Here is a 144,179-nt window from a genome sequence, read left to right as displayed (position 1 = left end):
AAAGTCAGCTGAGAGTGGGGGCAGTGCTTCCCAGATCAATAATATCTCATTCTAACCAGTTGGACGTGGTCGTCCCATTTCACAGAATTCCTGAAAATTCACTGAAGTGGAATCACTTTTGTGGCTGTTGAAAACGTTCACGAAAATACCTCCCCTTTTAGCTCAGCCATAATTTTAATACTGACTACATGCCATTCCTTCCTTACTTTTCATGGTGTTTGTTAGCAGCAGTACCTGCAAAGAAAAAAAAAAACAGGTAATTAGAAACCCTTCTTCCACAGTACTTAGGTTTATCAAGAAACTAAATAAACCATTCAGTCTTCTTCCTACTGCAGTCTGCCTATGGTTCTTCATTCAAAGTAGCCTACAGACAACAATGACCAGGACATAAATACAGAGTCTCACTTTTCCTTCCTGTTTATAGCCAGGCATATATTTGGACAGATAAACTTGTTTATTGTCTGACCTACCTTCAGGCAGAGGGAGTGTCTCAGCGATAACCATTTTCTAGGATCGTGTTACCTTGGATTTGCAGAAGCAAAGAACACAGGATTCTAAAAATAGATAAAAAATAATCCTTTTTCAGAAACTTGCCTTGTTTGGAGGGTGTTTGTGTATATTACATTTAATAAAATGGCTTTTACATTATAGAAGTCATGAAAAATTGTAGAAATTAATTGAACATGGTGTAAGTAGAATACAGACTTAGAATGTTTCCACACTTTATACTGCAAGCATGTTTGCTGTGGATGCTCAGGCATTAGATCAGTGTTTTCTGCAGTAATAACAAGTGTTATTTAAGAAACTGTGTGCAATTGAAAAGGAGGCTACGGCAAATGTACCAAGAAACAACAGAAGGAGTGAACTTCTAGAGATAACAAGTCAAGATTATATGTCAGCTGAAGTGTTAGACCCTTGGGAAAGCTGAGCATTATTGGCTCCCAAGGCTGTGTAAGACTTCTGTGTGTGAAACTGTGAAGAGTATCCCTTGAGGAAGCTTTCCAGTATGGCTCTCAGGTTTACAAAACTTTTAATCTTGTGAAATTCCAGGCAGTGATTCAAGATAGCTGCAGAACTTACATTGTTCTCATATCTTATATGGGTTGCTGAAGCGTTGCTTTGAAATTGGTTTGATTAATATCTATTGAAATGGGTTGACCAACTTGTTACCCATCAGGCCCCTATTATTGCTCTACCTCCTTTCAGCAATTTTTAGAGTTGAGCCCTCATCTACATACTTCGGTCTACCCCATGAAAATGTACGTGGAAACACTGGCTTGGATCCAGACTTTACTTTCAATGGCTGGAACATCTCCTGACTGAAGTTCTGCTCAGGGGAAGCTCCTGCTGATGGAGAGACAGAGGCGACATTTGCCAATTTCCCCCTCTCCTTGCAACCATTTGTGCCCTCCAAGAATCTGCTCCAGAAGGGTTGGGGGACACTCTGGAACAAATATTTGGAGGGCGCAAATGGTTGCAGAGGGAGAGTGAATCAGCAAAATACACTTTCCCCCCCTTCCACCAGCAGGATCTCTCTGATGGATCCAATGGCTTCCTTGGATAGATGGACACCTTCTCATAAAGCACAACATCTGGATCCATCCCATTATTTGTCCACTGTATAATTTTGGCTTATTCCCAGTGATCCACAACTTCCATTCCTAGTGATTTTACAGATGCATAGGACTCCTGACTGGGCTGCAGCTTCACACTGTGGACATGGAACCTTAAGGATGTGTGTCTGTGCAACACAGGTGTACACATGGTTGCCAACTATGGAGCTTCTCTCCATGGCTAATTCCAACATTGCCTTGCTGTACTCCTATTGAAAATATGGAAAACAAATGCACAGAAATAGACACGGAAATTAGCCAGCGGTATGTGCTTTTTACAATCCTGAAAACCTGGCAGATAAAAGTGTCATGCTATGCATGAAACTCAGAGAAGTTCCTGGAGGATATGAGAATCTGATATATTCTCAGCATTACAATGATGGACCTATTTTATGGCCATTCTGGTGCAAGCATCTTTAATGAAGACATGGTAAGATAAAGTTTTAAAAACTGCCCTTTGGCCTCCAAATATTTTTTTATTTTTGCAGCCTAATTTTGGGTGCCTAATTTTGCCAATCAGATCACAAACTTCTTATTGCACAATTTAGAATCAGGCTAAAGAGAATAGGGAAGACCCATAGATCAGTTACATATGAGCTCACTAATATGTTACATATAAGCTCACTCAATATTCCTAATGAATATGCAGTGGAGGTGAAGAATAGATTTAAGGGACTAGATTTAGTAGATAGGGTCCCGGAAGAACTATGGACAGAATTTTGCAACATTGTTCAGGAGGTGGCAACAAAAAACGAACCAAACAAAAAGAAAACCAAGGAGGCAAGATGGCTGTCTGCTGAGACACTGGAAGTAGCCCAAGAAAGAAGGAAAGCAAAAAGCAACAGTGATAGGGGGAGATATGCCCAATTAAATGCAAAATTCCAGAGGTTAGCCAGAAGAGAGAAGGAATTATTTTTAAACAAGCAATGCGCAGAAGTGAAAGAAGATAAGAGAATAGGAAGGACAAGAAATCTCTTCCAGAAAATTAGAAACATCGGAGGTAAATCCCAGGCAAAAATGGGTGTGATCAAAAACAAAGATGGCAAGGACCTAACAGAAGCAGAAGAGATCAAGAAAAGGTGGCAAGAATATACGGAAGATCTGTACAGGAAGGATAATAATATCGGGGATAGATTTGACAGTGTGGTCAGTGAGTTAGAACCAGACATCCTGAAGAGTGAGGTTGAATGGGCCTTAAGAAGCATTGCTAATAACAAGGCAGCAGGAGACGACGGTATCCCAGCTGAAAATCTTGCAAGATGATGCTGTCAAGGTGATGCATGCCATATGCCAGCAAATTTGGAAAACACAAGAATGGCCATCAGATTGGAAAACATCAACTTATATCCCTATACCAAAAAAGGGAAATGCTAAAGAATGTTTAAACTATCGAATAGTGGCTCTTATTTCACATGCCAGTAAGGTAATGCTCAAGATCTTGCAAGGTAGACTCCAGCAATTCATGGAACGAGAATTGCCAGATGTACAAGCTGGGTTTAGAAAAGGCAGAGGAACAAGAGATCAAATTGCCAATATCCGCTGGATAATGGAGAAAGCCAGGGGGTTTCAGAAAAACATCTATTTCTGTTTTATTGACTATTCTAAACCCTTTGACTGTGTGGATCATAACAAATTGTGGCAAGTTCTTGGTGGTATGGGGATACCAAGTCATCTTGTCTGCCTCCTGAGGAATCTGTATAATGACCAAGTAGCAACAGTAAGAACAGACCACAGAAAAACGGACTGGTTTAAGGAGTACAGCAGGATTGTATACTCTCACCCTGCCTATTCAACTGTATGCAGAACACATCATGCAACGTTCCTCTTTGCAAGCAGGAGTGATCCCAAGCTGCCTGAGAGAGGTGGTGGCAAGACCACTCTTGAAGAAATTCTCCCTGGAGATGGAAAATCTTAATAATTTTAGGCTGGTTACAAATGCCCCTTTCCTGGGCAAGGTCATTGAGTGGGTGGTTGCCAACCAGCTCCAGCTGCTCTTGGATGAGACTGATTATCCAGATCCATTTCAGTCAGAGTTCCAGCTGGATTTTGGCCTGGAAACAGCCTTGGTTGCCCTGTATGACCTAAGTCTGATTCAAGGTGCTGGTTTTTACTTATAAAGCCTTAAAGTACATGGCTTGGGACCACAATATCTGATGGAACACCTCTCCTGGCATGGTCGTACCTATTTACTATGCTCATCATCTAAGGCTCTCCTCCAGGTGCCTCCTATGATGGAGGCTTGAAAAACAGCAACAAGGGAGAGGGCCTTCTCGATGGTAGCCCCAGTTGTGGAACAATCTCCCTGACAAGGCTCACCTGCCACCAACATGGTTATCTTTTCAGTGCCAGGTTAAGACCTTCATCTACTCTCAGGCATTTGGCAGCATATGATAAGGTTTTAATCAGGTTCTTACTGTTAATTGTTTAAAATCGCTTAGATATATTTATGTGCGTGTGTGTGCTATCTGTTTATAAGTTTGTATGTAAATAGTTTTTATATTATGTATAATATTGTTTCCCAGTAGCAACGTAGGGCTGTGAGAGCTGGACTATAAGGATGGCTGAGTGCCGAAGAATTGATGCTTTCGAACTGTGGTGCTGGAGAAGATTCTTACGAGTCCCCTGGACTGCAAGGAGGTCAAATCAGTCCATCCTAAAGGAAATCAACCCTGAGTGCTCATTGGAAGGACAGATACTGAAGTTGAAGCTCAAATATTTTGGCCACCTAATGCGAAGAGAATACTCCCTGGAAAAGACCCTGATGCTGGGAAAGACTGAAGGCAAAAGGAGAAGGGGACGGCAGAGGATGAGATGGCTAGATAGCATCACCCATGCAATCAATATGGACTTGAGCACGCTCCAGGAGAGAGCGCAGGACAGGAAGGCCTGGTGTGCTTTGGTCCGTGGGGTCACGAAGAGTCGGACACAATGACTGAACAACAATAATATTGTTTCTTTAAGGTTTTTAATCCTCGTAAACTGCCCAGAGAGCTTCGGCTATTGAGTGGTAAAGAAATGTAATGAATGAAATGAAAGGCTCTGATCAATCACCTGTAAGGGTCATGCTACTGCTAAAAATGGCTCGGCTCCAGAGCAGAGGAAATTCCGGCAGTCGCACTGTTCCATGACCAGCTAGCAGAAGACACTGTGCGGCCTTGTACAAATGGCCATGAAAAGCCTGGCATCTTGAGGCGGTGTGCAAGGTCTTGTGTAAGAGACCACACAGTGCCTCGTGCAAATAGAAGCGTACCTCTGGATTTCTGTTCTGTTTTCTCACATAAGGATATTGGACTAAGTCAAAAAAAGACCATTTTGTTCACAGAGAAGGCCTTGCACTCACAGAAGGGCAGCTCTAGATTCAAACCAATGTTCACAAAATGTGTTCCTTTTGGTTCAGAACTAAAAAAATGCCATTATAGATTTCATGATAGCCATGTCTTTTGGCTCTGACACCTCCATATATGCCTGTTCTATGCCCTGTATTCCTTACATTCACTGCCATTAAAGTTTAATAGCTTGCAGAAATAAGCCTGGATGCATAATAAAAATAAGAATATTATGTGCAGAGACCCCATATTGAGACATGCATTGCCTTATTTCCTTTGTCACCTTATCTTGCCAAATACATTTCCTTATATACTGTTGTTGTTGTTGTTGTTGTTCAGTCGTTCGGTCGTGTCCGACTCTTCGTGACCCCATGGACCATAGCACGCCAGGTCTTCCTGTTCTGCGCTCTCTCCCGGAGCGTGCTCAAGTCCATATTCATTGCATCAGTGATGCTATCTAGCCATCTCATCCTCTGCCGTCCCCTTCTCCTTTTGCCTTCAGTCTTTCCCAGCATCAGGGTCTTTTCCAGAGAGTTTTCTCTTCACATTAGGTGGCCAAAATATTTGAGCTTCAGCTTCAATATCTGTCTTTCCAATGAGCACTCAGGGTTTATTTCCTGAATATGAGCCAACAATGTGATGTGGCTGCAAAAAAGGCAAATGCTCTTTTGGGCTGCATTAATAGAAGAATAGTTTCCAAATCCCGGGAAGTACTGGTTCCCCTCTACTCAGCACTGGTTAGGCCTCATCTGGAGTACTGTGTCCAGTTCTGGGCACCACACTTTAAGAAGGATGCAGACAAACTGGAGAGGGTTCAGAGGAGGGCAACAAAGATGATCAGAGGACTGGAAACAAAGCCCTATGAAGAGAGACTGAAAGAACTGGGCATGTTTAGCTTTGAGAAGAGAAGACTGAGGGGAGATATGATAGCACTCTTCAAGTATTTGAAAGGTTGTCACAGAGAAGAAGGCCAGGATCTCTTCTCGATCATCCCAGAGTGCAGGACACAGAATAATGGGCTCAAGTTACAGGAAGCCAGATTCCGGCTGAACATCAGGAAAAACTTCCTGACTGTTAGAGGAATATGACAATGGAACAAATTACCTAGGGAGGTGGTGGGCTCTCCCACACTGGAGGCGTTCAAGACGAGGCTGGACAGCCATCTGTCAGGGATGCTCTGACTTGGATTCCTGCATTGAGCAGGGGGTTGAACTCGATGGCCTTGTAGGCCCCTTCCAACCCTACTATTCTATGATTCTATCCTTTAGGATGGACTGATTTGACCTCCTTGCAGTCCAGGGGACTCGTAAGAGTCTTCTCCAGCACCACAGTTCGAAAGCATCAATTCTTCGGCGCTCAGCCTTCCTTATAGTCCAGCTCTCACAGTGATACGTTGCTACTGGGAAAACCATAGCTTTGATTATGCAGTCCTTTGTTGGCAAGGTGATGTCTCTGCTTCTTACTATGCTGTCTAGGTTTGCCATAGCTTTCCTCCCAAGGAGCAAGCGTCTTTTAATTTCATGGCTACGCTACAGTCACTGTCTGCGGTGATCTTGGAGCCCAAGAAAATGGACTGCATAAGCTTCAAAGGGTGTGGATTTTCCTTCACTTGTAAGATTTGTTGGGGGGTTTGTGGTTGTTGTTTTTTAAAAAAGAGAGAAGAAACCACTATTGAATAAAGGAAATTAAAATACCCAGTGTGCTGTTTGATGCATGCATCACACAAGTTTTTCTTTACAATAGCTCAAAACTGCCTTCAAAGAAGAAAACTCCTAAATCTGAAGAGTCTCTTTGATCTGAACAAGTCTCTTTAAAAGCAAAACATATGGGCTCAAAGGGAAAAGAATTCCTATGATCCTCCACCTAAGAGAGGTAATAATAACTCAAACGAGGTTTTCTTCATGCAATAGTCATGCAAAGTTGTGTTTAGAAAAATGTGGAAGTATACACTGATGGTCTATGGTTTAGATGTGTGTGTGTCTGTGTGTGTGTGTGCTGTCTGTTTATATGTTTGTATGTAAATGGAATTTTATGCTATGTATAATGTATTTTTAATGGATTTTAATCTTTGTAAACCGCCCAGAGAGCTTCGGCTATTGGGTGGTATGGAAATGTAATAAATGAAATGAATGAAATGTTCTATTCTAGGAGAATCTCATGACTATTTGAGGATAAATTAATCATTATATTCATCAGTCAATCTATGAATGAGACACCTTCTAATGATTGGGAGGTGTCTCATTCATAGTTTGACTGATGATCTGCATGATAAGAGGAGAGAATTGGGAGAGCCAGCATGCCATAGTGGTTACTTGATGGACTAGGATTGGGGAAACCCAGATTCAGATCCCCACTCAGTCATGGATAACCTTAAGTCAGACCCTCTGTCTAAGCCTAACCTAACGTAAAAGGGTTCGTGTGAGGATAAAATTGAGGGTCAGAAGAGAGTGATGTACATTGCACCAGCTTCCTTAGAGAAGAGATGGGGGGACTTCTGGCGTTCCAGATGTTGTTGATCTCCAACTCTCACCAGCCACAGTCACCATGGCCTAAGGTAAGGGATGATAGGAATTGTAGTCCAACAACTGGAGGGCCACAGGTTCCCCATCCCTGTGTTAGAGGATGGGCTGGGGTAAAAATGTAATAAATACCATGGAGCCCAGTTATTCAGAGATAGGCCTATATTGCAGAAAAGTGCTTTGGGGAAGGTAGGTCCATGCAGCTGCCATAATGTATGTTAGTAACATCAGAGAAATCATGCAAGTTTGCATAATTTATACAGCTCCTACAATTTGGCTTTTTCCCCTTGCAGAAATTGTGTTAGCTCAGTGCAGATGCTTTATTATTATTTTTAGAGCAGAATACACACTGCTGTGTTACAATTATAGGCTGTGTTTCAGTATCTTCCTGAGTTTTTTATATTATGATTTTCCTGTTATTCCATGGTAATGAACAGAGACAAAATTCTGAAAGAATCACTTGGAGGCTTTTTTTCCCTGCTTGACCCATGTGCATAACACTTATTTTCTCCACCAAAAATCAAAACACAAAGAACTACAAGGTAAATAACTTTATTATTTGTTATAAAGGTTTGTATTCCCATCTTTCCAATACACATGTATTACTTAAGGGCACCTTACAGTAATTAAAATCATAATAGTAAAATAAAGCAACAGTAAACACACACACACACACACACACACACACACACACATATAAAAGAAATAGGCATGGCAGATAAAATTACAGACTTCAATAAAATCTTCAAGAAAAGTCAGTCTTCGGTACAGGTCTTCCAATTAAAAGCCTGCCAAAATAAAAACATCACTGACAATTGGAGAGATGGGCTTCCAAACCCGAGAGAGCAAACTGTTCTACAGTACTGATGCAGCCACTTTGAAAGCCCTCTCCTAGGGCAGCCACTTCTGAATTGCCCAGAAAGAAGAAATGCATCGTCAAAAAAGGGAACACCAATTTTCATAACATTTGCATAAGTTAATTTATATGTATAGATGCAAATTTAGAAATAATTATTATAATTTAAATAAAAAATACTGTACATCCTGTCATGGTGTGGAAGGCTGTGACCAGATGATCTGTGTGCCTGCCTTCTCAAGTGCTACCTGTTGATGGGCAACAGTTCTTATGGTTCTTTACTTTTAAACTGAAAGAGGACAGGACAGACTTTCAAATAGAGGACAGTCCTCCTAAAAGAGCGCACCTGGTCACCCTTCATTTCTCATTATTGGCCCTCCACTTGTGGAACTCAGTTCCAATTGATGTCTGCCAGATACCATCGTTATAGGCCTTCAGGCAGGACCTAAAGTTTTACCTCTTTACCTTGGCCTACAATTTAGTTAGGATTCTACTGGGGGCCATTGCATATATAGTGCTCTTTGGTTTTAACTGTTAATTTTAATCTTGATCTTTTTTATCATTGTTTTATTATGGTTTGTGGTTTTTAAGTTTTGTTGTATGTCGCCTTGGGAGACTAATAAGCCCCGAGATGTGGCTTATTAGTCTTTTAATAAATACACCTTGGGTTTCTACCATGAAACAAAGAGGCCAAGGGTGAATTCTAGTGTTCCTTCTCTTGCCCGACCCACCCAGGTTAAAAGGGGAAACAGTGTCTTTTGATAGTGGGGTGGTGGCGCTAAAAACTGCAGCCTCAATTATTCCCCACTTGCATCTCACAAACCTCACAATCATTCCTTATATATGGCTTTCAGCTCCATTTGTGTAAACACGCACTCTTTTTTGGTTGATGTTTGCAGACTGAATCAAGACTTTTCCTATAGTAGGGAAACCTGAACGTGCTCACCACACCCAAAATGTACCACACCATCTCTGGATTGCCTGTTTCTTACACATTCTGGGATCAACACCTCAAAAATGTTTGTCAGACAAAGCCTCAAAGCTCTGTTTTTCTTATGTGAGATGCTCCACTGAATTTTCCTTTGCTCAAAATGCCCTGTTCATTTCCAGTCCTAATTATACAGTTCAGAAAGGAAATAAAAATAGAATGTTACACTTATATCTTTACCAAAAACAGAGGAAACACCACAACACATGACTAAAATATTAAATCCTATAACATCACTGCAGTCAACTTTACATCCTATCTGCTGTAGCTTAAAAATGAATGATTCTATCCATATATGAAGGGAAAAGGAAAGGTTCCTCCTGTGCAAGCACCAGGTCATTACTGACCCCTAGAAGGACGCCGCTTGCACTGGCGTTTTCATGGCAGACTCTAGCGGGGTGGTTTGCCATTGCCTTCCCCAGTCTTGACTACCTTTCCCCCAGCAAGCTAGGTACTCATTTTACCGACCTCAGAAGGATGGAAGGATGAGTCAACCTGAGCCGGCTACCCGAGACCCAGCTTCCGCTGGGATTGAACTCAGGTCGTGGGGAGAGTTTCGGTTGCAATACTGCCGCCTACCACTCTGCACCACACGAGGTTCATATATGAAGACTGACAGTAAAAAAAAATAAAAATGTACAGACTGTCTGCTATATTCTACAGCTATCAAACTGAAATCATATTTGGTTGAAGTCATCCAATTGCTGCTGTTCAGGTACTCTTAAAATATATAACATAAATATACAAGTGGAATCAGCAACAATGTAGTTGTTGTAGCGTGGAGTACTCCTGTTCAGCGTAGGATGGCCAGGTGTCCAACTTTACAGAGGACAGCTCTGTGCTTTGGAGCGTTGGCAGAGGCTGGTCCTCTGTTTGAAGGTGTTCTCTGTTTGAAGGGGTGTCCAGCCCTTGTCTAGTTTAAAGTCAAGAAACCATAAGGAGGAAAAGCAGGAGGCTTGAAGTTGCCTATCAACAGTTAGCAGCTGGACAGCAGACTGAGCAGGCACACAAGTCACCTGGTCAGTCTTCTCCACTACGGTGAGACATATTGCATTTCTATATAAATTATAATTATTCTTTCTAAGTTTCCCTATAGTTTTCCTCTCCCCCAAACACTCAATTGTCCTTGCCTGCTGAGCACTCTGTCCTTACTAGTCTATTTTGGGGAGGTTCTCCCCTGAGAGATTTATTTCCTAAATATGTTTTTGTCCTCCTGAACTCTCTGTGTTCCCACAAGCCTGCTTACACCTTGCTCTTGTCTGTGGATGGTACCATTATGGCTACATAATAACTGTCATGCAGAGAATTAAGATTGCTACTAGTATATAGATCTATATTTCGTATTACATATAATAGATTGGATCCGACTTAGTCAGACTTAGAATATATGGATTTTCTCTAGTTTACTTAACTGTATTTTGTTGATTTTAAAGGCTTGATTAATGGAACAATATATAAATGCCATAAACAAACAAACTAACAACCCCATTGAAATCATGGGTTTGCCATAAACAAACCCTTGAATGGGACACGTTCATCATGGCTAACTTATGCCGCATTGATTTCAATGGGTGAGTCTACTCTAAATATGTCTGGAGCCAACCAAATATATTTAGATACAATTCACTACAACTAAAGAGTAGGCTCAGTCAGCCCCTTCCACACTCAGAGTTCCATTCTCGAGATGTTTGTGTGTTGTAAAATGCATGTGCTTTTAGACTGGGTTTTCCAAATGGGGTTTGTTTTTTAAAGCTTTCCTATTTGAGTCAATAGGAGTCAACTTCAAAACACTGAAAGCTTAGGTCTAATATGAATATATGTTGCCTTATGCCGTTTCCTCCTACATGTGTAATTACCCATCCCAAGGTTCAGAGTACACAGCAATTGTTTTAGAGTTGAAACCGAATGTGTAGGTTGCATTAGGAAAGTCTGCCACATTTAAAAATCTTTTTTGTTGGTGTTGTAGTTATAAAGAAGCCTTTCTTGCCTTTTTTGCCATAGCATGAATCAGAACCAATACACCATTCCGGTGTGAACTCTCGGGGCAGAATTCAGTGGGGCACTGACGCCCCCACCGATTCCTTTCCACAAGCGGTGGGTCCTGCCGATTCTACTGTGCAAGCAGGACCCACCACTTATGCAAGGGAGATTTAGCGCTTCCATTATGGGAACTCCGCTGACCTGCCTCCTTCCAGAAATGAGCATTTCCACTCATTCTGAGTTGCCCCGGAAGTGCTAAATTGCAGCGGGAGCTGCTTGCACCACGGAATTGGCAGGGCGTAAGAGAATCGGCAGGGGTGCAATCATCCCGTTGGATTCTGCCCTAGGCCTGCGCATCCAAGCTCCTTCCCCATGTTCAGAGCAGGATGGCATCTGCTAGCTGCAACCCTGACACACTCACTAGCCGCACACTTTTGCCGGCTGCACATTCAGCATTAATGAGAAAGGGCTCTATCCATGCACAACTGGATGTGCACGAAGTTCTTCCTCATGAATGGGAACCCTGATGGGCTCAAAGTTCCTCATCACAAGAAGGAGTTACACATAGGCAGTGCCCTTCCACACTAACACTGTGTCCAAAGCCGCCAGAGGGGCACTGCCAGTGGGAACATCCGCACTGGAGCAGTCACCAGTGGAGGCATCACTTAACGTAGGTGTGTGGGATTCTTCTACACAGCCCGTATATGTTACACTGCGCCTGTGTGTACAAAGCCCTGAAAGCCTGTTTTCCTTTGCAAAGGACCCACAGGACTTTGAAGGTGGTGCGGAGGGAAAACGAGTGCTTAAGTCTTTCTCCTCTCAACCTCTGTTCCCTGATAGCTTCTGCCATCGACCTTTTATCCCTTCAGGGCCCCAGTGTCATGTTTACAGGGAGGGTCCAGGGTTAACAGCAGTTAGGGTGGGTGCGTGAGATTTCAGGGGAAGGTAAGTTGCCAGGGGAAAGGTTAAGAACAAAAGAAGAGCCCTGCTGGATCAGACCAAAGGCCTGTCTAGTTCAGCATTGTGTTCTGACAGTGCCAACCAGATGCCTGTGGGAAGACCACAAGCAAGATGCACATACTCCCCTCTAGTCCTTCTTCAGTTCAAAATGCCCACTGCCCACAGGGGCTTTGCAAAATAGAAGGGGCTGCCAGCGCTCTCTTACACGCAGCTACAGAAAAACATACAGGTTGCCTGCCATTTTTAGTGATCAGTTAGTTGAGAAGCCTTGGCGTATGCATTCATTTACCAACATGTATGTATGTATGTATGTATGTATTTTGTTTACTGCATTTTTATCCTGCTTTTCACACAATTATTGAATCCCAAAGAGGTTCACATTAATAAAAACAAGAGACAGGCCCTGCCCTCAGGCTTACAAATTAAAATGACAAGACACACAAGGGAAGGGGAGTGGAGGGAAAAGGAAGAGTAAGGAGATCCATTTTTCAAGGCCAGAACAAGGTGGTGGGGTATAAGTGGGTGTTTAAATGCACTTTAGGCCAGGCTGATCTTCCCTTGCTGATGTTCTTGCTTGAAAAGCAATTGGTGGCTCTTGTTCCTTTGGCCAGTGGATGGGGCCAGTGCATTCTTTTCCTTTCCTTCTGCAGGCTCAGGCAACTCCAACAGTTGTCAATTGGACCTGAGTGATCTTTCTTGCAGGGAGAGGGAAGCAAGCTCCCTGCAACTGCTCCTTCTCTGGCCAATAGATGGGCCAGGTTGGTCTCCCCCTTGCCTTGGTGTTATTTCTGGGAGGCAGAGCATATAGCCTCCCAATGGCCCTAGGGCCCTTGTCGACATGACCCATCTTCCACACTCCTGATCAGAGTTTCTGAGCCAGTTTGCATGACTGCTGGCACCCACCATGGCTTAAATAAGCCACTGCGGGTTGCAGCGCGTGCCGGTCGCCATTGTGAATATTCAAGCCACAGCGGCCAGTCGCTGTGGTTTATTGTGACATGTGAAACCAGGCAAGGTGGCTTGTTGCTGTGGTTAACAAGTCACCCAGAACCCTACTACAGCCTATGGGTTCTGAGCGGCTTGTTACCCACAGCAACAAGCCAACCTTGCCCAGGTTTGTACGTCACAATAGCCATGGTGACCACCTGCTGCAGCTTGCATATTCACAACAGAGGCTGGTGGATACCACCAATCATGCAAACTGGGTGTCTGTCTACTTAGTTGGCTGCCACTGGACCATCTATATCTGCACATGCACGCTTGCCAGACCAGACAGGCATGGCTTGGTCTGTGCACTTAACTATTTGCATAAACTTGGTGGTGGTCTCTCCTGTGACCATCCATCTGTTTATTTTAGAGTGTGGCTTCAGATAAGAAATCCCTCAGTTTGGGGGGGGAAAGTCTCCAAGAAGTGGCAATTAGGCTATTTAAAATAACTCCATGGCCACTGTGTTTCAGGCTAAAATCCAGCTTAGTGAAACTGTAATGACAGAGCCCTTCACACAGTGGACCCCTACAGACAATAAGCCGACAATAAGAACCCTACTACAGCCTAATTCTATTGTATTCTGGCATGGGGTGGAGAGATGGAACATGCTTTGAAAAAAAAACTCTAACCCAGTGGTTCCTGTTTCTCCTGTGTAGGCCCCAAGCCCAGGAGTGACCTGAAAGGGCTCAGCTCTACCAGCAGTATTCCTGACTCTCCCAAAAAGATCTTCACTTGCTGTTTTACTTACAAAGAAAGAAACACTCAGGCTAAAAACCCAACACCTAATTACTGCCCTGAAGCAGGAGAGTGGTTTTGTTTTATTTTTATAAGTGGAAGAGGAACTGGAGCGACAGCAGAAGCAATGATCCAGAAGAGATGCTACCCAGGACAGTTGCTATTGTGTGGCCTGTGTACTCCATGCCCAACGTAGAACAATACTTTCTAAGCTCCTTTTCCCAAAAGCCTCTTCCCTACTTGAGATTCATTGAAGACATACTTGTTATCTGGATTCGTGGACAGGAGATACTGATGAAAGTCCACCAGGACTTCAATAACTTTATCCATCCCCACCACCTCCAAAATCGACCTAACCCTTCAGCAGTCCACACAACAGGTTTGCTTCCTGGATATGACTATGCATAATGGATATATAAGCACCACCTATATTGGAAACCTAATGACCACTACACGTATTTACATGCTTCCAGCTTCCACCCAGAACACACCACAAGATTAATTGTCTACAGCCAAGCTGTATGATACAACTGTATCTGTTCAGATTCCTCAGACAGAGATTCAAACGTCAGGATTTAAATCAGGCATTCGTCAAACTACAGTACCCACCTCCAAAACTAAAAAAAAACACCAGACTGACAAGGCCAGGAACAACCTACTAGAGGATATACCCAGAAGAGAAAACAGAGCATCATTTATTGTCACCTCTAGTCCCCAACTAAAACCAGTCAAACTTACCATCAATGATCTACAGCCCATCCTGGACAATGACACTTCCCTCTCACAGGCCTTGGGTGGTAGGCCTCTACTTGCTTACAGACAGCCCCTCCTCCCCGCCCCCCTCGCTAGTCACTAGGAACAATAGGCCATAGAACAAGGATACTAAGACAGGGACCATACCCTGCAACAAATCCAAATGCTAGCTTTGTCCCCATATCTACTCCAGAAACACTATTACTTATTGTTCATTGTTGTTAAACTGGAACTGTTCATTATCTGTAAACCTTCAAATAAAAGACTGTTCTCTGTAAAAGAGGGCACCTGATAATCCTAGTTATCCCTGAGGATTAAAGTCATGGATGCTGCTGTGCATGCACAGTGGATCCAGGGGAGCATAGAAGCATTTATTTAATTAATTTAAGGCATTTATATAGCACACTTCATAATAGTTATTCCAGGGAAGTTTATAATGCAAAGTAATGATAGAATTATAGGGATTGTGTGGTGAATGTCACCACGTAATCCATTTCTTATGTTTGGACTAAAAGACTAAGACTGGAATCCAATGGTATGTCCCAGTGAACTTGATGGGATGTACTTCTGAGCAGACATGTAAACACACCAGTTTTGAAATCTCTGAACTGAGCTACCAGACTACTAGTGTTCAAAGCCCTAAATGGCTTAAGACCCAAGTACTTGAAGGATCACCCTTCCCAGTAGCAACCAACCTGGGATTTAAGATTGGTCAGGGAGGCTTTGCTTGTGGTGCCCTTCACAAATGTTACTCATGGGGCTACCACACATCACAGGGCCTTTTTGTGGTGGCTATGGAATGTCCTTCCAGTAGAGATCCAGCTGTTGTCATTTATGCTCCAGTTAAAGACCTATTCATTTGTGTAGGCTTTGGGGGTGCTTTACTTGGTTTTGACTGATTGTATTGATGGTTTTATTGTATTTTATTATATATTTATTATTTCAGAGTCTCGATTTTAATGTGGTGTACTGTGTTTTATATAGGTTGTTAATCACCCTGGGGTCTTCGTGAGGGGGGGGGCTATAAATCAAATAAATATAAATTATTCTATATCTGTTCTATTATCCAAGGGAGATTATCCAAGTTTGTTCTATTTCAATTATATTGTTCTTAATTGCATTTAATGTTGTTTTCAGTGTCATCTCTCTCTCTTCTTCAGACAATTATCTACTTCTTATTTCTCAGTACACTTCAGCTTCTATTGGTGATTTGGTTCTTTGTTGCATTGAGAGCCAGGATCAATGGTAAGAGACAGTTATATGTTGGCATTTTTTAAATAAATCTGTAAAAATTCTATGCTATCACACACACACACACACACACACACACACACAACAAAAACAAAACACCACACACAGATGTGAGTGACAAAAAAGGAGAGAAGCAATTGCCTAGCTGTATAAAGTGCTGACAATGCCTGGAAAGCATATGGAGCTGGTGCCAACTGTGTTAGGTGGTAGGCTGGGTCTTACACTACTTGCTGCTAATGAATAATCATCAATGGGAGATCTATGGAGAATCATAGATAACAAAGAGTAGGTTGGCAATTAACAACAGTTGCCACATCTGAATCCAGAAAGGTCACAGACCCGTATTGCATGATATTGGTATTGCTGGCCCACTGCTGTGTCATGAAGTTCCAGGATCAGTAGATCCTGAAGGTGCTGAAATATCAACAAGGATGCATCTTTTTCTTAACTATTTCAAAACGCAGATTGCCACCTAAAGCTAAAGCATAGTTCTGATGCCATGCCTTGTTTACTACTAAGTCTGAACAAAAGAGACAGTGTTGGCATGAGCCTGAAGGGAGTTTGGTTTTAATAACTGGCCTCACAGAATTTTTTTCTGTTTTGAGCATCTTTTTCTCATGTGAGTGTGTGTTTCAGTATGTGTGTACACACACACACCTCTCACCCTATCATACTTCAACTTTATAAAACACTTCTTTAAAAATCATATCTTTCTGTATCTATATCTATATGAAAGATAGACTAATAGAGTCATTTCAAAATATATTTAGTGCTAAATGTTTCAGCTTCCATCTTCAGCAGCAGCTGCAATATTAAATGGATGCCAAGAATGGCTGTTCGGAATGCTGGGGAAAAAATTCCTAAGAAGACAAAAGTGGAGGTGTGAGTGTTATAAAGGGAATCGTCCTCCAGGTTAAGACCATACGAACTAAGAGTTCTGAGCCCATAGATCCAGAAGTTTTCCTTTCTGTCAAGCATATCAGTGTCCCTTGTTCGTTCAATCAGAAGCAATTGGAAGTCTCAGAAGCTCTGTGCAAGTGAGTCAAAATCTCTTGCAACGGGCTGCTCTAGTTTTTTTCCCTTCTTTTTTTAGTAAGAATTGCAGACTTGTGGTTATGGAATAATATATATTCAGAATTTAGATCTTACCATAGTGCCTTATAGGTAACATAAAAATGATAAATCACCAAAAGCAATATTGAATGATTTAAAAATCAATTTAAAACAAATTAAAAAATAAATCATCAGGATTGTTTCTACAGGGCAGTTGGCAGAAGACAGCCATGGAGGCAGGGGAAGTCCAACTGGAACAGGAGCAGGTATCTGGTGTTATTCTCATCTACGTTCCTCTCAGCCCTGGAAACTGAGCAGGGGAGGGGAAAGTCCAGCAGGGGAAGGCACTGTGGTCCTCTTCACCTGCCTGTCTTCCTCTCCTGGAATCATTCTCACAGGGCAATATAAAACATATTTATATAGTAACACAAGTGGAAATAGCTTTGGGCTTATTTACATTTGATGGGTGGTCTGTAGAGAGTTAAGATGCTTTCTTTCTTTGAAGATTATACATCTTTGAAGATTATATATTGTGGCAGCGCTATTTATTTCATTTACACCACAATTTATTGTAGCTTTTTGTTTATTTTCCTGCTTGGGGGAGCGGGGGGCATGCTGGTAGCATAAAAATATTTATTGATGCAGCCAGGTCGCAATATTGTGGCTTCTTCTCTGCCATGCCAGTATCTGGATTAAGTACCATGGATAATTCTCCAACTGTAATCAAATTGACAACCAAGAACATTTTGCATGGTTTCTGGAAAAAAGGTAATTGCAATCTTCACATTGAAACTGTGGGCCAACTTTCACTGAAATAAACCATTCAAATCTATGATGAACATCAAAGTTGTGGACATAAAAGGCAAAGCAGTAAATTGTAGTACGATGAAATAACTGTTTAATTATGTCAAATTCTATATAATTTGAGTGGTTACCTCCAATGTGTGTTATTTAAAGTTACGCCTAACTTCTCTTCCTTTTCTGAATGAAACATTGTCTGCTGCAAGTCATGGAACTGATCAGACTGCTGTTTGATAATTTGGAACTTTGAAATGACTCACAAAGTTGTCTGTATTTTGCCTTTGTTGCGGAGCAACAGACTACACCATGCAAGGCTGGGCTACTGTACACAATCTTAACCAGGAAAAGGATGTCGAACAAGCTTAAATAATGGAATGTATGAAAACGTATTCACTGCCTTTGTATATTACACACACACGCACACATAAGGCAGGACTATCAATGCATGTATATCTTGATTAAATAAATTAAGCAGACATTAAAGCAATATTGGTACCCACATCCCTGTCCTCTACCCAGGGCCCAAGCATGGTGGATGGAAGGGCCCACCTTACTGGAATTGGGGGCAGGGCGGGGCAGGCAGCAATTCCATTACTATGAGGAAAAAGAACTGCGGCTAAACTGGAGTGCCTTTTTCATCAGCTGAAGCCCCGTCTGGAAATATCTGATCTTGCCTTGGTTATGTATGCACCAGTGATGCCCAGGCAAAACTAATGTAGTGCACTATATGTCAGGCTGCTTTTAAAGATGGTTCTGAAACTTCAGCTGGTGCAGACTGTGTGCCCTTGATTGCTGGTGGGGGCCAGGTAGCCGGTTCATACAAGACCTATATTGCACCAGTTGCCCTGAATACTGGTATATCTCTGAACCCAATTTTAAAGGTTAAAAACAGCTTTCAAGTCTTGAATGGTTTGGGACCAAGTTACTTGAAGGTCCACTTTCACCCATATCAGCCTACCTGCAACTTAAGCTCATCAACAGAGCTCCTTCCCACTTGCTGGCCTTTGAAAGCAGTTCAGTTGGTGGGTACAAAGAAGAGGGCCTTTTTGTAGTGGCCCCACACCTTTAGAATGCATTACTAGCTGGGATCTGTCAGGCCCCATCATTACCAACTTTTATGAAAGCCCTAAGAACTCCCTTTTTTTCTTGGGCCTTCTCTTGAGTTCTGTTTTATTGGACTGCTGCTGGTTTTAACTGCATTTATTTACTGGATTTTAGTATTTGGGGGCTGTACTTTTATTTTATAGTTATTGCTGTTTTTGTTAATTAATATTGGTTGTTTGTTGTTTATGTAAACTTTATTTTGGAACCTGTCTTGAGAAGGTTTACACACTTAAAGATGGCCTAAAATATTTTCAATAAGTAAATAGCTTGAAGATAGTTTTCGAACCATATTTCCCTGAATCTATAAAACTATTGTCCAGATCTTGTAAGATTTTCTGGAGCCAATCAGAAGCAGTATTAGAGCAGAAAATTCTGAACAGTGAATGGCTGGCCTTTCCCCAGAATAAAGAGTATGCTTGTGTAGTTTGAGAGACAAAGAGATTTGCACTTCCAAATCTGTGCTTCCCAAACTACAAATCCTAGAGTTCCTTGTGTGTAGGCAGGAGGGAGGCACAACACTCCATAATAATCAGGGACATTGATCCCAAGGACAATAGCAGCCAGTGCTACTGTTAGGATTTACAGGCCCAAAATATGTGTGAATAATTGTCTAGTTAATATAAATTAGTGAAGTATATCAACAAAAACAAGATGAAAATTATTTCAATATAGAGACATGGTTCTGATGTCACGGTGGCAAATTGTGGGTTATTTAACCCACAATTCACAGGGCCATGCATCACCTGCAAGCTGCTTCAATTTTCTGTAAACAGCCTCTGATTGGCACAATCAGAGGTTGTCAGTGTGACATGCAAACCATGGTTTCTGCTGGGTTAACTGCTGGATTGTTCTAAACAACCGATCAGTCCAGGTTTGCACATCACACTGACAACAACTGATAGTGCTGATCAGAAGTTGTGTATAGAAAACAGAAGCAGCTCACACACAGTATGCATTCCCACAAATCAAGGGTTAATTAACCCACAATTTGCCACTGAATGTCACTGTGACATGCGAACAGCCCCATCAACTGTCTATGGCAATTGATGATGATAATCTGCCAGATGCACCATCTCACTCTAATTTAATGCTTTCAAAAGATAGTCATTGTCTTTGGAATGATAGTTCATGATTTGCAATTAAAAAGGCAAGAAAAATAAAGCTTGAAAATGAATTGGTCTACTTATAAAATTTTGGTCCATGTTGGTCCATTAAAGTCAAAACATTAACAGTATCATACTTTTATTAGGATTAGGGATGTCGGAGAAATCTGCAACAGAATGAAATGAGTTTGGATTTCTGTGAATCTGACCCATAGATTCTGCAGTGGACTGGCTTTTCCCAGGTAGCATGGATTCTGTAGATTTGAGGACCAGATTTTTTTTAACTTTTTGGAATTTATGCAAACTTAGTAGTAGAAAAATACATGCAATTAACAAAACACGGGCAAAAATGTGCCTTTTCCCAAGAGGCTAAAGCATGAAAATGTACATTTTGAGGGGATTTGAGCATTTTCCCAAGTTCAGGAAAAATCTGATTGCACCAATGAGTGGACGAGGCACCTGACAATTCACGAAACACACATGGAATTGATTTTACAAAATCCGTACATCCCTAATTAGGACTAATCAAGACATTGCAAAACAGCAAGCTTTGGTGGCTGTATATTATGTTAAACAAAAATAGCCCCCCAAAGTGGTGTGGTTTGAGGCATCGTAGTAGAAAAGCCCCAGTGCGTGCAGTGCTATAATTTCAGATATGTCACACCTATCAGTCACTATCAGTCACCAGACAGTCAGGCCTTTGTGTATCAAACACACCTGGGTCTGGATTGCAGATTTAAATGGTTACAAACAAAAGCATGTGCAGTATAGATTCTGCAGAATAGTCATCAAGAATTGACTTTAAATGAGTTAAATTAAAAGAAAAACAGGAGAGGAAATGGTAAACAACAACAACAAATCCTTCTCCTTGAACTCTCAAAGACAGAACAGGAATAAGGGCAGAAAGGGAGGGGTCTGCTTGAAGAGACGAAAAGGAAGCTCTGGTGTGGGCTGGTCCATGAAGTCACGAAGAGTCAGAAGCGACTGACCGAATAAACAACAAACAAAAACCAAGTGACTTGGTTTTTTAGGGATAGGTGAATTCCCGCTTGTCAAAATCCCATGAATTAAGAGGATGTCTGCAGGACATCTGAAAAAAACACCCCCTCATTTTTATCAGATTGTCAATTGGCCTGTTGGCCATCCAGTGCATATTCCGCACGCACGCACACACACACACACACACACACACACACAGAGCTTGGATTGAACCCTTCTTGCTATCACTGTCACACTTTTTACTAATAAGTGTACTACTAATTAGCAATGGAAGAGGCAGAGGAGATGTACCAATTCTCGCTAGAAGACATAGGGAGGCCCTGGATACTTCCAAACATGGGGGTGGTGTGGAATCATGGCACTTGTAGTTCCCATAATGCTTGGCCTCCCTGGAAAAAACACACAAGACAAGGAACACATAAGGCCTTCCTCTATTCTTCCTAGTATGAGCTGTTACATCCCTGCCACCCACACTACCTTCAAAGTTACCTGTGGAAGTCGGAGGACAGGTAAGACATTGTCTTCATCATGAAGGAGGCAAACAGAAGCAGGCATGGAAGTCTCAAGACCACAGCAAGCTTGTATTGTTCTGCGAGTCGTGCCTTCATGAAAGGCATAGATGCTTTGGGACATTTTGACTCCATTTTGGGCATCTTAGGATCTCAATAAGTCTCTGGACCAACCAACTCCCTCTTCCCCACACACACACATCTAGAGAGCAAGTCCAGAAATGCTGGGGTTTACTGGCAGCTCTCCTTACATTTCCTCCAGGTATTGCTTCCATAGGCAAGACAGGCACAGAAACCCCATGGGTACTTGGAGCCAGGCCTTCACAGTCCTTCGAGATGGCAAGTATGAGTTGATCCAAGTTTAAATACATAGGAACAAATGGGCAAAGATTATCCCAGATTCTAGTATCAGTATACATTACCATTTCTTTAGAAGGTAAATATTTACATCTATTATATTTGTTCAGCCAATCATGCAATCAATGCATATTCACATATTCATCCAATCAGGTCTTGGATCATTTTTATCATTACTATTTATACCCAATTCCAATTTCAACATCTGACATAGGGATTGTTAATAGCTAATTATATTCAGTTCAAAACAATCACACATCAGCTGGGTTCCTAAAATACCTAGCACTAGGTATGATCTAAACAACAGTAAGCACTTTGAAGTCCCATTGTTTTCCAAATAAAAGATATTTAAGCACATACTTAACATTTTAATTGAAATCAGTGGGTTAGATCCAGACTTAGAGCAGATATAATGGAATAAATGGGAATTAACGTTTGTCGTGACTTACTTGTGGAACGGTGAACCTCTTCAAGCTCTGTAATAGCCTGAAACATCATGCGTTGATTTACCACTGCTAGGCAGTCTTTACATGGAATGTGCTAAGTATTCATGATTCACATCAAAGACCGAACTTTAGGAGGGCTGGTATGCCATAGGAAGCCTAATCTCCAAACCAAGTTCCTACAATTCTTTGACTTCAGTTCTCTTACAGTTATAACAAGCTGGACTGAAACAACAGCATGTTTGTAGCAATATTAAATTGGCATAATCAATGGTCTAAAGTATTCAGTGAGCTTGAACAAGAATTGCGCTGGATTGAATCCAATGTTAATCCCATTCATTTCAATGGGTCTACTCTAAGTAGGACTAACATTGGATACAACCCAATTCTGAATGGTTATCTCTGAGCCAAAAAAAAACAAACCGAACAAAGGACCTACAGGTCGTCTAATATACTGAAAGAAGTTCTTCCTTGAAAGATTTGTCCTTTTTAACACAGGAAAAACAAAAACAAGAAGCAGTAAACCAGAATTACCCATTATTAAGTAATATGTTCAATATCTTTAGTAAAAGCCCAGTTGGTCAAAGCAAGGCATACAAAGGAGGCAGAAACTGCAAATTGCATCAATTATTTTTGACACGGGGGACAATTCCTTCCCAATATCAAACAGAATAATCAAAATGCAAAATCCTTCCACTAAATGTTTCTAAGGTAAGAGGACATATTAGTGAAGCTCAATCAGGCATAACACATCTTCATTAGCATAATTCATAAATCCAGGCCAGACTTCATAACATAGGCAAAAGACACAAAACTTCCTCAAAGCAATTTTTCATGTCTGAGTGCCAGAAGTGGGTCATTTAATGTGAACCATTCAGAATACACACTCACACATATGCAAAAACATGATTATGGTAGCTGTTTACTGAAGGGTTTCCTGTTTCAAGGCAGACTGTTGCTTTTCTTGCGCTGTAAATGTAAGGCATTAACAATGGAATTAACTGCAAAACTTACTTTCTCTAGGGCCCTAGGAGAGAAAAATAAAGATTTCACTTGATTTTAAGAAACACAGTAAAGCTTTCATGCCATTTAGCAAATAATTGAAACTGTTAGCATCTGTAATTTTAAAGTAGTACAAAAACTAAGCAGACTAACATTTATTGATAGTTGTTAAAAACAAATCAATAAATTCAAAGGAACTTTTCCAGTGACAGCATAAGAAAGAATATATGTAGAAATTGGCTGTAAGAAATCAAGACTACAAAAACGCTATCCAACAATCTTTTGAGACAATCCTGGTTGCGTCATTTTTCTTTTTGACAATAGCTTATCAGCTATTAGATTCTAAATCGGGGAGGTGAAGCTAGGCAATTTACAAGCTATTGGCTGTTTTCATGAGCTACTGTCATTGTTTAGTATTACTAGTTTTCCAAATCTACTAAGGCCCCTTTGCCCTCCACTCCATATCCAAGTTCATCATTCTTATCTGTTAGCTGAAAGGCAGCACCCTTTAAAAATGCAAATCATGATATTCCAGGCACTTCCATTGTGTTGGGGACATATTTTTTGCACAACGGAAGCTATTTGGAACTCAGTGTTCAATATCAACAGCAAACCTAACCACAGTACAGGAAGTAAGCAAGTGTTGAAATTACCATAAACAGTGCCAAGCGCTACCTAACTCATTATGAGCACCATCATATGGATATAGACATCAGCCTCTGAACTTGGAAGCCGATACCTATCCAATGCAAGATGAACACAGCCTGGAGAGGATCCTCTCCTCTGTGCTTCAGCTGCCCTGCATTTATGGCTAGACATGCATCTAGCCATAGCTTGATGGCTTCAGAGAGGGAAGGGGCCCGGAGACCCGATAGAAAGCTGTCTGAAGTGGCTTCTGTGGTCTCCTCCCCACCCTGCCCCTGGGACCATCCCCTTTTCACCCTCTCTGCGCTCCATTTACGAGCATGGAGACGGCAGCAGCATGGAAAGAACCACGCCAGGTACAAGGGGGCAATGGAGGGGCAGGGAACACGGTTTCTGGAAACTGAGGCCAGATGACCTCAGTTCCCAGAAACCAAAAAATCCTATGGCCATCTAGACAGTGTCTAATGGCCATAGGATTGCTCTCCAAGCAGCATTATACTAAATCAATGCCTGCAATAGCTAGAAGCATGAGATTAGACTTATATTTGGGTTATCAAGCCTATCTTTGGGTTATCAAACCTTAAAAAATGATGATTGTCTTGATATCTCTGAAAAAAAATCAGAACACCAAACTTTAGCTATATTCCTTGATAAATGGGAATACAAGTGGGAGGGTGCTACTCATGTCCTATTTTTGGGTTTCCCACAGGCAGCTGGTTGGCCACTGTGTGAACAGAGTGCTGGCTAGACTAGATGGACCCTTGGTCTGATCCAGCATGGCTCTTCCTCTATTCTTGCCCCTGTTCACTTCTTGCCTCTCTTGTGATTATCAGACCTTATTTCTACCTATCTCTCACAGGCACTGTAAGAGTAAGGCTGGGCCAAGGCAGGAATTCAACCTTTCTTGAAGCTGGAGTTAGATCCAGAGGGCCTTAATGATTTTAGAGAGTAGATTCACATAATCATGCTATGTACAAGATGGGTTCTCAGATTCTCAAAAGCCTGACTATGGAACTTCTCATTAGCATATAGGCCGAATGGGAGAGATATTTAGTCATGTTGAATTTATTACTTCATGAACAGCTTCATATTCTAACAAATGTGAAAAGCAAGAGAGGCCTGAAGAAATTGTATTTATAACAGGAGGGAAGTTTGGAATAGAATGTGCTCATACAGTTGCATTTGTCATTTTATGCTAGTCAGGAATCAGTGTAGATTATTTTTATATCTTCCAAACAATATGCCTGTAATACAGTTTATAAAATGAACACATGCAAACTACCAAGATTAATTATAATCTTATATTTTATTTTAACAGTGAATGTTAAAACAGAGCTAACAATTCTTATGTTAACTTTGCATTAAAAACTTAGCTTCCAAAATGTTTAGGCGTATGAGATACTAGGACTGCAATATTAAGATACATTTTGCTTGTGGCTTCCTTACTGAGGGTTTCATTGTCATGTGTTGCATTTTGGCATGAAGCATGTAAATTTTTCACATCCACAAGTATCTTTTTATGTGTGGTAAACACATTCTAAGGGCATTAGTCCACAAATACAGGTTGAATAGGTGTACACTGCCATCTAGACAAGGATTTGAGAGCAGCACTGAAATTGAAAATAAGTTGCAATCATCAGTGCAATGCATCTAATTCTTATTATTTTAAAATGCATCAAAATGTAGGTTATCTTCTTCAGAACCATATGTTACTAAGTGAAATGCAATGGTTTGAATAGCTAAAATTAACTAATTTAGAAACATTCATATTTTTCTTAACTAGATCCCAGATCACAGAAGTATTTCTGTGACGCTCCCAGATTGTAAAACCACCCCCTAATGTTCTTAATTATACACATTCATAACTATGCCTAAAGGCACGAGGAGAAATATTTTCCAATTTATTTAGTAAAAAAAAACAGAAAAGTACTCCTTTTCCTAGAGAGCAGAATCAGAGGGAGCACTTCCAACCCTATGCGAATCATTGGTACATCTGGCAAATAGTTATTCCCAAACTTACTCGTGTATTACTGCAGTTTTGACATATAGTGGCTGGGTTCACACATGCTAAGCCAAAAATGAGGGCTGTGCACTGCTTTGGCACGAAGCCCGAGTTCTGAGTCGAAGCAGGGAGCTTCGGGCTGCCTCCAAGTGCGAAGCACTGCTTCAGTGCACTTTAGCGCGACCCGGAAGCCAGCCGCCATGCCACTGGCCAGCCCTCAGCTCCTTACCTGGGTCCTATGGATGCGTGCTGGCAGCCGTCTTGTTGTTCTGGGGGGGTGGGGGAGCCTTTTTAAAAATGGTGGGGGAGCCGTTTTAAAACCCAGAAATACAGGGAGTCACTATTTTAAAAATGGCTTTCCCCCATCCCCCGGAACAAGAAGACAGTTGCTGGCGACCTGGCGTGCTCCAGAGGGACTAGGAGCTGGTGGCGGTGGCGGCCGGCAGTGGCTCCCCCTGGCAGTGCCAGTGACGGCTCCCCCAGCGGCAGTGGTGCCCCCTCCCACATGGAAAAAGCCTAAGGGCCCAGGTAAGGAGCTGGGGGCTGGGCAGTGTGTTGGGGGGGGCAATGTGGGATTCAGATGTCCGAATCCTGCTTTGGCTTTGTAGGCCGAGGCAAGTTACACACACACACACAAACACACCAATCAGCGCAAACCAAATTGAGCTCATCTTGGAAGTCCATGCACAGCCCTACCAAAAATCCTGGTTTAATAAGCTAGGATACACATTAGTGATATACACCCACACACTGCCACTTTGCTTCTCCCTTCACACAAACTGCAAAATAAGCAAGGATTCAGCACTTAATCATGGCTTCCTGTGATGTGCAAACCTAGAATCAAGTGCTTGCAAACAAGCCAGGATCAGAAGTCAGCTTTAACTCACATTTAAAATTGGCTTAAGGATCCTGGTTTGTTTGCAACCATTAACCATGGTTCTGGATTTGCACACTATGATTAGGGGATGAGCCCTGCTGTGTTTGTTCGCTTGTACAAAGGAACCAAGCTGAGTCCACACTGCTTGTGCATATCCTAGCTTATTAAGCCAGAATTTTTGGTTTAGTGTTACGTGCAAACCTGGGCAGTGTGTGGACAGCCATTTCTCACTACACTCTGGACATCCTCATATTTGACATATGAATCCTGTCTTAGGATAGGACTGGATTGGAAAGGCCTAAAATCAAGTTCTTAGTATTTTTCATTCATTCTCGCTGTTGTTTGAATCTGTTTTGATGGTTGCTTGCTACTTGTTAGATACTGTGTATAGGCAGTGTCACTGTCCTTACCCGTTATTGGTTTTGACTGTGTGTGTCTCTAGTCTCCGACTACTGCAATACATCACTTTCTCTCCTAGTGTATTTCTTGTGGTGTGTGAGAGACTGTTCCATACACACATTATTGTGTATATAGTGGTGATAAGAACTATTGTTAAATGCACATCAAATGCCTCAAACTCTTTGTTATTTATGATAACATAAATGTGGTTCATCTCTATCACCAGGAGACCACTCCACCTTGGAGTGGGCCTTGAAGGGTTGCACCTGGTGTTGGGCCATAGAGACAGATTGGGGATGCTGCTGGTGGACTGCCCACTCTGCTGCCCAGCATCCTCCCTGGCTAAGCTGGCAGAGGCAGTCGCAAGTGTGGTGTTGGAGGAACCCAGGACAGTGAGGAACCCAGGACTACCTTTGAAAGACCAGGTCTGCGGCCTGGGGGTCATTTTGGACTCCCAGCTGTCCATGGAGGCTCAGGTGTCAGCTGTGAGCCAGACAGCGCTGTACCTACTCCATCTGATATGGCGGCTGCGCCCCTTCCTTCCCAACCATCTACTCCCATCGGTAATACATGCCCTGGTCTCCTCTCGTTTAGACTACTGTAATGCCTGGCGTGCTATGGTCAATGGGGTCACAAAGAGTCGGACACGACTGAACGACTGAACAACAACAACAATGCGCTCTACGTGGGGTTACCCTTGAAGACAGTTCGGAAGCTGCAGCTGGTACAGAACGCGGCAGCTCGCCCGATTAAAGGCAGCCGCCGGCGAGATCACATCACTCCAGTGCTGAAGGAATTGCACTAGTTACCAGTTGTTTTCCGGGCCAAATTCAAGGTGTTGGTTTTGACCTTTAAAACCCTATATGGTTCCAGCCCAGCCTATCTTAAGGAGCGCCTCCAGCAACACCAGACAGGCCGCTTAACAAGAGCAGCCTCGGATGGCCTTCTCTCTGTCCCATCAGCCAGGACAGCTAGACTGGTGGGGACGAGGGAGAGGGCCTTCTCTGTGGTGGCCCCCACTCTGCGGAACTCCCTCCCTAGGGAACTCCGCCATGCCCCCTCTTTAATGAGCTTCCGTCGTGCATTAAAAACGTGATTGTTCAGGCAGGCATTTGGGGTGGGTTAGAGTATTTTAGAAAATGTTTTTATTGTAGAATTTTGTTTTAAACTGTTTTATTATACGCTGTACATCGCCCAGAGTGGTTGGGTGACCAGCCAGATGGGCGATTAATAAATTTAATAATAAATAAAAAATAAAAGTGGTTCTGGGTGACTTCATCTTCCATGCTGAGGCTGTCTCCGGAGTTCCAGCTCAGGTCTTCATGGCTTCCATGACAACCAGGGGGCTGTCTCAGTATGTCATCGGCCAACAAATGAAGCAGGGCACACACCCTTGATTTGGTTTTTGCTCCAACTTGTGAGATGGGTAGTCTGAAGATTGGGGGGCTCCAAGTAACCCCATTGTCATGGTCAGACCATTTCCTGGTGAGATTTGAACTTACGGCATTACTCTCCTCCTGTGGGAGGGGGACCTATTTGGATGGTCCTCCCCAGGAGACTGATGGAATCCAATGGATTTCTGGATGCTCTTGGGGATTTTCCAGTGGAGAGAGCTGGTGATCCAGCCAAGGCCCTGGCTTCACTGTGGAACAGTGAGATGCGGAGGGCCATCGACTTGATTGCACCCGAGTGCCTCTCCAGCACTGTGGAACCCGTTCTGATCCCTGGTATACTGGGGAGCTGCAGTCAATGAAACAGGCTGGAAGTTGGCTAGAGCATAAACGGCGCAAGATTTGAAGTGAAGACGACCGAGCACAGTCTAGAGTGCATAATTGTGCCTACTGTGTGGCAGTGTGGGCAGCAAAGCAGGTTTATTTTGCTGCCTCCATTGTGTAGCCATCCAGCGGAGCTCTTCCAGGTGGTCCGGCAGTTGTTAACATCTTCCCCAGTAAATGGGGCCCTGGCCCTGTCGAGGACCCGCTGTGACCTTTTTGCATCGCACTTTGAGGACAAAATCGCTTGTCTCGCAGTGACCTTCATGCTGTTGTTGGTGCAGTACCAGTCGAGTACTGCCACCATCTGCCCAATTTTGGGGGATCGGTTCCAGTTGCTATGGCCTGATGATGTGGGCAAGATGCTCGTGCCCTCTTGATCCCTGTCCCTCCTGGATAATAAAGGGTACCCGAGGGGGTATGACTGGGTGGGTCCAGGGAGTGATAAATGATTGGTCCCTGCTGTCCTTAAGGAGGCAGTAGTGCGGCCACTCCTGAAGAAGCCCACTCTGGACCCAACGGTATTAGACAACTCTGGACCCAACGGTATTAGACAACTACCGCCCAGTCGCAAATACCCCTTTTCTAGGGAAGGTACTTGAGAGGGTCGTGGCGGACCATCTGCAGGCACTCTTGGGGGATACTGATTATCTAGACCCATTTCAGTCTGGGTTTTGTCCTGGTTACGGGACTGAATCAGGCTTGGTCGCCCTGATTGATGACCTTTATCAAGAGAGGGACAGGGGAAGTGCAACCCTGTTAATTCTGCTCCATCTTTCATCAGCTTTTGATACCATCGACCATGGTATCCTTCTGGATTGACTCTGTGGGATGCGTATTGGAGGAACTGTGCTACAGTGGTTCTGGTCCTACCTAAGAGGCCGATTTCAGAGAGTAACATTGGGTGACTATTCCTCGGCCCCCTGGCAATTGAGCTATGGGGTGCCGCAGGGTACCATCTTGTCCCCAATGTTGTTTAACATCTATATGAAGCTGCTGGGAGCGGTCATTAGGGGATTTGGAGCTAAATGCCATCAGTATGCTGATGACATGCAGCTCTATCTCTCTGCGACAACTGAATCAGGAGAGGCTGTGCATGTCCTGAATCAGTGCCTAGACTCAGTAATGGGCTGGATGAGGGCCAATAAACTGAAGCTGAATCCTGGCAAGATGGAAGCCCTGGGGGTGAGTGGGTCCCGGGTCCAGGAGATAGGCTCATTGACTGTTCTGGATGGGACTGCACTCCCTCTGAAAGATCAGGTCCATAGTCTGGGGGTATTCCTAGATCCATCATTGTCACTGGAGGCCCAAGTGGTCGCGGCTGCTCAGAGTGCCTTTTACCAGCTTCGGCTGGCTCGCCAGCTACAGCCTTTCCTGGACAGCTTGACCACGATGGTACAGGCATTAGTAACCTCAAGACTGGATTACTGCAATGCGCTCTATGGGGGCTGCCCTTAAGGCTGGTCTGGAAGTTGGAGCTAGTACAGAACGCAGCAGCTCGGCTGTCGTCGGGGGCCACCCCTTTTCAGCATGTAACTCCTTTGCTAAGGGAACTGCACTGGCTGCCTATTCGCTACCGGACCAGGTTTAAGGTAATAGTACTAGTGTACAAAGCCCTAAAAAACTTGGGACCAGAATACCTGAGAGAGTGCCTCCTTCCTTACCAACCTGCCCGGTCACCAAGGTCATCAGAGGTCAGGCAGGCGCCAACATTGTCTTCCTTCTGGCACCTCCTGAATACGTTATTTTAAGAGGCCTTCCTTGCATGACCAGCCATGGTTTGTTAAATTCCACATTGTTGGGGTTTGTCTTTTTTTTGTTTTAACTCTTTTAACCTGTTGTTTTATTATTTTATCATGTTGTTCACCGCTCCAAAATCTTCTGATGTGGAGCAGTATATAAATATTGTAAGTAAATAAGTAAGTAAGTAAGTAAGTAAGTAAGTAAATAAAATAACGTCTAGCTATTGCATCTGTCCTGAAATTTTTATAAGTTACTCACTTAGGGGCACCTCCATTATGTTTGATAAAAACATTTCAACAAAACCATGTGTGGGAGGGAGTGAATCCCTTTTTATTCAACCCCCCCCCCGCCCCAATCAATTTTAAAGATTGTTGTTGTTGTTCAGTCGTTCAGTCGTGTCCGACTCTTCGTGACCCCATGGACCATAGCACGCCAGGCCTTCCTGTCCTGCGCTCTCTCCCGGAGCGTGCTCAAGTTCATATTCATTGCATCCGTGATGCTATCTAGCCATCTCATCCTCTGCTGTCCCCTTCTCCTTTTGCCTTCAGTCTTTCCCAGCATCAGGGTCTTTTCCAGGGAGTTTTCTCTTCGCATTAGGTGGCCAAAATATTGGAGCTTCAGCTTCATTATCTGTCCTTCCAATGAGCACTCAGGGTTGATTTCCTTTAGGATGGACTGATTTGACCTCCTTGCAGTCCAGGGCACTCGTAAGAGTCTTCTCCAGCACCACAGTTCGAAAGCATCAATTCTTCGGCGCTCAGCCTTCCTTATAGTCCAGCTCTCACAGCCATACATTACTACTGGGAAAACCATAGCTTTGATTAGACGGACCTTTGTCGGCAAGGTGATGTCTCTGCTTCTTACTATGCTGTCTAGGTTGGCCATAGCTTTCCTCCCAAGGAGCAAGCGTCTTTTAATTTCATGGCTACAGTCACCGTCTGCGGTGATCTTGGAACCCAAGAAAGTAAAATCTGTCACTGCTTCCATTTCTTCCCCTTCCATATGCCAGGAAGTGATGGGGCCAGATGCCATGATCTTCGTTTTTTTAATGTTGAGTTTCAAACCAGCTTTTGCACTCTCCTCTTTCACCCTCAACAAGAGGCTCTTGAGATCCTCTTCGCTTTCTGCCATTAGGGTGGTATCGTCTGCATATCGGAGGTTGTTGATAATTCTCCCAGCAATCTTAATTCCGACCTCTGATTCATCCAACCCGGCCTTTCTCATGATGTACTCTGCATATAAGTTAAATAAGCAGGGTGACAATATGCAGCCTTGTCGTACTCCTTTCCCAATTTTGAACCAATCGGTTGTTCCATGTCTGGTTCTTACTGTTGCTTCTTGACCCTCGTACAGGTTTCTCAGGAGGCAGGTAAGGTGCTCTGGTACTCCCATCACTTTAAGAATTTGCCACAGTTTGTTGTGATCCACACAATCAAAGGCTTTAGCGTAGTCAATGAAGCAGAAATAGACATTTTTCTGGAATTCTCTTGCTTTCTCCATGATGCAGCGAATGTTGGCGATTTGATCTCTAGTTCCTCTGCCTCTTCTAAACCCAGCTTGTACTTCCGGTAATTCTCGGTTCGCATACTGCTGAAGCCTAGCTTGTAGGATTTTGAGCATCACCTTGCTGGCATGTGAAATGAGCGCAATTGTGCGGTAGTTTGAACACTCTTTGGCGTTGCCCTTCTTTGGAATTGGAATGTAAACTGACCTTTTCCAGTCTTGTGGCCACTGTTGAGTGTTCCAGATTTGTTGGCATATTGAATGCAGCACTTTAACAGCATCATCTTTTAGGATTTTAAATAGCTCGGCTGGAATACTGTCATCTCCGCTAGCTTTGTTGTTACTAATGCTTCCTAAGGCCCACTTGACTTCACTCTCTAGGATGTCCGGCTCAAGTTCAGTGACCGCACTATCATGGCTATCAGGGACATTCAGATCTTTCCTGTATAGTTCTTCTGTGTATTCTTGCCACCTCTTCTTAATCTCATCTACTTCTGTTAGGTCCCTGCCTTCTTTGTCCTTTATCATGCCCATCTTTGCACAAAACGTTCCCTTGAGATCTCCAATTTTCTTGAAGAGATCTCTAGTCTTTCCCATTCTGTTGTTTTCCTCGATTTCTTTGCATTGTTCATTTAAGAAGGCCTTCTTGTCTCTCCTTGCTATTCTCTGGAACTCTGCATTCAGTTGGGTATATCTTCCCTTTTCTCCCTTGCTTTTCGCTTCCCTTCTTTCGTGAGCTACTTGTAAAGCCTCATCAGACAGCCACTTTGCTTTCTTGCATTTCTTTTTCTTTGGGATGGATTTCGTTGCTGCCTCCTGAACAATGTTACGGACCTCCGTCCATAGTTCCTCAGGCACTCTGTCTATCAGGTCTAATCCCTGAAATCTATTCCTCACCTCCACTGTATATTCATCAGGGATATGATTTAGGTCATACCTGAACGGTTTAGTGGTTTTCCCGACGTTCTTCAATTTAAGCCGAAATTTTGCAAGAAGCAGCTCATGATCTGAGCCACAGTCAGCTCCAGGTCTTGTTTTTACTGACTGTATGGAGCTTCTCCATCTTTGGCTGCAAAGGACATAATCAATCTGATTTCGATATTGACCATCTGGTGATATCCATGTGTAGAGTCGCCTCTTGTGCTGTTGGAAAAGAGTGTTTGCTATGATCAGCATGTTCTCTTGGCAAAACTCTATTAGCTTTTGTCCTGCTTCATTTTGTACACCAAGGCCATGCTTGCCTGTTATCCCGGTGATTTCTTGACTTCCTACTTTAGCATTCCAATCCCCTATGATGAAGAGGACATCTTTTTTTGGTGTTAGTTCTAGAAGGTGTTGTAGGTCTTCATAGAACCGATCAACCTCAGCTTCTTCGGCCTCAGTGGTTGGGGCATAGACTTGAATTACTGTGATGTTGAATGGTTTGCCTTGGATTCGTACTGAGATCATTCTATCATTTTTAAGATTGTACCCCAGTACTGCTTTTCCCACCCTTTTGTTGACTATGAGTGCTACTCCATTTCTTCTAAGGGATTCTTGCCCACAATAGTAGATATGATAGTCACCTGAATTAAATTCGCCCATGCCTGTCCATTTGAGTTCGCTGATTCCCAAGATGTCGATGTTCAATCTTGCCATCTCATGTTTGACCACCTCCAGCTTACCTTGATTCATTGATCTGACATTCCAGGTTCCTAAACAATATTGTTCTTTACAGCATCGGATTTTCTTTTCACCACCAGACACATCCACAGCTGAGTGTCCTTTCGGGTTTGGCCCAGCCGCTTCACTCTTTCTGGCGCTACTTGGAAATACCCTCTGCTCTTCCCCAGTAGCATATTGGACACCTTCCGACCTGAGGGGCTCATCTTCCGGCGTCATCTCGTTTAGCCTTGTGATACATTCCATGGGGTTTTCTTGGCAAGAATACTGGAGTGGGTTGCCATTTCCTTCTCCAGTGGACCACATTTTGTCAGAACTCTCTGCCATGACCTGTCCGTCTTGGGTGGCCCTTCACGGCATAGCTTATGGCTTCATTGAGTTACGCAAGCCCCTTCGCCACAACAAGGCAGTGATCCATGAAGGGGAATTTTAAAGATACCTAGCACAAAAAACCTGAACCCATCCTTCAGAATTTGATGTATGTCATTTTTGTACAAATTACCCAACAGAAACAGGTGGGTACTTAAATTATTTTTTGATAACCCTGAAACTGTAACCGCTGCCCTTGCACCAAAACCCCCGCAACTCTCTGTCTGGAATATGGCAGGACTTATCACATCAGAAGGGGCTACTCTGCCTGAAAATGTCCAAATATGTCTAAAGACAGAAACGTTATAGCTGTTGGTTGATTTTTCAATGATGGCCAATTGGGAGGCATAAAGCTTTGGATTTCCTGAACTGAGGTTCTGATTCGGACCAGAGTCATATCAGGTGGCCTCTGAAGTGGTTTAGTTTCCCAATTAGGCTGCTGTCCGAATTATGAAAGCAGGATCTAAACTGAATCTTTGGTTAGTGCATAACCCTAATTTACATGCACCAAATAACTGCAATAGTCCCTGGCTCCCCAACCTATCTACACATAGTGAAAGGGGTGGGTGAGGATTGTGTAACCACTATTTCAAAGCATACCATATACCAGGAGTGGGCAATGCAGTGGGTTGGGGTGCCACATTGGACCCTCTGAGGGCCAAACCCCTTCCGTACCACAGCAGCTGCAGCCCTAAGTGGCCACACAGCTGCATTCCCAGCAATTCTGCTGCAAAACAAGGTGCTCTGGGAGCATGTGCCTTGTTTTCCAGCAGAAAACAGCAGTTTGGTGGGGCTTGGGGGAGGACGATTCTTTTGGGAACAAGGTGTGTGCTCCCCACGTTCCTAGCTTCCCAGCAGAATTGTTGGGAATTTGGCAACACAGCAGTAGTGGGGGTTGCACTGCAGCAGCAGTGGACCCAATGGGGGGGTGCAAGATGTCCTCTGGGAGGGCTGCAGCAAGCCCACCGCCCACGTTGCCCACTGCTGCCATATCCCTATTACGTTTGCAATTTATTACTGTCCTCATTAGTTTTGCCACCCTCCATCCACTTAAATAAGCTTTGAGCCAGCAAACGTATTTAAAGACTGTGTTAATGGTAATATTTGTTATGATAGGGATGGGGTCACAGGTGGTCTTATAATTCCAACTTAAGTGTGCTGGGTTTAAAAAACAAAGTGACAGTTTATGGCCACTGATCACGCAATCTTGATGCCAAAGTGTACAATCACAGCCAGTTTTAGGTTAATACACATAATAGGTTTATTGTGAATTATTGTAAACATAAATTTATGAAGGCAAAAAACGCAGACCAAAGGCCTCTTGATTACAGTATGTTTATTGAGTGCAATCCAAGACTTAATTGATATGGTAAAATATTTTAGCAGTTCTTTAATGTGAAAAGTGTGGGGGGGGGCAGGGAGTATCACAATCAATATTCTACAGTAATCACCTGCCCATTCTTGATCCCACTAGTTGGCAGAAATTTTGAGCTTTTGATGAATAGCCAAAATGAATATCTATAATAATAAATTTGAGAAAATAATCTTACATAGTTCTTCTCTATAAAAATAAAGTAAAATAAATCCCAGTTTGATGTTAATAGCTCCGTTGATAGCAACTGCATTTTCTTCTTGTTCTTCTTACCTTAGTAGAAACAGAAATAGAACATGTTACAAGTTATGTGCATATAAATAATTTAACATGCAGACCATAAACATTTAAGTTGCGTTCCTATGTAACCTTGCCCAGGAGTAACACAACTGAATACAGTAGGACTTATATCTGAGTAAATGCATATAGGATTGAGCTGTGTATCTCACATTTCATATATACCATTGTATGAACATATGAAAGCTTGTTCACCTTCACAGAACATTATATATGCATTTTAATTAAATCCAGTGTTCTCGTAGAGACAACAGTGACTCCAGTTCTAAGTTCCTTTGTGGGGAAGTCTGTGTCTCACAAGAGGCACTAACTTCACTAAAACATCCCTTTCTATAACCAGGGACACCATGTGAAGAACTCTGCTCCTTCAAGCTTGCTGCTAAGATGTTGCTTGGTTAGATATGTTTGCCATAGGTGCTTCAGTATGCTCTTTTATATAGCCAGCTGGTTATAAGCAGACATCCATATGTTATATGGCAATGAATCTCCATCTATTGCATCTAGTAAAGTTACTTATCTATGTGTCTGTTCTCCTGTTTTACCAGTTGATGCTTTTATTGTGTTTTATTGGTTTTGAATCCTGCTTTGGGATTATTTTATAGTAAAGTCAATATTATAAATTAAAGAAAGAAATAGGCTGAAGTATGCTCTGCAAAACTAAGCTATCATCATGGATGCATCAACCACCCTAGACCCTGAGAGCGAGGATGCCTCATGAAGCATTGATCTTAATCTCTCTAGGATTGGACACAGGGAGAACAGAAATCCGCTTGTACAGTAGGGCTTTCCTGTCTCCTCCCCACTACACCTCTATGTCCCCCAAAAGACACTCCTAGGGGTTGACGGACCCTGTACAACTGCATGGAATGGGGAATGGGGGCTGCAGCGGGATACAGAGATCAGAGGAATTCAGGATAGCTTGCACAAACAGAAGTACTTTTCTGCTCAGACATTATTGGATCAAAGCCATTAGCAGCAATATCATCCTGACAAAGTGTGTTAAAAATGCACTGGGATTCTCTGACATAGCCTGTACTACAGATGACGTATGTAGGGGAAACGAAAGAGAATCAGTATTGCCCAGAAGGCACAGTCCCATTTCTGAGTGACTGGACAACAGGAGGAGGAAGAGAATCCAAAGAAAATATTGACCAGACCATCCCACAGCTGGTGTCTGCTCATTGTTCGGGAAGCTGATCATAAATATAATATGTAACTATTTGAATGAGTTTATAGTTCCTCCAATTTTAATCTAGAAAAAATGTGCTGCAGGCATCAAAATACTGGGACACACTGCTGTATAGGAATATATTGCGACTACCATATATATTACCACTACCATAGGAAAAAACCTGTGAATGCCTTTAATTAGTCTAGCCCCACCTCTGGCCCAAGGCTGCTACATAACATCTTCCTGCCTTGGAGCCAGAAAGAGGACACTGCATTAGTACCACAAGGAGCTGCCTCTTGGTTCTTCCATTTTCTTCTTCTTACTCTTCTTTTGGAATTTATTTTTCTTATCTCAGTCATGCATCTCTTCTCCTTTTCCAGTTTCTTCACTGACATTTTAAACCACTTTTTATCTCTTGTCGGATACTGTCTTATACTATGGATTTATCTGATCTTTTGGACTTAGCAGGTTGAATTGCTTGCAATTCTCCACTGCTGCTCTACTGGTGGACATTGCAGATGCAATGATGACAGAAAATATTTCTTTCCCATCACTGCCACAGAACAGGCCCTAGAATGGGCTCTAAATGGTGTTTAATCAGATTTGTCCAAGTCTTCCACCAAAGTCACTCAAGCCATTATACCACGAGTTTCATCACAGCAAGTTCTGCAGAGAATCAAGGAGCTTGTTTGATTCTACTAAGGAGAAGAGGGGACTCAGTGATCGTGTTAACTGCCTGTGACATTTCTCTGTTCCAAAGATCAAACAGGACTCAGATATAATTGCCTGTCAAGCTAACAGGAAAATCCGCAATTGCTGCTAGGAAACAATCTGGATCCATCTCTCTCCTGGGAAGGATTATCCTATTCAGTTCTCCAGCCCTGCAAAGGCTCAGAGGTCTAACAAGCCTAAGCCCTACCAGGTAGTGTGACTTGTCTGATAAAGGAACTATCAAAAGCTCGACCTCACCAAGATGTCCATCATTCTACAAGATCAAGAATGTGCCCAGAAACCACTTGGGACAGGCCATGAAAACCTGAGCCACTCCTGAATGGATGGTCTTGGCATAAATGTAAAGTCCCCCAATACCACAAACCTGGAAGACTCCAACATATCTGCCAAATGGCAGGTGGGCAGTACACCAGTACACCTATTCTCCCAGGAACCAACTTTTAGGAATACACACAAAACTGGAAGACTGCTGGAAAGGGCAGTCAGGAGGATGGAATAACAATAGACTGCTGCAATCTTACCTCCCTGCCCCCCACCCCAGTTCTTGCTTGCTGCTGCACAGAGAATCCGGAAAGGAAAAGCTGGGAAAGAGGCACATACACCCCCATTTAGTTCAATTAGGTCTATGTTATATGAGCTAGGTCAGCATTCCCATCCAAGATTAAGTCTTGGATGGTTGCTATTTTTATTGATCCCCAACATTCAATACCTTCAACCCAGGGGGAATGTCACCAAGACAACTCAGATCCTGCTGGCTGAGAGATGGCTCAGAAGGGGGAAACCGTATTTGGAGTCCTTTTCCCCATAACGGCCCAGCCACCATGTTTCTCTTTGTCTTCAATCCACAAAATGACTGTACCCCTATTTCCCTGATCTCGCCATCCATCCCTCTGGAAACACATACTTCCCACCGCAGTACAAAAATATAAGAGGTTTTAAAACAATTGTGTTAAAAAGAAAATTCCCCAGAGCTGGGGCTTACCCACAAGATGACTCTCAATGGTCATCCTACAACACCCTCCTCTTGGGACTTCCTGAAGGACCTCCACAAAGGGGACATTCCTTGGGTATTGTCCATTTTTGATCTGCAACCTACAGTGGGTCTACAAAAAACACTCACTAGGAACAGGAGGAGTGTGTCCCTATTGGTTCTGCAGGACCTCTCAGCAGCTTTCGATACTATCAACCATTGTATCAAAACCCAGACTGGAATGGGTCGAATAATCAGCATCCTCCGAGAGTCCCTGCAGTTGTTCCTCCATGACCTTCTCTAGTACCCTCCCTAAGAAAGGGGTATTTCCAACTGGGCAACTGTTGTCTAAAATCACTGGGTCCAGAGTAGGCTGCTTCAGGAGTGGTCGTACTACTGCTTCCTTAAGGACAGCAGGAACCACCCCTTCCCATAGAGAAGCATTCACCACACCCTGGAGCCACTCAGTTGTACCCCCCTCAGCTAGCTTTTATTAGCCAGGAGGGACAAAGATTGATAGGGCAGGTGGTTGGTCACATTGCTGCAAGCACCTTGTCCATGCCATCAAGCCACAGCAACTGAAAATGATCCCACAAAATTGGACAGATGGTGGCATCAGACACCTCAACTGCAACTGTGCTAACAACAGCATCAAGTTCGCCACAGAGATGAGTGATATTGTCCTCAAAGTGTGATGCAAAAAGGTCACAGTAGGTCCTTGAGGGGACCAGGACCCCATTTGTTGGGGAGAGTGTTAACAGCCCCTGGACCAACCAAAAGAGCTGGATGGCTACTTGAGGACACAATGGAGGCAGCAAAGCAAGCCTTCTTTGCTGCCCACACCACCACACAATAGGCACGATTCTGAGCTCTAGAGCATGCTGGGTCATCTCCACTTTGAGTCTTGTGCTATTTGCACTCTAGCCAACATCCAGCCTGTTTAATTGACTGTATCTCCCTAGTATACTAGAGTGGGCTCCACAGTGCCAGAGAGGGCACTCAGGTGCAATCAAGTCAATGGCCCCCTGCATCTCACTGTTCCACAGCAAGACTAGGGCCTCGGCTGGATCACAACCTTTCTCCAATGGAAACTCCCCAAGAGCTTTCAGAAATCCATTGAATTCCATCTATCCCCTGGGGTGGACCCTCCTTACCCCTGCAGGAGGGAAGTAACTCCATGAGTTCAAACCTTACCAGGAAATGGTCTGACCATGATAATGGTGTTACTTGGACCTTCCCAATTTGCAGATTATTCATCAGCTTGGAACAAAAACCAAATCAAGGGTATGCCCTGCTTCATATGCTGGGCCGATGACCAACTGAGATAGCCGCATGGTTGTCATGGAGGCCATAAAGTCCCCGAGCTGGAGCTCCAGACACAGCCTAAGCATGGAAGTTAAAGCCACCCAGAATCACCATCCTGGGTTCATCCAACACCACACTTGAGACCACCTCTGCCAGCTTGGTCAGGGATTCATCCCAGATAAATCCAGCTGACAATATAGCAGTGTCATGACAAGATACTATATACATTATAAGCATTTTCTATTCAGTAAAAATTAACACAATAACAGATATGAATCATCATGGCTTGACAATGGGCAGCAACAACATTTTTAAACGAAAACTAGTATCAATATAAGGGTAGTTAAAAAACAGAAAGCAGACAGTAGGAGTAAATGGTAAATTGTCCCAATGAAGGGATGTAAATAGTGGGGTCCCAAAGGGATCTGTATTGGGACTGGTGTGGAGAATGTGGATAGGGAGACTTTTTTCCCCCTCTCACATAATACTAGAACCCAAGGTCATACCATGAAGCTGATTGGTGGGATATTCAGAACAGATAAAAGAAACACAGCACATAGTCAAACTATGGAATTCGTTACTACAAGATGCAGTGATGGCCACCAATTTGGATGGCTTTAAAAAGGGGTTAGATAAATTCCTGGAGGAGAAGGCTTTCAATGGCTACTAGTCCTGATGGCTCTATGCTACCTCCAGTATCAGAGGCAGAAAGCCTATGTACACCAGTTGCTGGGGAACATGGGCAGGAGGGTGCTGTTGCACTCATGTCCTGCTTGTGGGTTTTCTGTCGACAGCTGGTTGGCAACTGTGTGAATAGAATGCTAGACTAGATGGACCCTAGGTCTGATCGAGATTGGCTCTTCTTGTGTGATATATAAACAGTAACAATCCAAGTGGGAAATGTATTAGTTACTAAAAACGTTTTGATGTGGTTGGAGACAATTCAGTGCATCAGTTACCACAGTAATCTGACCTAATTTCCTGTACAGGAAAAGACTTGAGCTTCTGTAGAGAGAAGTGAGACAGTGATGCCCTTTCCACTGGCTCAAGAATATTTTTGAGATTAAAATAATTACAATTTTGGCTCTAATTCAGGAACCAAAATCTCTTCCATAGCCACTTACCTACTTGCATTTTTTCCTTAGTCCAGATGTTAAGTTAAGGAATATTACTAATACTAAGCATGTTTTCTAAATAGTAAATCCTGTTGGATTCAATGAGACTTACTGCCTAGAAGGTGAGTTTAGGACTGCAATCTTACAATTTTTGGTTTTAAGAGATGGTAGGATTTAATCCCAACACTTCGTAGGCTTGCTCCAAGCTACCTAGATGGATTTCTTTTCCTCACCTGTGTGATTAATAATTAATCATTTTCCGAAGTGTGTCATAGCATTTCCATTTGTCTGGGATATAGAATGGCTCAAAGATGTGAGGAAATGGAGTGTCATAACCACATACTCTTGAAATAGGAGCCTCCAGATTCAAGAAACACTCCTCCTGTTAATAAAAAAATAAGAACATGAATAATGTCAGCAGTTTCAAAGGCCATTCTTCACAGTTTAATACTTGCTGAACTATGTACGTTAGAAAGTCCTGGAATTTGAAGCACACGATTAACTGATGATATTCACTGCCATGAGATTCTGTGATAACTATTAGTTCAAATGGCCTTTTAAAAGCCACTTCATGGAGAAACAGATGAGTGACTATTACCAAAGACACCAAAAATGGAACTTGCATATTCAAAAGCAATTAATCTTTCATTACCAGATGCTAAGAGCAAACAGAGGGAGGATTGCTACTGCCATCTTGTTCTGCTCATAAGCTTCCAAGGACATCTGGATAATTTTTGTTGGAGACAGAATTCTGGACTAGATAGACCTTGGGTCTGACCCAGAAAGGCAATTCTAAGAGTCTTATTCCTTACATCTGTGTTGTAGTAAACTACAAGCAGGTTTTACTTAGTATAACCAAACAAATAATCTGCCACTAAACAGATATTTCAGGAACAATCGATTTACATTCCTTACGATACGCTTAAAGAACAAATCAAGCAATACATGAGTGAGCATTACTGCATGAATATGTAAATGTCATATAATATGGGACTGCAACAGGATGCACTGAAGATTAATTCTGAGCATTGCATTAGCTGAACTTAGCAGTCAAAATCAGTAAGACTAGCAGGTGCTAAAAATCTGTCTGGTTATGTACACTGATCTTTTTTTCCTGTCCTGTATGGGTTAAGCAAGAAAATAAGCAGAAGAACAGAGTTTACTGCTCTTGAAGACAATTCCTTTGTGTAATCTCAAGGGATTTCTCCACCTCTGAAACTTTGGAGATGTCAGTACCTGGATGGAAAATTGTTCAGGAACTGCTCTAAGATCACTAGAATGATAAACAATGGGATACAAATGCAATACAAGGGATTATTCCAAAATAATTCCTTAATTTTTTGCTAGATTGTAAATCCATTAAACTGCCCTAACGCAAAACTTAACACTTCAACTTTTTAAGCAACTGCCTTCATTACTTTAATCTGTCCCTTTCATGGAGATTGTACATGCCCCAAGGAATGCAATCATCAGATTTTGTTCTTCTTCCTCGTTAATACTAATGCTAAAAACCATTAAGTACATGAAGTTCAGTGTTTTCACAACTGCATGCAATGCCATTTTTATTGGCCGAGATCCATATGGATTTAGACAGGCATCTAAGCCCAACTGTATAAGTGTTGTCATTCTTATCCTTTGCAATTACATACAGGTAGGGTTCTCATTTCACACTAAGCCATGGTTCCTCCAGTTTTGTTCCTCCAGGGTTCCTCTGGGATCCTAGCTTACTGTTTACAAACAGTGTGCTCCTCAATGCTGCTTTATCACTCCAGCTGCAAGGATGAGTGGCTAAACAAACCAAAGACCAAAGCATGATGTGTGAATCTGGATCTCTGGCTTGTCTCTCCTCCAACAAGCCAGAGAAAAAAACAAACAACAAACCATGGGTGATTTCTCTGACTTGTTAGGAGAGAGACAAGTCAGAGACAAGCCAGAGGTCCTGGTTCACATGTGACGCTTGCAGCAGGAGTGACCAGGCAGTGTGTATGAACACACTGTTTGTTTCTTGCTTACTCAGGACATATTCATTAGAATACAAGCAATATTATACAGCACCCAGAAGAAACACCTGATATACCTATTATCCAGTTTATAAAATTTCACCTTTTCAGTCTCGCTAAAGATGCATCCATGCATCTTAAAATAACCAATTTCATGCCTACACTATACTCACATAGTCACATCACATTTTTAGTAGAGAATTTGTATTCCTCACATCAGAAAAGTCATATCACAGATGGCTGTTTATCAGTTATAACACCAGGGAAAGGCAATAGGAACCATACATTCAAATGTCATATTTCAATGACAAAGAGGCAGAGCTTTCTAGCTTCTCATTCACATTCTTTTCATGTTATAAACAAAAAGAGCTTTAAAATGCACTTATGTTCCTTCATTTATCATGGGATGTACATAAAGAATGTTTATTTCATACTGCATATTATTAAACTGTAGCTTGATAACTGCAAGTTATATTCCCTAGCCTACTGTAAATCTGGCTGTAGGGAAAAATATCCATTTTTTATCAACACTATGCATATGAGGATATCATCAATTAAGCATTTTAAATTATACTAACACAATCTATGCGGAGCACCCTAGACAATCTGTAGGTCAATGAAAGGAAATTAGATAGTTACACATTTGTACACCTGTTTCTCAGAACACAATGCACAGTACGGTCTTGATTTGCCTTAGGAGTACTAATAACAGAGCATTTAATGTTGCAGCACCCACCCCCTGGAACATACTTCAAACTGACACAGACAGGTATCTAGAATTTTGCCATTTAGATGACTCCTTAAGACCTCTCTCCTTATGCAGGCTTTCACTGAGGTGTGGCCCAGGCAGTTATAGTTTTATTGCTGATAAGTAGAATGCTCATTTTATTGTGAGATAAGATAATTAAGATAAATTTATCTTATTTTATTGTTATATTTTAGTGTGGGAGTTATGTTCGCCACTTTAGTAATTTTGTTGGGAAGCAGTATATACATTTGTGAAATAGATAAAAATAAATAATAAACAATTCATCAACATTATGGTGCCCTTTAGATGTTTTCCCAGCTGCTCTGGGAATGGGGTACCAATTTTGTGGAATGACCCATAAAATCATCTCCTGCCTATGTACTTGGGTCACTCAAATGTTTCCTAGATTCACAGTATCTGTTCACAGGGAAACAACTCCCATGCAGCTGGGTGAATGTCTAAAGGGCATCCAGGTACCTTCACTAAATATAGTACTCTAAACAACAGCAGCTATCAGTCAATTTGAGGAATTTGACCTTCAGAGCTACACTGATATAACCCCTTCTCCTTTTCTTTCTTTGTTCCACTTCACTCAATCACAGAGAAACTACTAAGATCGCAATGGCAAAGTCATTTCTATTTGAGCTAGTGAAGATCACTATTAAGCCACTGCTTCTCCCTTCCCATTTATGTCAGAAAGGGAGCATAATCTTATCTCTGTGCCTTGATAGGCCAAGACAGGACTCAGGACAGGAGGCATCCCATAGGCAGTGCTTGCATCCCCCAGTGGTCAGTATCTGAACATCAATTAAGATTTAAAGACACTCTAGTGAAGAGGAATTGGATAGTTTTTCAAATCTCAGCAGACAAAGGTTAGGAAAGAGAGAAGCCTCCTGCACTCTTCACCAAAATAAATGTACTAGCTGAGTGATGTCTTCAACCTCAACCCCTTTTTTCAGGGAGCAACCACAAGGACAGGAAGAAAAGGTGGTAAATCAATGAGGCAGATGGGAGTGGGTGGAGGAACCAAGATGAGGAAAGGAGAGTATGAAGAAGCTACATGGGAAGAATTGTACTTGGCCTTCCATTCTTCAACTTCTGCTCAGGGTAGGTTCCCTCAGTCATCAACCCTTGCCCCAGACCAGCCTTCCCCAATTTGATGCTCTCCAGGCCATAGGCTGTGCACTCCTGCCCTAGAACAATGCTATGTTTAGCACTCCAAGACTTTATAGGAAATTTTAAATGGTGGTTCATAGCTGACCAGTGTGTGCAGGAGGCTGGTGGCCAGGAAAGCATCAACAGTGGTGGGCTTGCAAAGCTGCTGGGACCCTGGCAGCTGCCCAAGGATGTCATGGTGTCATTGCTCTACCTGCACACCACACTTCTACACTTAAGATTTTAGTGCAAGTGGATGCTTTTACTGTGATCCCTTAAAAGGTACATTCTTAGCCTTTGTTCACACAAGAGTTTCTGTACTTTTAGTACATCATTTAGGACTGAACTGGAAGCACAGAAGGCACCAGAAAAATGAAAGTACTGTGTTACTTGGGGTCTGCACAGCACATCATTCCTTTGGTGTGTGTTGCACCAAATAATCTCATCCCTTGTTCTGTCATACAAAATAAGAAGGATCAGCACACGTATCTTGTAAGAACACAGAAACAGAACATCTGAGCATGCGAACATAACCTTATGCTTATGACAAACCACTCAAGGTGACTACTTTCTTTTAACTTGATACAAAAAGATCTTGTATTCCCATGTTATGCTTCTTCATAAAGGAATTAAAAAATAATGTATCCATTTGAAATCACTGGTACCTATGTTTAGCATTAATACAATGGCTTTAAATTACAAATTAATGTAGAATTACACTTTCCTTAGATATTTTACTAGCACTTTTTCCCTTTCAAACAAATAAAAGTAGCTTATATCACTATGTATTTTCCCAGATTTTCTTTTAATTACTTTCTCTCTGCAGTTAATATATCTATTCAATATGATTTTGGTTTTCCTTCAGTTTTAGCACTATATTTTCTTTTAACCAAGAATATCAATGTGAAACCCGCATAAAAACAGTTCTGCTGACAAAGTGAAATGAAATTAGAAAGAAAATTGCTATTTGAAATTTTAAAGTATATAATGAAAATGAAATGCATAACAAATTAAAGTATTAATATCTGCTTGACAGAATGTAGCATACCCATATATTTAAAAAAAAAAACTCTTGAGGGAATTCATTCCAAAACTGTCTAATATCTTGGCAGCAAAGCTGCACAATTTCAACTAATGTTGACTGATTTTAAAATCATACAACATATTAACAAAGATAGATAGATCATTGAAGAAAATTAGAAGCTAAGAGACTGAGCTGTGAACCAGGAAATCCCTGCTTCCAATCATACTTCCCCAATAAAGTCACTAGGTAGCCTTAGGCAAAACTTCACACAGGCTCAGCCCTTCATTTACAATATAAGGATAATTGCTGCAAGGATAACTGAGAAAATATATATGCAGTACATGGAACCCTTCGTGCTGCCAGCCCCCTACGCAATATGGATTGCTTGCTTAAGATATTTTAGATATATCTTGTCTATGTATGTACTGTCTGTTTGGGTTTTTTTATGTAAATGGTTTTTAAACTTTGTATATTGTATTTTAATGGTTTTTCATCTTTGTAAATTGCCCAGACAGCATTGGCTATGGGGCGGTATAGAATGTAATAGATAACAACAACAACACACTATTCTCCTCCAAAGGATCCCCCGCTGCAGAGAGAATGGGTGGTTGGAAAAAGCACAGTCATGGAACAGAAGTTAGGATCCAGTAACTGTATGTATAGGTGTAACGGTTCAGCTGTACAAATGTAACATTATTGTATGGGATATGGGAATTAAAACTTGTGCCAATAATTCCAATGGAAGATGAAGAACATTGTATGGGAAATATGCAAAGATTAGTACCAGTTAATGGAAGGTCATCCTCAAATGAAGTGTTATGAATTAACCAAGATGGCTGCTGACGACACCGCAACATATACTCCCTCCCCTCGTTTAGCCTACCTTCCAGAATACTTTTCTTCCTATTTCCCATTTCCTCCATGCTTTTAGAACTGCTGCATGTCTGTATTACATATCAGTTATTCATCCGTTGTAAGAATGTGCATTTATGATGGCATTACCTAGAATTTATAACTATGCGATCTTAAGTACTCAAAATTGGTTTCATACAAACAAACCCTGTTCTCTGCCCTTGAAGGAATCATATCTTGTTCTACTAGGAAGAAAAGATTAACACCTTAGGACAAGAGAAGGTAACCTGATGCCCCCCAGATGTTTTGTACCACAAATTCCATAATCCCAGACCATTGGCCATGATAGCTGGTGCAAGTCGTAGTCCAAATATCTGAAGGGCACCGGGTGGCCTACCCCTGCTGTAGGAAAAAGAATAGCAGGAGATCAAATCAGAAGAACTGATTTAAAGTTCAGCAGGTACAGAAGTGGGGAAGAGCCAGTAACATCTAAACTACTAGTAGTGGAGCTGTGTGCTTGGCTCAACTGATTATGGTGTTAAAGCACGTTTCGGAGAAAGGATACATGGAAGGAATGGACTATGCATTAATAGACATGGTATTATTTGCAAGACCCACTCATCTGACCATTTAAACACTCCAGGCTGGATCCAGACATGCGATCCCATGAACAGAAATGCTCCTTCCATTCATGGAACTCTGATCAGGCAGAGGTTACCACTGAAAGAAGGACAGGAAGCAATTTCTGTGATTCCCCCCATTCCATCTCCTACACAGTTCCAGAGGATCCCAATCCTTTGAAGGAGCATTTTGGGAAGTGTGGGAGGAGGAAGAATCACAGAAAATGTCTCACCACCACCAATTCCACTAGTGGCAGCTTCCCATGAGCAGAACAACACTCATGAGAAGTCTAGATCTAACCATTAGCAAGGAACAGTCTCCAAAACTGGCAACTTCTCACGTACTACATATTGTATGTAAAGAATCCATGAAACATGGAAAAGGTTAGGATGAAGGTGCCAGACTGAATCCTGTACAAAGTGAGGTTCACAATATTCTAGCTTAGCTCTTATAAAAGTTGTAACTCTTAAAGTTCTTTCTATGTCCCTCTCTCATACTGATAATCAAGTTAACTGTTGAAAGAGAAATCAGCCATGCTGAAAAAAAATGTTCTTTCATGCTTTAGAGGCTAACCATAGCTCTACAGTGGAATCTGAATATTAGAACATTAATAGTTTACAGGCATCTGGTAATAGGCTTCATGTAATCCCACAGACAGTGGCATAAAGATTTTATATATTTTCAAATTTAAACCAAAATGTATTTGTAGGAAAAGCTATATTTTTACATAAACAGACGTATGGCATTCTAACATCCACATTTGTTAAATGAAATGTGATACTAGCCTCCTTTTAAGAATACACCATTCACTGCTAGCCACCCAAGGGGCCTTCCAGGAATTAATTGCAGAAACTTGGGCTTGCAGATAGCTCCTTTGTGTGACAATACTGAACAGTAAAAGTTTGGCTGCGTTCGGATGAAAGGCCAATCTTTAAATACTTTTAGGATTCATACATTTTAGCTTTCCAAAAAAAGCATGGAACTTTCAAATTATTTTCTTCTTTCAAGTTCACCATCTGAGTTGTGCTTGGACTCTCCTATATGCAAGCTGTTTCTTATATTCCTTTTGGATTTCACTGATGCTATACTTCAACTGTCCTGCTGTAATAAATTATAAAACTTCCGACTTGAATTAATCTGATTAAAATAAAATGAAAAGTTCAAAGCTATTAATTTTCAGGTACATCTGAATTCCTCACAGTGATAGTAAAAGCTACATGCACTCAACATTTCCTTGCTTTATTTTTTAATTAAAAAATAAATTTCTTACTTTTATATAAAATGCACTGCATTTCATAAGAGAAGGTATTTTTGAATGTTTGCAACTTTATATATTTGTTAACAGCTTGCATTTATTTCTGAAGGATAGCAGTATTTTTAAATGCTATAAAGGTGAAAATTAAACAAGACTAAGCACCTTGTGGGGTTGTTTTTTAAGGAAATCTTGAGACAAATTTCCTTATGCTTCATATTTTTCCCTGGGGAAAAAAAATTATGCTTCCCACATTCTCACATCAAAAGGCTTATTTATGCAAACCAGATTTTGGTTCAAAATTATTTTCTTCAATGCTTCGATCAAATTTTCATTCTCTGGGGTTAAAAAAAGAGAGCTTCAAATGTCAGTTCACTGAATCTTCAGTGAGGTAGTGAAACAGTGTCCATCCAAACACATGTGTTCTAAAACATAGAATAATATTCTTGCTACTCTTTAATCATAATTTCCTGAGTCTTAGAGACAGAAAAAAAATGTTTACTTAAAAAATGTGATAGAGCAATCAACTCAGTAGGAGTTATTTATACCAATAGCGTTTATGTTTCATGATATTTGATTTAAATATGACTAATACTTAACACATGATATTTAAATCCTAATACCTTTAAAGTTCTAAAAAATTATGTGGCATTGTTTTCTAGTACTAACTTGAACATGTGAAAATAGTTAAATACACATAATAAATGTTTCTCATACCCCACCAAATGAAATGTCGGGGTACTGAGACTGTTTTAAGAAGAATTCAATGGAGGAACAGAAAAGGAATATCTTTTTAGTATTAAGCAAAGCAATGAGGAAAACCTGTGCATGCACAGTTAGTGGTGAACTGCAGTTTTGTTCAGCACCAAAACCAGGAAATTTGCTTTTTCTTTAATTTATGACGAAAAATAAAATCCTATATTAGAATCTGGTGTCCTATTACACATATTCAATCACAATGGGAATCTGACTAAAAATGCAGAAGTGAATGCCTGAATTCAGTCTGAAATACCCTAATTTTCATGTGGAACGCTTTCTGAAATGCTTGAAACAATAGTTTGGAACGATGCATTGAAGCAGTTTCCAAAGCTTTGGAAACATGGTTTCAAAGCTGGCAAATCTGAGTCACAACCAAGTCCATTAGTAAATGCAGGCACCTTCTAACAGCTTAAAAAGACCTGAACCTTTGGCTCAAACATTTAAAGATAAGCAGCAATATATTAATTACTTTAGTCCTAACCTCCTTTGTGCAGAGATCGTATCTGATTGCTACATATGTTTTGGAAAGTGAAAATTTAAAATAAAACCAGGAAGACTGAACTAGCTAAGTGCAGACTGTTAATTAGAAAAACAACCAATAGTGAAGGTATTGGGCTTGTGATGTAACCGTAAGATTGTTATTCTACTCACATCTACAGAATCATCATAGCACTACTCTACAGCAGTTTATATAATCCCAAATTTATGATAAAGCAGTAAATCAATAAGCAATGGCATATTAATATAGCACGATGTAGATCAAAGGGAGTTAATTAAGAACTAAACACTTCAGAGCAAAAAACCTGCCATGTAGAAGGCCTGAAAACTCACTTCCATCAAAAGGTTTTATTGTGAAACAAAGTACAAAAATAACAGTTGTGAAGTTGAAACGCCTCTTTACAATCTACCTATATATTAGCACATGCATGATCGTAAAAAAAAGTTTACTTAACTTGATTTATATTATCACGGATTAGTTTTCTATACCTAGCTACATAGGACATTCTTCTCTGCTTCACTGAACTTGTATATAATTTAGGGTAATATGAACATCAGTTTAGTTATGCCAGGGTCCTGTATTGGCAGAACTCATCATTAACATAAAAAGTGGATTTCAAACCTGCAAAAGGCTTTTTGAATTCCTTTTCTTAACATATTTAGACCTGACCAAGACCCAGCGTCTTGATTTTCCAAAGACTTGCAATCCTGAACTATGAAAACTTCCTGAGCAATCCATGTAGAAGTGAACAGGGTTTGAACTTTACAAGTAAAAGAATGAATATAAATTGGCCAAGAATAGAGTCACATCGTTTAATGTTTACTGCTAGACTGCAACTGATTGCAGAACAGATTTCTATTCTACATAGAAAAACTTTCAAGTAGCAAGTGCTTAACAGCTAGGGGCTTAAGAATACATTTTAAAGATGATTCAAAGTGCTGCAATGCAAGAACAAATCTAATTAAATCACCAGTTGTCTTTTTTAAAGGAAACTGGTGTACATATTTTAGCAAACTATTACATTCATAATTAAAGACTCAATAAACATTGTCAGGCAAAATCACCACTTTGAGCACAAAACAGAGAAGATATTTAAAGGCTAGCCATATTAGATTCCTTGCACATGTGTCTTAAATTATACCTTGCATTTATTTTAATCTGCTATGCCCACAAAAGGTAGTTTAATCTCTGTTCTATAATCTCTGTAGTTCTTAAAACGTAGCTTAATCAGTTTCTCTGATGACATAATCATAATTTTTAACGTTTTCTTTACAACACAGAAGCCTCAACTTAAATATTACTACTTTTCCCTAACATACAGCATTTCAATGCATAGCCTGATTGTATGGATGAACAAAGACTGATACTATCTCTTTCTCTCAGTTTCTACATGAGTTCTCAGTGCCTGTCAATCAAATATAAAGTTTGGATCTATTCTGCTTCATTTAAACATGTCAAATTCAACACATGTTAATGTCTCATTAGAGTAAATGAATTCTTACATTTACTATAACAGTCTGCGCTTAGCTAGTAGGGCTGAAACATTTATAATGTGCTGTTTTATTACAACTTATATTTTAGCTTGAAAAATAACACTGTACAGTTAACACAAGTACAAACTGAAGAATCCAGGTCAAGATTAACAAATATTTTCCCGAGATTATTGTCAATGCCCTTCTCACATTCTTATTGAATTTAGAGTTGTTGATACTTGCAAACAGAAGTCCAAAGTGCTTCTCTCTTCTCATACTGACACTCTGTGTCAATTCGCTAGGAATTCCAAGTGTATACCATCTGAACAAAAAAATCTCATCAAACTATAGCCAACATTAATTTTATAGACATTGAAATCACCAGGGCTGCTCATACAATCCCACTATCTCATGCTCAAGGATGAAAAGCTAACCAACAGTTACCATAGCTTTAAGTTTCTATCAAACTACATATAAGGTATAAACAAAACAAACCATTATCTTAAGTAGCAAGTACTACCACTAGCAAATATCTACTTATCACTGTGATAGTTGAATGAATTACATGAGGAGGGAAGTACTGTAATTCATCTGATGAAGCACAGAACTAAAAATATTTGCCATCTGATACAGACCAAATAATTTCAGAAACACTTTATCCACACATTTGAAAAAAAGCACTGCTCCAATCATCAATCTCTGACATGTGACATCACAGAACCTTCACTATTTGTCACCATCAAATGACTTTACCATCTCTCTCTCAGGCACTTATGGACATTCAGTGATGTCACAGCAGCACAAACAATCCAATGAGTGTGGGAAGAGCATTTATAGGAAATAGCCAAGTTTAAATATATTCTATTATCTGGTGATACGTACTGTTGTAATAGTTGTGCTGCTATATAAAATCAGTTTATTAAAATAGTATGAATAGGTCTTATTAATGTCCTCAGAGTTAACTAAAGCTTCCTAATAATTTCTACTGATCAATTCTTCACATGGTATGTTCAAATATTTCTAACTACCTACAGATTTTACGTATACTAGAATTACTGCTCTAAGTGATTAATGGAACAGAAAGGTCTTTACTCACATTTTGGTAATTCCCCCTCTTGCCCAAAATACAATAAAGCTTTGTCAGTGGCTGAAATGCATCTTTTCCCTGAATTACAATTTCTAAAATTACACCAGCCAACCTTTCCACACTCAGATATGCCCTTACGCACTTATAAAATCTATGAGTTCTTTTAATAATAAAAAATTAATTACTTTCATATTGTGTGTGTGTTTGAACCACTAACATTTGGCACCTACTTTGGAACAAAGATTTTCCTGTGAGTCAACCCTTTCTAATATTAATCCTCCATCCACTTTTAATCTGGCAAGATAAAAGCAGTGGATTTCCCAACCCCCACCCTCCAAGTATGACTGAAGTCTTTTTATATATTTCATGTCTGAAGGGGGTGTGTGTGTGTGTGTGTGTGTGTGTGTATATATATATATATATATATATATATAATATTTTTGATCTCTTGGCATTCCAAAAGAACTCTTAGATTGTGAGGAACGGAAAACAGCATTTGCAGATATTGGTAGTAACTGTTGCCAATGAATTTGATATTATTCTGCAGCACTGAGTATAGGTAAGAATGTTACTTCGCACAATGTATCTTTAAACATTAAAACTGAATTCTCCAGGATACAACTAGAGCTTCCTATGAACCCAGTGCTTTGTTAGGAAACTGTCCTTTTTTAATGGTATACGTCTGTATTATGGGATGTACCTTTCCAAACTGGCAGATTTAACCCTAACTCCTTCAATTTGGCATTCAAAGCCAATTCTATGTTTTGTTTTAAATAACATTGCCAAACAAAATAAAATATGCTTTTAAGCTTTACTTTTTAAACTATGACATGTTAAATGAATATTTTAGGTTTTTACAGAACATTTTCACAATGAAGTCCAATCATATGCAATCTATGCTAAGTAAAAGTCATCCATACAAGCAGTCTGAAGCCAATTAGCGTCGTGCATGCACGCGCACTCACACACACACACATATATAAAAAAACCTGGAATTAAACTACAGGTTAATGATATAACACAGTATAGTATATGATGTCTACCCAATATAAAATAAGACATTAATTGTAAATGAATACTGAAGATGGTAAGTCACTCTGAGGCTAAATTATCATTATGTTTACACACTTGCTCAAAATGCTGATATTACCAAACTTTTATGTATTTTTGAAGATAAAAATAAAATATTGTATCACTGTTCATAAAACATAAGTTGTATGCGGAGAAACGGTATTTTGAACAAACATTTTCTAATTTATCTAGATTAAATTTATGTTTAAAGCATATTTCCAATCAGATTGGTTTGAATAAAAATTATATTTTTGCAGCTGCACTTACATGCTGAAGAACAAGTATAATCCAAAACACACTTTAGAGAGTGGGGTTTAACAGTAGGAGAGAGGCATGTGCGAAAGGAACTAAAAGAAAAACGATTGAATATGAAGATCCAAAGACCAAATTTAATACAGTTCAGCTTTGGTGGAAAAATTTTTGGTCCTCCTGAAAATTACTACACAGGAAGCCAAGAGTTATAAATCATAGCTGGTAAACATAAATGCACCAGTATAACAATCATTCTTCCTCAGACAAATAAAGCCATCTATGGTAAACTAAATACCACAAAAGATATGTTCTCAGTAAATATGGAAATATGGTATGACTAAATTTCACAATTTACACTCTATTGATGTGTTCAGTAGCCCAGAACTGTAGCACAGGGAGATTTGGGGGTGGGGGGAGATGAGGACAACACTGAGTTCACATTGTAGAAAAACACCCCTTAATGTTATTCTGAGAAAAAGCTCTTTCGGGCACAGAAAAGCTTACGAAGCAAAGTTAAGATGACACTGCCTTGCTTCTTGAATGCCCGAAGGGGAAACTAATTCTGTTGGAAATTAAAAATGATATCTCCTGACATACTAAGTATACTAGTTTAAAACTGGACAATTCAGAAAAATGATGTGTCATATATTTGGCATTATTTTAACTAAATAGTGGTATCATGTAACATAGATTATTTCCACTGTCATTGGATACATCTCAAAGTATTTATGTACACCCATATATAGTTTTTTCCCCATCAATTATCCTTAGGTGGGTGATGTGGTCTGACTTTACAATTTTCTTCTTCTACAATTGCCTTCTTCAACTTAGATTTCCAGTTCCATCAGCCCAATCCAGCATGGACAATGGTCAGGAATGCTATGAGTTCTACTCCAAAACATCTGGAGGACACCAGGTTGGGAAAGGTAGTTCTACAACTACTCCTTATTTTCTGTGGATTTATCTTGTGCATTTTTTCACCAAGAGTTTGGTGGATTGTCACTTAAAAGCTGAGGGTTGTATCCAATGTTAGTCTAATGTAAGTCCCATTGGGTCTACTCTAACACTGGACAGAACCCTAAGAATGCTAGAAATCCCATAAGACCAAAATCTCATTCCATAAGTATCAAGCAGAGGGAGAAGCAGACCAGCAGAGAGTCGTTTTTTTAAAAAAGAAACCCTCTGATTCTCAAAATGCAGGAGAATTATCAGCTGCATTCCCTGAAACTTGAAACGGAAGTGGCTAAAGTTGACAAAGTTCTAAAGGCATGCTGTACCCCAAATCTGGCATTATTTTTAGTCTACATATTTACAGTATGACATATAATGTGCAAATACATACACAGAAACCACTTTGCTTCCTTCCAGTTTTCTTATGCAGATACCACAGACATACCCAAAAGTAAAAGGTTTCATAATAGTCATACCCAGTATGGATTTGTCAATGTTAATTTCTAACTATTTGAACATTCAGTGACCACTGCCACACCCATTACCAATCCAAATGTAGGCAAAGCATACAAATTTGCAATGAAATAAAAGACGGAGTCTGAGATTTTTGAATACTTTTATGGAAAATGTATCTATTTAATAAAATAACCTGGCCGGAGTACAATCATGTCATAACCAAGGTGAGATTTCGCAGTTTGGCCAGGAATTATCTGATTCCATGGCTCAAGAAATTGGCCATCCTGGGTCTACAGAATTTAGGGCCAACATGACTCGGCTAGTTAAGGAGGTGTTTAGAATCATAGAGTTGGATGGAGCCTTATCAGCTATCTAGTTTACCTGTGCCAGGCTGATGGGTCTGATTTCCTGGATACCCCCTATAAATCCTCTTTTAATAACTGAGGTATAAATGGCTACTTTTCAGTCCTCTAGTGAGGATGCTTATTTCACTAATTAATTACATCTTTTTATTATAACAACTAACAATTTCACTGGTCTAGGCTTTCTTCACACAGAGCTTTTATCCTGCAACTGAGATTGATCCTTCATGGATGTTTGAAGGCTTTTACACAACACCGTTAATCTTCAAGGCATCTCCTGCACTAAATGCCCTTTGTTCCATTTTTAAATAGATTACAGATAATGAGCTATCAAATTACCCCATTGTGTTCCACTTGAGTTCCCACCTCAAGAAAAGAGGAAAAGCGACAAAAAGAGGAGCGAGATCAATGAAAGATAATGAAAGACTCTGAGACAGGGAGAAGAAGGGGGAGAGGGAAGGGGAAAAGGGAAGCGGGTGAAAAAAGGAGTTGTTGTGATCCTGCATTTAAAACTGAAGCAGAAAGCCCTGTTTTAAATGCAGGATTTTAGGCTGGTGTAGAGATGCCCCTAGTCTGATCTAGCTGCATGGTATCCTACCACAATACATTATATATGGTGCTGCCATTGAAGACAACTCAGAAGTTTCAACTGGTATAGAATATGGCTGCTAGGGTTTGGCTTGTATGGCCAGGTTGATGCTTATTATACCAGTATTAAAATAATTTCACTGGCTACCTATTTGCTTCTGGGCCCAATTCAAGATGCTGGTACTTATTTATTTATTTCATTTCTATACCGCCCAATAGCCGAAGCTCTCTGGGCGGTTCACAAAAACTAAAACCAAACAACACACAATAAAACAATTTAAAATATATAGAACATTAAAACCACAATATAACAATACAACCACAATAAAACCTAGCAGCAGTACAGGAGTTTAAAATACAGATTTAAAACAGCAAAGATAAAAATTTAGAAAGCTAAAATGCCTGGGAAAATAAAAAGGTCTTCACCTGGCGCCGAAAGGAGTACAATGTAGTTCGCCAGGCGAACCTCACTAGGGAGCTCATTCCAGAGCTGGGGTGCCACAACAGAAAAAGCCCTCCTCCTAGTAGCCACCCGCCTCACTTCCTTTGGCAGGGGCTCACGGAGAAGGGCCGCTGAGGATGACCTTAAGGTCCCGGCAGGCACATATGGGAGGAGGCGATCCTTCAGGTAACCTGGCCCCAAGCCGTTAAGGGCTTTGAATGTTAACACCAGCACTTTGAATTGGGCCCAGAAATGGACTGGCAGCCAGTGCAGCTGGAAAAGTACTGGCGTAATATGAGCTCGCAGGCCAGTCCCTGTTAACAATCTTGCTGCCCTATTTTGGACCAGCTGAAGTTTCTGGAACGTTTTCAAAGGCAGCCCCACGTATAACGCATTGCAGTAATCCAGACGAGAAGTTATCAGAGCATGGATAACTGTAGCTAGGCTATCTCTGTCCAGATAAGGGCGTAGTTGGTATACCAGCCTAAGCTGATAAAAAGTGCTCCGTGCCACTGAGTTCACCTGTGCCTCAAGTGACAGTTCTGGATCCAAGAGCACCCCCAAACTACGAACCTGATCCTTTAGGGGGAGTGCAATCCCCTCCAGAACAGGTTGAATATCACCTAGCTGGGCAGACGAACCACCCACTAACAGTACCTCCGTCTTGTCTGGATTGAGTTTCAGTTTATTAGCCCTCATCCAGTCCATTACCGTGCCCAGGCACTGGTTCAGAACAGCCACTGCCTCACCTGGTTTTGATGAGAAAGAGAGGTAGAGCTGGGTGTCATCCGCATATTGATGGCACCTCAGCCCACACCTCCGGATAACCTCCCCCAGCGGTTTCATGTAGATGTTAAACAGCATGGGGGATAAAATAGAGCCCTGTGGAACCCCATGGCACAATTGCCATGGCACAGAGCAATAATCCCCCAGCACCACCTTCTGGAATCGGCCATCCAAGTAGGAGCGGAACCACTGTAGTGCAGTGCCTCCAACTCCCAACCCAGACAACCTATCCAGAAGGATACCATGGTCGATGGTATCGAAAGCCGCTGAGAGGTCCAGGAGAATCAACAGGGTCGCACTCCCCCTGTCCCTCTCCCAGCAGAGGTCATCCCACAGGGCGACCAAGGCAGTCTCCGTTCCAAAACCAGGCCTGAAGCCCGATTGAAATGGATCTAGATAATCCGTTTCATTCAAGAGTGCCTGGAGCTGTCCTACAACCACCCACTCAAGCACCTTGCCCAGGAACTTTACTTACCTTTAAAGCCCTAAACAGCTTGGGACCCAAAAACCTGAAAGAGCACTTTTCCTCTCCATGCATTAAAATCTTCTCCCAAGGTCCTTCTTCAGATGCCTTTATTAGAGATACACTATTTGTAAACAAAAGAAAGTGGCACCCCAACTATGCAATGCCCTCCCTATATAGAGGCTCACCTGTCAACCATGTTGCAAACGTTCTGGTGCTAGGCTAAAATGTTTTTGTGCACCCAAGCATTTTGTCTATGTTTTTAAAATGCCTGTTTAGACAGAAAAAAGTCCTACTGGCTAGCTGCAGAATGCTGGGAGTTTTAGGACTTTTTTCCATCTAAACATTCATAGGATTGCATCCTTAGCTGCTTTATTATTGTATTTTATGTTGCAATTTAATGGACTGTACAGCACACTGAAATTCCAAACGTAATGAAGGGCAGCAAAAAAAAATGTTTTAGATAAATAATAATAATTCCTTCTGTTTGGGAGGTATTGGAATCACAAAGTAACTGATTCAGCATAAAGCCTGTTAAAGCACACGTCAACCTAACAATTTCCAGAGAGGTAGTTGTACAGTCTGTTGCAGCTAAACACAAAGTTTTGTGGCACCTCAAATACCAACAAATTTATTAACTTAAGATAAATTCCCAATTAGAATCAAAATATGAATCAAATGAAGAATGAAATTCTGAAGTAAACTGAAGTGAATTAGACAGTATCCTTGTTCAATGATGAAATGAAGTACATACAGCTCTCAGCACCATTGTCTTTAGTTTTCTGCCTTCCCCGTCACCCTTTTTATGTTCTTCATTTGCTTTGTGGAAATGCAAGAGGCAATATGGCTGAGGTGAACTCAAAAATATTTCAAGTCAGGCATGCCTAGCTTTGGACAATCCAAATTAAAAAAAAACTGGTGCCTAAGATGATACATTTTCTAAACGGGGAAACTTTCTTACCTCAGCACCTCAAAATTCATGTTTCTAACATGCCAGTCAACAATGCGGATATAGATAAGTATGAGATATGGAAAAGTGGACAAATGCTGTATTATTCTTGAAAATAGGTCTTAGTTTGAAGATGGAACTACAATTAAAGCTAAGAAAGTAGCTAAGGAACAAAAACTTATCCAATGCTATTCTAAGGTAAATGAATGGACAAGAATGCTTGCTGAAGAGAACACTTCTACAGCTTGCCACACTGAAGGAATTAACTACTGATGAAGGGCCTGACTTACAGGGCTTGCAAAATTAGGTCCAGAGGAAACTAGGGGAAATGTTTCAGAATCTAAGTAATGCACAAATCTTTAACTAGAAGGTTGTGCCAGTGGCATCACCACCGTTTTCTTCTCTTTTTAACTTTTTTCCAAGAGGAAAGTGAGTAAGAGAAAAAAATATGACCAGGTTCAAAGAGACAGATCTCCTTTGCCTTTAAACGTTGCACAGAAGACAGAATATTAACATGTGCAGCTTTTTAACCCCGGTATGGCAACCTCTACCTGCCAACATTCCTACTTCCATACAATTTTTAAGATACAGGCAGTGATGTGGAGCAGAAAATTTTCCAGTGCTTTATTTTTCAGCTGAAAATTTGCCATTTTATAAGTTCATTAGTAAAAATGAATGTATGCCAATTGAAAATACAATATTAGGCAAATCTGGCAGTTTCAAAGTTGTAATGGATGTTTTTCAGGTGATTATCCCTGGCAAGTATGTGAGAGAATACATATATGTCATTGAAATAAAAATGTTTCCACCTCCCAGCAGAGCAGAGCAGAGCAGAGCAGAGCAGAGCAGAGCAGAGCAAGCCGCTCTAGCTGGTCCAGAGACTACAGAAGCAAGAAAGCTACCAGAGAGCGAGCGATCAGGGGGAGCAAACAGGAGTTGGCCAGGGGAGTTCGGCGGGGGAGGTCCCTAACATTTCATTTTCTTTTTTAACAATTTTTTTTTTCCATTCATTTGTCTTGTAACACACACTTCCACACCAGTGGGACTCTGCTTTTAACCTCTAGTGAGTAGAGGCGCAAGCACAGGCTAGTCTAGAACAATCACAAAGCTAGACACAAAAAGAGAAAAGAGGCTATGGAAGGACAAGAGTCTCCAGTGGTGGTGACCTGCAAGGTGTGTGCAATGTTTGATTTCTTGCCTGAAAACAACATGGCCTACACCTGCAACAAGTGCAAGTTGATCACGCTGCTGGAAGAAAAAGTAAGTGGACTGGAGTGGCGACTGTCGACCCTCTGGGGAATAAGAGAACGCGAAGAGTTCTTGGACAGAATGGGGGAACTACAGCATCAAAGTGAAGACCAGAAGCTTGAAAAGCAACAACAAGATGAGGCAGAAGTGGGAAATGCTGAGGTGAAGAAAAATGGAGTAAATGATACTCCTTGGAAAAGGGTGACAGTTAGGAGAAGAAGAACTAGACGCCACTCTGCACCAGTGGAAGTAGTGGAGCTGTGGAACCATTTCCAATTACTTGAGGATGAGACTGGAGGACAGCCTGCAGAGGAAGAATCACAGAGGAACCTGCATGAGAGTGAGCAAGAGGCTGAAGGTCATCAAACAGAGGCAATGAAACCCAGGCCTACAACAAGAAGAAGAGAAGAGTGGTAGTAGTGGGAGACTCCTTGCTGCATGGGATAGAGACCCAAGTATGTCGTGAAGACCCGTGGACTTGCCAGGTACGTTGTCTCCCGGGAGGATGGATTAGAGACGTGACTGAAAGGCTGCCTGCACTCATAAAGCCCACTGACAGGTATCCCTTTCTTCTCATCCATGTGGGAACAAGTGATACAGCTAAACGGAGCTACAAAGAAATCACGTCAGACTTTGAAGCTTTGGGAAGGAAACTCAAGAACTTTGGGGGCCAGATAGTTTTCTCATCCATCCTTCCAGTAGTTAGAAGAGGGATAGAAAGGGAACGAAAAATACTCCGGGTGAATGACTGGCTACGAAGGTGGTGCCGACGAGAGAGATTTGGATTCTGGGACCACGGGATATACTTCCTGGAAGATGGGCTGCTGGCAAGGGTTGCACCTCACAAAGGATGGGAAGAATGTGTTTGGCCACAGCATGAAGAACTTCATCAGGAGGGCTTTAAACTGAATCCTACGGGGAAGGGAGATGTAAAGTTGGGGATAACAATGGACGCGGGCTCATGCACTGCAACAGAGAGAACAGCTCTAATAGCGCCCAATAATAGTCTTCACAAACATGTAGGAAGAAAGCCAGACTACGAAGCACATGGTCTTCGATGTCCATATACTAATGCCCAGAGTATGGGAAACAAACAGAACGAACTTGAACTCTTAATACAAGAGGGAAATTATGACTTGATAGGTATAACATGAAGGGGATATAGGTATATCCCCTTCATGGATCACTACTGCCTTGTTGTGGCGAAGGGGCTTGTGCAACTCAGTGAAGCCATAAGTTATGCCGTGCAGGGCCACCCAAGACGGACAGGTCATGGCAGAGAGTTCTGATAAAATGTGGTCCACTGGAGAAGGAAATGGCAACCCACTCCAGTATTCTGGCCAAGAAAACCCCATGGAACGTATCACAAGGCTAAAAGAGCAAACTAAGATGGACAAGCATGGGCGAATTTAATTCAGGTGACCATTCTATCTACTACTGTGGGCAAGAATCCCTTAGAAGAAATGGAGTAGCACTCATAGTCAACAAAAGGGTGGGAAAAGCAGTACTGGGGTACAATCTCAAAAACGATAGAATGATCTCAGTACGAATCCAAGGCAAACCATTCAACATCACAGTAATTCAAGTCTATGCCCCAACCATTGATGCAGAAGAAGCTGAGGTTGATCGGTTCTATGAAGACGTACAACACCTTCTAGAACTAATACCAAAAAAAGATGTCCTCTTCATCATAGGGGATTGGAATGCTAAAGTAGGAAGTCAAGAAATCACCGGGGTAACAGGCAAGCATGGTCTTGGTGTACAAAATGAAGCAGGACAAAGGCTAATAGAGTTTTGCCAAGAGAACACGCTGATCATAGCAAACACTCTTTTCCTATAGCACAAGAGGCGACTCTACACATGGACATCACCAGATGGTCAATATTGAAATCAGATTGATTATGTCCTTTGCAGCCAAAGATGGAGAAGCTCTATACAGTCAGTAAAAACAAGACCTGTAGCTGACTGTGGCTCAGATCATGAGCTTCTTGTTGCAAAATTTCGGCTTAAATTGAAGAATGTAGGGAAAACCACTAAACCATTCAGGTATGACCTAAATCATATCCCTTATGAAAATACAGTGGAGGTGAGGAACAGATTTCAGGGATTAGACCTGATAGACAGAGTGCCTGAGGAACTATGGATGGAGGTCCGTAACATTGTTCGGGAGGCAGCAACTAAAGCCATCCCAAAGAAAAAGAAATGCAAGAAAGCAAAGTGGCTGTCTGATTAGGCTTTACAAGTAGCTGAGGAAAGCTGAAGGGAAGCGAAAAGCAAAGGAGAAAGGGGAAGATATATCCAACTGAATGCAGAGTTCCAGAGAATAGCAAGGAGAGACAAGAAGGCCTTCTTAAATGAACAATGCAAAGAAATCGAAAAAACAACAGAATGGGAAAGACTAGAGATCTCTTCAAGAAAATCAGAGATATCAAGGGAACGTTTTGTGCAAAGACGCGCATGATAAAGGGCAAAGAAGGCAGGAGCCTAAAAGAAGCAGATGAGATTAAGAACAGGTGGAAAGAATACACAGAAGAACTATACAGGAAAGATCTGAATGTCCCTGATAGCCATGATAGTGCGGTCACTGAACTTGGGCCGGACATCCTAGAGAGTGAAGTCAAGTGGGCCTTAGGAAGCATTACTAACAACAAAGCTAGCGGAGATGACAGTATTCCAGCCGAGCTATTTAAGATCCTAAAAGATGATGCTTAAAGTGCTGCACTCAATATGCCAACCAATTTGGAACACTCAACAGTGGCCACAAGACTGGAAAAGGTCAGTTTACATTCCAATTCCAAAGAAGGGCAACACCAAAGAGTGTTCAAACTACCGTACAATTGCGCTCATGTCACATGCCAGCAAGGTGATGCTCAAAATCCTACAAGCTAGGCTTCAGCAGTATGTGAACCAAGAACTACCGGAAGTACAAGCTGGGTTTTGAAGAGGCAGAGGAACTAGAGATCAAATCGCCAACTTTCGCTGGATCATGGAGAAAGCGCAAGAATTCCAGAAAAACGTCTGTTTCTGCTTCATTGACTACGCTAAAGCCTTTGATTGTGTGGATCACAACAAACTGTGGCAAATTCTGAAAGAGATGGGGGTACCAGACCACCTTACCTGTCTCCTGAGAAACCTGTACAAGGGTCAAGAAGCAACAGTAAGAACCACACATGGAACAACCGATTGGTTCAAAATTGGGAAAGGAGTACGACAAGGCTGCATATTGTCGCCCTGCTTATTTAACTTATATGCAGAGTGCATCATGAGAAACGCCAAGCTGGATGAATCACAGGTTGGAATTAAGATTGCCCGGAGAATTATCAACAACCTCAGATACGCAGACGGTACCACCCTAATGGGAGAAAATGAAGAGGATCTAAAGAGCCTCTTGTTGAGGGTGAAAGAGCAGAGTGCAAGAGCTGGTTTGAAACTCAACATTAAAAAAAGAAGATCATGGCGTCTGGCCCCATCACTTCCTGGCATATGGAAGGGGAAGAAATGGAAGGAGTGACAGATTTTATTTCCTTGGGCTCCAAGATCACCACAGATGATAACTGTAGCCATGAAATTAAAAGACGCTTGCTCCTTAGGAGGAAAGCTATGGCAAACCTACACAGCATAGTAAGAAGCAGAGACATCACCTTGCCGACAAAGGTCCGTCTAATCAAAGTTTTCCCAGTAGTAACGTATGGCTGTGAGAGCTGGACTATAAGGAAGGCTGAGCGCCGAAGAATTGATGCTTTCGAACTGTGGTGCTGGAGAAGACTCTTACGAGTCCCCTGGACTGCAAGGAGGTCAAATCAGTCCATCCTAAAGGAAATCAACCCTGAGTGCTCATTGGAAGGACAGATATTGAAGCTGAAGCTCAAATATTTTGGCCACCTAATGCGAAGAGGAAACTCTCTGGAAAAGACCCTGATGCTGGGAAAGACTGAGGGCAAAAGGAGAAGGGGACAGCAGAGGATGAGATGGCTAGATAGCATCACAGATGCAATCAATATGGACTTGAGCACGCTCCGGGAGAGAGTGCAGGACAGGAAGGCCTGGCGTGCTATGGTCCATGGGGTCACGAAGAGTCGGACACGACTGAACGACTGAACAACAACAACAACAACAACAAGGTATAACTGAGACTTGGTGGGATGACTCTCATGACTGGAATACAGCAATTGAAGGATAACTTGTTCAAAAAGAACAGGAGGAACAGAAAGGGAGGTGGGGTTGCACTGTATGTGAAAAATACGTATCTCTGCACAGAAATACAGGAGGTTGAGCTTGGTAGCCCCATCGAGAGCATCTGGATCAAAATAAATGGAGCAAAGAATAAAAGGAACCTGGTGGTTGGAGTCTACTACCAGCCACCTAATCAAGGAGAAGACGAGGATGAAACTTTTGAAAAGCAAATAGCCAATGTTTTAAGGAAGCATGATGTAGTAGTAATGGGGGACTTCAATTTCCCCGATAATTGCTGGGAGACAAATTCTGCAAAACATGGCCACTCCAGGAAATTCCTGACTTGTGTGGCGGATCACTTCCTCCTACAGAAAGTAGAGGAAGGAACTAGAGGATCGGCTATCCTTGACTTGATCCTAACCAACAGAGATGACTTAGTGGATCAAGTAGCAGTTACAGGAACTCTGGGGGAAAGCGACCATGTTGTAGTTCAGTTCTTGGTTCTAGGGCAAGCAAAAGCCGAGTGTAGTCAAATGCGTACCCAGGATTTTAGGAAAGCTGATTTTAATAAACTCAAAACAATGATCAGTAAGGTCCCATGGCAAGCGACTCTAATGAGAAAAGGAGTGTAAGATGGGTGGGAGCTTTTGAAAAAGGAAATTCTCAAGGTACAATTACAAACAATTCCAACAAGAAGAAAAGGTGGAAGACAACAGAAGAAGCCAATGTGTCTTCACAAAAAGCTTACAGATGACCTGAAAACAAAAAAGGCCACATTTGGAAGTGGAAAGAAGGCCAAGTAACAAAGGAAGAGTACAGGCAGGTAGTGTAGAATTTCAGGGATGGCGTCAGGAAGGTTAAAGCTGAGAACGAGCTGAGGTTAACAAGGGATGCTAAAAACAACAAAAAGGCTTTCTTCAGCTACATGCATAGTAAAAGACAGAGGAAAGAAATGGTGGTTCAGCTATTAAATAAGGATGGCAAAATGATAACAGATGACAAAGAAAAGGCAGAGGTGCTGAATTCCTACTTTGGCTCAGTCTTCTCCCAAAAGAGGGTCTATGACCCCCCTGGCAAAGGCAAAGTACACGCTGAAGGGGCAGGATTGCAGCTTGAGATCGATAGGCATATGGTCAAAGAACACCTAATTACTTTGAATGAGTTCAAATCTCCAGGGCCAGATGAACTGCATCCTAGAGTAAGAAAGGAACTGGCAGAAGAACTCTCAGAACCACTGTCTATTCTCTTTGAGAAATCATGGAGGATGGGTGAAGTGCCAGATGACTGGAGGAGAGCTAATGTTGTCCCTATCTTCAAAAAGGGTAAAAAGCAGGAACCTGGGAACTACAGACCAGTCAGTCTGACATCAATCCCTGGTAATATTCTGGAGCAGATGATAAAGCAATCCATCTGTAAGCACCTTGAAAACAATGCAGTGATTACTCGAAGTCAACATAGATTTGTCAAGAACGAATCCTGCCAGACGAATCTGATCTCATTTTTTGATCAAGTAACCTCCCTTGTGGACCGTGGGAATGCTGTAGACATAATATACCTTGACTTCAGCAAAGCTTTCGACAAAGTGCCCCATGATATCCTGATGAGCAAACTAGCTCAAAGTGGGCTAGAAGAAACAACGATCCAGGGGATCCACAGTTGGCTACAGAATCGGACTCAAACAGTGCTTATCAATGGACCTTCTCAAACTGGGGAGAGGTAACGAGCAGGGTACAGCAGGGCTCAGCCCTGGGCCCAGTGCTCTTCATCATTTCTATTAATGACTTGGAGGAGAAGGTGCAGGGAATGCTGATCAAATTTGCAGATGACACAAAATTGGGCGGGATAGATAATACTTTGGAAGACAGAAACAAAATTCAAAGTGATCTTGATAGATTGGAGCGCTGGGCAGAAAACAACAGAATGACATTTAATAGGGATAAATGCCAAGTTCTGCACCTAGGAAAAAGAAACCAAATACACAGTTACAAGATGGGGGATACGTGGCTCAACCACACTACAAGCGAGAAGGATCTTGGAATTGTTGTCGATCACAAGCTGAATATGAGCCAACAATGTGATGTGGCTACAAAAAAGCCCAATGCTATTTTGGGCTGCATTAATAGAAGCATAGCTTCCAAAACCCGGGAAGTACTAGCTCCCCTCTACTCAGCACTGGTTAGGTCTCATCTGGAGTACTGTGCCCAGTTCTGGGCACCACATTTTAAGAAGGATGCAGACAAAGTGGAGAGGGTTCAGAGGAGGGCAACAAAGATGATCAGGGGACTGGAAACAAAGCCCTATGAAGAGAGACAGAAAGAACTGGGCCTGTTTAGCCTTGAGAAGAGAAGACTGAGGGGAGATAGGATAGCCCTCTTCAAGTACTGGAAAGGTTGTCACAGAGAAGAAGGCCAGGATCTCTTCTCTATCATCCCAGAGTGCAGGACACGGAATCATGGACTCAAGTTACCGGAAGCCAGATTCCGGCTGAACATCAGGAAAATCTTCCTGAATGTTAGAGCAATACGACAATGGAACCAATTGCCTAGGGAGGTGGTGGGCTCTCCCACACTGGAGGCGTTCAAGATGAGGCTGGACAGCCATCTGTCAGTTATGCTCTGACTTGGATTCCTGCATTGAGCAGGGAATTGGACTCGATGGCCTTGTAGGCCCCTTCCAACCCTACTATTCTATGAAATATGTCTCAGAGTGAAATGGAACTAATGAAGCGAAACTGAAAGTGCCCCAACAACCTTAGTGGAAGAGAGTTGTCAGTATATCATGCACAGCTCTTTCGGTTGCTAAAATTAATTAGTGGATCAACAGTTTTGTTTTATTCCTTAAATTTATACAATGTAAGGCAAGTACGTGCTATTAGGCAGTATCCAATACAGCCACTCCACTTAATGCCATTGATGTAGTGCTAGCATAAGTAACCAATGGCACAACAGCAATAGGGAATGCTGGGAAATGTTCGCACAACAGGTTTCCCTGGAAAACCCGTCTCACTAGCATACCATATTGGAATTGTGCTAGAAGTCACCTATGCTAGTGTGATGTTAATGGCAAAAGCAGAGTAATAGTGTTCGATACTGCCCAACGTCTTTAAATTTTTACAAGTATTCCAGTTTTTAAAAATCTACATAATATAGCATTTAAAACCCATTGCGTATCCTTTAATTTTCTCTTTCAAATATTTCAAGTCAAATACTTGTGGTGTACTAGGACAAAATATTAAAATGGGGTTCTTTTTTAAAACTTTATTTACTAAATACAAGTAAAATAAACATGCTAAATTAGATCTCTGTAGGCCCACTTGTGGCCCACCTGATGTTTTGGCCTATGGCTATCAGCTCAAGCCAGCATAGCCAATGGCGAGGGATGATGGCAGTTGTAGTCTGAAATATCTGGAGGGCCACAGATTACCCACCCCTGTTTTAGGGCATCAGAACATTTTCTAATACAAACTAAAAAATGTCCTACACAAATTAACCTAATTTGCATTGGAAAATTTTCCAGTTCAAAATTTTCTGGAAAACCCACATTCCTGGGTACAGGAGCCGTCTTTGGCATATAGATAATGACCTGGTTTGCACATGATTTAAAGCACAAGTGTTGCTGGGTTAACCATTGGGTTGTTTAGCCCCTAAACAACCCAGTGCTCCAGGTCTGCATGTCACACTCAGCAACCTATAAACAGGCCTATTGCCGGTTGTTGATTAAAAGTGGAAGTGGCTTGTGTGCTGCAGGCAGTGCAGCTGCTCTCTCCCAGACTTACTCTCAGGTAAGTGTGCACAGGATTGCAACCCAAATAACTTCATTTTGCCACAATACTTCCTAATTTAACTATATTGATTTCTAAAAACATTTTGCTCATGTGTATTTTCTTGGGTGCTTCTTCACAGGGGTATGGGAGAAAGCAAGACACAGTATGATGTACTGTAGTACACTGCACACAATGAGACTGATATTCCAGGAAGGTTTAAAAAAATCAATTAAGACTAAATATTACAAGAGGAAGAAGAGCTCACCTCCCACCGACCCATTTTAAAGCTCCTGAATGTCACATTTTTACATGACATGGAATGTGACTAGGACAGCTTTTCTTCCTGAATTCTCCAAGTATTTGAAATAGATATAGCTATCTTGAGTTCACACAAAAAGAACTTAAGTGTTCTTGGAGTCTGCTTACTAATATTCCCACATTGCCACTGCATGTATGTTGTAAGCATACCTTTTCTTTTTTTACAGGAGAAAAAAAAATAACTCACAACAGGGCGGAAGAAAAAATTAGGAAAGGGGCCTATTTTGATAACACTAACAAAGAGATTTCGCCATAACTTTGACATTACAGTGCCCCCCCCCACCAAATGAAGACCCTTAACATGCAAATGTCATTATCGCCAACAACCAAAGCAAACCGATATCTTCTATGTTTCCCTTTCAATTTCTAAAAGCCATTAATATTCACTATGGGTTGTTTAACATATGGGCTGTAGTTATGTGCAAACTGGTCACAGTCACCCAAGAGAAAGAAGGAAGACTGAAATATATGCTAAAATATTGTGGGGTTGTTCACACATCACGGTAGTAAATTGTGGGTTAATTAACCCATAATTTGCGAGGATGCACACTGTGCATAATCCACTTCCATTTTCTGTAAACAACCTTTGATCAAAGGTTGTGAGTGCGATGTGTGAACCCTGACTGATGATTTGTTTAGAGGCTAAACAACCCAGCCATTATCCCAACAACACCCATGGGTTAACCACTGAGTTGTTTAGCACCTAAGCAACCAACCCATCGGTCAGAGTTCACACATCATGCTCATAACCTTCAGGTTACTGGAGGTTGTTTACAGAAACTGGGAACGGCTCACAGGCAGCACACATTCCTGCAAATCATGAGGTTTAAATAACCCATGTTTTGCCATTGTGATGTATAAACCAAGCCTAAAAGACTGCTGAAAGTTTTAAGTGGTATTTAAAGGTTGAACCAAGGTCATAAAAGATTAAACATTGCTGGCCTATATTATCTTAAATGGTAAGTTAATTTATTTACAATAGAAAAATACAGTAGAAAAATAAGGAATCACTGGCCCACATATTACAAATAATAGATCAATACAGTCAAGTCCCTGGATATAAATTAAATAAATTAAAGACATAAATGATGGGAATTCATGTTCAAGAAAGAGAGATTGAAAAAACAGTCCAACAATACAATTTAAAATGATCAAGTAAAACTAATCAGAGTTTTACTGATCACAGCCAGTGTGGTGTAGTGGTTAGAGAGTTGAACTGGGACTAAGAGATCCGGGTTCTAGTCCCCACTCGGCCAGGGAAGCTCTCTGGATGACTTTGGGCCAGTCACTGACTCTCAGCCCAACCTACCTACAGGGCTGTTGTTATGAGGATAAAACAGAGAGGAGAAGGATTATGTATGCCACCCTGGGTTCCTTGGAGGAAAGAAGTTATTTGGGTATTGTGAGGAATCTGTTGCATACAAAGTGTTTGCATACATATGTTTGTTCATTCTTTGGCATACCTTTTATATACTAGACCATCTCCAAATTGTACTAGAACACTGAGGAAGACTGTATGTCAAAATGTGTTTGGTCCATTTGGTATTGGTTATTTTTTGGTACAGTTAGGTTTTTTCAGCACAATAATATCATATTCTCTGTTATTGTTTAGATCTATGCTTTTAAAATACACAGATAAAAAAACTTAATCATTTGATTTTGTTGTATATATTTATTATCACCAGTAAGACCAACCCACATGTTAAGACAAAGGCAATCTATAAATTGGATTGAATTAAGCTGGGTTGTGAACAGAATGCTGGACTAGATGGACCCTTGGTCTGATCCAGCATGGCTCTTCTTATGTTCTTAAGAACTAGAATGCAACTGAATCAGCCCCAATGGTTCCAATACTGTACTATTAAGAACCATATAAATAGTCTAGGACAGGCACTGTAAGAATGCAGTTATACAAATCTTAAAAACTAATTGTGGAGACAAAATGTCTTAAACTTTCAGTGACAAGAACATATTATTGTTAGATCAAGATGAAAACAAGGGAGTATTTCTTAATACTCATTGGGATACAACGACAGCATCAAGAATTGGTGAAGAAGAATGGAAAGTAGTGTTTACGAGAGGAATGACCAATTCAACACGTATCAATTTAAAAGAGAACTACTGATCTCTAATACCTCATAGATTAAAGAAAACATATAGAAAGGATAATTGTGTATGTTGGAAATGTGGGATGAAATTGGCTGATTATATGCACACGTGGTGGATGTGTCCAGTGATTCAAGATTTTTGGAAACAACTTAAGAGGGATGTCGCCAGGGTAACTGGATACAACTTGTCCTTTAGCCCCAAAACAATGTTATCAGAGCTCTTTCAATCCAAGACCCCAAAAATTCATTAGCCAATGATACCTATTTTGTTAGCAGCAGCAAAACCAATTATTGTCAAGAACTGGAAAAATATAAAACCAATCACATGTAAAGAATGATTTATTAAAGTTTGGTAAACTGCACAATTACTGAAAACTAGTGAGGTAGATAGATTAAGAGATGGTAGACAAAAGTATTGCATATTTATGGAGGAATGGAAACCTTTTATTGAATACTGGAAAAATAATTATGGTGTCAAAATCAATATATATTTTTGTTTCGTTACTTCTTAAATTATTGGCGTGAAGATATGCACAATTTGATGTTATCTGCTATGTAACCTATTTGATACTTAATTTAACAATAGATGTATGTATTTGGGGTTATACAGGATTTTTTTGGTTAAGTAACCGAGGGAGCAACCCTATGGCCCTTAGACGCTGTCTACAGGGCCATAGGATTTCTCATTTTCTGGGAACCAAAACCACACTCCCTGCCCTCACCCCCTCATAGCTGGCACAGTTCTCTCCATGCTGGCTGAGTCTCCATGCTCAGAGACAAAGTGCAGAGACAGGGAAAAGGGGGTGGTCCCGAGGGCAGGGTGGGGAGGAGACAACAGAACCCATGTTATGCAGCTTCCTATCTGCCATGTGGCCTCCCTCTCCTGCTCTGAAACTCCCCATCTAGACAGGGAGGCAAGGAATGCCTCTGGCTCCGGCCGCCCTGCAGTGGATAATTGTCAGCCTCCTGCATATTCCCAGATAGTGTGCATACGCTTAATAGTCTTCAACTTGTTGGCACCTGATATTGTTTTGGCAGTCATTAAAGAAGGAATCTCATAAGCTGTCAGCTGTCATACACTGTCATATACAGGTGTGATCACATGTCATCTATCAGATGCAACTGGAAACTAAATACCATTGCATGTCAACAAGCAAATACAGTCAAACATAAAATATGATTAGATACTAAATAGTATTGCATGTCAACCATTATACACAATCAGACTGCCTTATATGTTGGCTAGTATGCTGTCCGATACTAAATAGCATTGCATACCAACTATAACATACTGTCAAATATCAAATGTTGAAATCAAATATCACCAGATGTCCAATACAGATTCAAAGTGTTTTGAGAAAATTCCACAATTCAGGTTCAAGTATTCAGAGAATATGTGCAGAAAATTTGACAAAATTATAGGAGCAAATTCATTTCAGATTTATTGAAGGTTTTTTTAAACCCGGAAATGGCAACTCATTGTGCCCCAGGGGAAATAGGGCTAGTTTAAACATGTGTATTCTGCAGCTTCCAGTTTATGGAGATCTGTGAGCTTGTGGTAGCGTGCCAAATATATTAAAAATGGCCACCATGCCAGAAAGAAAGAAAAAGTTAAGTCCATAAAGAACAGTAAGAACCCATCCACGAATAGCAGCATGCTACTTTCCATGACACTTAATTTAAAAAAAAAAGATTTGTAGCATAGTCTACATTTTCCACATCTAAAACTCAGAAGTTTCAGGGAAGAAAAAATGTAATAAAGTACAGAACAGCATAGCGTAAATTAGCAACCTAATTTTTGTTATTGTGCTATTAACCCATTATCATACATGAAAACCTAATCTTCAGCCTTCTTGTTCTGAGGATAATAGCTTTACAATGCCTAAATGCATCATGTTTACATACATGTTAGAAAAACAAGTGATTTCATTTGCAAGTTCTATTTGCAAGTTTGGAAAACATCTCCATGAATACGGTTGCTTAGTCATGGTCTAAGTTATCAGTTTTTAATGTCAAACTGGGATAAGTGAACTAGTCATGAGTGTCCTAAATGTAGGCATAATGGTCAAGATGATTACAAATCTACGATTTACCTGTAAACAATCAAAATGTTTTTATTTAATTGAATTTTATTTTTTAACTGTAAATACTAAGTTTGTTTCAAAGAATAACTTCATTAATATTACATATTCTGAATAAAAGCATATTGTTCCTACAGTTAATCAAACTGAACCAATGCCTTCTGCAACGTACATTAAATTAAAACGGCCTTTTCTATGTCAACAAACCAATTCAATTGTTTCTCAGAATATTTACACTACCTACTAAACATATGCATTTCATTTTCACCTCATGAAAATAAACTACTCTCCTTTTCCCAGTACTACTGGACCATGCTTTGACCATCTGAGCCATAGGCATTTCTCTTTTCTATTTTGGGTGGAATCCAACTAACTTCTCCCAAGAACGGAATAGCTTCCATCAGTGTAATGGAGAGGGAAGTAACTCCCCCTCCTGTCTACATGCTCTAAAGATCTGCTCTGAAGGGCTGGGGGACCCTCTACAATAGAGTGGGGGGGGAATGCAGGGGGCATGACAGGAGGGAAAGCCCTGTTGCACAAAAGTAAGTTTGTTCATGTAACATTGGATTTTGCCCTTTGTTTTTGTGAGGGTGGGGCTGGTCCAAGGCAGAGTGAAACAGAAAGGAGTGGCAATATAAAGAAAAAGAGAAGACAAAATTGTTCAGTATGCCAGCTAATATATTCCCATATTTAACCTCACAAATTTTCATGGCTGCTGGCAGCATTTCCTCAACCTGGTGACCTCCAGATGCTTTGGACTATGGTTCCCATCATTCCTGACCACTGGTCATGCTGGCTGTGGCTGATGGAGTTGAAGTCCAAATTATCTGGAAGGCGCCAGGTTGGGGAAGGCCACTATATGAGGATATTTTAAAGATACGCCTTTTATAAGTAAAAAAAAAAAGGAAGCAACAAGACCTGGTTGTCAGAGTGAAAGAACAGTGTAAATTGACATGATTTGATGGTCAGATCTGCATCACAGTTTAGAAAATATATGAAGTATCAATGGGAAATTCGATTTAAGTCAATAATTCAAATCAGCCTTCTTTTCTTGCTGATTTAAATCATGACTTTAAATGCCTTGATTTAAATCAATCCACATGACAGTAGTCTTGTTCTAGTTACTTCCATCCAAGCAAAGGAAAGATGAGGGCTGTCAGGGGAGCACTGCACAGCTGGGACTTGAATGTCCAGTTTCAGAAATATGCACAAAGTCCAGCAGAAAGCACTGCACTAGGATGATTTTGGCAAACTTACAGGTGCCCAACGCAACACACTGGTATTGCATGATTACCAAATCTCAAAAAAATACTGTTTGACAGCATTAATAATTTCACACATGTTCCTATTATCTCCTACAACGAAGTACTCTGACCCAAATACATTTTTGTATATAAAGTCTTAACATTATGCTGCCCCTCACGCCGCAGGGGAGATAGTAATCTTAATCAGAAGCAGTATTATCAACATGCTGTTTTTATATGGTTAATTTCTTCTGGGTTATCATCTCTCTAGCCACATTTTTCACACTGTCATAAGTTCTATGCCTTCCCTTTTCCTTCTTTATTTTCCATTTGGCTATTCCATTTTACAGGTCTACTTTGTTGCTCTACAGTTCATTAATTTTGTCTGTCAACTCAAGGACTCAATCTAGTACTGTAATCTATGGGACTGTGATAATCTTTGAGAATTTGCGATTATTGCCAGCTGAACTACAAAAGATTAAAAACAAGACAGGAAATTGGCTATATGGCAAATTCCGAATATCTGGTCATGTTTCAAAGATTAATATTTTAAGAAATGTAATGTATTTCAAGTGGTTCTGTGTCAAAAGAACTGAGAATCACTGATGATAGTACTATTACCTTGTCATGTCAACATAAAACTGTTGGCCAACTCTTTGACAGGTAGATACCAAGAATAACCATTCTTTTAAAAACATTTTAAGGGAAAGAGGGTGTTATCAAACTATTTCACCAGAGTTATTACCAGCAAGACTTTCTATTCTAAACTATCAGAAAAGCTGACATAATTATGTCCAGCCAATCCCTTCCTACCGTCAATAAACTGTGTGTCAAGTGCAATCATACATGAGTAAATTTTAAAAATGTCACCAGCCACCATGATCAGACGAATCACATCTGACTGCTATCTGCATTCCATTAGTGCCTACGACAGAATGCTAGGACTGTTCACATGAACAAAAGAAAAAACATTATGTGTATTAGCTCTTAGCATCTGTGTTTGAAGCTTTATGAGCTCATGGTTTTTTCAGCTGTTGCAGCCTATTGGATAATTGTGTAAACAAACTATTTTCTGCATCCACTTATATACTATACCATATTTGGATCTGGAGAGCTAGCTTGTTTTTTAATGATATGATAATTTCTGTCTTTGTTGCAGGGTCAGGAGCCTCATTAAATAAAACCCCAAACTCTCCAGGACAAGACCATATGAACTGTGACAGGGCAAGACAAAAACTCCTAAGCTCACAAGAAAAGAAACTGTGAGTACAGCATAGTTTCACAAATCACATGATTAGTTCCTATTGGAGGTTCCTGGAGCTCATTTCACTGTATGTAGAACTATGGCAAATTACCTAAATGTGTACACAATGCTCTCAAACTAGAAATTAACACCAAAGTAGCAGGTGGAATTCATCTGTCCTTTTTCACCCCAAGAACACATTAAAATAAAACTACATTTAAAAAACCCTAAAGATAACCATTCTGTTCCTACTTCATCCTATATCTACAGCCTCGGGAATAAGGAGCCACAAGCAGGCAATCTTTATACCATATCACTAAACATTATTACATATATAAAATTGCTACTAAACACCTTCATTTAGATTACCTCAGTGCTGTAAGTTCAGTTTGATAACTCAGGCTGCAATCCTATACACCCTTACCTAGAGGTAAGCTCCATTGAGCTGAACAGGACTTACTTCCAAGTAAATATGCAAGGACTGCACTGTCAAGCATCTCTTTTAGTTAAGATTCATTCTGATTGCATGTTCCTTTAAGTATGTACTACTATGAGATGCAAAATGATAACACTCTTATAAAAACATCAAATTTATATTGTTATTCAGTTTCTTCTAGACCGCACAGTAAGGATGAAATAACAATATGGAAATAGAAAGTTACCATCTACTCCAACTGGACTCCCTTTATTTAAGTTTTATTACTTCCATGTGCAAAAAGTAAAAGCCAGCTCCGATCCCTGAGTTTTTTGGCATCCCGCTATGAACTTAATCCAGCAGAAATGGATTGGGGGGGGGGGTATTTTCATGGTACAGACATGTCAAGTACTTTGAAACCTTTATTTCACAGTGAAGTGAATATGTGTTAGAAATTAATAATAAAACTGAATCTTTTGTGTGCCTAAAGCAACATTCTTCCTACAATACATTTCATAAATCACTTCTTAAACATATCTGATGTTACATATGTATTTTATGAAAAATGGGCTTGATGTGGTTGAGGGTGAACAAGCTGAGATTAAAACCAGAGAAGACAGAGGGGCCTTTGGTCAGCAGAAAGCCTGACTCAGGGACTGGGATTCAACCTGTTCTGGATAGGGTCCCACTCCCCCGAAACATCAAATTTATACCTTGGAAGTACTCCTAGATCCTGTGCTGTCCTTGGAAGTTCAAATGGCAGCAGTGGTGAGGGGTGCCTTTGCACAACTGTGTCCAGTGCACCAGCTGTGACTGTTCCTGAGTCAGTCTGATCTAAAAATAGTTATCCATGCCTTGCTTACATCCCAGGTAGACTATTGCAATGTGCTTTACATGGGGTTACCCGTAAAGAGCATCCAGAAGTTTCATTTGGTGAAAACTGCAGCAGCTAGGATGCTAATTAGTGCACAGTATCACTCCAATACTGAAAGATCTGTACTAGTTGCCAATTGTTTTCCAGGCTCAGCTCAAGGTGTTGGTGTTAACTTTTAAACCTCTAAAGGCACAATCCTATGCATGTTTAAATAGAAAAAAGTCCTACAACTCCCAGCATCCCTCCAGCCAGCTATAGGAACCACCTATCTCAATATGAACCTGCTCAGTTATTAAGATCAGCAGGAGAGGCCCTTTCAAAGATACTCTTGCTTGCAGAGGCCCATTTGTCAGGTACGTGGGAAAGAGTTTTCTCCTGTGTTGCTTCCAAACACTGAACACACTCCCTCTGGACTTAGGATTGGTCCCCATTCTCTGTGCGCCCAGGAAGGGGTTCAAAACACATCTTTTTATCTTGGCTTTTAAAATCACTGTTATGGTTTTTAATGTTTTGCTACATTTTTATTTGATTATGGTTTTTATTTTTTGCACTCTTTGTGAACTGCCTTGGTTGATCCCAGAAAGACAATATAGAAATAAAATAAAATAGTTTTTTTTCACTGTAACAATTCTCACTGCCAAGGCAGAAGCCATTTTTTAAAACTGAACAGCTGCTTGTGTCTTCAGCAGAGGTGAAGCTGCATCAAAAGCACAGAGTGCTGGCTGAGTTCCTGTCCCACAAATATCACTTTTGGATTCCAGCCTTAGGACAGCCATGGGAGAGGTATGGGATAATTGCTAGCAAACAAATCCAAAGATTTCAGAATTTTTAAGAAATGCAAAATACAAGAAATACAAGCTTTTCAAATTGTAGTCTAACATCCACCAAAAGAACACATTAAATGCTGTAGGATTTTGGCAATCACTTTGTAACCAAAGTTTTTTTTTTTAAGGTACTTTTGTAAGAATTTGCAAGAATAATACATTTTGATAACATAATCAGTATAATTCTGTGTCCCACCACCAGGGATGCTTTCCACATGTCTTTTCATATGTCCCACAGGTTGGCCTTTTGAAACCCCAACTACTGGACAAGCCATCATTTCAGCAAATAATCACCCCAACAGCTGGACTCTTATAATTCAAGAATGGAAAAGTGCTTTACTCTCCCACAGAAATCAATGGCATTTTAAAAGTACTCAACTTCAGCTGGATCATACCCAATTGTCTATTTTAGTTTCAATTTAAATAAGAAGGGAGCAATACAATAAAGTTTTCTAATCAATTTCTAATCAATTGTCAAAAGTAGAAGCTAAAAACAACACAAATGGGAAGTGTTTTACTGCATTTATAAGTAAATAATTCACATTTTTGAGTGACTCAGCTGAAACCCTTTATGCAAAATTAACATTGACTACTGACATTAGAAAACAATTTGAATGCAGTATTATTCTTTGATGAACAAAAATTAGTAACATTGATCTCCACAAAAATGTTTTGACTCTAGGCAAGGTCTGTGATGTTAAGGTTACAAGAATCTTAAACAGTGCAGTACTTTGGATATTTGATTAGCTATTTCTGGCAGGACAATGTGAGGGATAGAAACTGACACTAACTAAAGTCTACAAAAAGAATTATAGAAGCTGTTTTACCTTCCCCTGTTCCGACCCAGTCAACAGTTTGACTATAGACAGTGAAATACAGTTGGGAGATTGCAGTTCAGTTTTTGAAAACATCATTCTTAACACAGTAGATATTCTACTAGAAAGAACTCAAATATTATAGTATCAAAAACTGTACATTACCTGAACTGTGGAGCTAATTTCAGATGCAAAACCTCCTGTAATAGGAGCTTCATGACTGATCAGCAATCGTCCAGTCTTTGCGACTGACTAAAAAGAGAAAATACTTTAAACAAAAAACCTTCATGCATATAGCTGGGGTGGGAACATGTAGCCATCCAAATGTTGTTGGACTGCTATTCCTATCAGCCCTTCCATAGCCAATAGTGAGGGATGATGGGAATTGCAGTCCAACATCTGAAGGGCCACATGCTCCCCATCCCCAACATACAGAATATTCAGTAACATTTTTACAAATATAATATGCAAAATATGCATATTTTAATACAGAAACAGTATTAAAGCCAAATTATTATTGCCAAAAAATAGACCTTCATATCCAAAGTTTATCTGGCAGCATTTCAGTTAAGAGATATATGTAAATGTTAGATGAACTTAATAGAACACAGAACAGAAAACCATGTAGATTTATCTGTGCAGTGTATGACAGTCTTCATTTTAAAACACACATACACACACATGTCTTATCTGGCAGAAAATATCAGTGATAAGTCAAACTCTCCAAATGATTAAAGAAACAAAGACTGTGTCTATCATAGTCGTGTCCAACATTTTACTAGTTCAGAAACTAATGATCTCTCTGCAGCTAAGAAGTGACATTCTATAAAGTGTGTTGCCCTGATTTCACTCAGGATTTGCTGTTTTTAAGGAACAATAGGTATAGGGCTACGCTTAAAGCCCTGGGACTCCAAGCACGATGACTTTCTCAGACAGCCACAATGCTTCTACAAAGTACCACTCCTTTTCTTAGGTCACAGATGGTTTAACAATCCACCAAATAAGATGTATCTACTAACACTATATTCCATCTCAATACTGCAATATTTCCTAGAACAGTCAGGAAAATAATTTCAGTTTTTCTAACCAAAATGAAAACCCTTTTCATTTGTAGTGGAAACTCATTAAAATCAGGCCACAACATAAATCTACCAAAAATGCCTTTTGCACCATGGAGGGTTTTTGTTGGGTTTTTTTTGGGGGGGGGCGGGGAGTGTAGTTATTACATAAACTTCAAGGGCTGTGTCTCAAAATGGAAAGCACTGTCATAATGTCATTAACTCAAACACAAACCAAAGTTATTTAGGGCAGATCATATATTTAGAGGATATGAAAGTAATCTTAACAGTTCTACAATCAAACTCAAATGATTTCTAGAGGATTACTCTGATATACGAAGGCCACTTCACCCAAGACAATCTGCCCAACATTAATGGTGCAGGCCTATACATCTCTGCACAGAAGTAAAATCCATGCAGTTCAATAGGTCTTACTCTCAGGTAAGTATGTACAGGACTGCAGCCCAAGTGTCCTATGTAACATGTGACATGCACATTCTGCTGTGTATATGTGCAACAGGAATCCGCTACCACCTGTAGTTTTCCATCATGTATATGAAGGGCAAACCCAAAAAGGGAATCGAGGACTACACCAATCCATTTGATAGATTTAAAAGATTTTTTTAAATTCTCTGAAGTTCTGATTCATTATATTGCTGCAGGATGCTAGTCTTTTTGTTTCTTTTTGCACACTATGGCTTTCCTGTTTTCTAGTTCAAATGCCCATAAGAAGCATGCTTCAAATTTTCAGCATGTTCTCTCTTCACATTTCCCAGTACAGCATTAAGAATCACATGTTTAGTTGCACCACCATGGAAACAACTGGTTCTTATTTCATTTGTTAGTGGAATTTAAGAATGCTGAAACAGAACCTGCTAATGTAGAAAAGAAAAGCAAGCTCAGAAAGAACTAAAACTCCTCAAGGAGGAATAATGAGCATCTGAATTAGCCAATGCAATAATAAGAATATAATTATACACTGACAGCACACGTGGCTGCTGCTGCAAATGTGTCCTCTAAAATGTGCAATGTGCAGCTGTATACAAGAAAAGAAACACCACAAGATTAATTGCTCTTTAGAAGAGTAAAGTAGCAGCTGGACAGAGCTCCAGCAATTAAGAACAGAATGCACAGTTTTATACTTTGACTACTTTTACTTGTTGGTATTTCCTAGCCCCGTTATTCTCAAGCATCTGGAGACACATTCATTGTAAAATAAAATAAAATAAAAGTTACTCATCATGAGAGACATCCCAGGGTTGACAAAGTCACATTCATTCACTAAATGCTGAGACACACATTCATAATCAGTGGGACATATTTTGACAATAAATTTGAATCCTGCCCTTGTCCACCACGTTTTCTACCGTGACTGAGCCAAGCAGTCTAATTCATAAAGACACTACCATTCTCTGATCAGACCGTAAGACGACGCAGATGATTCTACTCTTTGGCCTTAAGCCAAGCACAAGGGTTCCAAGTCTCATATTATTAAAACTTTTTTTACAGGGCAAGAATTAAAATGGCACACAGAACATCTTCCATTTTTAGTATAGATTAATAATCTGAAATAACTATCCCCACCTGCTTTTCTGCTCAATAACTGGAATGTATTAGAATCTCCACTCTGAAATGCACTGAAATGGTGTGCCTGGGGGTGCAAGCCCATCCTTCTATAATTCTAACTAGGGATGAACAGATTTTGTTAAACCCATGCGGTCTGTGTTTCACGGATTGTCAGGCATCTTGCATTTCGTTATCTGTTCATTGACAGAATCAGACTGGTTTTAATCAGAATTTCATTCTACTTCCACTAATTCGCTAATGCACATTAGTTAATGTGAATTAATGCTAATGCACATTAATGTGCATTTGCACAAGTGAGCATTAGCACTAATGTAAATTAGTGCAAATCCCCCCCCCAAGTGAAAAACCTGCAAGTCTGCGGAATCCATGTGATTCAGCAGAAGCCTGCAAGTGGTCTGAAACCATGTGATTTGGAAGAAGGCGGTCCGCTGCGGAACTACGAATGCATCTGAATCCATTGCAGATTTCTCCAACATCCCTAATTCCAACCATAGAGATTGATAACCACATTGTAAAGTGTGTTAAGATACAACTAACCTACATTAAGCCGCCTTCTGGAAGCCCAGATTGAAAAGCTGCAGAACATCCCAATCTATTCTGTCCACTACACCCTTTCTGATATCAGTTCAGTATTATTCCACTATTCCTAATGTTACAGTATCTGCCCTCCTTGATTCTTTCCATGGATACTTAAGTTGCAGATAGGGGATTGTATGATTGAATTCTCCCCCAGGTATTAAAAAAAAAAAAAAACCATCTGCCTGACACAGTGCACAGAACAAAGAGGCCTAGCCTGGACTTCTCCATAGCATGCAACTTTTTTCTCATATAGGCATGTTTTTCCTCATGCTATAATATTTCACATTTATACAGTTCATTTCAAGTACTCACATAGGTCCATAGTAGTATGTCTATAACACACATCAGTTGTGCTTTGGACAGAAAATATTAAATGCTTTATAGTATTATGCTCTATAAAATATTCCTAATACTTTCCTAATACTGTATTTGAAATTGGCATACATTCATTTTTACTAATGAACTTATGAAATGGAATATTTTCCATAGAAAAATAAAGCACTGGAAAAATGTCCACATCTCATCACCATTTACAACTGCAAATATCCAACAAGCTTGAGCTCATCCTGATATGTGGAAGTGCTCATGAGACTTTTCAGATTTTCTAAGAGTAGCTCCTCTGCTTCATGTTGCAACCTGCTTGAAATTGGCATTAACAGGCTGCTGTGTAACAGTGAAATACATACCTAAAGTCTGCCAGGCCACTGCCGATTTTATTCCCACTACAACTCAGTATTTGACTAACTGAAACATCTCACTAACAAACAAAAAGCACTTGTGGAAAAGAAGCACAGAAAACAATGACAGCTTTAGTTAACCACAAGTATCTACTGCATTAGAACCAAATCACAGGAATATGTGTAGTCTTATCTTTTTCTTTCCTTGGGTATCTAGAATTAGGAATGCCCTTATAATCACAAGGCACAGTAAGAATTCCATCTAATATGCACTGAGTAATCTAATATGCACATAATTTGCAGTATTCACATAAAGTATCAAAAGCTTTTTGACTTCATGTCCATGTCCACTGTCTGAGATCCTGGATTTAAATTCTATGTATTTGCATAGAAATACATAGCTTTTAAGCTGCAATCCTATATAAATTTACCTGAGAGTAAGTCCCACTGAATACAATGGGACATCCTCCGGAGTAAACATGTATGGGATTGCACTGTAAATCTGAGAAGAATTATGCTTTCAGCTATGAAGTACAAAGGCAAAAGAAAAATGACACTCTGCCTAAACAATAAAAACAATAGGGGAAACAATCTCAGTTACAGTACATATTACAAGAGAGCCATTTATTCCAAAAGTAGTAGAGAAGATTCATATTCATCCAAAAATGTCCAAAGTGAAAGAAAAAAATGCACGTGCTATTATGAAATTGAATGACAGCTTTAACACAGCTGCAGGCACTGCCCTGACTATACTGTCACCGTCATGATCTCCAGGCAGCCTTCACACTATTATTGTATTAAAAAACAAATATTACCAGCACCAGTTCAAAACATTTTTACACAATTTCAAATTACTCAACAAATAGAGATGTTCAATAGAGATACTCAACAAATTAACCAACAATAGGTTTCCCAACCTGGTGCCTTCCAGATATTTTGAACTACAACTCCCATTATACTTGAATATTGGCCATGCTGGCAGGCGCTGATGGAGTTGTAATACAAAACATCTGTAGGACACCACTTTGGGGAAGGCTGGTAGATACTCAAATAATTTTGGAATAAAATGTAATTCTGTCTTCACAGGGCAATAATTAGTAAAGTAAAGCCAAAAACTCAATTTAACTTAAGCTGATACAGGCCTCTAGTGGCGGTCCTTCTGTAATGACATGTTATACGGAAAATAGTACAGTAATTACATCTAAAAATTAAGATTCACTGATTAATCATAAAACTTGTTTTTGTTCTTTGTCATCCTGTTATTTTAAAATCAATGGGATTAAATTAAATAAATAGTTATTGGACTGTGGCCTTAATCTTTTTCTCCATGTACACTGTAATTACATCTTATAAAATTCATCCTATATAAACTGTATAGAAATAAAATCAAGTAGTGATTGGTGTGCGAAATGTATACTGTCTTAGCAAATCTATATTAATATTAATATTTTGGCAGCATTCTTCCTTTAGTTCTTTTCCCTCATGTAAGCTAGGAAAGCATACTATTCTTGTACTGTACTTGCTAATTAGATATTAGCTTTGTTAACTCATGTCAGAATAGTATAAATGAAGCAGCCTCAAAACTGTTATTAGTTATAACCCTTCCAGTGCATGAAAGAGTTTCCATGATCAAAGGTCCTTGTGTATCAAAGCCAACTTTCAGACTGCAATTACCAAAATGCTCCTTGCCACACACAAGCAGAAATGCAGTTTTTTTTAAAAAAAAATCCTGAATATTACCCATGGGAAAGAAATAGCATCATATATACAACCAACTGCACTAGAATCAATCCAAGGGAATATGCTCAACCTTCCCACCAGTCCCTATTCTGAAGGGGGGGATTCTGAAATTCCTTCTAAATACTTACTTAAAGTAACATATCTGACTTGATTTTGGAGTATATATATCTACTTTTAGGATACATGTCATATGTACACAATGCATATAATCAGAGCTTGAATCTTTTAAAAACTCTGTAAGAAGCCCTTAGAGACCATACATGTTGTTCTATGCTTACAGTTCTTGTAATTTTCTTTTTGACCATGCAAAAGATGGGCCAGTCATCAATTAACATCAAGTTTGTGTTAGCAGGGATAGGGTCTTTCAGAGTTGGCCCCACAGTTCTGGAACTCCCTCCCAGGGAAAATACGAGAGGCCCACCTTCTTGCCATCTTTAAACATTTACTCTTTTAGACTTCACTAAGGGCAGAATTCAACAGGGCCCTTATGCCTCCATCGGTTCCCTTCTGCAAGTGGTGGGACCTGCCAATTGCACTATGCAAGTGGAACCCACCACTTACACAAGGAAGATTTAGCACTTCCTAGAGGAAGCCCCAAAACAAGTGGAAACAATAATTTCTGGAAGGAGGCAGGTTGGCGGAGTTCCCTTGTGAGAGCTTCACCAACCTGCCTCCTTCCAGAAACTAGCCTTTCTGCTCGTTTTGGGTTGCCCCAGGAGCACTAAACCATGATTACTCAAGCAGTGGGGGTTGCTTGTGCAATGCAATCAGCAGGATGGAAGAGAATGGGCGAGGGCAGAAGTGCCCTGTTGGATTCTGCCCTAAGTGTTACATGTTTTGGACTGCAAATTTCCTTACACAATGCACTTGGTTCAACTTATTCATGACAATCAAAATATAAACTAATACTGCATAATCAATTAAATACATGCATAAACACATCATATGTACCTACCTTGCATATAGTTTCTGCATCCCAAGGCAGAATTGTCTTCAGATCAATTACTTCACAGGACACACCAAGCTTTTCTTGAGCCATAAGCGCTACCTCTTTGATAACATGAACCTAAATATAGAAGGGGGGGGGGAGAGACATGCCATAGTATACTGGATGTACAGACTATTAAGGTTGAGTTTCATCAACTTTTTGGAAGGCGGCACATCTGAATATTCCTCATGCAACGTAATACTTTGGAACTTGTGTCTGATGTCCTAACTGCCCTAGAATTCATGATCCTAGGATTATCTATAGTTATTTACAATGTTTGGCTGGCTCTGCTGGCCAAGCCAAAAATTGTAGTCACTCCCCCACACATCCAGGAAAGTCCCCATCCCAAGGCCATGCCTGACAGAAGGGCAGGGACAGCATGCTGACCAGTGCTTGGAAGAACCCCAAGCATGTTGACTAGTGTTGTTCAACACACAAACACATCTGCCTTTCCCACTAGGAAAGGCCCGCAGAAGAAGGGCTGCTTAGGTGATGGTGCTTGAAGGAGCCCCAGGAGCCTCCAACCAGTGTTGCCCAACACTCCACCTTCATCCTGCTAGCCTTTCCAGGTGGGAAATGCTGGTGGGACACTGGCCACTTCAGTGATGTTCATCAGAGGTGCCCCATACACCTCCTAGCAGCAGTGTCCGAAATTTCCCACCTACCTTTCCTGCTCTGGAACAGAAAATATATGCAAGGCAGAAGAATATCCAGTGTAGCTGGCCATTTATCAGAAGTTAAGCACCACACTTTCCATAGCTAGTGGATTTGTCAATGTCTGCTTTTTACATATGCTTTCTATGGCTGATGTGCTTTCACATCATTCTACTGTCTTCTGTGTAATTTATATGTTCCTTCTGCTCAACTGGTTTTAGTATTGTATTTTGTTTTAATCTTATTTTAAGCCTGGTATTAAAAAGTTTTAACTATTGTTCTTCACCGTGGAAATATTTGATTGAAAGGTGAATCATAAATCTTCTAACTGAAAAAATTAATACAACAATTTAATCTTACATTCCAAATAAGTTTAAATGCATACCTTTCACTGGGAGAATCAAACAGGAGTACTGTATACCACAGTCACCTTAATGTTGTATGACAGGCCATATTTAAAGTCTCAAACCAGGAATTTAAAAATTTTATTTATTTTATTTATTTATTTCATTTCTATACCGCCCAATAGCCGAAGGTCTCTGGGCGGCTCACAAAAATTAAATCCAAACAACACACAATAAAACAATTTAAAATATACAGAACATTAAAACCACAATATAACAATACAACCACAATAAAACCTAGCAGCAGTGCAAGAGTTTAAAATACAGATTTAAAACAGCAAAGATAAAAATTTAGAAAGCTAAAATGCCTGGGAAAATAAAAAGGTCTTCCAAAAATCCAAAAATAAAGACAGAAGGTTGATCCAAATTTCTTCATACTTAAGAGTACACTCATTGAAATCAATGGGACTTTACATTAGTCAGGATAACTTAAGTCCCACTGCTAAATCTGGATGCAACACAGAATTTATGGTACATAAATGTGTGTACACATGTATGCATAATTTTAAGGCATTTACTGTTGTTAAAACCCAAATGCACAGCAATATCAAAGTTTTACTTATTATTTAAAGACAGCTGTCGCATGTGGGTTCCATTGGAGAAAGGTTAGCCATGAATTAACTTAAGTACCATTGATTTCAGTGGACTTAAGTGCAACTAAATCTGGATCCAACCCTGTCTCTTTTATTTTTTTCCCCTCAGACTGTGTTTCAATCCCATCACTTTTGTTTAGAAGATTCTGCAGGAAATATTCTATTTTTTTTTCTTTTTAAATCCACCAGTATCTCACAAGCTGTACTGACCTGAGTACCCCAAGCCACCAGCGTAACATCACTTCCATTCTGAAGCACTTCTGCTTGAGAAAGTGGAATGTAGTATGGTTCCACAGGGACTTGCTCCACTGAATGAATGCAAAGCAAATAAGTTTAGATTTTCTAATTGTAACGCACTTAGTTTTACAGACAACTAAACTCACGGAACAAAGATATACCTATAATCTGCCTTTCAGTGGACATGACATAAAACTTAACAGTCAAAACCTCAGCCAGAAACATCACTCTTTGAACAGGTGGTTTAGTTCTATGAAACAAAATACTGGTTACCTCAAGCCCTCACTAATGACAACGCTTGGCAGACTCTTCCTGACCATTTGGTTATACTGTAATGTGAGCAGCACAGAAGAGCAGCTTTCAAAATGATAGGAGATATTCTTCGATTATGCTGCCCTTTGTAACAAACCAAATTAAACATCCATAACTAATTCATTAAAGTAGGGTCTGATAGTTAATGGGCAGACTAGAGCAGTTTATTTTCATCAGATGAAAATGAAATGCCTATGGGTTGTATCCAATTATGGCTTTGCCTTAGTGGAAAAAACTTCTGCTTCCACAAGATAGGGCACCACATTTTTTCTGATTTCCCCTCCACCCACCCACCCAAGCCCTGCCCTTCCTAAAACATTGCTGCTAAGGATTGGGGGACCCTCTGGAATAAAGTTATAATATCACACTGATAACTCAACAAGATTGGGTCACTGGGATAAATACTGTTAGATTAATGTAACAGCCAACTGTACATTGCTCCAAGATTGTTTTCTCCCAGTATATATTTCCAGCATCCATACTATTCAAGCCCATTTTTAACAATTCTGTCAAACTGTCAGAATCAAAACAATCTTAAGTCTTCTTTTTCTGCTTGAAATCATATTTGTTTACAGGATAACTCTACAAAGGCAACACCACAATTTCAAGGGAACAGCTATGGCTGGGGAAAATATTTATACAGGTTTTGATCCAAAGGGCCCCCTGAGCAGAAGAAAGTTCTACTCTGCAGTTAAGAGTTGCTAATTTCCACTAATTCCTTCCTTCCCACATTTAGCCACCTTTCAAATCACATGCCATTGATTCTAGAGGTTCCCCAAATCCTCAGGCATGGCTTTTAAGGGGTGCAAGGTACAGTTTGAAGCCTAGGAGATTAACTATTCACGTTGACTGGAATATTTACTATTTCTGGCAAAACCTCATGCTAAAATAAAATAAGCTACTTTGTCTAGCTCTTAAGAATTCCACTTTGATTCATTAGCTTAAATTACTGTAGTGACGGACCAGAGAAATAAGAAAAGTGCCTAAATATATCACTGATTCTATGCTGATGCAAGTAATCAATCTCTCTCTCTCTCTCTCTCTCTCTCTCTCATTATTTTATCACTATCAATGTCACCTGTGTATAGTTACATAATAGTGGTGAAGTAATTATTCCAGACTGGGCATTTTCAATTACAGTCTCCAGATGCAATTTTAGCCACTGTAGCAACCCACAGAACAACACGCTACTATACAGCAAATTATTCTGCAAATAATTGTCAGACTCTCCTGGTTTATTTGTATTAAAGCTGCAGAAGGCAGTTATAATTGTGCACAACTATTTTGTCCAGTGGACAATAAAGACTCGTTTACACATTACTTCTTCAAAACAGCATATTTGGCATCAGCTCTGAAATCATGGTCATGCAATCGTAAGATATAACCTCTACTAAATTAGGAACCAGCTTCTTTTCCTGAATAGATAAGTAGATGACTAAAATCAGAAATTCTGCTGTAAGATAGTCATGCACAAAGACTTAAGAGAAAGGTGAGGCGCATCTGGTGCATTCCCATGAAAGGTGATTTCATGGGAATGCAGAAGGGACACAGAATTAGGTTTTTAAGAATCTCTACCTTCCTTTTTTAAAAAGTAGCAAGTTTCTGTCCCTCAAGGCTGCAAAGACACACTTGCAAGTTTGTAGACAATGCCCGCTAGATGGTAAAGAGGTGGACAAATAAGACTTCAAGTGGCTGGGGAGAATGCTTTAATACCCTACATAATTCCATGTCCTTTCCAACGTACAGTAAAAACAGCATTATGCAAAATAAAAGAAATTACTTATACAACTGAAAAATTTGGATTGCACAGGAACAGAATTTTAATCTTTTCGCTCAGGATACACCCAGCTCTACCTAAAAGGAACATTTTGCATCACCATTTCTAAAAGCAGAATTTTATAAATGATGTTATCCTTACAACAATAATTCTGCTGCTTTTCAATATAGTTCTCAAAGCCACAGATAATCATATTAAAACAATAAAGTTAATTAAAAACAGTACTAATAACAGCATCCAACTGAAGTAGGCAAGAATATAACAGCAGCCCTGCTGGATCAGATCACAGGCCTATCTTGTCCAGCACTCTGTTCCTGCAGTGGCCAACCACCTGTCTGTGGGTGCATTAGCACACTCCCACTTATGTTTCTCAACAACTACTATTCAGAATCATAACATTTCCAGTGCTAGAGATAATACATAGCCATCATGACTAACAGCATTGGTAAACATATCCTCCATGAAATTTGTCTAATCCCCTTTTAAATCATCTAAGCTGGTGCCCATTATACATCTTATGGTATCAGTTTCCATAACTATGTGATGTGTGAAGAACTTCCTTTTGACTCTCTTGAACCTCCCACCAGTTTCATTAAATGACCCCAGGCTCTTATCATGAGAGAGGAAGGGTGAATGTTGGCTGGTATAACATTTTAAAAGCTTCTTTTTGCCTCCAGATGATTCACTGAGAAGATATCCAGTGGTTTTTTTTATGTCAAGTGGCTACTTAGTAAAGCATTAGTCATACTTCCATTAGCATCAAATATTACTTGTCTGCATCATCTTTATTCAACACCTTGACTGAATATTATTTTCAATATTATGACACACAGTGAAACCAAAATTCAAAATTTTCTGGACCACAGGTCCTAGGGCATAGTCTGAAGGAATATGAGGCAGCCACCTTGCTGAAGCTAAACAGGGCTGGGTCTGGTCAGTGCTTGGAGGGAACCTGGGAAGCACATGTAGCCACCTTGAGTTCCATGATGGTAGAAAGGTGGGATATAAACGTAATAAAACAAACAAACAAACAAATAATATTCTGCAAAACCCACATCACTGGTTAGGCTGAAAGATTGATTAGGTGGCCTTTGTCAAGTCACAATTTCATGTAGGCACAGGGATATCAACCAGGATTTCCCATATCAAAACTCAGTATTTGCATAATACTTATGCATGGATCTTTTAGGGCCAGGTTAGCCTAATGTTTCCTTCACATTCCAATTCAGGGACCCAATCCATGGATTTTTCAATAAAAATGTTTATTGAACAGACAAACCTTAGGAGAAACATATTAATGGTAAGAGCAGTTTGTCAATGGATCCAATTACTATGAGTGGTGGTCTCTCTGGCTGGACATCATCAAGATACTCTAGCTCTGGATTTTCTGCACTGAGCAAAGGATTAGATGACATAATTCATGCATTTTGCAAAACAAGAGTATTATTTTGTTTACCATTACCTGCAGTAGGAAAACATGTGCACAGCTGCGTGAAAGGACATTTTGAAAACTGATTAAAAACAACTAGTTTTTCCGTCTTACCTGCCCTGTCACTATAACAACCAATGATGCAAATCATTTATTTCTACATTACTCCTGTCATATATGGTAGAATTAAATGGACTGAAAAGGTCATAAGACATAAGAATAGATTTTCCACATTATGGTTAAACTTGATAATGTCAAGATGACTCATTTTTTCCTTTGAGTTACCACTATCTGCTTGACCCATCAAGACAACATCTTTTTAAAAAACCAAAACCTCCATTTAAATGTGGATGTTTTCATATAAATTCTCATATTTTCATAGTCATAGTAACAGCATTCTAAATTTGCATGTTCAAAATTTAGCTCTTTATAATCACCTTAGGAAGCAATCCTATGCATGTTTAGACAGAAAAAGGTCCCACAACTCCCAGAATTTCCCAACCAGCCATGCTTAGTGTACATCATATTGCTCCCTCCCACATTTACACTTCCATTAACAATTCTCACTCAACAACAAAGAAAACCCTTTGTTACTCAAGGGTATTCTGGGTATTCAAAAGGGTATTTTCACCGTTATCATAAATTCTGCAACTCGATGCTAGAAAGTCAAAAAACTTCCTTAACCTGTCCCTTCCCTTCTATCCTTCATTCTTCCCGTTCCCAAATGTACTGCTCTGTGCACATTCTGTCCTCCTCTATGCAGAATGCTGTGCTAACAGGAAGACTGTGCGAGACCAAAGGCACATTTAGTGAAAGGCCTGGAAATTTTGCCTCAGATACAGTGAAAAGCCTCAGTTTCTAGTCTTAATGAAAATTAAGCCACCATTATAAAGGAGGGCAGTTCATTAGCTACATATATTAAGCCCTGACTTCTTTTTTAACAACATAAATTAGTACTGCTCATTCCTTTCTTATTCCTTTGATAAATAATAAGAGGAAATTTACTTAACACTTAAACTATAACAGACATAGGCCCGCATCACATAGTTTAGCATTACTTGGGCAAACCATAGAAAGCCTCAGGCTCATGCGCTACCCTCTCCTCCTCCAGCATGGCCATGAGATGCAAAGCTTCCATTTCTACTTTCGATTAAACTCAACTTAGCATTATGTCCAAACCATAAACAATGGTTCATTAAGATTAACCACAGTTTAAGATTAATATAACTATGGTTTCAAGTTGGATTGTTTCCACTAACCATAGTTAAGACTAATCACAGTTTGTTTGGATTTGGGTATCATTACAAGCTGCTGTTAGTCTAAAAAAGAAACAGGAGCTTCTGATTTCCTCCTCACAACTGGAGGAAGAGGGTAGTGGGGAGCCTGAGATTTGCTGTGACTCATCCTTGAAAATTATGGATGTTGCCATTTTTTAGATACATAATTTTCAAGTTTTGAAGCACATAATTATTTGGATCCTTTCCAATCTGGGTTCAGGGCTGATTTGGGGACTGAAACAGTCTTCAATTCAGAACAGACTGGATATGAGCAAACAAGTTGAGGACAAGATAGAGTTCCTGATGATCAGTAGACAATCTCCTCCAGGACTGGCAGTACAGCCTGTTCTGTGTGGGGTTGCACTCCCTTCAAAAGATGCTTGGGAATGCTTCTGGGTCTGGCATTACTTCTGAATGGCCAGGTGGCTTTGCCAGGATAGTACCTTTGCCCAGTTTTGGATGGTGCACCAGCTGTCCCTTTCCTGGAGAAGGCCTATATATCCACAGTGGCACATGCCTTAATAACTTCCTATTTACATTACTGCAATGTGTTCTACATGAGGTTGACCTTGAAAAGCATTCAGAAACTGCAGCTAGTGCAGAACATTGCAGCCAGATTGCTTTCTGCTGTGTATATTCTAGACTATATTACACCAGCCTTATACCAATTTTATGAGCTTCTGGTTTATTTTCAGGTCCAGTTCAAGGTACTGGCACTTACCTATGTAGCCCTAAATGGCACGGGGTCAGGATATATGAAATACCCTCATATGAACCTGCCCATAGATTATGAGCTTCCTCCCAGACTCTGTTGTATATCTCACCACCAAAGTAAGCTAGATTGGTAGGAACACAGGACAGGGCCTCTTCTGTGGCATGCTCTGACTATGGAAGTCTCACTCAAGGGAACTTAGACTGGCCCCACCTCTGTTCAGTTTTAGGTGCAGTAAAAACTTTATTTTTTAGTAAATGAGGGCTTAAATCTGCTCTCCTGAAGTTAAAATATTTTTTGCTCCATTTTCAACTCCTTCATTGTAAAAGAAATTGGTTTTAATGTTTTACTTGGTTTTAATGTTTTATTTTTGTATACTATCTTGGAAGCCCTTGTGAGGGTCAAAAAGCAGTTTCTAGATGTTCTTACATATAAATAAATAGAGCATCATCTTCATTTATTTTTACACTGTGTATGGCAAGAATATATATTTACCTGCTGCTCTGTACAGTATTTTAGGTTCAAAGAATATACAAGGGTTTTTATCTTCTATGCATGATAGCAATAGTCCTTTGGCTTCAACAGGACCTCTTGGAACAACAATCTACAAAAATTGAATACATTAACAAATGAATGAACAGAGCAACATTTTATTTATTAGGAGGCTACTTGCAGAAACAGATTATCATGGTTATCACCTTTTTATACTAATATTGCAGTGTTAAGAATCACAATTATTTAGGCATCAAAACTAACTCAGAAATATCCTCCTCTGTACTGTCACCAGTGTGGCCAATGGTGTTTGTTTTTCCCCAGAAAGCATATACATATGAGAAAATGAAAAAGTAACACTCTTAGATAATCTGGTCACAATACAGAGTAGTTGTTAGGTATATGCAAGGTAACTACATAGAACAGCTGGGAGCTTCTGCAGTTCTCTAAAGAAGAAAAATAATTAACAGCTCAAGCTACATTTCAAACTCAAGTGTGGCTTGCTGACGGAACAGGTGCGGCACAAAACAGTGTGGGAAAAAAAACAATGGCTGAACAAGCTTCAAAATCACCGCACTTAAACATCACCTTATAACAATGTTGTGTCAATGGTCAAAAATCAATTAACTTTTAGATCATGTCTGAATAAAATGCTCAAAATGTTATTCTGCACCTAACTGTATCCTATACTTTATATACTGCTTGCACCATGCCAATGTAGTCTCTGACATGGATATCAATTAAAAAGTGACTAGTGGCCCTTGTTTAGACTGACAGCATGCCATATTGTGATAATTCTGTTAGATCCTGGTAGACTGGTCTTTGATGGCAGCTCGTATCATGACTCCTTGATCTTGACAGCACTAAAAGGATCATTGGCCCTGCTCAGATGCACATTGGGGAAGGGTGGTTAGGCTAACCATGGTGCCACTAACCACTGCAAGTGCTACTGCCACACGTGCAGGTTCCGCAATGTGGTTAGACTAACCATTCTCTAACCACCCTCCCTCCCACAGGAACTTGCAGTCCTCTGGATAGGCAGACATGCATTCCAGCAGCCTTTGTGCTGTCAGCCATTTTGGTGCATGGTGCTGCCAGCCATCTGAGTGCTCGGCGGTTCAACAGCCTGCTGTCCCCTGTACCACAGCACATGGCCCCTCGGCACGTCTTGCAGCATGGACTCACACGGTTTGAGATCTGTCTTTCCCGTTCTGGAGGCCTATAATCACCGCTCACTGCCATCCCAATGCACAGCGCATTCAAGCGTCCCCTGCAGCACAAACGGACAGGGACAGCCATCAGGAATCTACTTCCGTCGCTTCCGTCAACTTTATGATGCTGCAGGCACAGTGCTGAGGTCCATGATGCCTCTGCAGTTGCATTGTAACAGGTGCCATCGCACATCGTGGTGCTTGGCCATGCCCATAGCATGCCCTAGCAGCGGTGGGCCAGGGCACAAGCAGCCAAAAGCTGCAGCTCTATGCTCACTTCTCTGCTGGCATGCAATGCGCTGTTGCCGGGGGTGGCATATTGGCAGGCTTGCAGCAGCCAAATCATTTGCTGCTAGGCAGATCTTAACTATAGAGATTTGCTGCTCAGGCAGAAGTGGCTACTCCTTCTTTGGCTACTCTTGCCATGGAGCTCTATGGCAGCTGTCAATTAACCACAGAGGCTGCTGTTCAGACGTCACACTAAGCCATGGTAGAGCCCACTAACCATTTTGCAGCAAGTGGTTAGTGACCATGTTTAGTCCATGGTTAATAAACCGCCATGGTTGGGAAAACACCATCCAGACATATTCAGACATTGCTCAAAACTCCTAACCATTATGGCTTAGCGTGATGTCTGAACAGGGCTAGTATCTCCTTAGGATCTACCTGCAGCTTTCATAAGTTCATCTTCCTAACATGCTAAGGATTTTTATGCTGGATGGTTTTTAAATGGCTGAATGAGAGATGTGATTCACTACTTGAAATTAAACACTCCAACCAGAGCTGCACTGAAAGGCAGTCTAATTACAGGAAAAAAAGTGTTGATCATGTACCTCAGCTCTTTCAAACTGGGCTGCAACTTTTCTTCATACCTGTACAACAGGGCAGCGCTTCCTGCTCCAAAGACACAAGCCCAATTCAAGAGGTTTTGAAGTCCTCAGAATTACTTTGCTAAAGAATTTCCATGTGAAAAAGTGAAGTTAGCATGTCAAAAGCCACAAATACTGCCTTTGCAGATCCACACAATCTATGTACATCACTATATCCATGCACAAGTTAATGCAACAATGCCTTAAGTCACAGAAGATCTTCCATGAAAAACAGCTACTGAATGGTAAACACACACCAATTACGATAAAATCCATTTATCTAATTACTGTACCTTTAGTCCCGGACAATGAGCAAAAAAGGCTTCTGGGCATTGAGAGTGATATAATGCACCATGACCCACACAACCCCAAGGAGCTCTAATTGTGAGGCTTCCACAATTAAAAAGATCTCCAGAGCGATACCGATACTTTGCTGCCTCATTAACAATCTGAAAGAAAAACTATGTATTTTTAATATTGCATGTACTTATCCATTCATATCATGCTTCCAAGACAATTTATGTTCTATTATACAATATTAAGCAGAAACAAGACATCCCAAATCTCAAAACCAACACTGTGTGAACAGAGGGTTAAATCACACAATGGACCTTCCCTTTCCCCTCCTCCCCACCGCAACCGCCTGCACGGTTCAGGGTTACCTACTAAACATTGTGGCCTGTCTCTTTTATGGGGCTGCAATAGCAGGGGAGAATCACCTGAAATCAGGTGGGAGGAATCTTGCACTAGTCGCACAAGGTTCCCAAATTTAGCTATTTCCCCCTCCCATTGTAGCTGCATAAGACAAAGGCCACAATATTTGGTAGGTGCCCCAGACCTGGAAAGACTTTTCAGGGGTTACAAGGGGTTGCAGGGGGGAAGCAAAGCAAATATGTTGCACAAGCTTGCCTTCCTTTGGTGCACTGTTGGATATCACCCCAAATACTAAAATATTACGACATTGTTTTCTTACTCATTCCCCTGAACCAGCTTAGATGTAACACAGCTTTCTAGTACCTGTTTCCTTCATACAAAAATTGTAAATCAGCTTGGATCCTCAAACGTTGTTTATTATTGTTTCTTTAACAGATCACATTTTATCAAATATGCAACAACTGAACTTGGGAGCTGAACTCTGAGTACTATAGTAAGAGAGAGAATACTAATGTTCAGCTATTAGCCACACTTTGGGTGCAACCCTATGCATGTTTAGACAGAAAAATGTCCTACAACTCCCAGCATGCCCCAACCAGCATGCTGGGAGTTGTAGGACATTTTTCTGTCTAAACATACATAGGATTGCATCCTTCATTACTTTTTTCACTGAGAGCTCCTTCACATTACAAGTACTTAAAGGAGCACAAATGCATTCACACCTCTGCTTTTCAACACTTGTTGTAATACGCGAAAGGGAACTTACACATCATCCCCCTACAGAGGTGCATACTGAGCTTGTACCATCTGCCCATGGAAGTGCTGTGAATTCCCTTTTCGCTTATTAGGAGAAGCAGCAGCAAACACAAGCATCAGTGCGTTCACATACAGAGAAGTGGGGCAGACATTTTTCAAAAACTGAAAATTTTCCAAAGAAAAATAAATTACTGGAAAATTTTCCATTTCAGAAATTTCTGCCCCACATCAATGTATTTCATAACTTCATTAGTAACAATGAATTAATCCCAGTTTCAAATACAATATTAGGCAAACTTGGCAGTTTCGAAGTGGTAATACGTTTTTCAGGTAGTTATCCCTAATAAGTTTGAGAATGAATGCATATGTCACTGCAACACATATATGTCTTGGTATGAAATAAACCTAGTAAGTAGTGACAGTGAAACTAATTCTTGTGAACCATCCAAAGGACTTTGGCTATTGGGCAGTATAAAAATGTAATAAATGAATAAACTGAGGGTGCCCCGCCAGAGCTGAATTCAGAAGAGATGAATTCTGTTAGAACAGATGAGCGGTTATGAGCAAATCATGCACACTTATATGTGCATATGTGATCTTTTTTTATGTTTGTTTTCTTCATTTTTATTCTTTTGTAAGCCACTTTGGGATTAGTTTCAAAGAGGGATATAAATGTTAATAATGATAATAATCCTATTTGACACTAATGCTAACATAAATTACATTGCACTAGCGTAAGTGACCTCTAACGCAATGTCAACAGAGTTTTCTGTTTTCCAGGGAAACCCATTGTACCAATGAACACTACTGGTATTGCATTAGAAGTCGCTTATACCAGCACAATGTAGTTTATGTTAGCACTAATGTCTAACAGGATGCTGCCCGCTACCTTTACCTCTTTACAAGTATTTCAATAAAAATTCTACACAACATAGCATTTAAATCACTTTACCCCTACTTTAATTTTTCACCCTCAAATATTTCAGTTCAAATACTTCTGGTGTACTGAAACAAAAAAATTAACATGGGGTACTTTTTTTAGTTTTGTTGTTTACTAAATACAAGTAAAATAAACATGCTAAATTAGATTACTCTGTAAGGCATCAGAAAAATTTCTGAAGCAAATTACCCTAAATTCAAAATTTTCCAGAAAACCTACATCACTATTCACACATACACACTTTGATGCTTATTGTAACATGCAAAATACCCCTGAATTTTGGAAATTCCATCTAGCACAGACACATTTATGAACTGCACTTAAGTCTTCTTCATGTTCAGTCCCATCCCTGATCACATTCTCATTACATCTCTGAGTACACTTTCAAACAGTTTGATAATAATGAACTTTTCTTCTCATCCTCAAGATCTTAAAATATCTACTAACCTGATCAAAGGCAGGGAAAATATAGTCAGCAAACTGGATTTCAGCAATGGCTGTAGCACCAGCAACTGCAACTCCAATGCCAAATCCTACAATTCCTTGTTCACACAAAGGAGTATTGAACACTCTGTCTTTACCTACAAAAATAAGAGATTTTCTCTTTACAATTTTTTAAAAAAATTATATGGTGTACAGCATAACGTTGTTTAATACAAGGTATTTATTTGATGAACACAGGGGCTTGGAAGGTGATTTTTAATGAATAAATTTTAACTTAGAAGTAGTGGGGCAGAGAAGATCAATTTTTTTATACTTGGAAGCCATGGGGAAAATGCCCCCCACCCACAAGGAATAATTAAAATGTGGGGCAAAATTAAATATATGCAATAACTACTGTCTTATCAAGCCCAAGCTTTCATTAGTTTTAAAACACAAAGGTATTGGGATGGATCCAGACTTAGACTACTTACAGTAGACTGAATGAAATACATGGAGCATAAGTCATGACTAAGCTAAGTCCCGTTTATTTCAATTGGTCTACTCTAAGGTTGGTTAAGTTTGGATTCAACTCCTATATAATTTGGCACATAAAACCATAGTTTGATATATTTATGAAAAATTTAAGGTATGAGTACCTTAGTTTTATTCAAATAATACTAATACCCAGAGTTAGAGATAGGCTTAGGAACAACAGGTGGACATCAGCATAATGAACTGTATAGAAATGTAATAAACAGTCATATAGAAAAAGAACTCATTTTTAAAATAAAAGGAACATGTATATTAGTAATTGTTTGTTAATGCTGCAGTTACAGAATACTTCCTTCTTGTTTCTCAGTGGTGCTGTTTTAGATCCAATCCTGTTGGCACTCACCAACTGAATTTGCTATTAGAGGGAGTTCTGATTATTTATTTCTGACTGAAAATGGCTTGGCACATTACAGCATGCTAAGAAACAATGTTTGTGCATGGAGGAGAAATGTGCAAGTTCTCCTTTTCGATGTAACACATACTGTGGAAAACAGAAGCCTGCAAACATACTTGCATATCCAAAGTTCTCTGCATGTTATAGTATACTAGCCATCATAAGCTAGTTCTGACACCACAATATATAAAATGTCATCACTAGCCATCTATGATCTCCCTCTTGTTTGGTAAATGGGACTGTTCATGTCTCTTATATTATTATAACAGGCCCTAAAGAAAACCATGCCTATTCTGATTCAAAAGCATATTTGCATCTATGACAAGTAAAAGCATTATCCTAACAACAGAACTCAATGCTCAATAAAAGCAAGCTGTTTTCACAGAAACGCACAAGGATGAAGCCAGATGTTTCCAATTCCTGTAGCTACAACGATATCTAACAAAAATTATTCTAGATGAAAAGTCCATGACATATTCCACTTATAATACAAATGTATATCACAGTTCATCTCGTGCCAGTCCACACCTGCAGAATTTTGTTCTAAATCTGGTGTCTGGATGAGATTCACATGATTCCCTTATTTGATATATATTTTTAAAAGCATATTTCTAAGCCAGGCTCCAAATTTTGTATTGAATCTGGTTCTAGAAAAAGGCATCTAACACCTTCATACAAAATAACCAAATTTATTTAATTACTACTAATATAATATTGTAAGTGTCAAATACAGGATATACTGGTGCAGAGAATGAACAGTCCTGTAAGCAGCCTGCATAACTGCAAACAGATATGACAGCTACAACACTGCTACAAGCCCTTAAAAATCAGGAGGTATAATAACCCAATAACTTTCAGTAACTTCCTAAGTCAAGGTAATGCTCTTAGCAACTTAGGGCTCAATCCTATGGGGATAGGCGGCCGCCTCCAAACTCGGAGGCAACCGCCTATCCAATGCAGGGCAGGAGAAGCACAGAGGGGATTGTTCCCTCCGTGCTTCTCCTGCCCTACATTTGCGGCTAGACAGACGATTTTGGCTGTCTAGCCATAGGAAGGCGGAGTGGGGGAGGAGGCTGCCAGACGACACGTAGGATGTGTCATACCAGCATTTCTGCCTTCCCCGCCCAGTAACGCCCCATTCTGGCCGCTCCATGCTCCTCTTCCAAGCACGGAGCATGGGGCCATTCCGCTCTGCCTGCGAGGCAGCGCAGAAGGGCGGGGAGGTTGGTTCTCCAGGAACCAACCTTGGAACGCAAGCTCCGAGGTTGGTTCCTGGAAAACTACATATCCTATGGCCGTCTGGTCACTGACTAGCGGCCATAGGATTGTTCCCTCCATCCATTTTAAACTTTGCAGTCAGCTGCTGGGTCTTCTGGTCACTTCTACTAAATGGAAAGAACAACTTCCCAAGTGAAATCTTCTTATACATTTTTTTTATTATTTTGATGCAAGGAGGAAAAGAGAAACAATAACAGCAATATGACAGGTTACAGAAGCTGTGAACTCACCATATTTGTCTCTCAAGCCAACAGTGCACCTGAAGACTCCACCAAAGGATACATCTTCACCGAATATTACTGGAAGTGTACAATAAGGTGTAAAATAAATATTTGCTCAAGAAAGCAAAATGGTTGTTGGCAATTTTAAAATACTATAGAACCTGTGATGAATATTATAAAACCACCTGCGTGTGTTGATGTTTTTGTTATATAGTTGTTACCTTGTATTTCGTAAATAAAATACTTAATTTTAAACAAGAAAGCAAAATTGGTTGTTGGTTAATCAAGATTCACAGTTAAAGGAATTCAACCTCACTGCTTCCCCACTCCATACTTTTCATTATAGTCTACAATACTAATTTGATGAGCAATAAAAAAATATTAAACAGCTTTTGTAAATAAAGCTAAAGCACAAGTGGCTAATCAACTGCACCAGGGGTGGCCAACACAATACGGCCCACCTTGCCGAAATTGGTGGTGGTGTAAAAAAAACAACTGTGGTTTGCCACTGAATATCAGTGGAAAACTGCTACTGAGGGCTAAACAGGCCAAATTTAGCCCTCTGTAGTGGTTTATTGCCAAACTTTGGCCGTAAACCACCAATTTTTCTGTTGCTGATGCAGAATTCTTGACCCATGGGAGGGTGGCAAAAATAAGCCCCAGACGCCCCGAAGTAGGTCACCTCTGAACTACACAAATGATGAAGTATGTCTGTCTCTGTTAAAAGAAATATTACTTTTTTAACGGACTTCAACGAAAGTCCCTTCTCCTGATTTCTAATTTTTAGCAGCAACATATAAGAATATATTAATGTATTTTTCCAGCAAATACGACTGTATTCTAGTGAAAATAAACTGGAGCCAAAAACAATGCTTCAAAACAAACTGCAAGATCACCAGTATCGTCAAAGTTCCATATTTAAAAGACATAGCCATAAACAGCCAGAGCAACACTGAAATGGAATGGTGGAGAGTAACATGACCCCTTTCCCTTGACTACACAAAAAACCTATAGTGGGGCTGTTCACACAGCACAACAGCACACTGTGGGTTATTTAACCCATGGTGAGGCTGCAGTGTGTGAGGGGCACATGAGGCTGCCCTTTTGAATATGCAATCCTTGCTCAGGGGTTGTTCTGTCATGCAAACCAAGCGAAGGTGGGTATGTGAGAGTTAAACGATGTGTGTCACCTATAAAAGCTCTCATATCTGCATACTTAAAAACCTTGGAAGTCGAATTTTCTAACCTGTTTAAAAATCTTCCAAATGAAGAGTTTCAGTGGGTTTTGAACCCATTTGTTAAAGATATAAAAATGCAACACCTTCTGATTAGTTTACAAGAACAATTGATTGACATGAGAGAAGATGGAAATTTACTAACTGAATTTCAACAAAAACCTTTGAATGGAATTGAAAAATGAGTATCATGACTTAGTAAGCACAGCCAATGATGCACTTCTTCCATTTGGATCTACATATCTATGTGTGGTGTCTTTTCAACTATGACAGCCATTAAAACCAAGTATCAAAATAAACTGAACTTAGAACCAGACCTTCAAATCGCTATATCAAGAAGTGTTAAACCAAGATTTTAAAAAACAGTGAAGCATATCCAGTCACACTACTCGCACTAAAAGATATTATTAATAACATTTTTAGTAAGAGCAAAAAGGTTTTTTATACTGTTAATAAATAAAATACATTATTTTAAAAATATTGTTAATTTCATCTTTATCTCATCCTTTTTTAATTTCTATTTTTGTGTATGTTTTATAATGTACATAACATATTAGTACACTAGTACATATATATATCATTTATAAATAAGTATACATATATTGGGGATGTGTGCTCAAAACATTTTTACTGATACGGGTGTCCAAAAAGTTTGGAGACCACTGAGCTAAAAGACTGACATTACAACACTGGAAGGATAAACACTCACCTCCTATAATGCAATAGACTGAGACCTAATTATGCTTTCAACATCTCAATAGGTGGTATATAGACACTACTTGCAAATTGATACTTATATGGATATTTGGTCTGCTTTTGTTGAAGTTTATGTATAATTCTTAGAAAGCTGTATTTATACACACACAGGATGTATGGATTGTGTAAAATTCGTTCCATCTGTGTTTTGCAGATTATCAGGCACCTTTCATTCTGCAGTCCACCCATCAACAGAAACCGGATTTTTTCTAGTTCCCCCAAATTTGCGCAAATGCACATTAGCACAAATTCGCACATGCAAAAATGCACAAATCCCAAATGAACAAATCCCCCAAATGTGCATCTTCACGTTTTAGCCTATGGGGAAATGCGAATTTTTGGCTGTTTTTAAAACATTTTGCATATTTTTAATGATGGAATTAGCGTAAAATCAGGAAAGTTAGAAAAACAGTCCGCAAGTTATCAGAATCCGCCCGACAGGTAGAAGCCGGTCCGCTGCAGAATCCGCCATTTGAATTCACCAAAATGTGAACTCATTTGGTTCCATTGCAGATTTCTCCAACATCCCTAACACATACACTGTATATGCATGTAATAAAACTGATATATTCAAATTTATGTAGCTACATTTTCTTTTCCTCTTTGTTTTGTTGAAATTTCACAATTAAAAAATAATTTAAAAACAACACAGTATCCAAGTATGAACCGGGGTATACTGAGATTCATATAAGTAGCACATTGTTTCTGCTGTCTATTGTTATTACTAGAAGGAAGGAAAATGTGGTTAGAAGAGAAACCACATTAGTAGCTCTTTACAAAACCAACAATGTCTAACAGAGGAATGTTTTTATCCTCTACATGCACAACTTAAAAGCTTGCACCTGACTTCGTGACAAGATATTACCATATTGTTTTTTATTTTATTTTTTCTAATTGACCAGCATGGCAATCTACAGTTTTGGTGATTCCACTCTATTCTTTTGTTATACAGAGATCAAATTAATTCATTTTAACATATGTTTCACATGATTTCAGATTTATAGTTTAAGGAGTGTGAACTCAACAGAAGAGGCTTCTAACAAAATATCTCCATAGATATCACAGTATAAAATTATACCTGCAGTTGGATCTCTGGATAAGGCATTATCCAAGGCACTTGTTACAGACTGGAAAAGGTTCATTTTCTGTGTCTGGCCTGTGCAAATAGATTATTTAGTTAAACAAGGCATATTGTTCAAGTAAATTTAGCAAGTTCTTAAAAATACTTGAAATATTGGCTTCCACCCCAGCTGAATAGTCTGATCCATTTGGAAAACTTTAAGGCTTGTCACAACTCAGCGTCTTCAGTTATTTACAGTTCTTTTTCACTACCTATACTTCATCAATTGTCCATGAGATAAGGAGCAAGATTCTCTTGCTGGTTAAGAATTATCACTGTGCTACGTTACTGACTGGAGTTAGATGCTTCACAGACTCAAACTAAACGTATCAGGTTGGATCCAGATTTCCACTGGCACTGCAGGGAGGGGGCAAAGTGGCCATTTTTTCGGATTCCCCTTCCTCTTGCAGCCCACAGCACCAGAGATGTAAGATTTCCAGAAATGTTGAAGCCATGGGGAAAAAAAACGTTTTTTCTGGTCCTGCCCCCCCCCCATGGAATTTCATGGAAAAATAAGCAATATTTATTTTTTAGCGCTCTTTACAGATCTAAAGTCACTTAGGATGCAATCCTATGCAGACAGGCAGCCGCCTCCAAACTTGGAGGTGACCGCCTATCCAATGCAGGGCAGGAGAAGCACGGAGGGGATTCTTCCCTCCACGCTTTTCCTGCCCTGCATTTTCGGCTAGGCAGCCAATTGTGGCTCTCTAGCCACGGGAGAGCAGAGCGGGGGAGGCGGCTGCTGTACAACATATTGGAAGGCCCCCAGAATGGCCCCTGGAATGCCCAGTTTTGGCTGCTCTGTGCTCCTCTTGCTTAGTCATATCGACTGTCAGGAGGAACCAAGTGGGAGTATTGCCGCATGCAATACCACACTGGCTTGCTCACTTTAACCCCCAGCATTTAAAAAAAGAACACCTGGATTACCATTAAGCACGAAATGGGCCATTGCCTGTTTTAGAGGGATAGTTTTTGGTTTCTAATGTTTGTCCAATGTGTCTAGGAAGCCATATTCTGGCTGAACATCAGGAAAAACTTCCTGACTGTTACAGCAATACGACAATGGAACCAATTACCTAGGGAGGTGGTGTACTCTCCCACAGTGGAGGCATTCAGGATGAAGCTGGACAGCCTTCTGTCAGGGATGCATTGACTTGGATTCCTGCACTGAGCAGGGCCTTCCAACCCTAGTATTCTATGATTCTATGATTGTCTGCTTTAAGTAGAATGCAATATAACTAACTTAATTGTATCATTTCCTTCCTTGTCTCCAGAGGGTTCTGAAGGCAAGGATGCAGCAAAACTAACAAAGCAAGTGGCAAGTGTGACTCCTTTCACTTTCCAATTCTTTCTGTTATTGATGGCTAAGTATCAGTGCTCAAGTAGGCTAGCTCATCTCTGGCCAAAGTCTTAAGGTTTCTACTAGTACATTGAACTAATGGTACATCTGTCATGGGTGGGTCAGGTTCATAATGTTTTGTGTACTTTGTCAAATCTCTCTCCCTCCCTCTCTCTCTCTCCAAATTTAACAACACAATAACTCACAGTCAAGGAAAAAAAACATGCCTGTGATCCAATACATAATGTAAGATAAACAGATTTACACAGATTCTGTTTAGCAACATTTTCTGCAAGGTTTAAGAGGAAGCAAGGAAACTATGCAACCACTGAAGCCTCATTTCTTTTTGCTTCTGCACAAATTTCCTCCTAATTTTTGAAAAAGAGAGTAAAATTTAAGATTCTAAGGGCACAATCCTACAGCCAGGGCAAGAAATACTGGAACAAGGATAACTGTTTTGGCAGTTGGCTTCTGTACACCACCACATTGAAGTTGAAAGGAAACACACCCAGATGGGAGCGAAGTCAGGACTTTCAGCTGTAATTCAAGGGGTCTGACAAAAGTGCGGCACTAACCATTCAGGAAGTACAGCCAGTGGCATACACACACACACCTCATTGGTGGCTCATAAGTAATAGAACGAATGGCTGACAACCAGCTGCATGGCCAGGTGTGGCCTGTTTCCTGGGTACTCCATGACCAAACAAGCAAAAAAGCTTGTTCCAATATTTCTGGCCCTGACTGTATGGGGATAGGCGACCGCCTATCTAATCAGAGATTGTTCCCTCTGCGCTTCTCCTGCCCTGCATTTGCGGCTAGACAGCCAATTTCGGCTGTCTAGCCACAGAAAGGTGGAGCGGGGGAGGAGGCTGCCAGACGACACACAGGATGTGTCATAACAACATTTCCACCTTCCCCACCCTGGAATGCCCCCCAGAACACCCCGCTTTAGTCGCTCTGTGCTCCTCTTCCGAGCACAGAACGCAAGGCCATTCTGCGCTGCCTGCAAGGCAGCATGGAACAGGGGGAAGGTTGGTTCTCCGGGAACCAACCTTGGAGCAAGGGCTCCAAAGTCGATTCCAGGAAAACCAGATATCCTATGGCCATCTAGCTGCTGACTAGCCGCCATAAGATTGTTCCCTCCAGGCGCAATCCTATGGAGGTTTAGACTGAAAAAAGTCATACAACTCCTAGCATTCCCCAGCCAGCATGGCTGGCTGGGGAATACTGGGAGTTGTAGGACTTTCATCTGTCTAAACCTGCATAGGATTGTGCCCTTAGTTGCTTTAGGGCAGTCTTCCCCAACCTGGTGCTCTCCACGTATTTTGGATTTCAGCTCCTATCAGCCTCAGGCAGGATGGACACTGGTCAGAAATGCTGTAGTCCATAACATCTGGAGGGCACCAGGTTGAGGAAGACTGCTTTAGGAACATAAAGCAGCCTTTATGTTCTTAAAAGTTATATTATGTATTACTTGGTTTGCTCACAAAATTATTATTACATTTGAAAACTTTAAAAAGTGAACTCAGTAATTTTGGAATTATTGTCTGAATAAACTATCCTTTAAAATTTTAATACAACAGACTTGATTAACTTTATGAGCAAACCAAGTTATACATAACATATTTTAGGTTTCTAGTTTACATCTGACCAGAGGGAACTTCAGCAAGTAGTCCCTGAAACATCTGAATCATCCTAGAAGCCAGAAGAAGCACAAAGACCTGGAGGCAGGGGAAAACATGTCCAGAAACACAGGTGTAGAACAAAACCCAAACTGTGAAGAACATACATTGTCTTCCATTATATGATATGGTGACTCTCATGTTGGGAAACTGAGCATGACTTGGAGCATCCCAAAATGTTTATCAGTAAAAGATACATTGTATCCCACAGAGAAGAAGGCCAGGATCTCTTCTCGATCACCCCTGTGTGCAGGACACAGAATAATGGGCTCAAGTTTCAGGAAGCCAGATTCTGGCTGAACATCTGGAAAACATCATGACTGTTAGAGCAATACAACAATGGCACCAATTACCTAGGGAGGTGGTGGGCTCTCCCACACTGGAGGCATTCAAGATGAGGCTGGACAGCCAACTGTCAGGGATGCTTTGACTTGGATTTCTGCACTGACCAGGGGATTGGACTCGATCATGTTATAGGCCCCTTCCAGCCCTACTATTCTATTATTCTATAATAATTTTAATAAGAATTTGGAGAAATAACTATGCTGAGAATCTTACACAGAGAATTAAAAAAAATCATTTTCCCCATGGCTTCATTATTTCCAGACATTTTACATCTCTAGTCTTTCTATAAAAGTCTTAGTACATAGTTTTTAGAAATCACTGGGAGGGAGTAAAGTCTTGGTAACAGTATATAAACACTGCGTCTAAAATTCTAAAATAAAATATTTTATAATCCAAAGCTGTTCAATTTACAGAGAAAACAAGCCCTTCAGGGGGGAAGAATGGAAAAAAATGTTTTTTCTCAATTTTTCCATTATTTTTCTGTTTCATAAGAACATAAAAAGAGCCATGCTGGATCAGGCCAAGAGTCCATCTGGTCCAGCACTCTGTTCACACAGTAGCCAACCAGCTGTCAACCAGGAAACCACAAGCAGGATGCGAGCACAACAGCACCCTGCTGCCCATGTTCCCCAGCAATTGGCATACACAGGCATACTGCCTCTGATACTGCCTTCACATCTCTATCCAGCGCTACCTCCTACACTGTTCAGAAAGGTTGGGAAACTCTCCTCCTTGAGTGGGGAAGCCTCTGCTGGATTCTGGTTCCCTTTACTAATGGAAAGCACCCTTCTGTTTGCAGAGGGACAAGTCTGTATCCAGCCCATCAAGTGTAGCTTGGGCCTAAGTATACAGATGTGCAGTGCTCACCAGTCATCTATATCTGATTGTCCTTTTTGTACATCGGCTAACTTTTGCTACATCAGGAATCTTAACACTTCATGCTGGAATTCTGAAAAATATTTAACAAAACAGAATCTTCAAAATATTTTGTTAAATAACCTTGCTAGATACTAAATGACAAGTTAACTTCTGCCACTACAAACAAATTAAACAGGGATTCTTGCACTTAGTTATTCCCATTGACTTTGATGCAATACAAAATGAAGTAGTAACAAACTAACAAGCATATAACAGTATTTGGAATAATGAAATGTCACCATCCCGGGTATTCTCACCCAGATATGCATAAGTATACAATTTATGACAAATATTCCTACACACAGCCACAGTGCCAGTATTTGCAGCTTGAAGTACTTAATCAAATAGCATGATCTTAAGCAGTCTTTAACATTAGCATAAAGAACAGATTTGTGCTACTGCATCTAAAGGGGTATCCTACATTGGAGTGAACCACAACCATCAAGCCCTGATTCACCTGCTACAAAACAATGCTAAAATCCTGGGGATAGCATTACACACTTGCAGGAAATGCATAGCAGCATTAATACGAGTTGGATCCAGAGTTTTTGTTCGGCAGGAACACCCCACCAGAATGATCCTGCTGGTGGAAAGAGAAGGAGGCAATTTTTGATGATTCCCCCCTCCCACTGCACCCTCCAGCATGCACCCTCCAGCATCTCTTCCATTGTTCTGGAGTACCCCAACCTTCTATAGTGGACTGCTGGAAAGGGGGAAAATCAGCAAAGATCACTTCCTCCCCCATTCAGCCAGCAAGAAAGCTCTGCTGGATCAAAAGCCTCCAGCAAACAGAAGGAGCCCTTCCATCCTCAGGAGGATCCTCTGCGCACAAAAAGCAGTAGTCCCCTTCCCACCAGAACTAACCCAGCCTTGTGTCCCACAGGGACAAGTACTGGGGCCAAGCCACCAGCATGAAATTTATTTGTGTTGGGACTCTAACCGGGCTGGCAAACCAACAACAACCCAACAACATAGTTCATGCAGAAATCACTGGAATCCTTTTTCTGTGCTGGAGCATTATCATATAGCAACACTATATTTATTTATTAGTTATTTCTATGCTGCTTTTAGAACCAACTTCCTTGCGGAGGGGGAGAAGAAACTGTATTCTCTACCTAGTAAAGGGCAAGTAAAGTGTAAAGGTACCACATCATCCAGAACAGCCCTTTGTGAAGTACCCAATTGTGTTTGCTTACATTCATGTGAACACACCCATGCTCAAAATATACACTCAAATATTCTTTATACATATGAACATGCATTCAGAGTATGTATGTTCCGCCATCATCTGTGTATACAAAAGGGTGGTTAGCAACACAATCCTATGCATGTCTCCTCAAACTGAGATCAGTGAGGCTTGCCCCCAGCTATGCATGTATAATATTGCAGCCTGAAGCATGTATGCAAGTGGAATTTCTGACAGATGCAGCTTATTGTACAGGAGCTCTCTTCCTTTGTATCTGGCCATTCTACATACACACTTTTTTTAAAATCATTATAGCTCTGAAGCCTTATTGAAGCAATTCCTATTTAATATCAGTGAGCTTATCTACAAACTAGGAAGCATCACAAGCCAAGTTCAAGAATTCATTCCAGTATATGTAAATGTTCAAGAAACATGTTAATAAAAAAAAACAAACTTTTAACTCTTGCATAGGCAAACCATGACAGATTGATGCCATTACACACTACATACACATGACAACTACGGTGGGTTATTTTGACGTTACTGTCATTCCCACCCACAGGTGTGTGGTGTTTAGTGTTTTTCAGTAACATCTGTCATTCCGCAGCAGCAACATACAGAACAGCATATTTCTTTTGCCTGAAGGGTAAAAGAAACAACAGACACATTCAAGACTTTATGGTAACTGCAACTGGGCAGAATCATGCCTCTCCCACCCACTACCAAAAAAAAAAAAAAAAAAGATAGACGCAAAAACAGGAGCTTGTGCACTTTCTCTGGACAGGAAGGGGAGGGATTATTTTTATTGTCATTCCTGCCCACAGGGATGTGTTGTTTGGTTTTCAGTAACATCTCTCATTCTCCCACAGCAATAGACAGAAGAATATGTTTATTTTAGGAATTCCACAATCAAGCAGACCCAAATGTAAGAAAATCCCTTCCCAATGTGAGGCAGCCTACCCTGAAATAAAGTTTCCATCTACACATCCCAAGGAGGCTATCGAACTCATGAACCAGCGTCTGAAGGCTGTTTTGGGGTGGATGAGGGTAAACAAACTGAAACTTAATCCAGACAAGATGAGTTGGGAAACCAACTACTCTGGGGCACAGGTTGACAACTGGTCTTAGATGGAATCGCACTCCTTCTGAAAGACCAGATGTGCAGTCTGGGAGTTCTCCTGGACTCTGCGCTAACTGGGAAAGCACAGGTGGCTGCAGTGTACAGCAGTGCATTTTACCAGCTTAGGGCTGCAGCTAACATACCAGCCTATCTGCAGAGTATAGATGTTGCCTCAGTTATCCATGCACTAGCGACGTCTACTGTACTGTGTTGTATGTGGGGCTGCTTTGAAGACGGTTCAAAAACTTCAGCTGGTGCAGTGTGAGCACCTGAGTGCCGGTGGGGGTGAGGCGATTCAATCAGACCTGCTCAGTCAGCAGATGCTATATATTATTTTTTTTAATGTTTACTAGAACTATTTTTAGCTGTTTATATTGTTTTCAATTTTGTATGTTAAAAACATTATACTGTTTTTATCATAATGTTGTATTTTGTAATTTTGTTGGTGTATTTTTTATGAATTATTGTAAACCACACAGAAAGTTTCAGCTATAAACTGCCCAGAGAGCTTCAGCTCTGGGGCAGTACAGAAATGAAATATTATCAATAATAATAATAATAATAATAATGTAACAGCTATACAGCACCAGCTGCACTGGTTACCAGTGTGCTTCCGAGCCCAATTTAAAGTACTGGTTTTGACCTTTAAATCCTTAAACAGTTTGGGGCCAAATGATTTGAGGGATCACCTTCACCCATATCACCCTGCCCACACGTTAAGATCAGCAAGAGAGGTCCTTCTCATTTGTCCATCTGTGAGAGCAATTAGGGGGACAACCACATGAAAGAGGGCCTTTCCTGCAGTGGCCCCACACCTCTGGAATAAGTTGCCATCAGGGGTCCACCAAAGCCTATCACTGCAGGCTTTTAAGAACGCCCTGAAAATGTATTACTTTACTATGGCCTTCTCCTGATTATGTTTTATAGGACTGGGTTGTGACTTCAGTTGCCTGTTGTAAGTTTTATTTTATGCTGGTGTTTGCTGTTTTTCAGAATGTTTGCTGCTGTTCCTGTTTTTATTGCGCTTTTACTGTTTTTTAATACCGCATCAGTTTTTATTATGTGTTTTATTGTTGTACCCCCGTTTGGGAGGGCTCCTGCCCTAAAAGGCAGCCAAGAAATATTTTAAATGAATAAGTAAGTCACTCTGTACCACAAAGGACAGAGACTGAGGAAAGTCTACAGCTGCCAATGACTAGATGCAAACAATACACTGTGCATTTCAGCAGGTACAGCTTTGTCTCACCTGTATATGAGAACGTACATCTGCCCAAATTCTCTTTTCTACACAGCTATTTCTGAAAGTGTGACTGTCCTTCTTAGCCTCTGGGAACCCTACCATCCTGCAGCACTGCAACTGGAGGAGGGGAATCTGCCACTCCAGAAGGGAGGAAAGTAAGTGCCAAGAAGCTTGAAATATTGTTGTGCCCCATTCACAAGACAACCACAACCCAGCGCCACCAGAGAGCAAACCGAGGCTCAGTCTGCACAAGCAGCAGGGTCAGCGGGGAGATGGTAGAACGGGTTGTACCACTTCAGGACGTGGGGGGGGGGAGACGGAATGCCCCTTTCAAATGCATTTAAAAAGGCTTCTTACAAAGAGAAAACCAGTACGTCCGGGGGAGCGGTTTTAATGAAATACTCTGACCGCTGTGCTGGGGGCGGGGGTGTCAGAGGAGGCCATTCGGGAAACGTTGTCCTCCCCACCCACCCCCTCTAGCTGAAGTGATACAACCTGCTCGATCGCCTCAGACTTTTTACCACCTCAGTCCAGCCTGGGGTCGAGGGCGGCTCCAAGCCGGCTACCTGACTCGCGTCTCCGCAGACCCAGAGACGGGCGGGTTCTGGGGCTGGCCGCCCCTCCCGCAGCGCGGACGCTCTCACCATACTGGGCGGGTTCTGGGTCCGGCTGGAAAGCGAAATGCGCCGCGTGCCTGCGGGCCGGAGACCCCGTAGCAAGCCGCGGCAGCCGAGATGTCGGCGACGCCGCCGCTCTGCGCAGCGCGAGCCCGAGGAGCGCCATGTCGGCCGTTAAGGCGGAACTCGTCCCGCGGTCTTGTTTCGGTGACACCGAGCGCGAGCCCTCTAGGAGCCGCGTCGGGCCTTCTCATTGGCGGTGGTGTGAACGGAGAAGGGACCAATCGGAGCCCTCCCTGCTGGGGCGGTGGGGTTGACGGAGGGGGGTGGTGGCGCAGAGTGGTAGGCGGCAGTATTGCAACCGAAACTCTCCCCACGACCTGAGTTCGATCCCAGCGGAAGCCGGGTCCCGGGTAGCTGGCTCAGGTCGACTCAGCCTTCCATCCTTCCGAGGTCAGTAAAATGAGTCCCCAGCTTGCTGGCGGAAAGGTAGTCAGGACTGGGGAAGGCAATGGCAAACCACCCCGCTATAGTCTGCCACGAAAACGCCAGCGCAAGCGGCGTCCCTCCAGGGGTCAGTAATGACCCGGTGCTTCCACAGGAGGAACCTTTCCTTTCCTTTCCTAGGACCGAGCGAGCTCGAGCTCGCGGGAAGGAGGGGTAGCACGCGGCGCAGGGGTCGTTCATTGGGGGCAAAAACAAGGGCAAAGGAGGAAAAGCCAGGTGGGAAGCCAGAACGCGACTTCGTGCACTTTCTCGGGTCTTACTTGCTGAGGAAAATGTGATTTCTGTAATTTAAAACATGTAAGAAATTGCCCTGCCACTACAAGCGTAGGGCTGTAGGTCAGTGATAGAACACCTGCTTGGCATGCAGAAGGCCCCGGTTCAATCCCTGTCTGAAGCGCCGGAGAGCCGCTGCCAGGCAGTGTAGAAACAATCCCGAGCTAGATGGACCAATGTCTGGTTTGAGTTAGAGAGGCTAATGGTCTGATTTGGAACACTCCTAGCCAGGAATGCAACTATAAAAATGTAGGCCCTGTTCAGTCACAACAGCAGCATCCAGCAGCAATGTGTGGGTTAATTAACCCCAAGTTAAGCCAAGAGCAAACCATAGGTTGATTTGGGGTTGTTTAACCCACAAACAACCCCACCTGCCCAGGTTTGGATCTCAAGGAAACCTACGAATGCCACATTCATAGGTTGTTCCTGGCAAGTGGCTCACATGCAGGTACACAGCCTATGAATTGCCACTGGATGCCGCCATTAAATCCAAACAGGTTCATAGTACATTGATAATTTCTCCATATTGCAAGAGGAGGCAGCATTGTGTCTGAAAGAGAGCAGACATTGCATTGTAGTCCAGTCTTAATACTGGAGGTTGGAGCTGAGTCACAGAGAGTGACTTATATAGCCAAGGGTTATCTTTATACTGCAGGCCAAGAGATAGTGCTTTACAGCCAGTCTGTAATGTAAGCCAATGTTGTTTTCCAGTGTCATTATCTACTATATAGGAGTTGTCCTATATACACTTTAGCGGGAGTAAGCTCCACTGAATTCAGTAGTGCAGGGGTGGCACCAAGAATGGGATGGGGGAGCCAGCTTCCCCACACACCCAGTCCTCTGCAGGCCAAATGACATCCAGGGGGTGGCTCTGACATGAAAGAGGTAGGGTCACACGTCCTGACATAATTTGGTCCCCAGTGGGCATGTTGGGAGGATGCCGGGAGCCAACTTGGCTGTGCATGGGTCATCTGCCATTGGAGAAGGCCTGTGCGCAGCACAGCCACTTTGCCTGTACAACGCCTTCTCCCATTTCCGAGAAGATGCAGGGCAGGTGATGCCGTCGCTCCCCCAATCCCCTTGTTATCGCCAGTTTTCTGTACCATTGGGAAGGGGAGCAGTACATGGGGAAATCCCCTTATCACAGATCTGAGATAACAAGGGGATTCCTCTTCCCACTTCCCCAGGAAGCCCTGGTAGCTGCCAGGTCAGGGCTTGGGGTGGGACCCATGAGAAAGCCCAGTCCTCTGCAGGTTGGATGGGCAACTCCACAAGCCAGAGGTTTCCCTCCCATGCAATAGTGCTTTCTTCTGAGCAGACATGCATAAGATTGTGCTGCACTAGTGTAACACAGATTCTAGCCCAAACCACAAGCCGGGGCGTGCCTGTTATTGCATAATGTCTACCTTCATGAGAAAAAAGTTGGGAGGACTAGGCATGGCGATTTTCCAGGAAATAAATTCACTTGTCAACTTTCTTTTTAAAGAAGAAAAAGGACCCCTGGAGTATGGATCACTGAAAATAAGGCTTCAGTCTTACAGACATTTGCTTGGCAGTAAGCTCTGTTGAACTTGGTGAGACATGCTTCTGAGTAAATATGCAATTTCTCAAGATCTCAACATGTCTTGAGGAAAAACTTAAATTGAAAAATGTGTATATGTAAAAAAATACTATGCAGAATAAAGTTATAATTGGAAGGAAGACAGAGGGATCAAAGCTAGCGGTCAAACTGGTCAGAAATGGGTGCACAGGACTGTGTCTTACCCCAGTCTCCATATATTGATTAAAACTTCTTCACAAGGACCTACATATGTATATCCAAGCACGTAGTAATTATTTCATTGTTATTAGTATGGATAATCAGATTTTGTCAAGTCATTTGCATTCTTGAAGACCCCTTCATAGGCTGGAAATCATTTGATTATACAAAGCCAATTTTCTTGCATGTGTATTCTTCAGTTTGGTGTGGCTCAAAATACAGTTCTGGCACCCTGATCTTTCCATTTCTTAGAAGTAATTTCTAATTTGATCTCAGTGGAACACACTGCCACATATATGTTTATCATGAGCATGTAAGTCACCATCTGCACATAATTTCTATCAATTAAGGATGCTGACAGTTGTAAAATAGCAGGTTAAGTTGCCTGCTATCAACGAATTATTATACAAGGAAAAAATCACCATATGAAAAACAACACATTTGTTTTCCAAGCTACAGGAGCAGTTTAGGTCAGCCTTTCCCAACCTGGTGCTCTCCAGATGTGTTGGATACAACTCCTGTCATTCTCAGCTAGCATGGTTAGTGCTGAGGATAATGGGATTTGTAGCCTAACACATTTGGAGGTCACCGCGCTTAAGAAGGATGGTTTAGAGAAACTAGAAGAGGGAATGATGCCATAATCAAATGTGGTCACTAGAATAAGTATGATCGCCTTCCCTCACTTCCCTAAATCATTGTTTAGGCATGCTTAACCACATAAGGGTGCTATCCTATACTGGAATTATGCTGACTTAGGGGCTTTAGGATTTAGCAGAAGCCCCACTACACTGGTTCAGCATAGCTGATATATCATCAGCATAATAGTTTCGTGGGTGGAAATCTCCCATACAATGTTGGAGGGCCAAAACAGGACAGCATGGAGGAGGAGCACATTTCTGCCACATCCTGTATCCTTCAATTCACAGCCATGCCCCCATCAACTTTAGGTGCATGAAATTTCCCTCCTGTTGACTCCCAAGGTTGAAGGTTGACTCCACCTTCAAAAAAGGTAGAACCATGTCGATGACCACTTGCCACAACAGAGCATAGGACATGGTGTACCTCAGCACAGTACCACCAGCATATAAACACACAGGGAGATGAGGCAGATGACGGGGGATGCAGCATGGGCTATGTCTCTCTACTCTTAAGCTCTGCACACTTAGAAATTACAAAGTGGAACTCTGGTGATAGGAAACTATAGAGATGGGGCACTGCACACAGAGCGAGCATTTTCCACAAAATAGTCTGGCCTCAGAACACACATGGGATCCTGACCACATTGTTTAGAGGTACCTCACCTTGGGACCCCAGTCACAATCATTCCACTTCAACAACTGGGAGCAGGGGGGCAGCCAGAGCACCCTACATGGGGAAGCAAGTAAAGGGGGAATACACGCTATGTAGCGGCTCTGATTGTCTCCCCACCCACTCCCTTTGTCCAATGTGACGGGAGCCACTCTTCCCATACACACACACGCACAGGTAAACTCTCTGTTGGCAAAAGCCAAGCGCACCACTCTAACCATTGCCACTGCTAGCTAAGTCATGTTCCCTTTTGTCTTCGAACTATGACCTAGATGCGTGGAGCGGAACAAACTGCCTCTCCATATGCAAGGTTCTACTACAGTCCTCAAGAGGAAAGGGGTGAACATGGGCACAGCCCCTGCAGTCTCCCTTTTCCCTTTCCCCCCTTCCCTGCCAATGGAGGGCAGGTTGAGGCATGAGCACTGGCACATAGGTAGCACCTCTCCCTCTTCTCATACTCAGTCCCAAACAGCATCCATAGATCCAGGCCAGAGACTGTGCTCCAGCTGAGAAACAGGGATGTTGCTAGGCGCTTAAAGATTAAGAGCCCAGGCCATAGGCTTAATTGCCATATGGAAGGGGGAGGGAGAGATGCTGAGTGGCCACAGCATGCAGGGAGGATAGGATTAACCCTTTCTTCCCCAACTGCAATCTCCCAGGAAATCCCCCTGATCTGCAATTAAGCTTAGGAAACAATAGCACCCATTGGCATCAATAGAAGCAATTTTTCCTAAGCTAAGTTATGCCATGGGGAGGGGGGGAGTAACCCTTCCCTTCTCAGCTGCAGTGTCCCTTGAAAATTAACTCATGCAGGGCAATTAAGCTGAGTGGGTGGGTACCCTTTCATTGGTACGAATGACCCCAGGGCTAGCAACACCTATTGCCTCTTACTTTTGGTGTCTCCTTTTGCTCTCTACTGGCCACTCCCACAGGTACAGAATTCATCCCACACCCAGTTCTGTGCAAACCAGGAGGGCCGACCCCATGACTTGCAGCCATGATAAGGACACTTCCAGCTGTTCCTCTGCAGGGCTTGTTAACCAGAAACAAACCCTGCTGGGATTACTGGTTGGCAACGCCATACATGTTCCTTGGTCTTTGCAGGACCTGCTCCATCACTAAAGACTTTTAAGGCGCCAGATGTATTTGCTTGTTAATTATATTTTTAGTCTTCCCAATAACAAAAGTTTGCTGTGGTTTATATGATAAAAGAATGAAAGCTGTATGCAATAAAAATAATAACTAGCACAAAGATACAATATAAAATAAACAAAAGCAGCTGTTCCAGCACTGTATGGGCTATATCTAAATCTAAACTATAACATTGAGAATTCAAAATGCTAGGGAAAAAAGAGTGTCTTTTCCTGGTGTAAAAAAAAATAGTGTGGGCACCAGGCAAGCTCCCACTGTCAGGGTGGAAACTGAGCTGATAGAACCCCAGAGCAGTTCTGAGTCTGAGGAGGAACAGCAATCTGTGGGAGAGGAGCTCACTCATCTCCCACAAGCGCAGCAGCTGGCAGAGATTCCTCCTGCCAGCATTCCTGGGATAGATAGTGACCCTGGCAGTGAGACAGCGCTGGAGGGGGGCTTGCTGGATGCTTGGCACCGGCGCAGGGAGCGACGACAGATGGAGGGCGCGGAAAGGAGGCATAGTGCTAATTTGGCGCGCAAGCAACGGTCGCATCCCGAGGACCCAAGGGAAAGAGGGAGGATCTCTCCCTAGCCCATAAGTTCAGGGTCTTCCTGTGATTCTTCAAACGGACCAACTGCCTAACCTGGAGCATAGGCTACTCTGCTATCTTTCCCCAGTGCTGTTCCTTGCTTATTCGCTGGTGATTAGCATCTGAAAGAGTCATTAAGTTGTAAATGGAATAAAGCCATGAAAAGAATCCTTTTCGTCTGTGTCTTGAGTTGGCTATTGGAGTAGACTGTAAGAGGCAGCTAGGGCGCTCCTGACACCCACAAGCACAGAGGTCCTCTCTCTTGTAGCCACCCACCTAAATTTCTTTGGCAGTAGCACCCAGAGGAGAGTCTCTGAAGATGACTTAAGGGTCTGAGCAGGTACATATGGAAGGCAATGTTCCATTAAATACTCTGATCCCAAGCCATTTAGGGCTTTAAAGGTCAATGCCAACACTCTGAATTGTGCTGGAAACTAACTAGAAGCCAGTGCCGCTGACAAAGTACTTGCATTAAATGATTGTATAGATCAGCCCTAGTGAGTAGCCCAAGTAGTTCTGTTTTGAAGTTTCTGAACCATTTTGAAAGGTAGCCTTATGTATTATGTATTGTTATCCATCTGGGAGGTTATTAGGGCATAGATACCCCTCCCTGTCCAGAGAGGGTTACAGCTGGTGTATCAGCATAAGCTGATAAAAGATGTACCTAGCTACGGAGGCCACCTGTGCCTCAAGTGACAATGGTAGATCTAGGAACACCCCCAACTCTTCCATTGTATTGTGTCTGTGTTTGATGGGGGTTAGTGGCTATGGCTCCCTTTCCCTCAGTGCAGACTGGCCCAGCTGGCATCAGGATGGGGGCAGGGGAGTTGATACTCACTGGATTTTTTCACTTGATGCTGTATGAGCTTCGCCCACTCCTCCTTTGCTCTCCCTGGGGGTGGGCCCCTGAGGGTACATGAGGGAGGTGAGAGTATGAAGCTGTCAGCAGGGAGTGTGGTGAAAAGGGGAGGGAGAAGTCTGCTGGGATGCTGCGATTATGGGTGGCAGCTCAGCCTTCCCCAACCTGATGGGTGGATGTTGATTGGCGTACCAGTGAGGGAGCTTTCTGAGGCATTCATCACGGGGGGGGGGGGGGAGAAATCCACATCAATACCGGAGCTTTCTCCATCCAATTTCATTGTGGGATTAGATCAGTCTCCTTTACACAATTGTTTCTATGTTGTTATATTCTGTTCCTTACCTTTTCATGGGATGGCTCCTTTTCCACAAAAAAACATTATACGCACTGGGGGCATTGAGAAATTTCCTTCTTGGTTCCTGCCCTTTTCCCTCCCCTCACAGATTTGGTTGTGATTGTCAAGTAATGCAGGTGGACGGCGACCTCCACCGAACTGCCCGAAACACTGCCCCTGCAGGCACCAGCTTGCATGCCAGGATGCTGGCCACTCTGTGTTGTGGAGTAAGCAGCCAAGGTCGGGAGCAAAAGTTGGTGCCTTGCATTTATTTCTTATTTATTACATTTCTATACCGCCCCATAGCCGAAGCTTTCTGGGTGGTTTACAAAAGATCAAACATTAAAATACAATATACAAAGTTTAAAAGCCATTTACATAAAAGCACACCAACAGTATACACAAACAGCATATAACTAAAAACAACTTTGAACTAAAAACAGTCATGGTATGGCGGCAAGCTGGCAGGTCAATATACCAATACACCCACGCCCCCAACATCAGTGACAGCATTATGACCACACCCCCAACAAACCAAATCAACTGCCCACAGCCACACACAGTGGTTTCTTCACACTATGGGAGAAATACATGGGGATGTCATGGTGTTCCTGTTGCGCGAGCTGAAAAAATACTGCATTTTTTCCGTTTGGGGATAACACAGGATAGGCAGGGGAAGATGGTGGGAAACCCACTGGGGGATTACAACGTCATCTAATGGACCTGAAACTTATGTGGGTGGCCAATCATGAATGTGCGATAAATTGCAGATGTAGAGATGCCCTGAGTTCCGAGGCTGGGGTGCTTGCGGTCCAAGTGTGGTCTTGGATCCCGTCCTGCAGGGCTCCCTGGGATCTCTTGAGAACTATGTGTTTGCCACCTGTGCTACTGGGACTCACATGTTGTGGGTGTTATTCATATTTAGGAGGTGGAGTGGCAGCACAGCCACAAGCTGAGATCAGCTGACATAGGTTGGCTCCTTCGGTTTCTGGTTAATGTGGGGACCTGGTCTCCACTATGCCCTGGGGCTAGTGGGCACTGGGGATTTTGCAAGGATGCTGAGGGTGTGGCCAGCATTTCTACAGCATTTTAATAGTTTTCTTTCTGCCATGTTTCCCTCTCCTGTGAGTTTGTACTAGGTACATCAGCCATTCCAGTGTAGCACCAGCATTTCATCCGTACTGGGATAAATACAGAATAGGATTGCTCTGCCTATACTGTGGTTTTAATGTTCTATATATTTTAAATTGTTTTATTGTGTGTTGTTTGGTTTTAATTTTTGTGAACCGCCCAGAGAGCTTCGGCTATTGGGCGGTATAGAAATGAAATAAATAAATAAATAAATAAAATATTTCTTAAAAGTGTGCTTCTGCTTAGAACTATAATGCCCTATTTACATCTTTAAAACCTCCATTGATATGCTAGTTGTGAAGCATTCTGTAAAGCGGGTGGGCAGATGTCAGACTTGCAGGATCTGATTTGTTTTTTACTAGGACCATGAATTCCATCAATAGGCAGGTGCAAAAAACATACACGTAGAGCACAATCCTATGCATGTTTAGACAGAAAAAAGTCATAGGATTGCTATGCTGGCTGGGGCACGCTGGCAGTTGTAGGACTTTTTCTGTCTAAACATGCATAGGATTGCACCCTTATAATGAAAGAATTCTGGGCCCAGGAATTTGTTTTGAGTACCAGAACTGAATGGAGCTCACAGGCCTTCCACACAAAAATCCATTCCTGGTTACTCCAAACATTCTTTGTTCAGCAGTATAATTTAAGGAGGGGCGTCATTTTGTTGGTGCTATTGTTCAACAAAAGGAATGCTGATCAGATCTGCAGAATGACACAAAATTGGGCAGAATAGCTAATACCCTGGAAGATAGAAATAAAATTCAAAGTGATCTTGATAGGCTGGAGCGCTGGGCAGAAAACAACAGAATGACATTTAATAGGGATAAATGCCAAGTTCTGCACCTAGGGAAAAGAAACCAAATTCACAGTTACAAGATGGGCGATACTTGGCTCAACAATACTACAAACAAGAAGGATCTTGGAATTGTTGTCGATCACAAGCTGAATATGAGCCAACAATGTGATGTGGCTGCAAAAAAAGGGCAAATGGTATTTTGGGCTGCATTAATAGAAGCGTAGCTTCCAAATCCCGGGAAGTACTGGTTCCCCTCTACTCAGCACTGGTTAGGCCTCATGTGGAGTACTGTGTCCAGTTCTGGGCACCACACTTTAAGAAGGATGCCGACAAACTGGAGAGGGTTCAGAGGAAGGCAACAAAGATGATCAGGGGACTGGAAACAAAGCCCTATGAAGAGAGATTGAAAGAACTGGGCATGTTTAGCCTTGAGAAGAGAAGATTGAGGGGAGATATGATAGCGCTCTTCAAGTACTTGAAAGGTTGTCACAGAGAGGAAGGCCAGGATCTCTTCTCGGTCATCCCAGAGTGCAGGACACGGAATAATGGGCTCAAGTTACAGGAAGCCAGACTCTGGCTGAACATCAGGAAAAACTTCCCTACTGTTAGAGCAATACGAAAATGGAACCAATTATGTAGGGAGGTGATGGGTTCTCCCACACTGGAGGCGTTTAAGACGAGGCTGGACAGCCATCTGTCCAGGATGCTCTGACTTGGATTCCTGCACTGAGCAGGGGGTTGGACTCGATGGCCTTGTAGGCCCCTTCCAACCCTACTATTCTATGACTCTATGATAACTGGGAGTCAGAAATCTTTCTTGATCTACTGCAAATCACCCAAACATCAACCAGTAGATGTCATCCTACTTCTGCTCGCCCCTGCTGTAATGTGTATTTTTCAGGTTGTAATTCTCTGACAGACCACAAGAGGGCAAAGAAAAATAAGAAATAGTAATAAGTAGGAATTGTCTTGCTTTCATTCTGCAGTGCTGCGTCTGGAGCACACAAAAGCTGCATTCTAACCTTATAGTGTTATTTCTAGATGAAGGACTAGAAACCTATTCATTAATATATTGCAGATGTATTATGTGATGCGAGTTTCCATAATTCTTTAAGCCTACAATGGAACTTAGTAACAGCTGCCTCGCCATATTGTCATATATCATTGCCCTGCAACAGCAGCACAAACCACCTTTGCTCTGGATTTTGCACTGGATGATCAGCATAAGTTGCTCTTGGAACTAAGGGCATAGCAGCACTCAAATGCAGAGTCGTGTTTTAAGGCACAGAGCCTATGGCAGGCAGTACAGGTGGCAACAATTGTATACTTAAGGATACTGGAGGAATCATTGTTCTGTCATTATAACACCTGAAAATTACATTCAGAAAATCAAGATCGTTTTCCGTATGTTAACGTATCTTGGGGTGGGGGAATACTGTGGCTTAGTTACTGTTTTGAACCTTGGCAGCTCCTGTGGAGCTGGGAGTGGCAGCAGTGGGTAGAGCTTCTGCTAAGCCGTCACTTCTGTGCGTGCTGAATTGAAGAGCAGTTGTGTTTGAGGCCTGCTGATGCTGCAGTCATTCCTTCTACCTATCCTGGGGCAGAGAAGGTGGGATCCTGAGAGCTACACAGGCAGCAAGGACTGTGAATCCATTTACACAGCTAACTGGTAAGCAGTCAGCTAGACCCACCTAAGAACTTGAGCAACTCCTGTGCTGTTGTTGTTTTAAAAAAGAGAATTAAAATCAAAATGGCTAGTTTGATGTTAGTCAGCCTGCTTCCTGGGATTCTTTTGCAGAACAGCTTTCATTCTACCTTGAAGCAAATAAAATAGCCAATGCTGAACAAAAGCGGGCTGTGCTCTTAAGTGTTTGTGGGCCACAGACATTTGCCATAATGAGATCCCTCACTGTTTCTGCCTCACCCAAAACTAAGACATTTGATGAGAGTTTAGGATTATTGAAGATACATCTCTCACCAAATCCTTCAGTTATTGTGCAGAGATTTAAATTTCACAAATGAATGCAGCAACCTGGAGAGGGCATTGCCACTTATATTGCAGAACTGCATCATCTTTCTCAACATTGCAACTTCGGGGATTTTCTAGAGGATATGTTGAGCAATTGCCTTGTCTGTGAGGTTTATGGTGAAGCACTGCAACGACGCCTCCCGTCCAAGCCAAACTTGACATTTGCAATGGCTCGAGAAAAGGCATTAACCAGTGAGACTGCATCACTATATCTCACAGAACTGAAGAGAGGTGTAGATGATGTAAATGCCATCCGGAGCAAGCAGGCTGAGAATTCTGGGCAGCACGGTCAACAGAACACAAGAAAAGCACCCTCCGTAAAATCTGCAGTTAGGCCCTGGCTTGCCTATTCCTGCTCAGGCTGGGGAGGACCACATCAGCGCTCTCTGTGCAGATTCAAGGATGCTGAGTGCAGGTTTTGCAAGAAGAAGGGTCATCTTGAGAGGGTCTGCCGTTCTAGATCTGTCATCACAAGGCCAAGGAACTATAACAAAGAGTCATTCCACCTAGCATCTCATGGGGTAGATTATCCACAAGGTGATGAAACTCAACAGCTATATCATATTCAGAAGGTGTGCAGCAAGGAACCTTATGATTCTGTGTTGTATGCAACAGTATTAATCAATGGCCAGAAGTGCAAAACGGAAGTGGACTCGGGGTCTGGGATATCCATAATCAACAGAGACACCTTTAAGCACATATTTTCTGCGACCTTTGCACCAAAGTTGTCAAGTCCATCAGACCCAGTGGGCTATGCCCGTTGTGCTGGTATTATAGCCTAATGGGAAGGTGAGACTGTGTGGGGATTACAAATGCCCTGTGAATAAGGCACTTAAGCAGCATCCATACCCAGTGCCTGCTGTCAATCAACTCCTCACCGTTCTTGGTGGAGGGAAGGTCTTTGCAAAACTTGATCTGGCCCAAGCATATCAACTATTGGTCGTCGATGATTCTACAGCAGATGACCAAACAATAATCACTCATCGAGGGGCATTCTGAGTAAAACGTCTACAATTCCAAAATTTCTGTGGCCTCTAGACTGTTCCAACAATTCATGGAAATCTAACTTTCTGGAATTCCAGGTGTTATACTATACTTTGACAATGTCCTTGCTCATGGGATCAACAGAGGAAGAGCTTGCTGAATGGCTTCAAGAAGTCCTACATCATTCTGACACATCCGACATTCATGTAAAAAAGGAGATGTGAAATTGGAACTTCCAGCATAACATTCTTGGGCTTCTGGCATTCATCCCACTGACAAAAAAATACGTGCAATTCACAATGCTCCAAAAACAAAGCAGGTACTTCAAGCCTTCCTGGGACTTCTCAATTTCTACCATGTGTTTCTTCCACAAAAGGCTACCATTGCTGAGCTACTGCATCGCTTGCTGGGAAAAGGAGTTCCATGGAAATGCACCAGCCAGCATGAGAAGGCTTTCCAGAATGTCAAACACTTGTTGAGTTCAAATTCTGTGCTTGTACATTATGATGAAAAAAAGCCATTAATCCTTACTACTGATGTTTCTTCTTACGGAGTTGGTGCTGTGCTAAGCCACAAATTTCCAGATGGGACCGAGGTGGGTTCCTTCCCCTATCATTGAGGTCACTGGACCTGTCATACAAGGTCCAGTGGGTAGATGGGTCAGTGTGGCATCGCCATGTTGACCACTTGAGAAGGCGTTCTGGCCAGAGTGGGTTGCCATCAGCAGAGGTAGCTGCTGAAGATCATCTGGAACTGATGTGTTTCAACTGCCGACTGAAGCACCAGAACCATTAAGTGATGGGAGCAATACTCCTTCCTTACCTACAGCAGTTACTGAAAGGAAGTCATCTGAGCAAGCAATTCCTACTTTGGCTCAGTCTTCTCCCAAAAGAGGGTCTATGACCCCCCTGGCAAAGGCAAAGTACAGGCTGAAGGGGCAGGATTGCAGCTTGAGATCGATAGGCATATAGTCAAGGAACACCTAATTACTTTGAATGAGTTCAAATCTCCAGGGCCAGATGAACTGCATCCTAGAGTAAGAAAGGAACTGGCAGAAGAACTCTCAGAACCACTGACTATTCTCTTTGAGAAATCATGGAGGACGGGGGAAGTGCCAGATGACTGGAGGAGGGCTAATGTTGTCCCTATCTTCAAAAAGGGTAAAAAGCAGGAACCTGGGAACTACGGACCAGTCAGTCTGACATCAATCCCTGGGAAAATCCTGGAGCAGATGATAAAGCAATCCATCTGGAAGCACCTTGAAAACAATGCAGTGATTACTTGAAGCCAACATGGATTTGTCAAGAACAAGTCCTGCCAAACGAATCTGATCTCATTTTTTGATCAAGTAACCTCCCTTGTGGACCGTGGGAATGCTGTAGACATAATATACCTTGACTTCAGCAAAGCTTTCGACAAAGTGCCCCATGATATCCTTGCGAGCAAACTAGCTCAAAGTGGGCTAAATGAAACAACGATCCGGTGGATCCACAGTTGGCTACAGAATCGGACTCAAAGAGTGCTTATCAATGGGACCTTCTCAAACTGGGGAGAGGTAACAAGTGGGGTACCACAGGGCTCAGTCCTGGGCCCAGTGCTCTTCAACATTTTTATCAATGACTTGGAGGAGGAGGTGCAGGGAATGCTGATCAAATCTGCAGATGACACAAAATTGGGCGGGATAGCTAATACTTTGGAAGACAGAAACAAAATTCAAAGTGATCTTGATAGACTGGAGCACTGGGCAGAAAACAACAGAATGACATTTAATAGGGATAAATGCCAAGTTCTGCACCTAGGAAAAAGAAACCAAATGCATAGTTACAAGATGGGGGATACGTGGCTCAACAACGCTACAAGCAGGAAGGATCTTGGAATTGTTGTCGATCACAAGCTGAACATGAGCCAACAATGTGATGTGGCTGCAAAAAAGGCAAATGCTATTTTGGGCTGCATTAATAGAAGCATAGCTTCCAAATCCCAGGAAGTACTAGTTCCCCTCTACTCAGCACTGGTTAGGACTCATCTGGAGTACTGTGCCCAGTTCTGGGCACCACACTTTAAAAAGGATGCAGACAAACTAGAGAGGGTTCAGAGGAGGGCAACAAAGATGACCAGGGGACTGGAAACAAAGCCCTATGAAGAGGGACTGAAAGAACTGGGCATGTTTAGCCTTGAGAAGAGAAGACTGAGGGGAGATATGATAGCGCTCTTCATGTACTTGAAAGGTTGTCACAGAGAGGGAGGCCAGGATCTCTTCTCGATCATCCCAGAGTGCAGGACACGGAATCATGGGCTCAAGTTACAGGAAGCCAGATTCCAGCTGAACACCAGGAAAAACTTCCTGACTGTTCGAGCAATACAACAATGAAACCAATTACCTAGGAAGGTAGTGGACTCTCCCACACTGGAGGCATTGAAGACGAGGCTGGACAGCCATCTGTCAGGGATGCTCTGACTTGGATTCCTGCATTGAGCAGGGGGTTGGACTCGATGGCCTTGTAGGCCCCTTCCAACCCTACTATTCTATGATTCAAGCTACACCTGCTAGTTGAGTGCAGAGACCGTGCCGTGAAAAGGTACCTCCTCATTGGTTGGAAGACTATGATAGCTAAGCAGGAAGGAATGTTATGTATCCAGGGGGTGGGGGTACTATGGCTGAGTTATTGCTTTGAACATTGGCAGCTCCTGTAGAGTCAGGAGTAGCAACAGTGGGTGAGCTTCTGCTAAATTATCACTTCTGTGTGTGATAAAGAACCATTGTGTTTTAGGCCTGCCGATTCTTACAGTCATTCCCTCCACTTATGCAGCACCATAACAGTATGGAAGTTGGCATGGCAAATTTATATGGTATGAGGTATAATCTGGCCAAATGTTAGAAAGTTCCAATGAAGAATGGCTGAGTATAACTATTTAAAATTTGCATTGAAATGCAAAAGTTCCCCTGTTTCTGATTCTTTCATCCTTGCAATCTTCCATTTCTCTTTTTGTCCATTTCAATTAAGGCAAAAATGTAAGGATGTATTGATGGGTCTGCCTTTCACTAGTTTGAGAGCAACTATATTCCTCAAGCTATGTGATTTCAAAACTGTTTTTAATGGGACATAAATAAGAGCCAATGTACGTAAGTCCTACAAAGCAGATTCTGAATACTCCCAGATAGTGGAGACCAGTGGCCTATTATCCAGTTTATTATTTATTTCTTATTATTTATTTAACTTCTATCCTGTCTTTGTTTGTTGAGCAGCTCTCCCCAGAAAAAAAGATACCAGGATCCTTATACAATCCTGAGCACAACAGCATCTATCCAGTTAGTTACGGCAGGAACAGAGTGTCATCATTAAGGGTCAATGATACGATATTCTTAAGACAGCTGTACTGTATTTGTCTATTTGGCTTTTTTTCCCCCTTGTTCCTATGGGATTTTGCCTGGGAAGTGAAGATTGTTTTGCCTTAAAGCTGCAGGTGGCTGTGTTGGGAACCAAGCACAGCTAGTTAATGCTCGGAATGAACACTAGGTGGTGCTTGCTGCTGTCATGCTACCTCATTGCTAACATGTATGCTATAAAACCCATTTCATCCCATGGCTCTAGGTTCAGAGAAGCTGTCTGATCCAACCACTGGTTGGATGACCGTACTCAATGAAGCATTTCCTTGTAAGTAAAACTAAGGATCTGATTTATCACTATCTTGGCACCTCTAACCTAAGAGTTCAAAGCCCACTGCAGGGGCATCACACAAAGTCAAGAGATATTTCTGCCAGTAATGCACTTATATTCAGTTTAACTATTTTTGAAATTCTTTAGGCACCAGTATACCAAGATACTTTATCACTTCTGGGCACCAATGAAATACCCAGTTAGTAACTACTTTGTGTATCTTGATACTACCTACACACATTAATTCAGATTAAATTTAATTAATTAATTAATTAATTACATTTCTATACTGCCTTATAGCTAAAGCTCTCTGGGCAGTTCATAATTTTGACCAATTAATAGTATAACCCCAAAGTGCACTAAAAGTATGACTTAATCTTACTTTCAGTAAAGAAGACTCTAACCTACTAATAAATAAAAACACATAATCTGTGTATAAAGCCATTTCATACTCATGCACAAAGCTAAAAATATCTCTGTTCTGTCTAACTGTACATGTGAAAGGCTTTAAGCACAAATCAAATATCAAAGGAGGCAGGGGACGGCTTTGCTTTGTACCGTGCTCCAAACTAAAAAAAACAAACAAACTTGAACACAGGAGACAGATATAAAATTCTAATCCATGTTTAAAATTCCTCTGGAAATCCAAATGTTTCCAGGGTCACAAACATTAACTGCCAATATAATTTGTCAAACTCTTTCTCAGCCTCAAGTGAAATAATTCAATTAATATTTAGCATGTTGTAGTCTTTGATAGAGGTCTGGGTAGGAACAGGCTGCAAAGTGATTCAATCAGGACTTCGCTCTTTTATCCACTTCCTGGATAATTTTACACTTCTTTTTATAAGAAATGAATGCAATAATATTTCCCGTCATATAAGCCTTCAGGGCTTCCCATTCAATAGCACAAGATGTGCTTGTATCTTCATTAATCTCAAAATATTTATTAAGTTCAGAAACCATCCTGTGTTTTAAGATGTTCATTAAGCAATGAAACATTCATGCATGCACGAAGTGCCAGAAGTTTTAACCGAGTTAGTCAATTTGATTCATAGATGGACTGGAGCATGGTCTGAGATAGCAATTGTATCAATATTACATGCTGTCATGCATTGAAATAGTGGAGAAGTGACCAAAAATAGTCTAACCTAAAACAATTTTGATGCACAGCCAGAAAGGAAGGAAGGAAGGAAGGAAGGAAGGAAGGAAGGAAGGAATAATACTGCCCTAAAGGGTGCAACATATGCCATGCATCAGTCAAACCTAACTCAGACATAAAGGCTTTCAACACTGAATGGATTACAGACTGAAACATGTGAAGGGGATTGCTGCTACCCAAAACTGGATCCAGAATCTAATTAAAATCCCCACCAATTATCAAATGATCATAAATAATAGTAGGCAAGAGACTAAGAGCACAATTCTATGGCTGCTAGACAGTGGCTAGATGGCCATAGGATTGGTCAGTTCCCAGAGAACCGCCTTCCCACCCCCTCCCCTGCCGCCTTGTAGGCAGTGCAGATCGTCCCCGAGCTCCATGCTCAGAAGAGCCGCATGGAGTGGGAGGAAAGGGGGGTTCCCATGGGCGGGGCAGGGAGTTTGGAAGTGCCCATATGACACTTCCTTTGTGTGGTCCTGCCTCCCCACCCCATGCTCCAAGGTCCCGCGGCTAGAGATATGAAATCAGCTGTCTAGGTATGAATGCAGGGCGGCTGGAGCACGGAGGAGATTATCTGAGTTCAGAGCCAGCAGTCTATCCCCATAGGATTGCTCCTTCTGTCACTAATGAAACATGATAGGTGAATCCAAATTAGGGCCATAAACATTAACCATGGCAATTACCATATTTGTATATTTAACCACCAAAATAAGAAAATGTCCCTTTGGATCAGACATTGTTTGTAACACAGATATTTGTGCTTTTTATGTATAAGTATGGGCACTCCTTTAGCTTTCTTAGAATAACCACTAGCATAAACTTCTCCTACCCAATCTTTGCAAAGTCTGTCTTCGCCTTCCACCAAAAGATGAGTTTCTTGTAACACAGCAACATCCATTCTGAGTTTCTTAAATCTGGAAAGCACTTGTTTTTGTATGTTGGGAGTACCCAGACCCCTAACATTCCAAGTAATAATATTAAAGGATGCAGTAATGCACTAAGTAGAAATAGCCAAGAGACAAATACAACAAAACCAATTATATATCTAAAACACTTATTTACACCCACCATCTCATCGTTGCTACTCCATTTACAGCATAGGCAGAGCCTTGCAACGGTCTCATACATATGAAACCCATAGAGCTGAATGTACTGCCAACTAGCACTAGATGGTAAGTGATATCTAATCTGCAATACTGAAAATGGTGAAAACTCATTGATCCTAATAACTGATCTAAGGTATAAATTCCACTATCAGCTCAACTCAGACATGAATTATGGACAGGATGGCTGGGTGGTATGACACATGTTCGAAACTTGTAGGCCAAGCACAACAAACAAAGTGCTATGTGTGCTCATAATTACTGAGTACACGAGATACAATTAACTATGGTACTCTTACAACTATGGTACTCTTACATTTGGGATCAGTGTTTCCCAAATACAAGTATTCCATTTGCTAAATTCCCAACATCCCTAAGTAGGTGGAAAATAATTAAGAATAAAAGAGAATGGAGAGAGAGGGCAACCTCTCCTTTACTACCTTCCCTAGATTATCCTCAATTTAGGGAGCAATCCTATGGCCGCTAGACAGGCGTAGGATATGCTGTTTTCCAGGAACTGACCTTTTTTAACCCCCACGAACCCCCATACACCTCTGCTATCTGTCTGTCTGTCTGTCTGTCGGTAGCCCCTTTCAGTGCCTCCTTTGATTGAAAACCCCTGCATGCAATCAATGTAGGGCCCACGCTTCAAGGTCGGTTCCTGGAAAACTGACCTCCCCCCAATTCCACTCTGCCTTGGAGGCAGTGCGGAACAGTCCCATCCTCCGTGTTCGCAAGAGGAGCACGGAGAGGCCGGAAAGGAGTGTGGCTGGGGGTGTACCGGGGCGGGGAGATCATAGCTGCCTGTATGGCTTATCCGATGTGTTGTACAACAGCCTCCTTCCCAGCTCCGTGCTCCCACAGCTAGACAGTCGCAATCGGCTGTCTTGCCAAAAAAGCAGCACAGGAGAAGTGCACAGGGAATGATCCCCTCCGTGCTTCTCCTGCCCTGCTTTGGATAGGCAGTCACCTCCGAGTTCAGAGGCCTATCTAGATAAGATCGCTCCCTTAAAGACTCAAGCAAGTATGAAATGCACACAGCTTGGGAATTGAAAGGCACTTATAGGTTAAGGGACTTGTTTTAAAAAGGAAGGCCAATAACAGAGAACAACATACTGGGGAAAAAACTCAAGGAAAATGAATAAACTGGCTACAGGTGAAAACATTTGCACAAAAACCTTTCACCTCTGGAGAAGCACAGAGGTCTCTAACATTGATTGCATGCAGGGGTTTTCAATCAAAGGAGGCACTGAAAGGGGCTACAGACAGACAGACAGACAGATAGCAGAGGTGTATGGGGATTCGTGGGGATTAAAAAAGGTCTGGAAGAATGATCTTGGAATAAAAATATCAGAAGCAAGCTGGGAATCAATGTGATCAAAACAAACATTAAGAAGCACATCAGCCCAGATTAAAGAATCAATGCTTAAACTCGTATATAGGTGGCCTCACTCCAGTGAGATTACACCACATAAACCACAAGCTAACACAATTATGCTGGAGATGATGTCATTCCAGGGGAACACTGTTTCACAGATGATGGGAATGTGTTCATGTGCAAGCATTTTGGCTAAAGCCCTTTAAAGGAATCTCAGACATGACACAACAATTGCACCAAACCCTTTATTAGCATTTCTCTCTGTTTATGATGATGTAATGGTCCCTGTAAACCATAAAGATTTAGTCTCTCTATTATTGGCAGCAGCATGGTTGGAGGTATCCAAAGGGTGGAAAACCAAGTCAGACTATATGGTCCAAGGGTGGCATACCAGGATTTAGCAAGTGGCACTAGCTGAGAAGCTCACTCATCACAGTACATGGATTAGGGGGCTGACAAAGCAAGATAAGAACATATGTAAGAAGAGCCATGCTGGATCAGACCAAAGGTCCATCTAGTCCAGCATTCATACAGTGGCCAATCAGCTGTTGACTGGGAACTCACAAGCAGGGCATGAGCGCAACAGCACCCTCCCACTCATGTTCCCCAGCAACTGGTGTACATAGGCATACTGACTCTGGTAGTGGAGGTAGCACATAGCTATCAGGACTAGTAGCCATTGATAGCCTTCCCTTCCAGAAATTTGTGCAACCCCCTTTTAAAGCCATCCGAATTGGTGGTGGTGAATCCTGTGGTATCAAATTCCATAGTTTATGTGCTATGTGAAGAAGTACTTCCTTTTCTCTGTCCTGAATCTCCCATCAAACAGCTTCATAAGATGACCCCAGGTTCTAGTATTTTGAGAGAGGGGAAAAAAGTGTCTCCCTATCCACATTCTCCACACCATGCATAATTTTGTAGACCTCTATCATGTCTCCTTTTTTACAAACTAAATAACCCCAGTTGTTGTAACTTTCTCTCATAGGGGAGATTCTCCAGCCCCTTGATCATTTTAGTTGCCCTTTTCTGCACTTTTTGTAGCTCTACAATATCTTTTTTTAGGTGCGGTGATCAGAACTGGACACGGTATTCCAAGAGTGGCTGCACCGCAGAATTGTATAGAGCAGCTATATTGGCAGCTTTATTCTCAATTCCTTTTCTAATTATGCCTAACATGGAGCTTACCTTTTTATACAGCGGCCACACACAGGGTTGACATCTTCATTGAGATGTCCACCACAACCCCAAGACCTCTTTCCTGGTCAGTCACTGCTAGCTCAGATCCCATCAGGCTATACCTGAGGCTGGGATTTTCTGCCCCTTCACTTTACACTTGCTTGCATTGAACCGCATTTGCCATTTAGATGCCCATTCTCCCAGTTTGGAGTGATCCTTGTGGAGCTCTTCACAATCCCTTTTTGTTTTAACCACCGTAAATAATTTGCTGTCATCTGCAAACTTGGCCACTTCACTGCTCACTCCTAATTCCAGATCAACAGGTTGAAAAGCATTGGTCCTAATACAGATCCTTGTGGGACCCCACTGTTTACTTCCCTCCAATGGGAGAATTTACCATGTATACCTACTGTCTGCTTTCTGTTCTTTAACCAGTTACTGATCCATAAGAGGACCTCTCCTTTTATTCCATGACTGCTAAGTTTTCCCAAGGGTTTTTGGTGAGGGACTTTGTCAAAAGCCTTTTGGAAGTCCAAATAAACAATGTCTACTGGATCGGCCCTGTCTACATGTTTATTGACACTCTCAAAGAACTCTAAAAGGTTAGTGAGACAGGAATTACCTTTGAAGAAGCTGTGTTGATCCTTTTTCATCTCGGCTTGGCCTTCTATATGCTTACTAAATTTATCTTTAATAATGCCTTCAACCAATTTACCTGGAACAGACATTAAGCTAACTAGCCTGTAATTTCCTGGATCCCCCTGGATCCATTTTTGAAAACTGGTGTTACATTGCCCATCTTCCAGTCCTCTGGTATAGAGGCTGATCTTAGAGACATGTTGAATCTTTTCATTAGAAGATCAGCAAATTCATATTTGAGTTCTTTGGGAACTCTAGGATGAATACCATCTGGGCCCGATGATTTATTTGCTTTCAATTTATCGATAAGGTTGAGAAATTCATCTTTTGTTGCCACTATTTGCCTCAGCTCCTCAGACTCCCTTCCTCAAAACATCAGTTCAGACACAGGTATCTGTCCTATATCTTCTGCAGTGAAGATGGATGAAAATAATTCATTCAGCTTCTCTGCAATCCCCTTGTCCTCCTTCAGTACTCCTGTAACTGCATTGTCATCCAGTGGTCCAACTGCCTCCCTAGCTGGTTTTCTTCTTCTGATATATTTAAATAATTCTTTATTGCTGGCCTTGATGTTGTTAGTGATATGCTCTTCAAAATGCTTTTTTGCATCTCTTATTGTCTGCTTGCATCACCTTTGTGCAAGCTTGTGCTGTGTTTTGGTTTCCTCACCTGGGCAAGACTTCCATTTTCTGAAGGAAGCTCTCTTTTCTCTGATAGTTCCCTTAACACTGCTCGTTAATCATGCCGGTCACCTCTTGGACCTGGCACTACCTTTTCTGACCTGTGATATGCATTTTAGCTGAGCATCTATTATTGTGGTTTTAAGTAGTTTCCAAGCATTTTGAAGGGATTTAATCCTCTTGACTCCCCCTTTTAACTTCCTTTTCACCAGTTCCCTCATTTTAGAGAAGTTTCCTCTTTTGAAGTCAAATGTGACTGTGTTGGACTTCCTGGGGAATTTTCCACTTAAATATATATTAAATCTGATAGCACTGTGGTCACTGTTTCCAACTGTTTCAACAACATTTACATCTCGTACTAGGACTTGTTGACACCACTTAGGATTAAGTCGAAGGTCACCTCCCCTCTGGTCGGTTCCATGACCAACTGTTCTAGGGCACCATGGTTTCGGGCATCGAGAAATTTAACCTCTTTGTCATGGCTGGAACATGCATTTATTCAATCAATGTGGGGGTAATTGAAGTCGCCCATTATTACAACACTTTCTTGTTTGGAGGCCTCCCTGATTTGGCTTTGCATCTCAAGGTCACTCTGAGGATTCTGGTCTGGGTGATGATAGCATGTTCCTCACACTAAATTAGTTTTGGAGCTTGGTATTGTAACCCAGAGTGCTTCTGTGGAAGAGCCTACCTCGTTTAGGTGTTCTAGTCCACTCGACAGCATGCCCTCTTCAATGTACAGGGCAACACCTCCCCCAGTATGCCCTTCCCTATCCTTCCTATAGAGTTTATATCCAGAGATGACCATATCCCACTGGTTCTCTCCGCTCCACCAAGTTTCTGTAATGCCCACTATATCCAGGATTTCCTTTAAAATCAAGCACTATAACTATCCCATTTTGGCTCAGAGGCTTCTAGCATTTGCATAAAAACACCTATACACGGTACCCTTCCCCAGATGCCTCTGGTGTGTGTATCTTTTACTATAGATGGTTGGCCCCATTGATTGGCTATTGTGTTCTACCATGTAGTCCTGGCCTATTTCCTCCCCTTCAACATTTGGGCAATCAAAAACATTTTCATCTTAATCCCTTTGGGATGATTTAACCCAAACCGGATGCTTCCCAGCTCCTGTCAGTTTTCCACCAGAGTTTAGTTTAAAAGCTGCTCTGCCACCCTTTTTATGTTTAGTGCCAGCAGTCTGGTTCCATTTTGGTTCAAGCAGAGTCTCTTGTACAGGCCCAGCTTGTCCCAAAATGTTCCCCAATGCCTAACAAATCTGAACCCCTCCTTCCTGCACCACCGTCTCATCAACGCATTGAGACTCCTCACCTCCGCCTGTCTAGCTGGCCCTGCACTTGGAACAGGTAGCATTTCTGAGAAAGCCACCTTGGAGGTCCTGGGTTCCAACCTCCTACCTAGCAGCCTAAATTTGGCTTCCAGGACTTCACGACTACATTTCCCCACATTGTTGGTACCAACATGGACCACGACCACTGACTCCACACCAGCACTATCTACTAGGCTATCTAGTTGGCACGTGATATCCACAACCTTCGCACCAGGCAGGCAATTCACCATGCAGTCTACATGCCCATCACAAACCCAGCTGTCTATGTGTCTAATGCTTGCATCTCCCACTACCACAAGCCCTCCTCCCCCCTGAGGTACATCCTCAGTGTGAGAGGATATTTGTTCATCTTGCGAGGAATGGGTCCCTTCTGAGGGATCATTTCCCTCTTCCTCAAAATGACATCCTCCTTCCCTGGGATCCGCATTCTTCACAACAGCAGAGGAGCTGTCACCCTGGGAGTGGGACACAGCTAACAGGTCCCTGAAGGTCTCATCCACCAACCTCTCCGCCTCTATTAGCTTCTCCAGGTCAGCAACCTTGAGAGGTCAGCAACCTAGAGAGCCAGTGTAGTGTAGTGGTGAGAGTGATGGCCTGGGAGCCGGGAGATCCGGGTTCTAGTCCCCACTTGGCCATGGAAGCTCACTGGGTGACTTTGGGCCAGTCGCAGACTCTCGGCCCAACCTACCTACCACAGGGTTGTTGTTGTGAGGATACAACGGAGAGGAGGAGGAGGAGAATGTAAGCCGCCTTGGGTTCCTTGCAAGAGGAAAAAAGGCAGGATATAAATGCAATAATAAATAAAATAAAATAAAACCTTGACCTCAAGGGAATGCACTTGTTCTCTGAGAGCCAGGAGCTAATTACACTGAGCACACACCCATAACTTCCATCCAGCGGGTAGATAGTCATACATGTGGCACTCAGTTCAATACACTGGATAGCCCCCACCCACCCCTGCTGGCTTTCTACCTTCATAACTGGGTGTGTGTGTGTGTTTTAATTTTGGTGTATTTTCCCTGGAAAACTTAGTTGTTTACTATGAGAAGGTGTGGAAATTATTTATAGTTATTTATTTACAGTTACTTTCTGTGAGTACGAAACAGGGAGGAAAAGAGTCGACTGCCCTGGCTTCCTCACTCTGCTGCTAAACTCGCACAGTTGCTTAACTCACTTGTTTGCTGATGCTTTGTCACTGGGGCTGAGACTCTTCGTCACTGGGGCTCCTCGCACTCAGAGAGCTGGCTCCCTCGCAAGCATGCCTCGTTATACAGATAGGCCCAACTGCTGCTGCAGTGAATCTGATTGGAGGGCCTCGTTTGAAAAGCAAGGGAGGCTGTGTGTGAACTCTTGATCAGCACTGGCTTTCAGTGGTTGGGAATGTAGGTCAGTTCCCCCCTCCCCCCGGGAATGGTGATTCCTTTTTAGGAAGGAGGACTATTAACCATAGTGAATGGGAGACCTATTGAAAGGAGATCCTCTATTCAATGGGGCATTGGAGGGGACAGCTGACAAAAGGTAGTTGAGGAAGGCTGTGGCTTGCAAGGTCTGGATCCTTTTTCTGTGTGTTTTTTAAAACTTAAAAACTTAAAACTTATTGGGGGGAGGGGGTGACCTGCTCAGCTTGCAGCCTACTCTGAGGTTCTTCTCTACAAATAACGCACAGTAGATTCAGGTACCTTCACAGGAGGTGTCTTCATTTCTACATCATAAAACACTAACTTCTGTGAGACTGCACGGCACACCGTCTCAGCTCCAAGGCCAACACTAAGAGAGAGGTGAGGAGATGTTCCACTTGGGCTTCCAGCAAGAGCTAAAAATGGCAGGTTCTCTTAAAGATGTACGTGTCTGTGTGTGTGTGAATCACAACAACCTGTTCTAATACTTAATGAATTGCACTGCTGCTACAATGAATTTCACAGTCCCATATGCATTCCTCTAAAACACCAACAGCACTGGACTATGCCGTAGAGTTGTCATATACTACTAACACACACACCTCCAAAATGGGAATAACAACACTGGGCTACTTTGCAAGACTTGTGTAACGCACTCTTTCTCAGCCATTGCCAAGCTTCCTGCAATATGGGAATAATGACAAAGAACTTTATCTGCACACATTGTCAAGGTAATTTTTAAATGTTTGTAAACAAAACATACTTATAAAACTTTTATAATAATATTTATAAAAGTATTAACAAGACCGGAGTTAGAAAGATAATCAATTCCTGCCTTTGCTACTACCTTTTTATGAGGCTACAATGACTTCCTAACAGGGAAAACCCCAAGAAGGCTTAATACACCCAGAAGTGTTTAAAAAACAAACAGATAGTGGTTGTGTTAACCATTGCTGTGACTTCATTCATTGGCTAAAAGCACTAAAAGGTGGGAGCAGGCTAGTTTCTCATAAAATGAATAGGCAGAATAGTGGCTGCACATTTAGCCTCATTATCTCAGGTTCTATGAGAGGGCTAGAGTCTTGGTGAAAGGAAGGCGGCAGGCAGGCAGGCAGGCAGCTGGGAATCTGGTGTTTATGGCCCATCCACAGGGGTTCAAGTGCCCCTCCTTGCCCCTTCCTGTGGAAGCCCATGAGCATGGATGAAATTTGGAATGGCTGTCCTCATAATGTGACAGTTAGCCATCTCTTCCTTTCCCTTATGTTCTTTTTCAGCACTTTCCCAGCCTTTGTGGATGAAAGCATAGATTTTAAGGTGCTTTCAGATACCAGTATTAACAGCCTGATGCTATGCATGTTTACGGGGGGGGGGGTGTTAAGCCTCAAAAAGCCAGTATACATAAGGAATGTAACCTCCCTTGTGATTCTGGGATTGGCAGGGATTGTCCTTACAAGCAACACCCACCCACACACACTTCCCAGATGGGTGACATTCCTGTATTCTCCCCACACCTCACCTGTGGGTTGGAAAACAACTCATTAGTTAACTTCAAATTTAAGTGAACTCAGCCGGGGGCCCATGCCTGGTGGAACAAGATGCGAAGTCAGTGATTTCCATAGTCACCATCAGTGAGGGAGCCCATCATGCTGTTGCCAGAAAGCAAGGACCTACCAGGGGTGCTGCCCGGCTTGGCCTGCCAGGTCCACGTTCTACCATTTGCATTGCAGCCCATCTCAGCTGAGCTTAATGGAATCCCACCCTACCATCCCCAGGTTTAATTTACTGTCCTCTCCTGGTTGGGCCTTGCACACCACTTTTCCGGGGAACTGGAGAGTAGAGATAGATGGGGCAGGCACACGCAATGCAAGGTGCAGTTGCCACTCTCAGAATGGAGCTGCTTTGGCACGGGCACGCCTAGTCGTGCTGCTGCCTGCTGTTTTTCTTATGAGGAAGCACCCCCACGACACCGGCTAAATTCGAGGGTATCCCCCTTCCGTGTTGAGTTACTGACCTCCTGTCCTGTCCTGAGCCTTGCCTGTGTGGCTGGAAACTGGAAGCAGGGATAGACGGGGCAGGTGCAGCACAGCAGTTGCTGTTGTACTCTCAGAATGACATCATGACTGGAATCCAGCAGGGGGCAATTGCACCCCCTTGCCCCGATGTGCAGATGCCCATGTTTCAGACATGTATGGGGGTGGTGTCTCCTCCCTGGTTTTCATTGAAGAAGATGCAATTGTCAATTAAAGAGGGTGAATTAATTTTCCAGATCTTAGTTTTTATCATAAAGCTTATTTGTTACCTTGCACTAATGACTGGAAACCTACTTTTTCTTTTAATGCTCCTCCATTGGTTGTTTTGGAGTCAAACCTTTTGATACCCCTTTCTGGCTGGGTGGCATTAGGATCTAGGTATATTAAAAAGAAAGGAATAGCGCCGCAAACAAATGTAGCAGTGAGAGAGACTGGGAATGCAAGGAATGTTGGGATGTGCTTCCTGATAGAGTTAGGTCAGTGGTAGTTTTAAATGCTCTATTTTCAGACGGCTGCCGTGTTAGTCTATTGCAGCATAAACAACAAAGAGGCATGTGGCACATTTTTTCTGCCATAAGGTTTCATTCCCCCTGCCCCTATTCTAAAGTAGACATGAAAAAAGAGAGGCATAGCTACTAGACACACATTTAAAGTAATGTCTGTTTTGTCCGTAAAACTGCCTCTTTCACAGGATTTGTTAGACCCTTCTATACACAAGTGTTATCAAGAGTTTATGTAAACAGTGCATGTCGGGGGGGGGGGAGAATTATACTGTACATATACCTGAAACTCTTGATAACACTTCATGCATCTGATGAAGTGGACTATAGTCCATGAAAGTTTATGCCAGAATAAATTTGTTCATCTTCAAGGTACCACAAGAATCTTTGTTGTTTATCCTCTGCATTTGCTCCCTGCATCTTTTGATGTAGGGTGTGTGTTTTTTAAGCTTTAAGAGCTTCAGACTGCAATCCTGTATCCATTTACGTGGGAGTAAACTCCATGGACCTCAATGGAGCTTACTTCTGAGTAAGAATTCATTGGATTGCACTGTCAGTGGTTTTGGCTCCGTGTATCTCCCACCAAGGGCCAAAACAGACATATTTTAAATGTGCATCTAGCAGCTATGTCATCTTCATATTTTTACTCTAGGGTAGGTGCAAGAGGCCTGATCTGAATCTGAAAATCTGCCCCACCTCCTATACTAGGGTCCTGATCTGGAGGCCTTTCACCTATTCTAGAATAACAAGAGGAAAAGTCTTGTGGCATCTTAAAAGACTAACAGATTTCTTCTGCCATACATTTTCATACCCCCTGTCACTATTCTAAAGTAAAAAGCAGGGAGGAGGGGCATAGCTTCTACACACATATTTAAAGTAATATTTGTTTTGCCCCTAAAACTGCCTCCTTCACAGTCCACTTATGATTACTCTGGCCAAGCAGAAATGGCCTCTTGGTAGACCCTTCTATATACTTCAAACATTTGATTTTTTTTTCCTTTTTGAGTCCAATAAAGACCATTTCTGAATATCCTCCAGACAGAAATGATTAAAGACCTGTTTATGGGACAACTTTTAATGGGTAGGGATGAACAAAGTTTGATTATAATTTAAGCTTCAGAAACTATTTTAATCATTTGTTTTTAGAAGATGTTTGCCTTGAGTTTCTGTAGACAGGACAAATTAAAAAAAAAATAAAAGGTGTAGGATGTTAAAAATAAACCCACTTAAGATTAGCCTGGAGAAACCTGAGCAACAAATCTTTAATGGGAGTGTGCATTTGGAGCAGAGGACATTTAATGGGAGTGTGCATTTGGAGCAGAGGACATTTTTTAACATTGCTGTGTTAAAAAAAGAAAGAAAGAACAAAACACATCAATTTTGTGCCATTGCCTTCAGTTCTCTGCTGAGTTTCTAAGAAATATTTTGCAGTTCCCTCTAAACCTTGAAGCCCGTATTATTTTCCTACAAAGTTCCCAACCCATGTGGTTTTTAAATTGTCTTTGCTTACTCTTGCAGCACAACAAATACATTTCTCTTATGATTGTAATTTAAAATTGAGCACCACTCTTTTAATTGCTTGTTTCGCCACCCTTAGAAAGTTTGGTTCACTTTGCTTTTCAGCACTGTAGACTGTGGGAATCAAATTATGCTAAGTCCCATAATTACCTTCTAGCAAAAAGAGAGAGAGAGTAGAGATACTGCTTCTTAAACAATCTACATGAAAGCATTTATCTGAAACGAAAGCACTATCTCATGATGCATAGTTGTTGTTGTTCAGTCGTTCAGTCATGTCCGACTCTTCGTGACCCCATGGACCATAGCACGCCAGGCCTTCCTGTCCTGCGCTCTCTCCCGGAGCGTGCTCAAGTTCATATTCATTGCATCCGTGATGCTATCTAGCCATCTCATCCTCTGCCGTCCCCTTCTCCTTTTGCCTTCAGTCTTTCCCAGCATCAGGGTCTTTTCCAGGGAGTTTTCTCTTCGCATTAGGTGGCCAAAATATTGGAGCTTCAGCTTCAGTATCTGTCCTTCCAATGAGCACTCAGGGTTGATTTCCTTTAGGATGGACTGATTTGACCTCCTTGCAGTCCAGGGGACTCGTAAGAGTCTTCTCCAGCACCACAGTTCGAAAGCATCAATTCTTCGGCGCTCAGCCTTCCTTAGAGTCCAGCTCTCACAGCCATACATTACTACTGGGAAAACCATAGCTTTGATTAGACGGACCTTTGTCAGCAAGGTGATGTCTCTGCTTCTTACTATGCTGTCTAGGTTTGCCATAGCTTTCCTCCCAAGGAGCAAGCGTCTTTTAATTTCATGGCTACAGTCACCGTCTGCGGTGATCTTGAAGCCCAAGAAAGTAAAATCTGTCAGTGCTTCCATTTCTTCCCCTTCTATATGCCAGGAAGTGATAGGGCCAGATGCCATGATCTTCGTTTTTTTAATGTTGAGTTTCAAACCAGCTTTTGCACTCTCCTCTTTCACCCTCAACAAGAGGCTCTTGAGATCCTCTTCGCTTTCTGCCATTAGGGTGGTATCGTCTGCATATCGGAGGTTGTTGATAATTCTCCCGGCAATCTTAATTCCGACCTGTGATTCATCCAGCCCGGAGTTTCTCATGATGTACTCTGCATATAAGTTAAATAAGCAGGGTGACAATATGCAGCCTTGTCGTACTCCTTTCCCAGTTTTGAACCAATCGGTTGTTCCATGTCCGGTTCTTACTGTTGCTTCTTGACCCTCGTACAGGTTTCTCAGGAGACAGGTAAGGTGGTCTGGTACTCCCATCACTTTAAGAATTTGCCACAGTTTGTTGTGATCCACACAATCAAAGGCTTTAGCATAGTCAATGAAGCAGAAATAGACGTTTTTCTGGAATTCTCTTGCTTTCTCCATGATGCAGCGAATTTTGGCGATTTGATCTCTAGTTCCTCTGTCTCTTCGAAACCCAGCTTGTACTTCCGGTAGTTCTCGGTTCGCATACTGCTGAAGCCTAGCTTGTAGAATTTTGAGCATCACCTTGCTGGCATGTGAAATGAGCGCAATTGTGCGGTAGTTTGAACACTCTTTGGCAGTGCCCTTCTTTGGAATTGGAATGTAAACTGACCTTTTCCAGTCTTGTGGCCAACTGTTGAGTGTTCCAGATTTGTTGGCATATTGAATGCAGCACTTTAACAGCATCATCTTTTAGGATTTTAAATAGCTCGGCTGGAATACTGTCATCTCCGCTAGCTTTGTTGTTACTAATGCTTCCTAAGGCCCACTTGACTTCACTCTCTAGGATGTCCGGCTCAAGTTCAGTGACCGCACTATCATGGCTATCAGGGACATTCAGATCTTTCCTGTATAGTTCTTCTGTGTATTCTTGCCACCTCTTCTTAATCTCATCTGCTTCTGTTAGGTCCCTGCCTTCTTTGTCCTTTATCATGCCCGTCTTTGCACAAAACGTTCCCTTGAGATCTCCAATTTTCTTGAAGAGATCTCTAGTCTTTCCCATTCTGTTGTTTTCCTCGATTTCTTTGCATTGTTCATTTAAGAAGGCCTTCTTGTCTCTCCTTGCTATTCTCTGGAACTCTGCATTCAGTTGGGTATATCTTCCCCTTTCTCCTTTGCTTTTCGCTTCCCTTCTTTCGTGAGCTACTTGTAAAGCCTCATCAGACAGCCACTTTGCTTTCTTGCATTTCTTTTTCTTTGGGACGGATTTCGTTGCTGCCTCCTGAACAATGTTACGGACCTCCGTCCATAGTTCCTCAGGCACTCTGTCTATCAGGTCTAATCCCTTACATCTATTCCTCACCTCCACTGTATATTCATCAGGGATATGATTTAGGTCATACCTGAAAGGTTTAGTGGTTTTCCCTACGTTCTTCAATTTCAGCCGAAATTTTGCAAGAAGCAGCTCATGATCTGAGCCACAGTCAGCTCCAGGTCTTGTTTTGACTGACTGTATGGAGCTTCTCCATCTTTGGCTGCAAAGGACATAATGAATCTGATTTCGATATTGACCATCTGGTGACGTCCATGTGTAGAGTCGCCTCTTGTGCTGTTGGAAAAGAGTGTTTGCTATGATCAGCATGTTCTCTTGACAAAACTCTATTAGCTTTTGTCCTGCTTCATTTTGTACACCAAGGCCATGCCTGCCTGTTATCCCGGTGATTTCTTGACTTCCTACTTTAGCATTCCAATCCCCTATGATGAAGAGGACAACCGATCAACCTCAGCTTCTTCGGCCTCAGTGGTTGGGGCATAGACTTGAATTACTGTGATGTTGAATGGTTTGCCTTGGATTCATACTGAGATCATTCTATCATTTTTAAGATTGTACCCCAGTACTGCTTTTCCCACCCTTTTGTTGACTATGAGTGCTACTCCATTTCTTCTAAGGGATTCTTGCCCACAATAGTAGATATGATGGTCACCTGAATTAAATTCGCCCATGCCTGTCCATTTTAGTTCGCTGATTCCCAAGATGTCGATGTTCAATCTTGCCATCTCATGTTTGACCACCTCCAGCTTACCTTGATTCATTGATCTGACATTCCAGGTTCCTAAACAATATTGTTCTTTACAGCATCGTATTTTCTTTTCACCGCCAGACACATCCACAGCTGAGTGCCCTTTCGGGTTTGGCCCAGCCGCTTCACTCTTTCTGGCGCTACTTGGAAATACCCTCTGCTCTTCCCCAGTAGCATATTGGACACCTTCCGACCTGAGGGGCTCATCTTCCGGCGTCATCTCTTTTAGCCTTGTGATACGTTCCATGGGGTTTTCTTGGCAAGAATACTGGAGTGGGTTGCCATTTCCTTCTCCAGTGGACTACATTTTGTCAGAACTCTCTGCCATGACCTGTCCGTCTTGGGTGGCCCTGCACGGCATAGCTTATGGCTTCACTGAGTTACGCAAGCCCCTTCGCCACAACAAGGCAGTGATCCATGAAGGGGCATGATGCATAGAGTAGCTGCAAAATCCAATACAGTATGGATGAAATAGGACCTTTTCCCAAATATACCAAGGAGGAGTCACTGTTGTTTCTAGTGTTAATTTGCCATAGCCTTTTGGTTGTGCAGTAAACTTGGTAGTGAACAGATGCAAACATTTTTCTCTCTTTAGCTTTAACCTTGGCTCCAAGAGCTTGGAGATCACTTCTTTTGGTTACATCTTCTCATGCTCTCTTAAGTAAGAGTAGCTTCTTGGTTGTTTCCCTTTGGTGCAGAAAAGTAGCATGCTGACAGGACCAAAGGGTGTCCTCTTTTAGATGGACGCAAGAACTTACTGTTGTTCAGGCAAGTGTTTAGGGATCAGATGAGGAGCAGGTTCTTTTAATGGCGGATTTATATTAATATGCCTTGTAGTTATGAGTGAAAGCATGGGCACACAGTCTAAATAAACAAAACCATACGAGGCCTGCAATATTGCCAGGATTCTCATTTGCACCTCAGAATCACTCCCTTCTAAAACAACGCATATTTTCCTACATATAGGGTGCTTCCAGGTGGGGCTTTTATTGTTCATTTGCCCTGCCACATTCATTTTATGGGGGACCAAGATAACAACGTCTTGCATTTGCAATCCTCCTGTCTTTTCCCACCACGTTTTCCGTGTGTGTTTGTTTAGCCACAGAAAATCCATTAAGGAGGGAAACACAGAAGAGCTGCACAGTATCTTTTGAGGGGTAGCACTAGGAGGCCTTCTCCTGGAGGCACCCATAGAGTTCCATGCTTCCATTATATTTTGCATTATATTATGCATTATATTCATATTTCCATAGCAGTTTGGGATCCTCCAAACTCTCAGGGCCAAACTACACACTGGGCTGGATCTGGGATCTGCCTTACACAAGAGCTTCCACATATGTGGACCTTC

General features: G+C 41.6%; 1 protein-coding gene across 4 annotated transcripts; it reads right to left on the bottom strand.

The window, feature by feature from the left end:
- Positions 1-35,551: 35,551 nt before the first annotated feature.
- On the bottom strand, positions 35,552-111,770 carry BCKDHB (branched chain keto acid dehydrogenase E1 subunit beta). 4 transcript variants are annotated; one of them, XM_084826982.1, is made up of 12 exons: positions 111,491-111,770; positions 107,328-107,409; positions 103,053-103,130; positions 99,993-100,061; positions 97,563-97,696; positions 95,059-95,214; positions 92,689-92,797; positions 86,660-86,757; positions 84,766-84,876; positions 78,335-78,421; positions 41,508-41,656; positions 35,552-35,957 (listed from the first exon to the last, which is right to left on the bottom strand). In XM_084826982.1, the coding sequence occupies exons 2-11, from the start codon at positions 107,332-107,334 to the stop codon at positions 41,516-41,518; spliced, it is 990 nt and encodes a 329-aa protein (XP_084683108.1). In that variant the 5' UTR covers positions 107,335-107,409; positions 111,491-111,770; the 3' UTR covers positions 35,552-35,957; positions 41,508-41,515. The 4 variants fall into 4 exon arrangements, with proteins under 4 accessions (XP_084683108.1, XP_084683107.1, XP_084683109.1 ...); XM_084826981.1 differs by having other exon boundaries at positions 111,569-111,770; XM_084826983.1 differs by having other exon boundaries at positions 111,449-111,578.
- Between the last annotated feature and the right edge of the window lie 32,409 nt (positions 111,771-144,179).

This window comes from Heloderma suspectum, chromosome 1 (assembly GCF_057233095.1).
Source record: "Heloderma suspectum isolate Gila_16-S chromosome 1, 16-S_ref, whole genome shotgun sequence".
In the NCBI taxonomy this organism is placed as follows: Eukaryota; Metazoa; Chordata; class Lepidosauria; order Squamata; family Helodermatidae; genus Heloderma; species Heloderma suspectum.
The sequence above is the reverse complement of the archived record's forward strand: the minus strand, read 5'-3'. Positions and strand labels throughout refer to the sequence as shown.

What these genes read in the sequence shown, in the direction of transcription:
- BCKDHB (XM_084826980.1), bottom strand. Translation starts at nt 111,707, where the DNA reads ATGGCGCTCCTCGGGCTCGCGCTGCGCAGAGCGGCGGCGTCGCCGACA. An exon ending in CCCAGAACCCGCCCAGTATG is followed by an intron (nt 103,131 to 111,568) that starts GTGAGAGCGTCC and finishes CTATTTGCACAG; the next exon opens with GCCAGACACAGAAAATGAAC. An exon ending in CTCATTGTCCGGGACTAAAG is followed by an intron (nt 92,798 to 95,058) that starts GTACAGTAATTA and finishes CAATTTTTGTAG; the next exon opens with ATTGTTGTTCCAAGAGGTCC.